The following is a 119,404-nucleotide window of genomic DNA, read 5'->3' as shown; positions in this document are numbered from 1 at the left end:
AATTTACACCATTGGAACCTCATTTGCCAGTAAAAAATATGAGACAGCATTTTAAAATTTTAAAATGCTGTTGATTCTCTCTTCAGCACACCGGTGGGCTAAAGAAGTCAATTTATTTGTCCTTTGAAAACGTGACACATTTTTTACTGTTTGGCCGTGTCGGGTGGTGGAGGGTTACGACACATTTATAAATAACGCGATCTGACCCAAAAACCTATATTATGAATAATATTGGTCGCGAAAGCCTACGTGTTAAACAGAACTCATTTATCAGCGGCTTTGTATTGGCTGGTGGTGATAAATGACAGCTGCATTGTGAACACCCTTCAATGACAAATGTCAAAACTTCGACGGAAAACTTTACGTTTGAATAAAAAAAATTCTCCTTAACCTGCGTATGCAAACGTTCATGAGACTGTTGGCATTCAAAGAGAGATATTCTTCTGACAGTTGACCATCGTGCGGCACGGCAGAACGCAGCCCCCCCCCCCACACAGCCCCCGGTGCTGTCCCGGCCCCGCGACTCGACCTGGGAAGCCCCTGGCCGAGAGCCACGCGGCGGAACTTCCGCCTCTGCTCCACCCCCACGCGTGGCGGTGTCAACACCTCGAGCTCGCTGCTCGAGTCAGAGCGCAGAGACTGCGGCAGGAGCGGCGGCGGCGGCGGCGGCACCACCGCGGAGCTGGGCTTGCAGCGAGCGGTACGTGGTGGTTGCTGTTGCTGTGCCGCATTCATAGCCGTGTCAAACCCACACGGTTTACCAAGTATTCTTGTACGGGGAAGTTGAGCTTTCAGGTCCATACGGCGTGAAGCCGTTTCAATACGGGGGAAAAACGTCTACAGTATTTGTTTTTCTTCCTTGTGATGTCACTTTGTAGGATGAACGTTAAGATGTATAAGGGCACGGGGTGACCATTAAGGTTTGCATTGATCTGTAATAATGTAGGCACTCATTTACACTATGAGATCTCTTTTACCAGTGGCAAAATATAATGGTAGGTTTTTACCCTTTTAACTGGTACAAAACTGACACCTTTATTCAAGGCATCATGTTTGCAATGACCACAACACAAGTAGTCAATAAAGCAAACAAAAAGAAGCAACTCTGATAAGGATAATAGGACAGTGCATATTATTATCCTTATCAGAGTTGCTTCTTTTTGTTTGCTTTATTGACTACTTGTGTTGTGGTCATTGCAAACATGATGCCTTGAATTAAAGGTGTCAGTTTTGTACCAGTTAAAAGGGTAAAAACCTACCATTAATGTAGGCACTGATAAGGGGTTGACAGGTATGGTGGTGGTGGTGGTGCATAGCTGTCAACCCACACGGTTTACCCCGTATTCTTGTACTGTACAGGGAATTTGAGCTTTCAGGTCCATGCGGTGTACAGCCGTTTCAATACGGGCACAGAAAACATGTTTGTGTGTCTTTGTGTTTCTCCCTTGTGAGGGGTCTTTGTCGGATGAACGTTGAAATTTTTAAGGGGCACGGGGTGACCAATAAGGTCTAAATTGGTCTGTGATAAGGTAGGGCGCTAACAAGGGGTTGGCAGGTAACGCAGTATTGTAGTTATTAGTCTCGCTGCTGATACGCGACTGGCGGGAGTGGCCCGCAACAGGTGGCAAGCAAAGAGCCGAAAGCCAGGCGGTGGGAAGCTTTAGGAGTGACACTGTTCACCTCTACATCTTCTCTGCCTCATATTTATTGCGCTCACGATTATTGTCGTCGGGATGACGATGGTCACCATCAGGGTGGTGATGCTGTATCTGCGACCGAGGCTCCCTGACGAGAATACAGCGTTGGAGCGGCGCCGCGGCAGTGATTAAGCGCAACAGCCATGCCAACTCGCGCCTGAGTTCTATTCCAGCCACTCCACACCAAGCCATCACCACACCAAGACAAATGCGTCTTGGTGTGGTGATGGCTACATCATCTCCCCTCGAACGCCGTTCATTAGTCTCGTCAAGGCTATACGATGAATCGTTGACTGCGTAGGCATGTTTATGTCACGTTTATCTGTAGTATTCGTGTTTATTGTAACTGGGTTTTCTGTCGCTGTTTGTTTCCGTGCACTGGCTGAGCACAGCCCCAAAAGGCTCAACGTTAAGCGGCCAGCAACACTTATCAACGTTGTAATGGACAAGATAATATACGTTTCTTGAATAGACGCTGTGGTGCAGATGCCTCCATGCCTCGGACACTGGCCATTGATCTGATGTACTCAACCACAGAGTACTGTGCCCCATTTTTTGGCAAAGAGTTACCATGTGTTTCTTGAATTGAGCAAGGATATAAGAACTAAAATATAATTGTAAACATCCCATCAGGTACACGACCTTCTGGGGGTGCTTCATTCAGAATAAATTGTACCATACAGTATCGGCAAACTCTGGACTGATCTCGACCAAGAACAGTGGTTCTTAACCTGGGGTGCACGATGCCTTTTCGGGGGGTGCGAGACGTGGCCAGATTGTTTTTTTAAAGTAAATCGTCGAAACACAAATTAAGCACGGGCACGTGAGTACAACTACATGTACTTCTCGATGTAAAGCTTTCGTGACTGCAGGGATTCATCTTCTTGGTTCTTTCGGTACGTGACTTTACCGAAAGAACCAAGAAGATACATGTACTTCGTTTCATCAAACCTATGTATTAACATTATACATTTTTTTTTTACGATTAAGAAGCAAAGGGGGGCAAGGCTGTAGTAAAGGTCAAGAACCACTGACCTAGAGATGTCTCATCAGCAGTCAGGCTTGTGTACAAAATACATTTTCCGTGGAGGGACAGATATATGAAGTTGTAGTCTACTTTTTGATATTTGTTATATTCTCCACAACAATGCTAATTATAATTTTGTAATATATAACATTTTTGCAAAAAAGTGATAATCATTCTGTATAATACCAGGTTCAAGCAAGCCTGACTGCAAATGAGACTGTCGAAACCACCAAACATGACAACAGCGTTACAACCAGGGCTGAATTTGTGTTTTACGTACTGTAGTAATATTTGGTTTAGCACGGAACAAAAACAAACGTATTCGATGCAGCAGCCAGATTCGTGATACAGCCGTTCCAGAACAGGTCAGATTAAATTTTTTCACCAAGCAGATGATTTTAATGTGGCTAAGAATAACAGTGTTAAATATAATGCGAGAAAATGTGGAATTGCCAGTGTTACGTGATTTTGTCATTGGGTTTTTTTTTATTTGAACGTGACCAGGTTTTTGTCATTGCATTGAGAATGTATTCAAGTCAGTGGTGATAGTTAAGTATCAGCCTGTTGGGTAGCTAAATGTATATTGTAATTTAAATTAGTGTGATGCGTAATGTGGACTGTCATTTGCAAGGGAATGGATCGTATGTTCAGTGTAAGATAAATAATTAATAAAGATAAAAAAATAATGTTGGAGACCAAGCAGAGCCTTGTGGAATGCCAGTTTTCTGTGAAGTTATAAGATTGACTACCATAAACCACCGCATGTTATTGATCAATTACAAAGCTTGAAATCCAAACTTTCAGACTTCAGTTGATGCCACAGAGTAGGATGTACATTCGTGCAGGATGCCAGCCAAAAATCATTTTAAAATGTCAGGGACTGATCATAGACCCTTATATTTTTCAACTCTTGAGCCCCAAACATGAGTTACATATGCTAATGGGTCATCTGCAAATTCATGCTTAATGGAACCTATACTGATGGTCAATGATAAATAATGACACCAAGTGATAGAGGAGATTTAACATCGTAATGGAGCGAAGGTGAGAGGACAATGTGCATACAAAATGAATGATCCAAATTGGGGATTGGCAGGAGCCGCTCAACTTGTCAAGTCGGTACAGTGTGGGCACTATTGAGTAGAGCTTGAAGAGCCTCTCACGAACTGGTGCAAGTTCTGGAGCACACATTGTTAAGCACAATGTCTGGTATACCACAATGGGACCACAAGTTTTGGTGGCAACCAGTCAAACCGGTTGGTTTTCTGGTATAGCTTGGGTGAACTGAAAACCGGTTTTACCAGTTATGAATTGTGTGATATCGCGTTGGCAGTAGTGCACAAGCACAACTCAACACATTCATCAATAACACTGCCTTAAATGGAAAACAAAATATTAAGCGGCGTTACTGACGAAGTGTTGCATTTTTTGTTATCAGTTATGATTCCATTGGTCTTGTCAGTTTTCTTTCTGGTTAAACATTTGCCAAAATGGTTCAAATTTGTATGTCACGCAATACAGTGTTAGAAAAACGTTGTCTGGCTGGTTGATCTGGGTGGATTCCTGTCCGGCTGGGTGTCGAGTTCCAAAGTGCACGTGCGTGGTGTGACGTCACCACGCATGATCGGCGAATGCTACATCATTATATTTGATAATTGGTTCTTTACCCTTCTATCTGGCAACAAAACTGACACCTTTTTACAAGGAGTCATGTTTGAATAGACCGCAATACCTGCAGTCATAATACAAACAAAAGAACATAACTCTGATAATGTGCACTGTCCTTGAAGTTGATTGGTCCACACCCGAGACAGCTTTCCTTAGAGCCTAGTCTCACATGGGTTGGACCAGATGACGCCAAAAGGCGCACAACTCAACGACAATGCACCATCAGAGTATGAGAGCTCGGGGCAAGCATCTACACTATGGGAACCTCATTTGCCAGTAAAAATATGATAATTGGTTCTTTACCCTTCTATCTGGCAACAAAACTGACACCTTTTTACAAGGAGTCATGTTTGAATAGACCGCAATACCTGCAGTCATAATACAAACAAAAGAACATAACTCTGATAATGTGCACTGTCCTTGAAGTTGATTGGTCCACACCCGAGACAGCTTTCCTTAGAGCCTAGTCTCACATGGGTTGGACCAGATGACGCCAAAAGGCGCACAACTCAACGACAATGCACCATCAGAGTATGAGAGCTCGGGGCAAGCATCTACACTATGGGAACCTCATTTGCCTTTTGCAGTCTATGTGTTTTGAAGTATCTCTTATGATTTTGCATATTCCTGTCCTTGTTTGGTCTTTTAATCGTATGATTGTTTTGTTCTTGTGATATATTTGTCAATTTGAATAATGGTTTCCTTAAAGGCATTCTCTGAATTGCTGAAGGCAGAATAGATTTTGTTCGATGACATATTGTACCTTATAATGCAATTGATTGACACCCTTGCAACCTTCCACGTGTTTTGTTCTGTTGCTCTTCATGATTATTTTGCTTTTATTCACCCAATGCATAGTGGTCTGAATTTATGTACTGTAGTGAGTTCTGGATCATCAATCAACATGACTGCTTTAAGTTTAATTTTAGCAAGTACAGTGAGGTTGAAAATGGGTGCTGAACCCCAGATATGACACCTGTATTCCAACTTTGGGCAAATTTGTGCATATGTTCGTTTGGAGTTAAAGACGGCTTTGGCACAGAAAATAAAACCAATATTCTCCTATGTCTCCTTAGCCAAATTAGCAACATAGCCATTGTATAGTTATGCATTATCATAAATTAGTTAAATGTTAGTATTAAGATATGCAAAATTAGAAACATATGAGCTAGATAGTGGCATTCATAATTCTGCAATTCACTCCAGTCACTTGCGTTTTGTTCCAACTACCTGGCTACAGGTCAAAACACTTCATTTTCTGCTCCTTCCCTCACTGCGTGACTTCAGAATGCATTTCCATACAGTATTCTCTTTCCCTAGATTATATCAGTGTGTTTGGTGTTTGGTATTCATACTAACTGTGTATTTCGTATCCATGACTAATTTTTGTTCATCTTGATTTAGGTTTTGATATATACCAATCGTTATATTACTTTTTTAGCCGTGGCAGTAGGGCCCATTAGGTAATTTCTCATTAATGCTAGAGTACCTTTATGCTTAGCACAGATCTTATCTGGATGCCATTCGAGTCGGTTTTATTACACAGGTCAACAAAAAAAAACATTTTTTTCTGGCCTGGACTTTTGCAGCTGTTTTAGACTAATTTCAGGGTGCTGATTCCAAATCTGATATCAGATTTGCTCTATCACATCTCATTTTTATGCTATCGGCATACCCCATTTCCCTTGATTTTACCCGAAATTAACTGTCACTTATGATTGCAAGTTGTTGCGAGTCAGTGGCTGCTTTAGTGTTAAAATATGGTGCTGTATTTTTAGGATAGTGTGTTTATAATATACTGTAATTTTATGTAGATATCCACATTTATTTAATATTTTTCTTCTGCAGTTTTTATTGAAAATGCAATATTTGATATCTCAAAAACCTGATGTGATAGACAAAAACTGATGCCAGATTTGGAATCAGCAACCCAAAATTACCTTAAAACCGTTGGAATACCTTATTCCAGAAAAAGTGTGTTGACCAGTGTTATCAATTATAATTGTCTTCATGTGCAGTAGTTTATGTTCATAATCCACTCGGTCACGATCATTTGTTACCTAGTTGCGAACCATTTATCAGCAGTTATCCCATAGTCTATTTGCCTTCTCTATTGCTTAGATCTAGGACAGCCCAGGTTTGGAATTTAAACTTTTTTAGTTTTCTAGCCAAATTTGCCTGAAAAGGGCTAAGCGAGCTCTGTCTACCCCGTTGTGAACTAAAAGTTCCTTCCCTTAGCGACCTTACAGGTTCAACCTAGATGTTCGAGCACCTAGTTCCTGTCAGTATTTTCTGTCGGCTGTTTACCAACAAGAGGGCTTGTTTACTCAACATCTTAACACCCACAGTATTGCCAGAAATGGTAAATCATATTTTTATTCCGACACCTTGATACCGGGAAAAAGAGTCCCTTAGATACTGAAATTCTGTTTTCATCTCACAGAGACTAGCTGACACATAGACCTGTGGAAATGTATATGCTCGACCAATTTAGCATTCAAAGTTGATGAAGGCTATAAAGTAAACATAACGTTGTCTGAAACCACAAAATACATTTTTAGAAAAGGGATAAATAAAAACACTTGACCCGTTTCAAATTACGGTATGTGATGAATGGTCAGTTTTGTTGGAATCAATCCTGGTTAACTTCTAGATGTTATAGATAAGGGTCTTAGCTCGAGGAAAATTTATATAATACCTACAACGTCTCCTTCATATAGCTCCACAATGAAAAACAAAAAGTGTGTTTTACAAAACCCATTGTCCTCCACCCAGTTCTTCTTGGGAGTGCACAATTCCAGCAGCTTTGATTATATCAATTCTGCTAGAATAATGCACTCACATCTTTTGTTTAATGGCATTTTATCGAAAATATCATCAATGCTGCTGGAAGTATGCACTCCCGGAATCGGGCCGATGGGTTGTGTAAAAATACTTATTTTTTTATGGGTAGGTTGTCATTGCCAAAAAAACATGTAAATTTCCTTGCAGTTTGCATGTCTCTTCGATATTTGGTAGCAGAAGTTTTACCTGAATAAGGAACCAGGGGATGGGTGTTGGTTTCAGTGCTTCAATTATGATAAGAGTGTATCTAGAAAAAATATGACCAATTGCTATTCCAGTGTAATTGCTTTTTCCCTCATTGTATCCACAAAACCTGTTATTTGCAAGGATTGGGGTTTCCAGGATTGTTTAATGTTATCTGATGATTCTTCAAGATTTGCCCGTAGATTAATGTGGTACCAAAGAAAGTAATTGTGAAGGAGATGTCACAGCCATGGAAAATTCTAACAGCTGTGCCATCTGTCTCATTCCTCAATCACAGCTCCCACAGCTGTTCCACCCTCCTGCCTCAACTGAGCTCCATCTGTGTTCCCACAGCTCTGCAAGGAGGGACCGGTTCCTTCATTGGCTGTGACTCCGCAAGCTGAGCACGCAGAGCCATGGGTAAAGGTTTGTGCACTATCAAGGACACGGGGTCAGATAAGCCCTGATAGCACCTTAACCAGCAGTCATGGGGTCACGGGCTCACGGGCTCAGGCTCTTCAACACACATACACTAGCATGTGAACCTACAGCCTGTGTGTTTGGTCCTATAAACAGATATGGTCTGAGTACTCAGCCCTGAGGTATTGCCTCTACACACTGACCCTTACCTTTATGATTGTTTTTACATCCCTATAAACAGTACTAAATAGGCCAAAGAAACGAGATGCACTGCTTGCAGAAGAACAAGGCTGTTTCTGGGTTGGATAGAGCACAACGGAAAATATTTGTAACCTCGTAGTACTAAGTTAAACATATGTTGAACACCACAAAAAACGGCCCCGCTAGAATTTAATGTGTCCATATGTTGCAGGTTTTCTGACATCCAGGACCTTTGTCAGTGTTAACATCATGCCTTTCTCACTGATGAGTTTTCACGAATTCTAGTAGCACATGAGATATTGGCACTTAGTGCTCCCTAGCCATTGACAATTATGACATGTCAGGACTTTGGGAAATGAGGCGTTAATTTACCATTATCTTGCATGCCATACTCACCCTACTTGGCCACCAGTTAGAAACTGTGGATGACATTAACCCTTGGCACCACCACTATCCTGCTGCTAACTGGTGGGAAATTAACCAGATATCCTGCCTCATTTAACTTAGTGGACAATGTGTGCGCTAGTATCGTTCAGTTACACAACACTACATTCTACAGATTTTGGAGAAAATGCCAAAATGGATGAATAAAAGTGAGTGCCCTGGTGAAGTTTAATAAAATTGAGCTGGGAGACAAAGATAATAGGAAGTAGTGTGTCAGTTTCAAGTTATTTTGTGAAAGAAACTGTTAAAGGTGGTTTTATTTTTTGCTCCCCAGCAGTATTTGTACTTGACTGAGTGTATGCACAGTATCACGGTATATTCAGAACAAAGCCTGTAAGAAACTGCAGTTACAAATGTAGCGGCATCGGTGTGCGCAGAGTGCGATTGCCACTACTTACAGCCCCGTTGGGCCAAGGTAACCCCCAGCGTAGCTTGGGATGGGAGGTGCAGACCCCAGACCCCCCCCCCAAAAGGGGGGCTGCGGGAAAATTTCACACTCCAGGCCCCTCTAGACGGTTCCAGAAGGGAGGAGTGGCTAGGGGCGGAGTGAGCCAGGAGCCAGTATAAAAGCCGGACCCCTGAACGGGACCGGCAGTTGTCCACCTGAAGATTTAAGAGACTGCCCTGAAGACAGCCCTGAAGACCTAGGAGCCAGAGCCGGACCCGAGGACCTTAGCTGGGTCAGGTCCGAGCAGCCTGGCTGATAGGACCCGAGGACCTTGGCTGGGTCGGGTCAGATAGCCTCCCTAGAACCCGATAGCGGAGGACCCTATAGACATTAGCTCCGCCAGTGAGGAGGATATACCTCCCTAGTGTAATGGGTGTGAAGTATTGGAAATGACGGCAGGAAACTCCTTTGACGGGAACACACTTCTTTTATTAAATCTTGACTTGAACGATACAACGCGTGGCCTCTCTTCTTCACAGTACGGTCACCATACAACGATACAACTCGTGACCTCTTCTCTCCGCTCCACACTTCTCTCGACTCCCGTAGATTCTGTGCTGCTGGCTCTCTGTGCCTCGTGTAGACTCCGCGCCTCGGCTACACTCTTCTCTCGTCTCGTGTAGACTCTGCGCCTCTGCTACACTCTTTACTCGTCTCGTGTAGACCTTACGCCTCCGCTACACTCTTCACTCGTCTCGTGTAGACTTTACACATCTGGCTACACACTCTTCAGTACCCGTCTCGTGTAGACCTTACAACTCCGGCTACACACTCTTCAGTACCTATCTCGTGTAGACCTTATACTCTCTCTGGCTACACAGTATGCATTACTCGGCTCGTGTAGACCTTACACTCTCTCTGGCTACACCGTATGCATTACTCGGCTCGTGTAGACCTTACACTCTCTCTGGCTACACCCTGTACATTACTCTCCATTACTCTACATTACTCTCCATTACTCTCCTCTCCGGGCTCTATCTCTGCACCTTCGTCTTCATTCCTAGATGGTTCCACTTCCTCCCTCTACTCCTCTGTGCATCACCTTATATACCCCTTCCTCCCGGGAGACGGAGCGGATGCGGACCTCAACGTCGGCACCGCTCCTCAGTTACCCAATCACCATGCGCTATCTCTACGATCCGTTTCCGCCCAGCGCGTGTTTCCACTCCTCGACCAATCACACCGCGCTGCCACCCGATCACTCCCTCTCAGCGCGTCACCGGCACACAGCCAATCAGCAGCACTACCCCCACCCGCGCTGACGCCTGCTCCTCCCCGTCAGCGCGCGTCACCACACACACACCCGTACATACGCGCTGGCACACGACGTATACCCCCAGCGCGTATCACCACTACATCACCCCCTCCCACATAGCTCGCAGCCGGCCCGGCTGCTAACAACAACCAACCGCAACGATAAAACGACAACCCAAACCAAAAAAAAAACCCCGTAACCCCCCAGTGTGCCCCGTAACATAACAAGAACAACAACAACAAGAACTATGTACAAATTGACAACGAACACAAGAAAAGTCAACAACAACACAATACACGCGAATTCCAGAAAACGAACGTGCCCAGCGTCCCTGCGACTACACGCAGTGACGAGGCGCTCCAACTGCCCCGACTCCTCACGAGGCGGGTCACGCAAAGTAGCGCGACCTGGCGCGAGTCCATCTGGCAGGTCCGTCGTATGGGGCGGGACACTGACGACCATCCGGCGGTTCCGGCAGCTCCAGACGGCGCGGAACGGGCCTGAAAGGGCCGGCCCCGCCGCGGAGATCCAGCCGCCGGTGGCCGGCAGCTGTCAGTTCCGAGACACCTGGGAGCAGATCAGGCGAAAATACGTGTGGATCAGGCAGAGACATTTCCCCCTCTGGGTCGCCAGTCACGTCACACGCTCGGCCCTCACGACACAAGGGGAGGCCATATGGAGGCGAGAACGGTTTCAGTCGGGAGGGGTGAACGTACCAACGGCGCTTTCCCCACTTTATCTGAACGCACTGGGGCCGTGCAACGCGCACGACCTCCACGGGTCCCCTCCACGGTCTCAACAATTTAGGCGACGTAGCCAAGGGTGCCTGAGGGCAATGCAGCCAAGCCCTGTCACCTGGTTTCCATTCGTGCATGGACACCTTCCGTGCCCGCAACCGTTCATTAGCAATTTGGCGAGCCCGCGAATTAAGCCGTGCGGCCTCCCTCGCCTCTGTCAGCTTGTGAATATTAAACTTAATATGTTCTGCCAATTTAGAATTATTTCGTGGAGCGGACAGGCCAAGTTGCGTTTCCATTGGCGGGTCAGCTTCCCGACCGTACATCAAGTGGAATGGGGAAAACCCCGTAGCTGCATGGGGGGCCATTCTATACGCGGCAAGGACCCCCGGGACCTGCAGGTCCCAATCAACATGTGCCTCACACACCTGCTGGCACAGCATGGAAGTTAAAGTTTTATGAAGTCTCTCCACCATCCCGTCTGTCTGCGGGTGGTACGGGGAGGTACGCACCTTCTTGGTACCCAACAGATCGCACACCTCTTGCAACAATTTACTCGAAAATTTTTTACCTTGGTCGGTGGCAGGCGTTCGGGAGCCCCCTTGTCCAGGACATAGCCCTGGACGAAGGCGTCCGTCACAGCCGCTGCCGACTGGTTAGCGAGAGGCCACGCCATAGGCCATCGGGTAAAGTATTCGACCCCCACTAACAAGTATTTATTCCTTCTCGGCGTGACTGGAAAGGGCCCCAAAATATCGAGTGCAACGAGCTCGTTAGTGCGCGAGACCTGAATAGATTGCAGCGGTGGATTAGCTGCCACGGGCGGTGGTTTACGTCTGGCGCACTCAACGCACCCCTTCAGAATATTTACCACATCACTTCCCATTCCCGGCCAGTAATAGTCACGCTGAAGCAGGGCAAGCGTCTTGTTAACTCCCAAATGCAAGAGGCGTTCGTGGGCCGCCAAGACAACCCTCCCCCTTACAGCGGAAGGCACCACGAGTGCGTTCCGCCGGGACAAACTGTCCCATCTTAATAACATGCCCTGCTTAAGTACATAGGAGCCGGTGCGCTCCTGGTCCCCCTCGGGACCCCCCACCTTGCGGCGCAATGCTAGCAGCGAGCTGTCCGCCATCTGAAAACGGCCCCATTCGCTGAGCGACAACGAGAGCAGCGAGTCCCGACCCTGAGAGGCAGTGGAATCATCCACGATCGGTGCGCCCGCTGTCGCAGCCAGTGCCCCCATCTCCCCCGCAAGCGTCGGTTTACAGCGTGCCGATCCCGACAAACACGCGCATTCATTACAAGGCAACAACCGCGACAGGCAATCGGCATTTGTGTGTCGCAACCCCTTACGGTACGTAGTCGTAAACTGATAGTCCTGGAGGACTTCCAACCACCGCGACAACTGGCCCGAGGGTTGGGCGACCCTCAATGAATACTGTAGCGCCGCGTGGTCCGTTCGGACCGTAAAGTGACGACCATAGAGATATGGTCTGAACTGTTGCACAAAAAAGACAATGGCAAGCAGCTCGCGACGGGTGACGCAGTAGCGCTGCTCCGCCGGAGACAACACCCTACTACCGTAGGCGACAACTCTTTCGACACCCCCGACGACTTGGGATAGCACCCCCCCAATGCCCGTGTTGCTAGCATCCGTGTCCAGCAAAAAGGGACTCGCAAAATCGGGATGACACAAGGGTGGGGCACCCACCAAGGCGTCCCGGAGGGAGCGAAACGCGGCTTCCTCCTCCGGCCCCATTTGAACTTCACTCCCTTCGCCGTTAGAGCGTGCAAGGGTTTTGCAATAGTGGCGAAGTGCTCAACGAACCGCCGGTAATAAGAAGCAAACCCGATGAAACTACGCACGTCGGAAACGGACGTAGGTGTCGGCCAAGAACCGACACAATCCGTCTTCGCGGGATCGGTGGAGATCCCCGAAGAATCGACAATGTGACCCAAGTATCTAACCGACTTACGAAGGAGGTGACATTTGGCCGGTTTAAATTTTAGTTTAGCCGATCGCATTCGCAAGAACACCCCTCTCAATCGCTGGAGGTGTTCCTCAAATGTTTTACTGAAAACAATGACATCGTCCATATAAATCAAGCATGTATCCCACTGCAAGCCCGACAAAACCAACTCCATAAGTCGCTGAAACGTCGCTGGAGAGGAGTGAAGTCCCATGGGTAACCGGTTAAACTGGAACAGCCCCCCTGGAGTCCGAAATGCTGTCTTAGGTTTCGACTCTTCGTCGAGTGGCAACTGCCAAAACCCCGATAACAAATCAAGAGTCGAAAAATATCGCGCACCAGACAATGCATCGAGGGACTCATCCATCCTGGGGAGCGGATACGCGTCAGCCACAGAGATCTTATTCAGGCGACGGAAATCAACGCAGAATCGCAGGGACCCGTCCTGCTTCTTAACCAGCACAATAGGCGCTCCCCACGGGCTGGAGGAGGGCGAAATAATATCGGCTTCTAACATTTCGTTAACAGCCGACTGAACATGTTCCTTCTCCGCAGGACTCAGTCGGAAGGGATTTAGCCTGACCGGCGCCGCATCGCCCGTTTCAATGTGGTGGTGCAACAAATCCGTGCACCCAATGTCATACCTATGTTTACTGAACACATCAGAAAATTCTATGAGCAACTCGCGCAGCGCACCCAACTGCACCGCCGACAAATCGTCCGAGGCGGCGCATAGCGAATGGACCCACTCAAGGTCCTCCCTTGTCTCAACGTTCTGCGCGGGGCTCGAGGCCACCTGCGCAACCAACCCATCATCCACAGGGACCCGCGCCGCGTGAGCCAGCACGGTGCCCTGTTGAATGACAGCTGGCCGCGACCCCGCGTTCAAAACCATTACAAACGGATCCCTGTCAGCCCGCACCAAAGTGTGAGCCACCGATAAATCAAGACCCCCGACAGCCTTGTTAGAAGGACCCAAATGCACACTTTGTTCCGAAGCCTCCCTCACCCATGGTTTCCGCAACCGGAGGGGAATTAACATCTGTGAACCCGGGGGCACATGCACGGTCTGTGTCGCCACCGCTTGTATCGTAGCGCACGCCGTCCGAATGTCAGTAGGGCTCGTCAAAAATGCAATCCGGCGACCCGATGGCAGTTCAATGCATCGTTGATCGATAAGAATTTTAATGGGCATTTTAGCCAAAAAATCAGTGCCCAAAAGACAAGGAACCGCCAAAGAAGACGAAACGAAAACGGGTCCCGACAATTTGATATCTCCAATGCAAATGGACGCCCTAACCTGACCGATAATGCCCAACGATCCCCCATTAGCGGCGTAAAATGGCACATCTACCGGGAGCAGCGGACGACATTGGACTGGAAGAATATTTTAAATGAGGTCCGATATAATAGTTGCCGACGCCCCCGTGTCCACTAACACCCTAATCTCGACCCCATCAATAGATCCCGTTACAACGGACGAACCCGCCGAAGCAGCCACAATTCTATCCCCCAATTCCGCCCATTCAATATCTCCCTGGTCCCGGCCGAACCCCTCTCGCCGAACCGAATCCCCGAACCTTAACCGGCCCTCCTCCGCCGCGACGCGGCGTCCCATGTGTGTCGAGTATACAGGCCGAGCGTGTGAGGTGCCGCGACTTGCCGGGGATTGTAGAGATGACTTGGGCTCTCGGTCGTCGTCCAGCCGAGCCCCCATGGCGCGCTGACGCGGAGCGCGGCACCCGGACGCCACGTGGCCCCGGAGGCCGCAGTTATAGCACGTGACGAGGGTCGGAGTTGATCTCGGTTGCTCCGACTTTCGGCCCGATCGCAGAGGCGACCGAGCCCCCGGCCTCCAGTCCCCTGGTCGTCCCGCGGCGAACGCCTCCTCTCGTGGGCTGACGACTTGGGGTTCGGTGACCACCGAACCCGGAGCTGCGACGACGGCAGCGTTGCAAACAACTCCTTGTTTCCGTTGTAGGGCCTCGTGCGCTTGAATACTCGTGGCGACTCTCAAAGAAGAAATATCAATCTCGTCAGCTGTGTTGATAGGGACCCCCAGGTCCTGCGCCAACTTAAGCAGCTGCTCCAAGACCATCGCGTCTTGGCCCTCCTCGTCCATCCGAGGGAACGCAGCATCGGCAAGAGCCAGCAACGCCGTGCGATAGGCCAGCGCGGTCTCCGTGTCCGCTTTCCGTCTTGCGTAGAAATGATGGCGGCACGCCGAGGGAGGTCCGTAGACCCTGGCCAACAGACCCAGCGCATCCTTCAGCGTGGAGCGGTCCGACTTCCGTGCGGACCTGAAGGCCGCGAGCGCGTCGTCGTCCAGCATGGCAGGCAACGCCCGCAGCGCCGTAGCATCGGACCACGCGGACATCTCTTGATGCGCCAAAAACCTTCGCTGAAATTGGCCCCAGTCTCCGCCTTCCGCCTTGAAGGCTGACAACGTGGGCAGACGCTGCTGAAAAATGAAGTCATCCGCCTCGTGGTTCCTCTCCGCCTCTCCGTCGGTGTGTAAGATGGCGGCTTCAGCGGTAGACGTAAAATGGCGGACCCCATCACGCGCCGATGACGTCGATGCGCGCGCTTGGGACCCCACCACCACGTGGCGCTCGCCGTTCCCGCCAAACGTAGGCCCAGGCGCAATGGCGGGAATCCCCCATTCGTTTTGGCGGGAATCCGCGGGGCGACCTTGTAAAATGTCCCCCACTTTCCCCGCTCCTCCCGACGAGCTGATCTCCGCCAAGATGGACGCGGCGGCGAGCAGCAGCTCCGCCAGTCGGGAGTGCGCCTCACGAAGCACGGCCTCGGTCCCCGGTCGCTCGCCCGGCGCCGTTGACGGATCCTGTAGCGTGGGCAAGTCGTCCTCCTCACCCCCCGCCACCAGCGGCCCCGAGTCGTCCAGGTTTTCCTCGCGGTCAATCCCGTGGGTCCTACGGGTCTTCCTTGTCTCCATACTTGGAAGCCCGTTTCACTTCTGACGCCAGATGAAGTATTGGAAATGACGGCAGGAAACTCCTTTGACGGGAACACACTTCTTTTATTAAATCTTGACTTGAACGATACAACGCGTGGCCTCTCTTCTTCACAGTACGGTCACCATACAACGATACAACTCGTGACCTCTTCTCTCCGCTCCACACTTCTCTCGACTCCCGTAGATTCTGTGCTGCTGGCTCTCTGTGCCTCGTGTAGACTCCGCGCCTCGGCTACACTCTTCTCTCGTCTCGTGTAGACTCTGCGCCTCTGCTACACTCTTTACTCGTCTCGTGTAGACCTTACGCCTCCGCTACACTCTTCACTCGTCTCGTGTAGACTTTACACATCTGGCTACACACTCTTCAGTACCCGTCTCGTGTAGACCTTACAACTCCGGCTACACACTCTTCAGTACCTATCTCGTGTAGACCTTATACTCTCTCTGGCTACACCGTATGCATTACTCGGCTCGTGTAGACCTTACACTCTCTCTGACTACACCGTATGCATTACTCGGCTCGTGTAGACCTTACACTCTCTCTGGCTACACCCTGTACATTACTCTCCATTACTCTACATTACTCTCCATTACTCTCCTCTCCGGGCTCTATCTCTGCACCTTCGTCTTCATTCCTAGATGGTTCCACTTCCTCCCTCTACTCCTCTGTGCATCACCTTATATACCCCTTCCTCCCGGGAGACGGAGCGGATGCGGACCTCAACGTCGGCACCGCTCCTCAGTTACCCAATCACCATGCGCTATCTTTACGATCCGTTTCCGCCCAGCGCGTGTTTCCACTCCTCGACCAATCACACCGCGCTGCCACCCGATCACTCCCTCTCAGCGCGTCACCGGCACACAGCCAATCAGCAGCACTACCCCCACCCGCGCTGACGCCTGCTCCTCCCCGTCAGCGCGCGTCACCACACACACACCCGTACATACGCGCTGGCACACGACGTATACCCCCAGCGCGTATCACCACTACAGGTGTAAGGGGCCGTAACCCTTCGTGTTCTGTATTGTTATTTGTAAAATAAACGTGTTACCTCCAAGAGAGAAGTCTCCACCTAGTTTGTACCCACTACACAAACATATGGGCACACTGCTAATTGTTCCTGTTGTGTATTTTATTTGATGACTACATTATAGAATGAATGAGCAATGTATTGAATAAAATCGAATCTATTTTATAAAGCGCATTTCATATTGAAGTACTTCAATGGATTGTCCGTAAAAATAAAAACTACACTCACAAGAATAGATAACATATAAGCGAAATGGAAAGTTGATAATAACAGTATCAATGACTACTCTAGAAATTCCAATAAAATGAAGAACTATGATAAAGCGAATGAAAATTATAATTATTACAGTCATCCAATCAGACAGCAACATTGTTTTTAAAATCTTAAGTTATGGGGAAAGTCTGTACAAATAGGTGATATTTAAAACGTAATTAAAAAAATGAAACTGACTCAGATTCGCTAATGGGCCGAGCAAGAGGATTCCATAATCGCAGATCCTGGCTGCAGAAGGTTCTATCTCCTATAGAACATAATCTTGTCTTTGGAATGATAAGTAGACCGCAATAATATGGTGAATTTTTTTTAGAAGCCATCCCACTAAAGGCCTTAAATATGAGAAGCAGAATCTTGAAGTCGATTCTGTACTATAAAGAGAGGCAGTGCAGGGACGAAATACGAGGAGTAATATGGTTATACGATTTAGATCTGGTTTAAATCCGGGCAGCTGAGTTTTTAATATATTGTAATCTATATTTAAAACATCTTCTTGGTTCTTTCGGTAAAGTCACGTAGAAGGGAAATAATAAAATAATAAAAATTAAACATAATAAAATAATTCTCACGACGTTTTGGCCACAACGCAAGCAGCCGTCCTCAGGTGAAGAACAGGTCTGTCGGAAAGACAGCGTCTGAATGAACACCACCAGGCTTGGCAGCGTATATTTAAGCTGGGTTGGAGGGGGAAGAGCGCCTTGACAAAGGAATTTGCATATCAAGAGGTTAGTGTAAATGCGATTTCGATTTAAAGCTTTCATGACTGCAGGGATTCATCTCGGCTTTCTGAAGAGATGCCGCGACTCCAAGGTAATACCAATCGCATTTACACTAACCTCTTGATATGCAAATTCCTGTCTTAGTCGAGCTATGTAACTTAAATGAAAACCGAGATTTTGGTAATATTACATATGTGGACTTTAAATGTCAAGCTGGGTCAAGGATAACACCCAAGTTTCTGACCTCAGAGAAAGACATAATTCTTCTTAGGTTTTTTCCGGTAAAGTCACGTAGGTAAAACATCAAAATTAATGAAAATAAAATAAAAACAAAAATCACGACGTTTCGGAGGCAACACAAGTCTCCGTCATCAGGTGGGACCGTCACAGCCAGATTAGCTGCATCAAGTGAGGCAATGATTCAAGATGTAATCCCTTAAAAGCGAGTTGAGGGGGGAGGAGAGGGAGGGGGGAGCTCATCAGAATATGGTAGCCAATGAATGGAACGTATCGGGAGGGAGGGGGGGGGCGGGGCCAAAAGGGTGGGCGACGGCGTGGAAGCGATTGTGCGCAAGCGACAACTACTGCACACGCCAACACAATGGACAAAGAGGGGGAGGGGAGGTCTGATACACATGATAGACAAAAGAACGAAAATGCCCATGTTTATACCAATGCTGGCTGAACAATGAATTCTCTCATCAAAACGCTATACCACAGAGCCCATGGCATTTCTGACAAACACCACCTGACCGGTGAATTAAGACATGTACATCGGGCCCTCAGGATGAACGGATACTCTGACCGTACTATCCGCCAAGCTGTCTCTCCCACCACACAGAAACAGCCACATGAAACTCTGACCAAAACCATCACGTTACCATACATAGCTGGCGTGACCAAAAAGATCTCCAAAATTCTAAACAAACATAAGATCCAAGTCCGATTCAGTACAGTGCGTAAAATCCGTGATCTGATTCCATCTGTGAAGGATGTCGTTCCTGACTTACAGTATCCTGGAGTCTACAAATTGAGTTGCATTTGTGGTGATTGCTACATTGGAGAAACGAAACGTCATGTTTCTGATCGTGTCCGCGAGCACAAGTCAGATCTGAAACACGGCAGAACTGATTCTTCTGCCGTTGCCGATCATTGCTACAACTCGGTGGGCTCTCATGAAATTGTCTTTTCCGAGACCAAGGTTCTCTGCAAACCTCCCGGCTACCATCAAAGGTTTGTACACGAAGCCATACAAATATACAAACACAGACATAATTTCAACCGTGATGATGGGTACAAACTTATTAATCATTGGAAAGATGTTATCAACCACGCAAAAAAGACTTAATTACAATTTTTTGGACCATCTTATCTGACAGGCACTAATTTACTTTACTTTACCGAGTGTTAACATCCCCAGTTAATTTTTTTTTTAACAGTACTCTCTTCATTGTTCAGCCAGCATTGGTATAAACATGGGCATTTTCGTTTTTTTGTCTATCATGTGTATCAGACCTCCCCTCCCCCTCTCTGCGCATTGTGTTGGCGTGTGCAGTAGTTGTCGCTTGCGCAAAATCGCTTCCATGCCGTCGCCCACTTTTTTGGCCCCGCCCCCCCCCCTCCCTCCCGATACGTTCCATTCATTGGCTACCATTATCTGATGAGCTCCCCCCTCCCTCTCCTCCCCCCTCAACTCGCTTTTAAGGGATTACATCTTGAATCATTGCCTCACTTGATGCAGCTAATCTGGCTGTGACGGTCCCACCGGATGACGGAGACTTGTGTTGCCTCCGAAACGTCGTGATTTTTGTTTTTATTTTATTTTCATTCATTTTGATGTTTTACCTACGTGACTTTACCGAAAAAACCTAAGAAGATGATTCCTTGCAGTCACGAAAGCTTCAAAGACATAATTACAGTCCCGTCTATCGCTATACTAAAACCATACAATTTACACACTTGATGTGGAGAACTCAATAACATAATCTATCTTATCACAATTTCATTTAAGAAAGTTTAGGTTCATCCATGGCTTTGACTTCAGCAAGACAGCGTGATCATACGGAAACAGCTACTTTTGTATTGGTCATAGTCTTAAGATAAATCTGTGAGTCATCAGCATAAAAGTGAACATTTAAGCCATGACGACGAAAAATTTGGCAAAGTGGTAATATATGTAGGCTGAATATCAGAGGCCAAAAAAGTCAGCACTGAGAGGAACCCCTGAGGACACGAAACCATGAACAGATGAGCAGTGTCCCATTGAGACAAACTGCTCTCTGTTGGACAAGTATGACATTAGTTAAGGGAGCAGTTCCTGAGATGCTTACAGAAGTCTCAAGACGTTTTAGCAAAATGAAATGATCAACAGTATCAAAAGCGGTACTAAGATCCAGAAGTACCAAGATGGCGAGTGCACCAGAATCGGCAATAATAAATAAATAATTTGCTACCTTAACAAGTGCTATTTCCATACGATGCATCGCTCTAAAGCCCGACTGAAATGGAAAATGAAATTCTGAAAGATTATATTTATCTGCTTTGCCACTACATTAGTGGTTCTTAGCCTGGGGTGCACGCACCTCCTGGGGGTGCGAGATGCCCTTTCTGTGGGTGCGAGACATGGCCAGATGTTTTTACGGTCAATCTTCGAAACACAAATTAGCCTGGGGACGTAAGTACAAATGATTTGTTTCATCAAACCTATGCATTAAAATGATATATTTTTTAAGATTGAGAAACACTTGGGTACAAGGCTGCAGTGAAGGTTAAGAACCACCGAACTCCATGCTCAAAAACTTTAGACAAAAAAGTTAAATTAGATATGGGTCTATAATTTGCTATACTTTCAGGGTTCAGATTTGTTTTCTTAATTAATGGAATAACAGTAGCCACCGGTGCTAAACGATTCACAAATTATAGACACAACCAGGGGACACATTACATTAAAAACTTAAACCACCAGATACCTTGGAATGGGATCTATGGAACAAGTTGTAGGTTTTACTTTGGAGGCAAGGTCAGAGAAGTGTGATGGGGGTGGCACGGTGAAATCAGTCAATTCAAAACCAGAAAAAATCGGGGGGTTGTTTACAAAAATCAAGAAACGTATTACATGTCACAATGGAACCAGATAAGAATGATTTACAATCTAATTTGAACATTTGATCAAATCTATATTTGAAGCTTTCGTGACTGCAGGAATCCATACTCTTTTTTCTTTTCTTTATTAATATTTTTACGATCAGAGGAAACAAGAAGATGCTCGGTGTAGTCGACACTTTGCTTCGTTTATCATGTCGTTTTTTTATGCTTTGCCTTATGTAACCCCCCCCCCCCCCCCCATTTTTAAATGAAAGATTTCACAAAAGATTTCACGCTCTGCTCTCCTCCTTAGCCATTCCCTCTCTCTACCCCGCTCTCTCTCTCTACCCCCTCTCTCCCTACTCCATGTCTATGTCCCCTCTATGTTTTCTATGTAATCCATACTCTTTGGTTCTATCGGTGAAGTCACGTAGGTATAAAATAAAATATATCACGACGTTTCGATTGCAACACAAGCAATGATCATCAGTTGGGAAAACCACGGCAAGATTTTTTTTGGTGAAGTGGGAGAGAGATGCAGTGGTAAGAGGTTGTATAGGTAAGAAAGGGGGGAAGGGCAAGGGGGGAGAGAGAGGGGGTAGGGGGAGGGGAGCGCTGCGTCGATGCTAGGAGAGGGGCGTGAAGCTGGACGGGGGGGAATTGGGCGGGGCTGGAAGTGGGAGGCGAAGTTAACTCGGAAAATATAGACAAGACCCGGCAGGTATGATAGACAACAACCGCAAAGGAGTTATGGTTTTACCTGGTTAATAACATCCTTCCAATGATTGTTCAATTTGTATCCATCTTCTCGGTTGAAGTTATGTCTATGTTTATATATCTGGATGGTTTCATGAACAAACCTTTGATAGTTGCCCGAAGGTTTTCAGAGTACCTTGGTCTCGGAAAACACTATCATGTGAGCCCACAGCGTTATAAAATGGTCAGCTATGGCAGAGGTATGGGTTCTGCCGTGTTTGAGATCTGCCTTGTGTTCGCGGACCCGATCCGAGACATGTCGTTTCTTTTCCCCAATATAACTACTGCCGCAGGTACAACTCAGTTGGTAAACTCCAGGATATTGCATGTCAGGAATGACATCTTTCACAGATGGGATAAGATCACGCATATTGTGTACTTTATTGAATCGGACCTGAATCTTGAGTTTGTTTAAGATTTTGGAATTATTTTTGGTAACACCTGCTATGTATGGTAACATTATGGTTTTGATTGGCTTTTCAGTCACACTTAAAATTAACAGATAAAATGTCCACTTCTGATTGGGATAATGTAGATAACATGACAGTCTTCTCTTCTAATTCAATGTCAACCAAATGTAAAGTTAACTTGATCGCTAAATTCAACCTCCTTGCAAAACAGAAGCCAGAGCCACACGTTAAAAAGTTTGATGTTAACAAGATTGTTATCAATCAGAGTAACATCCCAATTTCAGACAGCCTAAAATCGGTACTAGCTAAAGGGTTGAATTTCGCAGTCACCCCTAAATATATCCCAGTGGATAATATAATTGCCCAGGTCGACATAGCCCTCAAAGGCTTGGGACACATCGTGACAGATGTTGCTAGATCGGAAATTGCCACCATCCTTAAAAATGATAAGAAACCGATTAGTAACATCAGCAAAGATGACCGCTCTGAACTCGCAAAGTTGAAAAAGAGAGATGACATAGTCATCCTCTCGGCCGACAAGGGCAATGCTACTGTCATCATGGATAAAAAGACTTTCAACAAAATCCAGGACCTTCTTAATGATGGCAGTTACACCAAAATCAACAGAGATCCTACGAACTCCCTGGCTACAAAAAACAACAATATCATTACCAGTTCGACTTCTCTAATTAAACCATTCAAATGGCTCTCCCTATTACCTTCTGCTACTAGACCACCCAGATTCTATGGTCATCCCAAAATCCATAAAGAAGATACTCCACTTCGGCTCATCGTTTCAACTATCAACTCACTTACCTACCAACTGGCCCGTTTTCTGTCTTACACCTTGCTTCCATTCATGGGCAAGACTACCTCAGCAGTACGTAACTCACCTCACTTGATCTCTCTAATCAAGGGCATTTCACTGTCCCCAGATGATTTGCTCATCAGCTTTGTTGTAGTTTCTCTGTTCACCAAGATTCCTGTTTCTGACACCTTAGCAATAATTTAAGACTTAGTCCACATGGACTGAATACAGATGTACCTACTCTGGTGAGGCACTGCCTTACCAACACTTACTTCACCTGGAATGGTACTTTCTTCAATCAAAATGAAGATACCCCCATGGGTTCCCCCTTATCACCAGTGATTGCGAGTGTTTTCATGGATGATTTTGAAACAGATGCCATCCAGACATCCATCCTACGTCCTTCCTTGTGGAAGAGATATTCGATGACATTTTCGTCATTTGGCCACATGGCCTGCCAGCTTTGAACCAATTTCTCAACCACATCAATTCCATACACCTATCGATCAAATTCACCATGGAAGTGGAGAAGGATGGTAAGCTGCTTTTCCTGGATGTTTTGTTTGAGAAGAGACCTGACGGCTTGTTGGGACACTCTGTCTACAGGATATCCACCCACACAGATTCCTGTCTGAAACCTGATTCCCACCACCATCCAGCACAGAAGAATTATCTTATCAAAATACTACACCATAGGGCCCAATGCATTTCCGACCAACACCACCTAGCCAGTGAACTGGAACATGTACACCAGGCCCTCAAAATGAATGGGTACTTGGACCGCATTATTCGCAAAGCTTTTTCTCTAACTATGGAGAAACAACCCAATGAGAAGCCAATCAAAACAATCATGTTACCATACATAGCAGGTGTTACCAAAAAGATTTCCAAAATCTTAAACAAACACAAGATCCAGGTCCGATTCAATACAGTACATAAAATCTGTGATCTTATCCCATCTGTGAAGGATGTCATTCCTGAAATGCAATATCCTGGAGTTTATAAACTGAGTTGTACCTGTGGCAGCCGTTGCATCGGGGAAACGAAACGACTCGGATCGGGTCCGCAAACACAAGGCAGATCTGAAACACGGCAGAACCAATACTTCTGCCGTAGCTGACCATTGTTATATCGCTGTGGGCTCACGTGATATTGTGTTTTCCGAGACCAAGGTACTCTGCAAACCTTCGGGCTACTATCAAAGGTTTGTTCATGAAGCCATCCAGATATATAAACAAAGACATAACTTCAACCAAGAAGATGGATACAAATTGAGAAATAATTGGAAGGATGCTATTAACCAGGTAAAACCCTAACTCCTTTATGGTTGTTGTCTATGATACCTGCTGGGTACTGGTCTATTTTTTCCGAGTTTACTTCCCCCCCGCATCCCCAGCTCTCTTGGCCTCCCACTTCCAGCCCCACCCAATTCCCCCGTCCAGCTTGACGTCCCTCTCCTAGCATCCACGCAGCACTCCCCCCCCCCCTCTCTCCCCCCTTGCCCCTCCCCCTTTCTTACCTATATCACCTCTTACCACGGCATCTCTCTCCCACTTCAGTAACAAAACATATTTCTGTGGTTTTCCCACTTAATGATGATTGCTTGTGTTGCAATCGAAATGTCGTGATTTATTTTATTTTATACCTACGTGACTTTAACGAAAGAACCAAAGAGTATTTGATCAAATGTAGAAAAAAGTGTTCTTGGGTTTTTATCGCCATCCTTAATGAGCATAGGGAAGAATGCATTTCTTGCCGAATTTAATGTGTCTTTATATATATGGATGTTGCTTTCAGATTTTTGTCTACGCTCAGGCTTACTCCCAAATGTTTTTTAAGAAGTGCAGATTATCAGTTTACCACGGAGATCACTGATTGGTGGAGGCAAGATGTGATTTAAGTGCCACTAAAGAGTCAAGATTACTGGAAAGTGTTGGATTATAAAGAAGAACCTTGCTCTCCAAAGAAAGAAACTGAAAGTTTTATGATAAGGTTTTACGAGTTGACTCGGCAAACTTAATTGAAATATTTTAAATTCCTATCTTTCCTTCACAAAGGAATAGTTTGAAGAATCAACGTTAATATTAAATCACCTAATAGTAACATCCGATTGTAAGTGGGATATAAATATGACAGCAAATCAGAAAATTCTGCTACAAATATGGCATTAGATTTTGGTGGGCGATAAATGTAAACAATGATTAAAGGCACTGTGCACATTACCTTAAGCGCCAAGCACTCAAAGGAATTAGAAACCGGGGTATGTAATGGGGTGAAATAAAAATCAGGATGATGGATACTACACCAGGGCGGGGATTAACAAATTCCAGCGAGACCATACCGGCACAGCCAGAGCGGAATCTGGTGTCAGGGTTTGCTGTAAAAATTACTAATGGCATTGCGGTTGAGAGCGCAAGGTTTTCCAGTTTAGTGCTGGATACAGACGTCTAGGACCTGTTGTTGAAATCCAGGTGTAGGAGAACATGGCAGGTGTACAATTCGTGCTGGAAGGTGTTCCAAAGATGGTACAGTGACAGGGAGCTGAACTTGGTTACCTGCAAAAAGATACCAGGTGGATGTGTTTAAATCAGGCTTATCAGTGGGGCCCTAAAAGTGAAGGCCTCAGCCATTTTGGCGCTCCACAAAGAGGTAGGGAGGAGCCCCGGTAGGGTCAAACAAGCTAGTCTCTAGACTTCTGAGGGAAATGAAGCAGAAACGTTCCCATATGCATGCGGGCATTGTATTATGGGATCTACAGATGGCACCAAATGTACTGTGCCATCCACACTTTAAACCATTAACCATGTGCTAGAAGAGACTGCTGCCTTTTATAACAGTCCTGGTGGCAATCATCTGGACCAAAAAATAGAGCAAATGTCAGGCCCTAGTAGATAGTCATCTCTTCACGGTCATTTCAAAGGGAAGGACTGTGTTGAGAATGTAACCCTGTTTCGTGGCTAAGGTGCTCTCTGACTTTCAAGCCAACCTGGAGATTGTCCTTCCATCATTTTTTCTGCCCTTCCCACTCAGCGGCAGAAGCTAGGCTACATAGGTTGCATCCAGTAAGCACATGGGCGTTTTATTTGGAAAGATCCATAATTGCAGGAGGGTGGAGCAGATTTTTGTCTTGTGCGATCAGCAGAAGAGAGACTGCACCAAAGTAGAGAGTCACCTCCTCAGTGCCGGACTGAATCTGGGAATCCTATAACCAGAAGGGTCAGACGTTTGCAGGCAGGTGTAAACCTCATTCGACTAGAGCCATGGCAGTATATTGGGCCATTAGGGCAGAAGTCACTCTGAAGGCTATTTGTAACTCAGCAGTTTAGAGTTGCTAGCCACGACCATCTGGACACTTTGGTGTCCCAGGAAAACAGCTTTGGGAGAGCTGTCCTTTCAGCTCCGGTTACCTACTAATACTCAATAGGTTGTGGATGTGGAATTGTCATTTTTACCACCTCTGACTGGGCTCCAGTATGAGTTCTAATGTACATAGTTGTAGCGTGTTGGTGACCACTGTATGAATAAGCTAGATTTTATTAAGAGAATACGTTTTTCCCATTTTATCTGGCAAAAAACCTGAAACCTTTTAAGAAAGAATAATAATAATAGTAGTACAATTTGTAACGCGCACAAATTTGCAGACGTAGTGGCCGCAACTCAGAGGCGCGGAGCCAAGCTCAGAGTCGCTCAAAAGCATGATTGTAGAGGTGAGTTTTTAAGTGTCTCTTGAAGGAGGCGATTGAGGTGATGCTGCGAATGTGCAGAGGGATATCGTTCCAGACTGTTGGGGCTGCCACCGAGAAGCGGCGCGTAGACATGACCATCCTGGATCTTGGTATCGAGAGGAGGTCGTGAGTCGCGCTGCGCAGGCATCTGCCGTGTGCTGAGCTGCAAGTTGTCAATAATGAAGAAAGATACGGCGGGCAGGCGGATATGAAGGCATTGTGGCAGAGGCAGGCGGTCTTGTATGTGACCCTACTGGCAATGGGGAGCCAGTTGAGAGCGCGGAGACGAGCTAGTGAGTCAAGGCAGGGATGAGTGTGGGCAATGACGACACGTGCTAGGTTATTTTGTAGTCTTTGAAGCTTGTTTAGTTTGCCAGCGGAGGTCCGGACAAGGACGGAGTTACAATAGTCAAGGCGAGACCCAACTATGCAACATGCCAAAGTGTTGGCAATTTCAGTAGAGATGAGAGGACGTATGTGTCTAAGAGCCTTCAGGTGAAAGTTACATGAGCTGATGATATGGTTGGTTTGACGGTCGAAGGATAAAGTTGAATCTAGGATGACACCGAGGTAGCTGAAGTGGTCGGTGAACTTGATGCTGTGACCGAAGATGTGTATGTATGTGGGGAGTGCTGCTGAATTGAGACGTTGCTTGGTACCTAACATGATGGCCACTGACTTTTTCGGATTAAGGGCTAGGTTGTGGGCAGTGAACCATTGTTGCACGGCGGTGGTACATTCTGAGAGCCTCTCGAATCCAGATGCATTGCTAGAATCGATGGCGGTGAATAGAATCGTGTCATCCGCGTATGAGTGATGCTTAACACCGAAGCTTGCAATGAGTCGGCCGATCGGGGAAGTGTAGGCTGTGAAGAGCAGGGGACCTAGAACAGAGCCCTGGGGAACCCCGCATAATGCTGTTGTTTCAGGCGATGTGGACATGCCCACCGTGACTGAAAATTGCCGGTCAGAAAGGTACGAAGCTATCCACTTGAGTGCTGAGCCGCATATACCGAAGTCGGATTTCAGGAGGGAAGTAAGGAGCGAATGGTTGATGGTGTCGAAGGCTGACGAAATGTCCAGACTTACAAGTGCAACAGTTGAGCCGGAATCAACGATCGTTAAAATGTCATCGAGCACCCTAGTGAGTGCTGTTTCTGTGGAATAGTTTTGACGGTAAGCTGACTGGAAGTAGCAGTAGTTTGCGGAGGAGGTGACGTGTGGTTGTAGCTGGGCGAGGGCTAGTCGTTCAAGGAGTTTAGAGAGGTTTGAGAGGTTAGTGATGGGACGATAACTAGATGGGTCATCCGGATCTAGATTTGGTTTCTTTAACAAGGGAGAAACCAGGCCAGATTTGAGGTTGGACGGAAAACACCCCGAAGAGAAGGAGGCATTTGCGATGTTCCTGATCATGATGGCGAGTTCTGGAGCACATTGCTTGAACAAGGAACCTGGGAGCACGTCGAGTGGAGATGACTTCAAATGAAGTGATTCAATTAAAGCGAAAACGTCTTTTGTGGACACAGGCTTTAGCATAGTTAGAAGAGTGTCTGGGTTAGTGCTTACAATTTTAGGTACCATGAGCGGGGTACAATGGTGCAATGTGTCAGTAGACGTGCACGAGTTTGCGACGGCGATTAGCTTGTTGTTGAAGTAAGTATTAAAAGAGGTGGCAAGTTTCAGTGAGGCAAGGGGATCGCTAAGGTGAGGGACCATAGTGCTACCGGGATGGAGAAGATCTTTGAGGGTTTTCCATAGAATGCGCAGGTTTCCGGTTGCGTTTTGGATGCGTTCCTCAATGTGGGAGGAACGTGAGACAAGGATCAGTTTGTTAGTTTTCCTGCAGGCGACTCTGTAAGCAAGTCGATCAGCAGGTAGACCACTGCGGGATGCGATACGTTCAAGGCGCCTCCTGGTTCGCTTAGCAATGATGGCATCTCTTGAGAGCCAGTGAGTGTCGTGAGAAGACTGCCTAGCGGTTCGTGATTTTAATGGAGCTAGTTTGTCCAGCGCCGCCCTCATGTCAGCTTCTAGTTGGAGAGCGCAGACGGTTGGATCCGATGATGGGGATAGCATTGAAAGCGAGTTTGCAAGGAGGAGACGAAAAGCAGAAAATTCGATACCCTTAAAATTACGCAAGTTGAGGGTGAATTTAATGGTGATTGGCTTCGGAAATTGGAGGGAAGAAAGTATGAGGTGGTGGTCGGAGTAACCAGTTTGGAAAACTCCCAGTGCAGTGATGCGTCGGTGCTGGTTAGGTTCCAGAACCAGGTCGAGCATGCTCTCAACGTTTGTTGACGAAGCTCTGGTGGGGCCTGAGTTTGTGATGACCAGGTTATGGCAGGCCAAAGTTGACTCAAGGTGACTATCGATGGAGGCTGGGGTATTGCCGGGGCAATTGAAGTCACCTGTAAGCACGAGCCTGTGAGATGGGTTAGGAATCAGATATAGGAATTCCGAAAGCTCATTTACGAAGGTGTTGATGCTGCCGTCTGGAGGGCGATAGATGGAAATAATGGAAAAGCACTCGTTGTTAGTAGTAAGGGATACGGACTGGACCTCGAATGTGGCCTGAGCCATTGGTAGATGGAGCTCTTTAATTTTCAAGTGAGCATTGTAAACGACCGCTAAGCCACCACCCCGCTGGTTAGTTGCGCGAGGTTTATGTAGAACCTTGTATCCTGGGGGCGCAACTTCCAGAGAGATAGCTGGCGGGGAGTCTTGCCTGCACCAGGTCTCAGTGATGAGCAAAAGGTCGATGTGGTGGTCCGAGATGGTGTCGTGAATCAGGGCTGATTTATTGGTGATGGAGCGTGCGTTGAGCAGACCGAGGCGGATATGTGAAGGTAGATGTGAAGATCCGTGCAGGTGAGGCGTCGAGGGAACAGAGGAGTTGGCTGGTTCGAGGTCGACCTGTGAACGGCGGCCCCTACCACCTCTGCAACCATGGTGCCGATGCAGTCTCCGACGTTGGCCTCGGAGAAGCCCAAGGACAGAGAGCGTCCTCAGGAGTGCGGGTTGCAGGTGCAGATGATGAAGAGATGGTGCATGTCGTAGCCCTATTATATCAGCCCGTGCTGCAATGATGGTGCGGATGAAGGGGCCCGGATTCGGGTGGACTCCAATCAGCGGCTCAGCTGCCCTGAGCAGCAAGTCGAGGTGTCGTTGTCCAAGCTCCACGCTGTCAGCAAGCACTTCCCCCGTACATAGCGGATGCAAACACGCCCGTGTAAACACTCGTTGAGCGCGTACACGGGCGTACAGAACCACGCAGGCGGGGCGTACAATGGAGCAGCCAGAAGAACACCAAGTCCAGTGGAATAGCTGACCACGCTCTGTGCTCCAGCTCGCAGGTGGTGCAGCAGGATGGACGTACCTCGCAGAGCTCCCGTTCACTGGTGGTGCTGGGCAGCAGGCAAGCCAACTCTCTCGTGTTGAGGAGATGACAGTCTGCTTCACGTTCCCACTCGCTGATGGTGGTGAACGTTGGACGGAGCACGTAGATCTCCCACTTGCTGGCGATGCTGGGGCACGCCAAGCTCACAGTCGCTGATGGTACCGGAAGAGGTGCCTTGTGAGGACGTTGCTGGTAGAAACCGTGCCCGGGGCAGATGTTAAGCCGCGCCGCATGAACAATACAGCCAGCGTCCTCCAGCTTCGTGAATCGAAGCAACAGGCCTCGTTTACTCGCACTGCCCAACAGCTGTGCGATGCGGCAGTTAAGGCGAGTTGTGTGACACTGCAGTAAACGGCATTTGTCGGCTGTTGTAGCGCCGCGAGGCGTGTGCAGTGAACACGGAGGCGGGCGGGTTTGGGTGTAGGGATCGGCCGCCACCCAAAACTCGGGCGACGCCAAAGTAATAATGAAAATAATGAAACAAAAGAAATTATATGAAAAATGTAATGGAAGATGAAAGTAAGAAGAGTGGTGGTGAGTGAAGAAGGACGTGGGTAAGGTACGAGGTGTGGTTACGGTTGATAAACTGTGAGAGCGATCCGGGACTGCAGCCAGCTGCGGCGCTGTCGCCATCTTGGTCCAATGATGTTTGTGTAGTAGGTTCAAGGAGACTTGGACGACGTAGTCGGAGGCACACTTATTTATTAACCACAATTGTATATTACAGGCCGAGATATGCAACACTCGAAGGGGTATCGGCCCCTTCACCCGTCTTACAGGAAGATCCCTCAATCTCTACCCTGGCTAGCCTACTCCCAGGTCCTCCACTACAGGGCTAGGGGAGGCTAGCTGACCCAGCTCTGGTTAAGCTGGGATCACGGCACCCTGAGTCACCAGACCGGCTCTTAAAAGAACATCGGCTCTGGGCTCTCGGGGCCATGCCACTGGCTTGCCCTGGTCGGTCCTGAGAAGGACAGCGATCCAGGGGAATCCCAGGGCCTATCTAGCCGGTCTTCTTGCTTCACTGGTTTAAGCTGAACACTGAACCCCGAGCCCTCCGGCTCACCGCCTTATATAGCAACTCCCTCACTGAGGGGTGGGGCCGTGGGAGATCCCAGCGCCGTGTTAGCCCCCCAGGCTAAACGGTGCGGACGTGGATGTAAGCATCTCCTCGCGTACGGGCGTAACCACGCCCAGTGTGTTTGTTTGCCCTCCGTAACACCTCTACATTTGCATTAACCACAATACTTGTGGTGAGAATGCAAACAAAAAACACACAATGCATATATTATCAGAGTTTGTTTTTTGTTTGCCTTCTGACCACAAGTAATGTGATTAATGCAGACATGATTCCTTGTAAAAAGGTTTCAGTTTTGTTGCCAGAATAAAAGAGAAACAACGTATTCTTATATTTTGGTAGTGGAAAAGGAGGTCTCATGATGTAGATGCTTACCCCAAGCTCTAATTACTTTGATAGTGCATTGTCTTTGAGCTGTACGCCTTTTGGCGTCCTCTGGTCTACCATCGTTTGAGACGAAAGAAAGCTGTCTCTATCTAGATTTGAAGGTATAAAAATTAAATAATTTTAATCACGACGTTTTGGGCACAACACAAGCGTCTGTCATCAGGTGGGACAACCACAGCTCATGTCTACAGGAAAGCCACCCACACAGATTCCTATCTGAAACCTGATTCCCACCACCATCCGACACAGAATTCCCTCATCAAAACACTACACCATAGGGCCCACTGCATTTCTGACCAACACCATCTAACCAGTGAACTGGAACATGTACACCAGGCCCTCAAGATGAATGGCTACTCGGACTGTATCATTCGCAAAGCTGTGTCTCAAACCAGGGAGAAACAACCCCCAGAGACGCCGATCAAAACCTTCATGTTACCATACAAAGCAGGCGTTACCAAGAAGATTCCAAAATCTTAAACAAACACAAGATCCAGGTCCGTTTCAGTACAGTACACAAAATCCGTGATCTAATCCCATCTGTGAAGGATGTCATTCATGACATGCAATATCCTGGAGTCTACAAGCTAAGTTGCACATGTGGTGGGTGTTACATTGGGGAAAAGGAATGACATATCTCGGACCGTGTTCGCGAGCACAAGTCAGATCTGAAACACGGTAGAACTAATTCCTCCGCTGTGGCTGACCATTGCTATAACACTGAGGGCTCTCATGATATTGTTTTCTTCGAGGCCAAGGTACTCTGCAAACCATCAGGCTACTATCAACGGTTTGTTCATGAAGCCATCCAGATATATAAACATAGACATAACTTCAACTGGGAAGATGGATACAAATTGAGCAATCATTGGAAGGATGTTATTAACCATGTAAGACCTTAAATGCTATATAGTTTGCCTTCATATGCGCATTTCCAGTTTCTTCAGCCTCCAACTCCCAGCCTGCTCTTTTCCCCTCCCCACCCTGGCATTTTGCAGCTTCCCACTCCCAGCCCCGCTCACTTCCCTTCCCTACTTCGGTACTTTGCCGTTGTTTTGTGTTTTGTTTAGCCTCAGCACTCCACTCCCCCTACCCCACACCCCCATCCTCTCTATCTCTCTTCCCTGGCTCCTCCCCCCTCTCTTACCAATATAACCTCTTTTGCCCACTTCAGCAATTGTTTTCTTGCTGTGGTTGTCCCAGCTGATGACGGACGCTTGTGTTGCGCAAAAACGTCGTGATTAAAGCTGTCTCTGGTGTGGACCAATCAGTTTCAAGGACAATGCATATATTATCAGTGTGTTTATTGTTTGCATTCTGACCACACGTATTGCGGTTACTGCAGACATGATTCCTTGTAAAAAGTTTTTTTTGCCCGAAAAAAGTGGAAAAACTTATTCTCATTTTTTGGTACTGGCATGATGTAGATTGTATTACGTACATTAAATCCGGTTTTCATAAGTAGTCACTGGCACGCTCCGCGTCCTGCCTGCAATTCCCTCGAAAAATGATTTTCTCAAAAAGAGAGGGGGGGCATCATTTGCATACAAGTTGGTACGGGTGGGCCAGTTAGTTACGTGGCATTGGCCCATGTTGTATGTTCTTGAAAAAGAAATATCTAAAAAAGCTGGGTAATTTCAAAACCGCCTTTGTTACTTGCTGGTGTTAGTCTTTTTATTTGTGACCCCCCCCCTCCCCCCCTAAATACAATTCTGATTCTGATAGTCACTGAGGACATGACCTTGGTGGTCACATGGGTTGGGGGCTCGCTAAATGCAATGCATTCACTGAGTTTCCTAAGTACTGGGCACTGGAATGTTGTAATGTATATAATTGGAGCATCTTATCTTATTTCAAATTATTTAACACCTTAACCAAGGTGCTGAACAAGCAATTAACTAATTTACAGCAGAAGTATGATGATATGAGTTGAATTGATAAGAAGGATGGTCATACATGAGTATGATGATGCGATAATTTATTTATGGTGAAAGTGACATTGAGTGGTTAATGAAGGGTATGATGAAAGTTGGGAAAGGAGATGGTGAAGTTTTCGTGACTGCAAGGATCCATACTCTTTGGATCTTTCGGTAAAGTCACGTAGGTAATACCTACGTGACTTTACTGAAAGAACCGTAGGTAATTCCTACGTGACTTTACCGAAAGAACCAAAGAGTATTAAAGGAGATGGTGTTACTGATGGAGAAGGGAAGGGGAAGAGGAGTTTGGGTAAGCGAGGGAAATAATTTAGGTTTAAGGGAAGAATTGCAAATGAACAGTTAAGCTGATTGACATGTAGGGCAGTTCCAGTATACGGGGGCGAGAAGTGAAAAAGAATGCAATCGTGAGTGGGCACAAGGAGGAGGGGCAACAGATAGAGACAGCTGGGATTGCCAACGAAAATGGCAAGAAGGAGCATAGAAAGTAATGAGGGAAGCAAGGGCAGACTATGCAGAGATTCGTAAACTAAGGTGAGGAATTTGAAAAGGCAACGATAGTAGACGGGAAGCCAGTGTTGCTGGATGAAGAGAGGTGATGTGTGGGAGTGGTAAGGGAGCTTGAAGATGATCCAGGCAGTGGCATTTGGGAAATGTTGGAGTGGTTTTAATGCATAGGAGGGAAGACCGAGCATGAGGGACTTGCAATAATCGAGTCGAGTGAAGATGAGGGAGTGAATTAGAAGTTATGTGGTGTGGCCATATTTGATATGAGCGAGCGGACTTTGTGAATGTTGTAGATGTAAAAGTGGCAGGAACGGGTAGTGGCAGATATGTGGTCAGATAGAGAGGGAGATGAGTCAAAGATGATGCCAAGAATATGGGCAGATGATAAAGGGGTAAAATATTAATAGGGAAAGAGATTGTAGGGCAGGGAGAAGGGGAACAGGAAACAGGGAATAAAATAATTTGCGTTTTGGAAGGATTGATACAGACAAAGATGTCCAATATTGGATGGCAGTGAGGCAGCTAGAAATGTGAGCAGCAAGGTGAGGAGTGAAAGAGGGGATGGAGAGAAAAATGTCAGTGTTATCAGCAAAGAATTGATGGAGAATGTTGAATGATGAGAGGAGGGATTTGAGAGGAGATACGTAGAGAGAAGAAAGAAGGGGACCAAGGAAAGAACATTGGGAACACCGACAGTGACAGTGGATGGGGGAGAAGTGACGAGGTTCGATGAGACTGCTTAGGTACGTGAGGAGATACCAGAGATACCGAGAGGAAATAGTAGAATAGAGAGTAGGACGGTCAACTGTTTTAAAGGTTGCAGTAATGTCGAGTAGAATGAGAATATAAGAAAAAACCGGCATGAGCTGAGTTTGACAAATGGTTCTGAACTGCGAGTACCACCGTAACAATACAATGGATGGGATGGAACTCGGATTGGAGTTATGGGTATACAGAGTGAGAGGAATGAAGTGCATTGGAGAGAGTGGTGGATGCTGAGTCGGGAAAGACCCAATGATATAAGATATAACAATAAGGAGAGAAGCAATGCTAGAGTTTAAATAACTTGTTGAGAGGGAGCAGAGATACATCAGAGGGTTGGATGGGCAGGAGCAGGGATAGAGGATGAGGTGGGGGAGAGATATGGTGATGAAAAGGAGGCAGGGATTGGAGGGGGGGATGGGGTACTGTGCTTTATAGGGGATGCTTGACTACCGGTGGAGAAAATGAGATCAAGAATATTACCAATGGAATGAGTAGGGGAAGATAGATGAAGGTAGAGATTGAATGAATTGACCAGGGGAAGGAGGATAGAAGCAATAGAGGGAGTGCTGAGAATAAGATTAAATTCATTCAGAAGGGTGGGGATGGGGGGTCATTCAAGATAATAAAAGAAGGAAGAAGGTGGGCCAGGAGAACATTAGATAATGAGCAGAGATATGGAGTAGGGGGAAGTTAATGAAGATAATTGGGATTCGAAAGAGGGAGGTGAAAGGGAGAGGTTGAGGAGCCAAGAAGGTCGAGTGAGAAGACCAATACGCCCACCTTTTATAATTAGCCAAAGTGTGTGTGGACAAAGGTGGAGGGGGAGGTGGTCAGGGCGGCAGGAGTCACAGTGTTGAGTGGAGATATCCAGGTTTTGGTGAGAACAAGAGCATGTCAGTGACCACTTATGAAAATCATATTTAACGTAAGTACTAAAATCTAGTTTATTGTAAGTCAATGTGAATATCTAGTCATAAATTACAGATCAATTAATTTGTAAACAATTATCTTTACTTACAATGTTACGTTAATTGATGTGCATATATTTACTGTGACGTTTCAGACCATTCTCACTTCAATACATTAATCAGTGAAAAATGCAACAATTTATAAATAATTACTTCTGTACATTACAGTTAGTCTGAGTCTGAGGTCAATACAAATTACAGTTTTTTAGGAAGCATGTTACCATGTCTGCCATGGGAATATAAAATTTCCATTGCGAGCTCAGGGGATCAATTGAGGAGACCACTATCCCATGCTCCTGGAAGCATTCGTCACTAGACTTCAGTGAGATCCCTGTAATCCAGTTTCAGTCAATGGACTCGAGTGTGACCCCGGTAATCCGGCTTCATTCAATGGACTTGAGTGTTACTCCAGCAATCCGGTTTGAGTCAGTGACCTGGAGTGCAACCCCGGTAAGCCAGTTTGACTCAATGGACTCGAGTTGTGACTCCATAAATTCAGCTTCAGTTGACTCGAGTGCTTTGCGCTGCTGCTGCTGCTGCCCTGACAGATGAGAGATTCAAGAAGAAGACGGAGCAGGTGCGGATTCTACTGGACGACCTGAAGAAACTCCCTAGGTGAGAGGAACGTCTCTTCACCCGTAATGTGATTCCTGGCTGTTTTACATGGAAACAAAATCAAACAAACTGACTTCATGGTGAGGATAGTGCTATGAAGAGGACTGCAGTTTCCATTGAAACAACAAATTAGTTTACAAGCACAGATCGGCAATTTGGTGTGCTCTTAGTGATAACCAGAAGTTTCTGTGACCTGTAATAGCCTTCCAAAATGTAGTCGGAGGTAACAACTGCCCCTCCCCCTTGCCCCCAAATGGGTAGAGACAGAGACATGTTGGGAGATGCAGAGACACGGGCAGTGAAGGCGACTGTGAGGCTCGAATACCGAGTTAAGATGTGCTAGTATTAATTGTGTCATCTCTGAGAGGTTATATTTATCACTTATATACATAAAAAAAAATACAGATCATGTTACAAAATAAAATAGCAGTTTATTTTTTTATTTTTTTGTAAATCTCACCATAATGACTGCTAGAGCTATATTTTTTAATCAGCATGTTTAGAAAATGTTCCATTATTTATAGTAGATAGAAATATTGTATGTGTTTTAACAGAAAGTGCTCAATAAACAATTAAGCTCTATTTCAATGGCTCCCTGCAACAGTACAGATATTATATAGCACGGATCTTGGTTACTGTCAAATACGGGGGGAATGAAATTCACCGAGAATGTGTAGTGAGGCAGAGTAGCTAATTACATTGTACTGGTGTCCGATTGAACACCAAAGGAGATGACAGTTTTCAAACTTCACTGAACTCCAGTTTTTCTACGATTGACTATATACATATAATTAATCATATCTTATTATTTCGTATGGAGTGGATTCATAGTTGCAGATTAAAAATGTTATTCTATATTTGTTATCTGTTCAACTGTCTGTTCAGACGCAGATTGGATTTTGTCTGTTCCTCCTTTAAAGGATTGAAGGCAGCAGCTGTTTAAAATGTGGACGACCGTTTTGGATTGGTGGCCGAAACTTTGATGCGCCATTTGTGCATCGGTTGGCTGCATCGGTTATGCCTGGTACTGATTTGGTTGATGGTCGACCATTGGCGGCGCATGGAAGGTTGAAACCGGGAGGTTTGACGGTCGGGTGCTGTATAAGATATTTATTTTTGACGTCGGCCACAGTCCATCTCTCACCTTAATTTATATTTGTGGTGTGGAGTGAGGCTGCTGTGATCCAGAATGGGTGACGTGATTTCAGGCGAACAGGCAGCACTGGGTTTATGTCCTGATGTATCGCAAGGTGTGGGTTGACGAGAATTATTTGGTACTGCCTGACGGCCACTGTTTCACGACGGATATGCAGCGGAGCAATGTGTGTGAGCACTGGGAGCCACTGGGTCGACATCGACTTCAGCATACCTGAGATGGCACGTATTGCGATGTTCAGTTGTCTGTCGATAACTCGATTGTGAGCACTGTGTCCCCACACAGGTGAGCAATACTCTCCCGTCGAATACACGAGGGTGAGTGTGGCAGTCCGTAGTGTTTGCGCATCACAGCCCCAACTGGTTCCTGCCAGTTTATGGATAATGTTCATGTGGGTTTTCTTCTTGTTGCTCAATCACTCAATGTGTTGCTTGAGAGTGAGACTTTGATTGAGCACCACTCAAAGGTATTTCGGGAGTGGGCCATTGGTGACGTTTTACCACAAAACGCGATCTTCAGCGTACTTTTTGCCTCTGCGGTGTTGAGATGGAATGCTGAGGACGCTGTCTTAGTTGGGTGTGGCTTAAGTCGCCAGGAGTAGTAATAATCTTCCAATTTCTTTAGGTCGGTGTTCAAGATGTTTTGAGCTGCGCTGAGTGTCGTCGCTTGATTGGCCAGTGCTATATTGTCTGCCTAAATGAACTTGCGGCTTAATGTGGTTGCTGGTATAATGATTAAACAGGGCTGGTGCTAATACCGACCTCTGCGGTAGGCCATTTTGTAGAGTTCGTGGAAGGTTGATCAGGTTTACGAGATAGACACGAAATTTAAGTCACTGAGCATACTGGCAATGAGGCGAACGTGTTTTCGCACCGTGTCGTATGCAGAGGACAGGGCTATTAAAGCAGCTGCTGTTTTCTGTTTATGCTGACAGCCGGCTTCGATGTGTGATGTCAAGGCAAGGACCTGGTCATGACAGCTTTGTTGTAGATGAAAACCTGCCTGCTTAGGTGGTATGGTGGCTTCCAATAGAGGAGAGAGGAGAGCTATCAGTACTTACTCCAGTTGCTTGTAGGCTGTACGAAGACGAGAAATTGGCCTGTAGCTGTGCAGGTTATCAGCAGATTTTTTTCTGGCTTGAGGAGAGCAATGACTTTTGAAGAAAGTTTTGCCAGCCAGGTTCTTTTGCTGCTAAGGTGTTTTAGGAATTGCGGGTAAATTCCATCTATTCTTGCGGCTTTACCTGCCTTTGTTACCGTCAGTGCGACATATATTTCTTCCAGAAGTACAGCTGCAAACAGGATAGTTTTTGACACTGGTGGAAAGTGTATATTTTTGCGGATTGTTTTACTGTGCGTTCTTGTTTTTGACTTTCGATTATGTTTTCATTGTCAAGAAGCTGCACCGCTATTCCATTAGCAGTTGCCTTAGGAGTTTGATGTTCTCAGGGTGCTGCTCCACCGAACTTTCGCAGTAACCCCATACCCTGCGGCTGGAGTGCATGAAGTCAAAAGACTCCATCACTGCTGCCTACTTTGCTCGTCTGGCAGAATCTAGTAACTGCAGAAGGGCTGTGGCGATCTCTGGGTCGCCGGTGCTTTGTGGTTCTCGAAGTAGGTTTTCACTTTGCGCAGTCCAGCTAGGGGTATATGACTTTCGATAGCCCCGCGGGATCACATCCCTGGCAGCTTTCTTCATGAGCGCTATGAACTGCTCAAAGTTTTCAGGGTTCGTGGAGATGTGGTTGATGTTCTTTATCACCGCAGCCATAAAACCAGGCCAATTCGCCCGTCCAAAGTTCCAGTGGGGTCTTGGTGTGCTGGTGATTACTGGGATTTCGTGGCCAACATGGATGACCATAGGCTTGTGCTGGCTGTGTGGGAAGCAAGGCAGGACTTTGCACATGATGGGCAAAGGCTTGCCATTCTTATCTTTGGTTACAAAGCACAGGTCTGGGTTATATTCCTTATTCCACCGTGCAGAGTGGGATATGCCTTGTTGCTTGGCATCAAAAATAAGGAAGAGGTCTTGTGCAGATGCCCAATGCAGGATTGTTTGCCTGCCAAGTTGTTAACTGGGTAGCCCTACATAGTGTGATGGCTGTTGAAGTCGCCTATGTAGATCGTGGGATGTTGCATCACTTACAATGGTGGTAGGTGCCAGGTTTTTGTTGGCGGTTTACAGATATTGTATATGCCGAGACCGGCGATTATTGTCCCGATTTGTGAAGTCGTCTGTCTGAATAACTTCTGTTGCATCTTTTATGATAATAATATACGTATAAAACTTGATTTGAAGCTTTCGTGACTGCAGGAATTACTCTTTGGTCTTTCGGTAAAGTCACGTAGACAGAAAATAAATTAAATAATAGAATACGACGTTTCGATTGCAACACAAGCAACCGTCAACAGGTAGAACTAAATTTGAGAGAGAGACAGAACACAGACACATAGACCCACAGACAGACCCACAATCAGAGAGAGACAACACAGACACACAGGGAGAGACACACAACATAGACACACAGAGACCCAATGCCTCTGTGTCGAGGCCTTAAATAGAGAGAGAGGGGGGGAGGGGTTTGGCAGAGAGAGAGGTGGGTCTGCTGGGACAGCTGCTGGAGCAGAGAAATTAGCATGTCAATGAATCCTGCAGACACGAAAGCTTCAAATCAATCTTGATTTGAAGCTTTCGTAACTGCAGGAATCCATACTCTTTGGTTCTTTCGGTAAAGTCACGTAGGTATAAAATAAAATAAATCACGACGTTTCGGGCGTAACACAGGCATCCGTCATCAGGTAGGAAAGCATGGTCTGCTGCTGAGACAGACTGTTTTAAAAGAGAGGGGGGGGGGGCAGAGAGAAAGAGGTGGGTCTTCTGGGGCAGCTGCTGCTCTTTCTGTGTGTCTGTGTTGTCTCTCTCTGCTTGTATGTCTGTCTGTGTCTCTCTCAAATTTTGTTCTCCCTGATGGCGGTTGCAATCGAAACGTCGTACTCTATTATTTAATTTATTTTCTTTCTACGCGACTTTATTGAAAGAACCAAAGAGTAAATTTCGATTTAAAGCTTTCGTGACTGCAGGGATTCATCTTCTTGGTTTTTTCGGTAAAGTCACGTAGAATGGAAATAATAAAATAATAAAAATAAAACTAAATAAAATAATTCTCACGACGTTTCGGCCACAACGCAAGCAGCCGTCCTCAGGTGAAGAACAGGTCTGTCAGAAAGACAGCATCTGAATGAACACCACCAAGCTTGGCAGCGTATATTTAAGCTGAGTTGGTGGGGGAAGAGCGCCTTGACAAAGGAATTTGCATATCAAGAGGTATTTAGCATATTTATGGGAAATGCAGGTATGGGATTAGTACTACTTATGCCCGTGCATTATGCAGGATTAGCAGCATTAAAGGGAGGGGATATAGGGAATGCAGGTATGTGATTAGTACTACTGTAATGTGAGCGTAAACGGCCTCGCGGATATGACGTAACAGGGGGGAGGAGTTGGGTCACGTGGGGAGAAGGGAGAGCTCTTAAGGGCAGGAACCGGAAGAGCTGGGGAGGAGTGTGAGAATAAAGACAGGTGGAGGCCACGCAGGGCAGGAGGTGGAAAGTGGCGTGATCGCCACAGGTCGGGACTCGGCACCGTTGGCCAGCGGTGTCCGGGCACGGGGGAGACGGAGAGCAGCAGTGGGGCTGCAGAGAGAGCAGCCGTGGGGCTGCAGGTCGGGGGCGGAGAGGCTGAGTGGGAAGCCAGCAGCGGAGCTGCATCGGGAGCCAGCAGCAAGGCTGCGGGAGCGACGGCAGCAGAGGGGCTGCCGAGCGGGAGGTGGAGGAGACTCTGAGCGAGACGCCGTGCGGGCAAAGTTGTACGAACCACAATAAAGGACAACCGAGACAGACCCAGTGAAAGAGTCCTTTATTACACTACTTATGCCCGTGCATTATGCAGGTTTAGCAGCATCAAAGGGAGGGGATATGGGAAATGCAGGTATGTGATTAGTTCTGCTTATGCCCCTGCATTATGCAGGATTAGCAGCATCAAAGGGAGGGGATAGGGGTAGCATTAATAAAGGGAAGGAGTGTTAATAGAATGTAGCTGCAGTAACTAAAACCATCACGTAAACAACTAAAGTATAAACTACATAGTATCATCAGTATACTAAATATACTCTACAATAAGCTGAGTTACTAACAGTAAGTAATACATTACAATTCTACGTCGTAAAAAATATAATATGCTTCCATCTAAACTTTATTCTCTTACATCACAAGAGTCTACACCGTACTATATACTGCCATAGACAAACTCAACATTAAATTATATACTGTATTGCTATAAACCACCCTAAATCTTATACATTGTAATATTACACTATGCATTATTCTACCCACCCTAATGTATATCACACTGCTGTATATTCACTATACAATTACGATATTCTTAGGTTTTTTCGGTTAAGTCACGTAAGTAAAACATCAAAATAAAAATAAAATAAAATAAAAATAAAAAATCACGACGTTTCGGAGGCAACACAAGTCTCCGTCATCAGGTGGGACCGTCACAGCCGAATTAGCTGCATCAAGTGAAGCAATGATTCAAGATGTAATCCCTTATAAGCAAGTTGAAGGGAGGTGGAAATGCAGGTATGGGATTAGTACTTGTGTAGTAACGCTCACGACTCGTTCACACCGGAGTTGGAGGCACACTTGTTTATTTAACACCAACGTTGTGACATACACATTTGAGGGGGTATCGGCCCCCTCACCCGTCTATCTGAGGACACACCTCTCTAGCTAACCCTAGCCTGCCTCTGAGTCCTCCACTAATGGGCTAGGGGAGGCTATCTTGGCCCGACACTGGTCAGTCGGGCCCGGTACCCAGAGTCCAGACCAGCACTGGCTCTGGCTCTGGTACCACGCCACTGGCTCGAGCCTGCGCGGTCCTGATAAGGACGGCGTACCAGGGGGAGTCCAGGGCTCTATCTCAGACGTCTTCCGCCTCCTCTTCTTTAGCTAAACATCACTCCCGAGCCCTTCGATACAATCCCCTTTTATACCCAACCCCTCCCTGAGGGGTGGGGCCCCGGGGGATCATAACGACCGAATCGACCCCCCAGGGTGTCTGGCGCGGACGTCGCAGAGGGCACCTGCTTGTGCACACATGTAGCCCCGCCTACTGTGTTTGTTTACCATAGGCTGCCATGCATAACGGGCTCTCTCTCTAACACCCCTACATCACTCCCCCCCGCATAGCATGCAGCCGTCCCGGCTGCCAACATACAAAAATTTGACAATAAAGGTGCCTTCACCCCCTGACCGCGCGTGTGCCTCACTATTTTTTGAACAATAACAGGAACCAGAACAAGAACGCAACAACAAGATGAGAAACAACCCGACGCACCCCCCCGAATAAATACGAATTCCGTAAAAAAAACAGCTTATATACAACCAGCAGGGAACCCACCCCGCACACACAACAAACGGTGAACCCAGCATATGTACATCCGAGGAGCGGGAAACACACCATCCACACAACACCCAATAAACACAACAGCTATGTACACATTTTCCGGCCTCACAACAGTTTGCGCATTTTAGCGCGCGTCCTTGCAGCGGGCCCCTCACACGGGGTAACCCCGCGTGGCGGACAATCAGGTGGCGACTGTCCGTCTTGAGGTGAGCATTCCTCTGACTCCGCGTGACCCTCGGCATCCGCAGGAGGGGTGATCGGGCGTGAGCCCGTCACTCCTGATGCTCCTGAAGGTGGCACAGCCGGCAAGGCATTTGGTGAGAGCGACGGAGACGGACCCAGCAAGTCGGCCGACCCCCCACATGTTTGGCCACGCGCGTGTGAAGTGGGGTTGTGAACCGCAGCGAAGGGTTTTAATCTGGAGGGGTGCACGAACCATCGCCGCTTCCCCCACTTGATGCGCACGCACTGCGGACGTAACACCTCCACCACTTCCACAGGGCCCCGCCACGGCCGCACAAGTTTAGAGGAGGTTGCCAGTGGCACCTGGGGGCAGTGCAACCATGCCTTGTCCCCCGGCTTCCACTGCAGCATGTGCGCTCGACTCAATCTGAGGCGCTCATTTGCCTTCTGACGGAGGTCAGAGTTTTGCATTGCAGCATCCCGTGCCTCGGTCAATTTGTCCAGATTAAATTTAACGTGGTCAGCCAGATTAGTTTTTCCCTGCGGCACGGGGATCCGCAACTGGGCACGAACAGGCGGGTCTGGTTCTCGGCCGTACATAAGGTAAAAGGGAGAAAACCCCGTAGCCGCATGGGGTGCCATCCGGTACGCCGCCAAGACCCCCTGAATTTGTAGGTCCCAATCCGTTTGCGAGTCCGAAACTTGTTGTGATAACATGGACGAGATGGTGCGATGCAAACGTTCGACCATCCCGTCAGTTTGTGGGTGATATGGGGAGGTCCGAATTTTCTTTGTGCCCAGGAGATCGCAGACTTGTCTGAGTAGTTTACCGGAAAAATTTCTGCCCTGGTCGGTCAGCAGCCTCTCCGGAGCACCTTTGTCCAGGACATAACCCTGAACAAAGGCCTCCACGATGGCTGCTGCCGACTGGTTGGCCAAAGGCCAGGCCATAGGCCAACGTGTAAAATACTCGACACCCGTCAACAAATATCTATTCCCTCTGGGGGTGGCGGGGAATGGTCCCAAAATGTCCAGAGCGACCAGCTCGTTTATCCTGGACACTTTGATCGATTGCAAGGGCGGGTTAGACTCCCGTGCCGGCGGTTTGCGTTGTGCACATTGAGGGCACGATCCCAACAAATCCCCCACATCCCTCGTCATGCCAGGCCAGTAAAAATCAAGTTGCAGCAAGGCGAGAGTCTTTTGGGTCCCCAGGTGTAGGAGGCGCTCATGAGCGGCCCATACCACCCTACCCCGCAACCCAGTAGGGACAACCAGCCGATGTCGACGTGACTTCCCGTCCCAATGCATTAGCAGACCTTGGCACATTTCCCATGCGTCGGAACCACCACTTTTTCCCCCCGCCGCACCGCCAACGCGACGTCGCCACCCGAGGAGGGAGACATCCTCCATCTGGAGGCGCCCCCATTCAATGACGGGCAACCCCAACAGGGAATCTTTGCCCTGCTGTTCGATCGAATTAGGAACCATTGCATCGTCGTCGTTGGCGGCCGCCAAGACAGGTACCGATGTGTCCCCTGGAGGCCTGCAACGTCCAGACCCCAGGAGGCATGCACACTCGGAGGTGGTTGGCAAGCGTGACAGAGCGTCCGCGTTGGTGTGGCGAACGCCCTTACGGTATGTGGTTTGGAAATCGTAATCCTGGAGGACCTCCAACCATCGGGACAATTGTCCCGATGGCTGTTGAACCCTCAGGGCGTACTGCAGTGCCGCATGATCTGTGCGGACGGTGAAATGCCGACCGTACAGATATGGGCGATACTGTTGGACGAAGTGGACAATTGCCAACAGTTCCCTACGGGTGACACAATACCGTTGCTCCGCTGGAGACAACACCCGACTGCCGTACGCAACCACATGTTCCACGCCGTCAACCACCTGGGAGAGCACGCCCCCAATACCCGTGTTGCTCGCATCGGTGTCGAGCAAGAACGGTTTTGAAAAATCAGGGTAAATCAGGGGAGGAGCGTTTACCAAAGCATCCCGAAGGGAGCAAAAAGCAGCCTCCTCCTCCTGACCCCAGCAAAACCGAACCCCTTTAGATGTTAAAGCATGTAGGGGTTTGGCGATAGTCGCAAAATTAGCGACGAAGCGTCTATAATACGACGCAAACCCAATAAAACTCCTAACCTCTCCCACTGAGGTGGGAGTCGGCCAGGAGCTTACACACTGCGTTTTGGCGGGATCGGTAGAAATACCTGAGCGCCCCACGATGTGCCCCAAATAACGCACCGACTCGCGTAACAAATGGCATTTTTGGGGCTTAAATTTCAAATTAGCAGCCCGCATCTTTAGGAAAACCGCCCGCAACCTCTGGAGATGTTCCTCAAAAGTTTTGCCAAAGACAATGACGTCATCCAAATAAATCAGGCACGACTCCCATTGCAATCCAGCCAAAACCAATTCCATCAACCGCTGGAAAGTTGCCGGCGCTGAGTGTAAGCCCATCGGCAACCGGTTGAATTGAAACAGGCCGTGCGGAGTACGGAAAGCAGTTTTAGGCTTTGAATCATCGTCCAGAGGAAGCTGCCAGAATCCCGAAAGTAAGTCCAATGTGGAGAAGAATCGCGCTCCCGCCAAGGCGTCAAGCGATTCGTCCATCCGTGGGAGCGGGTATGCGTCGGCAACCGTAATTTTATTAAGGCGCCGAAAGTCAACGCAAAACCGCAACGAACCGTCCTGCTTCTTAACCAGGACGATCGGCGCTCCCCAAGGGCTGTTGGAGGGAGAAATTATGTCGGCGGCTAGCATGTCATCAACAGCCGATTTGACATGGTCCTTTTCGGCGGGACTCAACCGAAAAGGATTTTGGCGTATTGGCGCGCTGTCACCCGTATCAATATGGTGACGCAGCAGATGAGTGCAGCCCAAATCGTATTTATCCCGACTGAAAACGTCGGAAAATTCCCTCAGTAGTGTCTTAAGACGTTGGCGCTCTAAATTTGACAGGTCCGTCGATCCCGCGCAAAGCGCCTCGAGCCACCCTTCATCGCTGTCTGAATGTGGTCGCGGTGCAGGGGCAGCGCCGACATGACTCGCGACGGGTTCCTCACAGGGCACCGGCGTTGCGTGAGCAAGCACGGTCCCCTGTGGGACCACCACCGTCTGCGAGCCCACATTGAGGACCGCGATGAAGGGTTCTCCATCCCCTCTCACTATGGTCTGGGCCGGGAGTAAATTAGGTCCACTGACCCCGGCCCTAGACGGTCCCAGCAAAACCCCTTGAGCCCCAATGCCCTTAGCGAAGGGCCGCCGAAGTCTCAAAGGAATTAACATTTGCGCCCCCGGAGGAACGCGCACCGTTCTATCTACGAACGCCGGCACCGTCGCGAACGCCGTCCGGCTCGTAGCGGGGGATGGCAAAAACGCCATGCGTCGGCCCGATGGGAGCTCAATGCATCCCTGGTCGATTAATATCCTAATCGGCATTTTGGCCAGGAAATCCGTCCCCAGCAGGCACGGAACCGCCAGCGAGGAGGAAACAAAAATCGGCCCAGATAATTTAATATCCCCGACACAAATTTGGGCTCGAATTTGTCCGATGATGCCAAGTGAACCCCCGTTAGCAGCAAAGAATGGCACATTAACAGGCATCAAAGGACGGCTCTGGGCAGGGAGAATGTTATAAATCAACTCCGAAATAATGGTCGCCGATGCTCCTGTATCGACCAGGATGCGCACCTCGACCCCATCGATGTGACCCACAACGGCCGACGACCCCGATGACGCGGCTACAACCCGATGGGCCAACACGGACCACTGGCTGGGTTCAATGTGAGTACCCAGAGCGGTGCGTGTTGGTGCCATGGTACGCGATATTTGCCCCCCCTTCGCTGCGGTGTTCGAGTGTGTGACGGGCGTGTGCGTGGGCCAAACATGAGGGGTGCCGCGACTCGCCGGATTATGATGGTGGAGCTTGTGACGAGGGCCGGCGTCCCGTTGAGGTGTCGTTCCGCGCTGCCGAGGAGAGCGGCACCCCGAGGCGACGTGGCCCCGGATGCCGCAGTTATAACAGCGTGGAAGCGCTGGTGGCGACGATGGACGTTGTAGACGGCTTGAACCGGCCCGGTCCTCCCGCGCTCCCGCTCCGTGCTGCCGTTGATGGTTGATGGCGCAAACCTCTTCCGCCGGGAGGGTGGCCGCAGCGACGGCGCGCCCGCTCGCCGCCTTGCTGGCCTTCCGTCGTTGAGAGGACAGGTTTGCGTGGAGGAGACGGGCCGCTTGGAGGGAGCACATCTCTGCATCGTCCTGTGCGACAATGACGATGTCTAAGTCGTCCGCCAGCAAAAGTATCTTCTCTGTCACCATGGCGTCGACACCCTCGTCATCCATTCGTGGAAAGGCCTCCTTCGCCAGTGCCAGGAGGCTTGTGCGGTACGCCAGGGGCGACTCCTTCGTCCCCCGCTGGCGATCGTAAAAGAGTTGGCGACAGTCCGATGGTGGACCATATACCGCCGACAGCACCTGCATCGCCTTCCGCAGCGTGGAGCGCCTCTCCTTTGAAGCCGATGTTAGAGTGGCGAGGGCGTCGCTGTCGAGAAGTGCTGGCAGCGCGCGGAGAGCCTCGGCGTCTGTCCACTGTGCCATCTCCTGGTGAGCGAGGAAGCGCCGCTGGAAGCCGCCCCAGTCGCCATCCTCGCCCACAAATTCCTTGAGTGGAGGTAGCCGCTGATGTAAGGCAGCGGCTGCAGAGGAAGAACGCACTCCCTCGTCCGCCTCACTCAACTCAGCGTCGGCACGAACCAGCGATGGCATCGCCGGTCGCACCCGTGGTGACGCGGCAGGCACTGTACTCCCGCCGTTGGACGCGATGCTTAGAGCGGCCACGCCCTCAACAGCAGCTGCGGCGATGGCGGGAGTTTCAAAATGTTGCTCCGTTGAAATGGCGGGAAGGCGCTGTGGTCGTTGGCTGCTGTCGCCTCGTGGCGGTCCCGCAGCCCCCAGCCGCGTGATGTTGTCGAGCATGGCGGCTGCGGCGTACAGCAGCTCGGCCAGCTTCGCGTGCGCCTGCCTCAGCCCCTCCGTCGACGGCTCCCCTTCCTCCAGCTGCTGTGGCGTGGATGCACCCAGCCCCGGCTGCTCGATGGCATCTTCAGCCATCTCGGGCCCTCCGACTGCAGCGGTGTCCTCCGCCCCTGGTACTCCGACTCGAGTCGTCCGGCGTGTATCCATGTTCGTACTTTGTTTCACTTCTGACGCCAGATGTAGTAACGCTCACGACTCGTTCACACCGGAGTTGGAGGCACACTTGTTTATTTAACACCAACGTTGTGACATACACATTTGAGGGGGTATCGGCCCCCTCACCCGTCTATCTGAGGACACACCTCTCTAGCTAACCCTAGCCTGCCTCTGAGTCCTCCACTAATGGGCTAGGGGAGGCTATCTTGGCCCGACACTGGTCAGTCGGGCCCGGTACCCAGAGTCCAGACCAGCACTGGCTCTGGCTCTGGTACCACGCCACTGGCTCGAGCCTGCGCGGTCCTGATAAGGACGGCGTACCAGGGGGAGTCCAGGGCTCTATCTCAGACGTCTTCCGCCTCCTCTTCTTTAGCTAAACATCACTCCCGAGCCCTTCGATACAATCCCCTTTTATACCCAACCCCTCCCTGAGGGGTGGGGCCCCGGGGGATCATAACGACCGAATCGACCCCCCAGGGTGTCTGGCGCGGACGTCGCAGAGGGCACCTGCTTGTGCACACATGTAGCCCCGCCTACTGTGTTTGTTTACCATAGGCTGCCATGCATAACGGGCTCTCTCTCTAACACCCCTACACTTGCTTATAAGGGATTACATCTTGAATCATTGCTTCACTTGATGCAGCTAATTCGGCTGTGACGGTCCCACCTGATGACAGAGACGTGTTGCCTCCGAAACGTCGTGATTTTTTATTTTTATTTTATTTTTATGTTTTACTTACGTGACTTAACCGAAAAAACCTAAGAATATGAATCTTTGCAGTCACGAAAGCTTCAAATCTAGAAACAATTACGATACTATATATTACTTTGTACATTATATTAAGCATATAAATTTTATACTATTTGTTATTATACACTGTACCATTGACCGTCGTGTGAAAGATACTAAGAGGAAGCAACGGAATATGTCAATGGGAGAGTAGTGATAGGAAACTTGCAGCGGAGCAAAGAATCCATTCCCTGTGTAGGGGTGTTAGAGAGAGAGCCCGTTATGCATGGCAGCCTATGGTAAACAAACACAGTAGGCGGGGCTACATGTGTGCACGAGCAGGTGCCCTCTGCGACGTCCGCGCCAGACACCCTGGGGGGTCGATTCGGTCATTATGATCCCCCGGGGCCCCACCCCTCAGGGAGGGGTTGGGTATAAAAGGGGAATGTATCGAGGGGCTCGGGAGTGTTGTGTTAGCTAAGAAGAGGAGACGGAAGACGTCCTAGATAGAGCCCTGGTCTCCCCCTGGCACGCCGTCCTTATCAGGACCGCGCAGGCTCGAGCCAGTGGCGTGGTACCAGAGCCAGAGCCAGTGCTGGTCTGGACTCTGGGTACCGGGCCCGACTGACCAGTGTCGGGCCAAGATAGCCTCCCCTAGCCCATTAGAGGAGGACTCAGAGGCAGGCTAGGGTTAGCCTAGAGGTGTGTCCTCAGATAGACGGGTGAGGGGGCCGATACCCCCTCAGTGTGTATGTCACAACGTGTGGTGTTAAATAAACAAGTGTGCCTCCAACTCCGGTGTGAACGAGTCATAAGCGTTATTACATCTGGCGTCAGAAGTGAAACAAAGTACGAACATGGATACACGCCGGACGACTCGAGTCGGGGTACCAGAGGCAGAAGACACCACTGCAGTCGGAGGGCCCGAGACGGCTGAAGATGCCATCGACCAGCCGGGGCTGGGCGCATCCACGCCACAGCAGCTGGAGGAAGGGGAGCCGTCGATGGAGGGGCTGAGGGAGGCGCACGCGAAGCTGACCGAGCTGCTGTACGCCGCAGCCGCCATGCTCGACACCATCACGCAGCTGGGGGCTGCGGGACCGCCACGGGGCAACGGCAGCCGACGATCACAGCGCCTTCCCGCCATTTCCACGGAGCAACATTTTGAAACTCCCGCCATCGCCGCAGCTGCTGCTGAGGGCGTGGCCGCTCTAAGCATCGCGTCCAACGGCGGGAGTACAGTACCTGCCGCGTCACCACCAACGGGCGGAACGTCACCACGGGTGCGACCGGCGATGCCATCGCTGGTTCGTGCCGACGCTGACTTGAGTGAGGCGGACGAGGGAGTGCGTTCTTCCTCTGCAGCCGCTGCCTTACATCAGCGGCTACCTCCACTCAAGGAATTTGTGGGCGAGGATGGCGACTGGGGCGGCTTCCAGCGGCGCTTCCTCGCTCACCAGGAGATGGCACAGTGGACAGACGCCGAGGCTCTCCGCGCGCTGCCAGCACTTCTCGACAGCGACGCCCTCGCCACTCTAACATCGGCTTCGAAGGAGAGGCGCTCCACGCTGCGGAAGGCGATGCAGGTGCTGTCGGCGGTATATGGTCCACCATCGGACTGTCGCCAACTCTTTTACGATCGCCAGCGAGGGACGAAGGAGTCGCCCCTGGCGTACCGCACAAGCCTCCTGGCACTGGCGAAGGAGGCCTTTCCACGAATGGATGACGAGGGTGTCGACGCCATGGTGACAGAGAAGATACTTTTGCTGGCGGACGACTTAGACATCGTCATTGTCGCACAGGACGATGCAGAGATGTGCTCCCTCCAAGCGGCCCGTCTTCTCCACGCAAACCTGTCCTCTCAACGACGGAAGGCCAGCAAGGCGGCGAGCGGGCGTGCCGTCGCTGCAGCCACCCTCCCGGCGGAAGAGGTTTGCGCCATCGACCATCAACGGCAGCATGGAGCGGGAGTACGGGAGGACCGGGCCGGTTCAAGCCGTCTACAACATCCATCGTCGTCACCAGCGCTTCCACGCTGTTACAACTGCGGCATCCGGGGCCACGTCGCCTCGGGGTGCCGCTCTCCTGGGCAGCGCAGGACGACACCTCAACGGGACGCTGGCCCTCGTCACAAGCTCCACCATCATAATCCGGCGAGTCGCGGCACCCCTCATGCTTGGCCCACGCACACGCCCGTCACACACTCAAACACCGCAGCGAAGGGGGGGCCAATATCGCGTACCATGGCACCAACACGCACCGCTCTGGGTACTCAGATTGAACCCAGCCAGTGGTCCGTGTTGGCCCATCGGGTTGTAGCCGCGTCGTCAGGGTCGTCGGCCGTTGTGGGCCACATCGATGGGGTCGAGGTGCGCATTCTGGTCGATACAGGAGCATCGGCGACCATTATTTCGGAGTTGATTTATAACATTCTCCCTGCCCAAAGCCGTCCTTTGATGCCTGTTAACGTGCCATTCTTTGCTGCTAACGGGGGTTCACTTGGCATCATCGGACAAATTCGTGCCCAAATTTGTGTCGGGGATATTAAATTGTCTGGGCCGATTTTTGTTTCCTCCTCGCTGGCGGTTCCGTGCCTGCTGGGGACGGACTTCCTGGCCAAAATGCCGATTAGGATATTAATCGACCAGGGATGCATTGAGCTCCCATCGGGCCGACGCATGGCGTTTCTGCCATCCCCCGCTACGAGCCGGACGGCGTTCGCGACGGTGCCGGCGTTCGTAGATAGAACGGTGCGCGTTCCTCCGGGGGCGCAAATGTTGATTCCCTTGAAACTTCGGCGGCCCTTCGCTAAGGGCATTGGGGCTCAAGGGGTTCTGTTGGGACCGTCTAGGGCCGGGGTCAGTGGACCTGATTTACTCCCGGCCCAGACCATAGTGAGAGGGGAAGGAGAACCCTTCATCGCGGTCCTCAATGTGGGCTCGCAGACGGTGGTGGTCCCACAGGGGACCGTGCTTGCTCACGCAACGCCGGTGCCCTGTGAGGAACCCGTCGCGAGTCATGTCGGCGCTGTCCCTGCACCGCGACCACATTCGGACAGCGATGAAGGGTGGCTCGAGGCGCTTTGTGCGGGATCGACGGACCTGTCAAATTTAGAGCGTCAACGTCTTAAGACACTACTAAGGGAATTTTCCGACGTTTTCAGTCGGGATAAATACGATTTGGGCTGCACTAATCTGCTGCGTCACCATATTGATACGGGTGACAGCGCGCCAATACGCCAGAATCCTTTTCGGTTGAGTCCCGCCGAAAAGGACCATGTCAAATCGGCTGTTGATGACATGCTAGCCGCCGACATCATTTCTCCCTCCAACAGCCCTTGGGGAGCGCCGATCGTCCTGGTTAAGAAGCAGGACGGTTCGTTGCGGTTTTGCGTTGACTTTCGGCGCCTTAACAAAATTACGGTTGCCGACGCATACCCGCTCCCACGGATGGACGAATCGCTTGACGCCTTGGCGGGAGCGCGATTCTTCTCCACATTGGACTTACTTTCGGGATTCTGGCAGCTTCCTCTGGACGATGATTCAAAGCCTAAAACTGCTTTCCGTACTCCGCACGGCCTGTTTCAATTCAACCGGTTGCCGATGGGCTTACACTCAGCGCCGGCAACTTTCCAGCGGTTGATGGAATTGGTTTTGGCTGGATTGCAATGGGAGTCGTGCCTGATTTATTTGGATGACGTTATTGTCTTTGGCAAAACTTTTGATGAACATCTCCAGAGGTTGCGGGCGGTTTTCCTAAAGATGCGGGCTGCTAATTTGAAATTTAAGCCCCAAAAATGCCATTTGTTACGCGAGTCGGTGCGTTATTTGGGGCACATCGTGGGACGCTCAGGTATTTCTACCGATCCCGCCAAAACGCAGTGTGTAAGCTCCTGGCCGACTCCCACCTCAGTGGGAGAGGTTAGGAGTTTTATTGGGTTTGCGTCGTATTATAGACGCTTCGTCGCTAATTTTGCGACTATAGCAAAACCCCTACACGCTTTAACATCAAAAGGGGTTCGGTTCTGCTGGGGTCAGGAGGAGGAAGCTGCTTTTTGCTCCCTTCGGGACGCTTTGGTAAACGCTCCTCCCCTGATTTACCCTGATTTTTCAAAACCATTCTTGCTCGACACCGATGCGAGCAACACGGGTATTGGGGGCGTGCTCTCCCAGGTGGTTGACGGCGTGGAACGTGTGGTTGCGTACGGCAGTCGGGTGTTGTCTCCAGCGGAGCAACGATATTGTGTCACCCGTAGGGAACTGTTGGCAATTGTCCATTTCATCCAACAGTATCGCCCATATCTGTACGGTCGGCATTTCACCGTCCGCACAGATCATGCGGCACTGCAGTACGCCCTGAGGGTTCAACAGCCATCGGGACAATTGTCCCGATGGTTGGAGGTCCTCCAGGATTACGATTTCCAAACCACATACCGTAAGGGCGTTCGCCACACCAACGCGGACGCTCTGTCGCGCTTGCCAACCACCTCCGAGTGTGCATGCCTCCTGGGGTCTGGACGTTGCAGACCTCCAGGGGACACATCGGTTCCTGTCTTGGCGGCCGCCAACGACGACGATACAGTAGTTACTAATTCGATCGAACAACAGGGCAAAGATTCCCTGTTGGGGTTGCCCGTCATTGACTGGGGGCGCCTCCAGATGGAGGATGTGTCCCTCCTCGGGTGGCGACGTCGCGTTGGCGGTGCGGCGGGGGGAAAAAGAGGTGGTTCCGACGCATGGGAAATGTGCCAAGGCCTGCTGATGCATTGGGACGGGAAGTCGCGTCGACATCGGCTGGTGGTCCCTACTGGGTTGCGGGGCAGGGTGGTATGGGCCGCTCATGAGCGCCTCCTACACCTGGGGACCCAAAAGACTCTCGCCTTGCTGCAACTTGATTTTTATTGGCCTGGCATGACGAGGGATGTTGGGGATTTGTTGGGATCATGCCCTCGATGTGCACAACGCAAACCGCCGGCACGGGAGTCTAACCCGCCCTTGCAATCGATCAAAGTGTCCAGGATAAACGAGCTGGTCGCTCTGGACATTTTGGGACCATTCCCCGCCACCCCCAGGGGGAATAGATATTTGTTGACTGGTGTCGAGTATTTTACACGCTGGCCTATGGCCTGGCCTCTGGCCAACCAGTCGGCAGCAGCCATCGTGGAGGCCTTTGTTCAGGGTTATGTCCTGGACAAAGGTGCTCCGGAGAGGCTGCTGACCGACCAGGGCAGAAATTTTTCCGGTAAACTACTCAGACAAGTCTGTGATCTCCTGGGCACAAAGAAAATTCGGACCTCCCCATATCACCCACAAACTGACGGGATGGTCGAACGGTTGCATCGCACCATCACGTCCATGTTATCACAACAAGTTTCGGACTCGCAAACGGATTGGGACCTACAAATTCAGGGGGTCTTGGCGGCGTACCGGATGGCACCCCATGCAGCTACGGGGTTTTCTCCCTTTTACCTCATGTACGGCCGAGAACCAGACCCGCCTGTTCGTGCCCAGTTGCAGATCCCCGTGCCGCAGGGAAAAACTAATCTGGCTGACCACGTTAAATTTAATCTGGACAAATTGACCGAGGCACGGGATGCTGCAATGCTAAACTCTGACCTCCGTCAGAAGGCGAATGAGCGCCTCAGATTGAGTCGAGCGCACATGCTGCAGTGGAAGCCGGGGGACAAGGCATGGCTGCACTGCCCCCAGGTGCCACTGGCAACCTCCTCTAAACTGGTGCGGCCGTGGCGGGGCCCTGTGGAAGTGGTGGAGGTGTTACGACCGCAGTGCGTGCGCATCAAGTGGGGGAAGCGGCGATGGTTCGTGCACCCCTCTAGGTTAAAACCCTTCTCTGCGGTACACAATCACACTTCACACGCGCGTGGCCAAGCATGTGGGGGGTCGGCCGACTCGCTGGGTCCGTCTCCGTCGCTCTCACCTAATGCCTTGCCGGCTGTGCCACCTTCAGGTGCATCAGGAGTGACGGGCTCACGCCCAATCACCCCTCCTGCGGATACCGAGGGTCACGCGGAGTCGGATGAATGCTCACCCCAAGACGGACAATTGCCACCTGATGGTCCGCCACACGCGGTTACCCCGTGTGAGGGGCCCGCTGCAAGGACGCGCGCTAAAATGCGCAAACTGTTGTGAGGCCGGAAAATGTGTACATAGCTGTTGTGTTCATTGGATGTTGTGTGGGTGGTGTGTTCCCCACTCCTCGGATGTACATATGTTGGCTTCACCGTTTGTTGTGTGTGCGTGGTGGGTTCCCTGCTGATTGTATATAGGCTGTTTTTTTTACGGAATTCGTATTTATTCGGGGGGGGTGCGACGGGTTGTTTTCTCATCTTGCTGTTGCGTTCTTGTTCTGGTTCCTGTTATTGTTCAAAAATAGTGAGGCACACGCGCGGTCAGGGGGTGAAGGCACCTTTATTGTCAAATTTTTGTATGTTGGCAGCCGGGACGGCTGCATGCTATGCGGGGGGGAGTGATGTAGGGGTGTTAGAGAGAGAGCCCGTTATGCATGGCAGCCTATGGTAAACAAACACAGTAGGCGGGGCTACATGTGTGCACGAGCAGGTGCCCTCTGCGACGTCCGCGCCAGACACCCTGGGGGGTCGATTCGGTCATTATGATCCCCCGGGGCCCCACCCCTCAGGGAGGGGTTGGGTATAAAAGGGGAATGTATCGAGGGGCTCGGGAGTGTTGTGTTAGCTAAGAAGAGGAGACGGAAGACGTCCTAGATAGAGCCCTGGTCTCCCCCTGGCACGCCGTCCTTATCAGGACCGCGCAGGCTCGAGCCAGTGGCGTGGTACCAGAGCCAGAGCCAGTGCTGGTCTGGACTCTGGGTACCGGGCCCGACTGACCAGTGTCGGGCCAAGATAGCCTCCCCTAGCCCATTAGAGGAGGACTCAGAGGCAGGCTAGGGTTAGCCTAGAGGTGTGTCCTCAGATAGACGGGTGAGGGGGCCGATACCCCCTCAGTGTGTATGTCACAACGTGTGGTGTTAAATAAACAAGTGTGCCTCCAACTCCGGTGTGAACGAGTCATAAGCGTTATTACACCTGCAAAGAATACAATGCCAGTGAGTGGAACGCGGTCTGAAAGTCACCGTAAACGTGAACACAATCAGTTAAGATCTGAAATGGTTTATTACGTCCTTCCAATGATTGCTAAGCCAGAATCCATCTTCTCGGTTTAAATTGTCTCTGTGTTTGTATATGTGGATCACCGCATGAACGAATCTCTCATGGTAGCCAGATGGCTTGCAGAGAACCTCTGTCTTGGAGAAATCAATATCATGTGAGCCCACTGAATTGTAACAGTGATCTGCCACGGCTGAGGTGTTTGTCCTACCATGTTGCAAGTCTGCTTTATGTTCACGGATGCGGTCCGAGACATGTCGTTTGGTTTCTCCAATGTAACTGCTACCACAGAGGCAACTTAGTTTGTAGACCCTTTTTGGATGTCCTAATTAAAAGGAGACCTGATTGTTCTATGAGCCACTTTGTCTACAGGAAAGCCACCCATACGGATGCTTACCTAAAACCGGATTCCCACCACCATCCATCCCAGAAGAATTCCCTCATCAAGACTCTATACCATAGAGCCCAATGCATCTCCGATCAGGAACACATTGCCAGTGAACTCAAACACGTACGCCAAGCTCTTAAGGCTAATGCAAGCCATCTGGCTACCATGAGAGATTCGTTCATGAGGCGATCCACATATACAAACACAGAGACAATTTCAACCGAGAAGATGGATTCTAGCTTAGCAATCATTGGAAGGACGTAATACACCATTTCGGATCTTAACTGATTGTGTTCACGTTTACGGTGACTTTCAGACCACGTTCCACTCACTGGCATTGTATTCTTTGCAGGGAATGGATTCTTTGCTCCGCTGCAAGTTTCCTATCTATACTCTCCCATTGACATATTTCGTTGCTTCCTCTTAGAATGTTTCACACGACGGTCAATGGTACAGTGTATAATAACAAATAGTATAAATTTATATGCTTAATGCAATGTACAAAGTAATATTTAGTATCGTAATTGTATAGTGAATATACAGCAGTGTGATATACATTAGGGTGGGTAGAATAATGCATAGTGTAATATTACAATGTATAAGGTTTAGGGTGGTTTATATCAATACAGTATATAATTTAATGTTGGGTTTGTCTATGGCAGTATATAGTACGGTGTAGACTCGTGTGATGTAAGAGAATAAAGTTTAGATGGAAGCATATTATATTTTTTACGACGTAGAATTGTAATGTATTACTTACTGTTAGTAACTCAGCTTATTGTAGAGTATATTTAGTATACTGATGATACTATGTAGTTTATACTTTAGTTGTTTACGTGGTGGTTTTAGTTACTGCAGCTACATACTATTAACACTCTTTCCCTTTATTAATGCTACCCCTATCTCCTCCATTTGATGCTGCTAATCCTGCATAATGCACGGGCATAAGTAGTACTAATCACATACCTGCATTTCCCATATCCCCTCCCTTTGATGCTGCTAATCCTGCATAATGCACGGGCATAAGTAGTACTAATCACATACCTGAATTTCCCATAAATATGCTAAATTCTTCTTGATATGCAAATTCCTTTGTCAAGGTGCTCTTCCCCCTCCAACCCAGCTTAAATATACGCTGCCAAGCCTGGTGGTGTTCATTCAGACGCTGTCTTTCTGACAGACCTGTTCTTCACCTGAGGACGGCTGCTTGCGTTGTGGCCAAAACGTCGTGAGAATTATTTTATTATGTTTTATTTTTATTATTTTATTATTTCCATTCTACGTGACTTTACCGAAAGAACCAAGAAAACCAAAGAGTAATATACGTATCGTTTTTATAATTTTCTTTTTTACTTACAATCACCGCTACACTTAGTTTTTTAATCTGTCAGAAAACAGTCTATATAAAGTATTTGTCAATAAATCAAATCTCCAAAATGGATAATCCACTCTGAAATTACATAAAGTACCAAAATACATAAGTGGGCACAATCAAGACTATGGCTATTCACAGCAGCTTTGATGGACAGGCGCTGTATGGATTATTACATTGCAGAGTCATAACATGTGGTGTTAGATTGGGGAATCCTTCATCCAGTAGTAGATTGAACATGGCTGATGATGATGAATCGGTTTAGGGTGCTTAAATCTGGCTGGTCATGAAAACCATATCTAAACACACTTAAAAAAAATCATATGGTGTAGTAATGGAATTTACGTGATTTAATATGTTTGATAGCAGAGGGTTGTCTTCAAAAACTCTTATCCTCAATCATGTTTTATAGGTTTGACAATTCCACCATACCAACCCTGTTGAGGATGAGCAACATCCGTGATCCATACAACGTCGACGAGAGATCTGTCCTTGCAAAAACTTTCCACAAGGAAGGGGGGATAGGTGAGTGCTGCCCCTTACTACAAGCCACACATTCTGTCACAATAAGTATTTGTGTGAATTCTTATGTTTGTGTGTGCATCCTTGTATTCTTATGTGAACCCTTGTCTTTCTGTTTGAATCCTCGGCTGTGATTCATCAACATGGCAGCTTTAGTACAAATCTCAAATTTACACTGTGCACGCATTAATTTGGCATGATATTTCATGGTAATATACGTAAATAACTGGAAATGCAAATCTGTATGAGCCATGCCTCTTTTAGGTCATCTGTCAAATGTGCAGCTCCCTGATTGGTCACTTCTGTCTTTAAGCGCTTACACGCAGCCATGAGCACTTCTCTTCCTTTAAAGGGCAAAGTCTGTGAACTTCAGTTATGCTTCTTAAATTAGTAAACATACATCAAATTCTTGGATTTGCTAAAGCATGACTGCACGTGAATTAATGCATTAATTCATTAATATAAACGAAATGTTCCTGAGTGATTTTGTGGCACATTATACACATGCAAGGTTTTCAGGTACGTTATGTAAAGTGCATCAGTTTATAGGTTTTAAAAGAGCATATAAAGAACTCCTACATACATGAAAAGATTCCACTCAGTTAACATGCATTTTAACTTTTCTGCACTGGATCACCTCAGCTACAAAACCATAAATAAAATATCATACTATCAACAAATATAGTAGGTTCTCTAAATCCCTCCACCCATGACCGCAAACGCCAGAAAAAAACATCACATACAGCCCACTGCTAAAAATGTGGAATCTCCCCCTGCCGATATAAGCACAGGAGGAAGTTACACCTCGGTATTTTGTAGCCAGTACCATGGTCGTTTTTTTTTTATTAAACTACGAGGTAGGTTCATGCCATGCTTCTTGTAATTGTGGTTCAGGCTCAATGAAAAACATGTTGGCATAAACTACCACAAAGCCTCGGCTAAAAACAAATATGATCATAGCAGGAAGTTGCCCCTTCCCCCCACGATGTAAGTAATAAAACACAATAGCACGTGGTTTGGCACTAGATTTATTTGCTTGTAATGTGAGAATGTAAAATATAATGAATAAAAATAAATAAAAATTGCTAATGACTGCTAGTAAGTGCATGCAAATAAACACGCAAGTAATCAGGGACCTGCAGACTTGACAGATGGCCAATAGGAGGAATGGCTCTCACGAACATTGGCATTTCCCGCTATTGAAGCATACAATCATGAAATAACACTTTTTAGGACTAAGTCATTGTGTGTGCAGTACACATGTAGACTTTCTTAACCAAACTGACGTTATTGTCCTGGAATAGGGGGCAATACCTCGACATAGAAGCACGGAGCACAAGATTATTGAGGTTATGATGCACTCAGCAGATATGTTTCACCCATGCATGTATATGTTAGGGTTGCTGCAATCACTTATTTTATGATACAATATTGCATATAACGATATGATCATTACCGTGATATTTTTAAAATCTACTTTGTAATTCTATTTTACTTTTTCATCGTGTTCTTTATGCGCTACAACTACATGTCATTAAGTTTATTAAAAAGCAGTTCACTAACAGAAGCCAGCTAAAGGTCTTCTAATAATTGGCGCTTCTGAGTCATTCTCTAGAAATATGACAATATGAACAATCTGATTATTGTGCCGGTTCCATTTTACCTTTTCTCTAGTATCGTCATATTGCAGCAACCATACTGCATTTTAATTGTGTGCATGTAATTGTGCATACATGAAATTATATGCATGTGTAATAACGACTTGACACGCTTCTCTTGAGATGACACTTTATTGAAGACACGTTCACTTGACATCAGGCGGAGACCTCACTGCCACTCCTCCCTTCTCGTTCATTCTTGCTGACTCTGGATGCTCGTTCCACCGGCAGACTCTACCGACCTCTTCCGTCATCTGACCACGCTCCCTTCTCCATCATTCCCGTAGCCACCAGTCCCGTCGCACTCACAACTGATACACCTGTCATTACCTCCCATGGACACTGGTGCATTCACACTGTAGGCTGATTTCCCTGTCATTACCTCCCGTGGCTACTAGTGCATTTGCACTGTAGGCTGACTCCCCTGTCATTACCTCCCGGGGCCACTAGTCCACTCACAGCGCACATAAGCTCTATTGTCATTACATCACCCCCCCCCTCCCCTTCTTAAAAATATGGCCATCCCGGCTAATACCAAGACAAAAAAAAATTCAACAATTACAGCAGAATGAAAAACCACATCCGCATAGAAAGAACTCGTCGCTTCACCTTAGAAACCAACAACAATACAATATGACGAGTAAGTGGTGCAAGCCACCTCACGCGAACAACAACAACTGCAGTGGGATACGTACAAAAAATGTTTGGCCTTGGGAATCGAAAGTCCACTTTGTGGTTTGGAGAGATGCTGTCGCAGCCGTAAAATTCTCGACTGGGTTTTTGACGCCGGTCCACCACACGTGGTTGATTCTTGTGGGCCGCTGAGACTCAGAAGATCGCATTCTGTTGGCAGCACAATGCATTTCCCGGGTTGCACAATTACTTTGGACGACTGCCCTGGCACGTCTGACACACCAGACCACGGCCGCACAGGATATAGAGATGAGATGTCTGGGCGGGGATGGAAGTATGGTTTGAGGCGTGATGGGTGGACAAACCAATGACGATGCCCCGCCTGTACTCACACGCACTGTGGCTGATTGACTTCCACAATCTCAACTGGTCCCCATCACGAGTGGTGAAACTTAGGTGATGTCCGTAGCGGTACCTGAGGACAATGCAGCCGCGCTCTGTCACCGACATTCCAAGGAAGCACGTGCTCACGCCGCCCTGTGCTCTTCTCATTAGCGGCTTGTGCCCTGGCAGTATTTTTCCTCGCCACGGCATGTGCCTACGACACCCAGTCGAGCGTAACCTGCAGTAGCACGGATACGTCCCGTATTTATTTGGGACATGCAAGTCCTAGTCTGTTTGTACCTCATTCACTGCTTGACAGAGCATAGCTGTTATCATCCTATTCAAGTGTTCTACCATTCCATCCATTTGAGGATAGTATGGGGATATTCTAATTGTTTTAGTACCCAATGCATCGCACACAGCTTAGATGAAAATTTTGGACCCTGGTCAGGGAGAAGCTGCTCTGGGGAACCCTTGTCCAACACGTAGCCGTGTAGGAATGTGTCAGCAATGGATGCAGCTGTCTGGTCTGGTAATGGCCAAGCCATTGGCCACCTGGTAAAATATTCTACCCTTTTGTGAACAGGGACAGGGACCCAGGATATCTAGCATGACCAATACGTTGATACGGGACATCGTGATGGACTGCAAAGGGGGCTGAGATTTTTGCAATGGGGGCCTCTGGCGTGGACACTCCATGCAATCCATGACCAAATGAAGGATATCGTTCGACATTCTAGGCCAATAAAAATCTCACTGCAAGGTCAAACGTGTCTTACAGCGTCCAAGGTGCAGTAGCTTAATGTGATGCACTACACGCGTCAGCATACCCCGTCGGGAAGTGGAGACCACCAGGCACCGATGATGGGTGACCCCGTCCCACCGCATAAAAAGTCCATCGTGGATAACGAACCACGAGATTCCTGCCAAGGCAGGGGTATTCCGCTTTGTTTACGTGCAATACTGCAAAGCCAACAACGAACCATCCTCCATCTGCAGCTGTCCCCATTCTGCATGCATCAGCCCCAGTGTGCTGTCTCTATGCCCATGCACCGCGGTAGGCTCTGCTTCCCTCAGAGAACCCACGACTGCCGGTGACACAGATGCAGATGGTTTACAGCGTGCCCCGCCCGACGCACATGCCCACAGTTCCCCGCGAGGCAGCCGAGATAACACATCCTCGTTATTGTGTCTTGTAGTATTTCCAACTAGCGTGAGAGCTGACCGGCAGGTTGGTCTAGCCGCAGAGAGTACTGCAGGGCCACATGGTCAGTGCGGACCACGAAGTCCCTGCCATTGAGGAAGGGCCTGTATTGCTGTATAAAACAGAACATTGGCAGCAGCTCTCTCTGGGTAACACAATACTGCTGCTCAGCCAGTGACAGAACACGACTACCATAGGCGATTACCCTCTCGACTCCATTCTTTACTTGAGACAGGACAGCCCCTATACCCAGATCATTTACGTCCATGTCTAGGATGAAGGGCATTGAGAAATGGAGCGGCAGTCACGTGGTGTGACAAACATAACCTCTTCCTCTTCTCCCCATTTGAACTTCTGGTTTTTGGCAGTCAATACATTCAAAGACTTTGCAACGGTCGCGAGTCGTTGAACGAAGTGTCGATAATAGGACTCGATCCCGAGAAAACTGTACACCTCACCCACAGACTGTGGGGTCGGCCAATCCCGCACACACGCCATTTTGTCGGGGTCTGTCGCTATTCCAGACGCGCTCACAATGTGTCCCAAGTACCGTACAGAGGATTGCAATAAATTACATTTAGTGGGCTTCAATTTCAAATTAGCAGAGCGTACCCTCAATAACACCGTACGCGATCATTGCAAATGCTCCTCGAATGTGTGACCAAACAAGATCACACAATCCAAATAAATGAGGCACGATTTCCAATGCAGTCCTGCCAGAACCAACTCCATGAGCCTCTTGAACGTGGCAGGCACTGAATGCAACCGCATAGAGAAACAATTAAACTGATACAGTCTGAGGCATACGGAACTCAGTTTTTTGGTTTATATGACTCATCCAGGGGTAGTTGCCAAAACCCGGACAGCAAATCTAGCATAGAAAAAAAACTAGCACCGAACAATGCATCCAACGAATCGTCCATTCGCAGAAGCGGATATGCATCAGACACCGATACCTTGTTCAGAATACGGAAGTCAACACAGAACCTTAGACTACCGTCTGACTTTTTCACCAGCACCACGGGCACTCCAAGGACTGGTCGATGGCGAAACTATATCCGCTGACAAAATCTCGTCGGCGCCCTACAGGCACGGGACAGCCATATTTTTAAAATAAAAACGGGCCCTGACATCGCAATCCCTCCAATCCTTACACACTCTTCAACCTGGCCCACGATCCCCATGCTTACTCCATTAGCCACCATACATGTGCTCACAACCGATGTCACGCAGCGGTATTTTGATGGCAGCATGCCATATATCAATTCCGACATAATAGTGGGCGATGCGACAGTGTCAATTAAGACATGCACCTCTATCCCATCAATGGAGTCGGCCTCTGCCGATGTACCTGCGACAGCCACCTACCTCCATTGAATGCCCGACTTGGGCCATCCGCCTAGAGTCGAAACCCACCGTTCACCCACGACCGACGCAACCGACATGACTGATGTGACCGAAGTATGCAAGATGATAATGGAGCCCGGAGGACATGACTGCCTAGATGTGGAGTGGCCGTTGGCGAGAAGATAGATGCTGGCGACGTCATAGTCTGGGCGTCGCTCCGACATCCCTGCACGATGTGCCCCAGTTGACCGCACTTGCAGCAGGCAATGGCGGGCCCTCGTTGCAGAGCCGTCACCTCCCCCCTTGGTCACCATCCTTGAGGCCGTCACGAAGTCTCTCCCCGGCATTGGGTCACCCGTGTACCGCCGCCGTCACCTCCTCCCTCAGCTCTGGATCCTCAACCATTGACGTCGCTGCGCTTCCCGCTGACCGGGCTGTCGAGGCCCCACCCAACATCGGATCACCCGACCATGCCACCATACGAGGCCGCCGGTTCATCCCCTCATTGCCTGCAGGCATCGGGCCGCCCACAGGGAGGTCTGCACCTCCTCCACAATTGGCAACACGACCACCATCTATTGCACCAACACTAGCATTTTCTCCATCACCAGAGAATCCAGCGCCGTCTCGTTCAGCTGCGGGTACACTACCTGGCCCAGCACCATCAACGCACTGTGATAAGCGAGAGGCGTCTCAGCCTCCTCTCGCTTTCACTGCAGGAACTTCCTCCGCGTACTTGACGGGGGATCGAACACGGCCGCCATTTCACCATTCGCCTCTTGTAGCATAGCCCTTCGGTCCTCCGGCACAGCTCGGAACACCTCGAGGGCATCGTCGTCAAGGGTGGTAGGCAAAGGCTCTCAGCGCTTCCTCTTCTGACCATCCCATGGTTTGATACGCGCCCCAGTCGCCTCCTGCTGCTACGAATTATTTCCCGCGCCGTCGGAGCTGTAATTGCTTCAGCCGCCATTTAGTTATCTTGCGAAATGGCGGCCGTCGATTGAGCGGTTTCTACCACAGGAACTCCCACTATGCTCTCTGCTGCTCCTCCTCTCGCCACAGCTGCGGCAAGTTGCACAGTGAGCTGTAAGACCACTGCTAACAGCCTGTCCAGCCATCCCGTTACCTCTTCCCATTCTTTATTTATTTGTTGCTGTCGGGTGGCCTCCTCTCTCCTCGTTACCACTACTGCTCCCTCTTCGCTTGTGGAGCTGCTCACCTGGTCCCCGCCACCCCGGGCTGCTGCAGGGGGGTCTCTTCCCCATCTGAAGTCGTTGGTGAGTTATTCTTGCGGCCATGCCATGGCATGATAACACCCCACTTCTAACACCAGTTGTAATGATGACTTGACACGCTTCTTATGAGATGGCACTTTATTGAAGACATGTTCACTTGACATCATGCGGAGAGCCCACTGCAACAGCCCCGAGTCTCCCGCACATCTCCCTTATATACCAACCAAGGCCACTCCCCTCTTCTGGATAATTCTTGCTGACTCTGGATGCTCGCTCCGCCGGCAGACTCTACCGTCCTCTTCTGCCACCTGACCACACTCCCTTCTCGATCATTCCCGTAGCCACCGGTCCCTTTGCACTCACAACTGATACCCCTGTCATTACCTCCTGTGGCCACTAGTGCATTCGCACTGTAGACTGACTCCCCTGTCATTACCTCCTGTGACCACTAGTCCACTCAAAGTGCATGTAGGCTCTACTGTCATTACACATGTATTCTATGGGTGGGAGGAAATGTTGGAAATGTACATTAACTTATATGCATTTAAAAATATGCTACGTTGGTATTTGTATGTAGTGTGTATTAATTCATCATTAACATTCAACTGCTGAACCCATTGCTGAACTCAAAAATAGAATAGAATTCACCATTCATTTAACCATTAGTTATTTATTTAATACACACTAAATTTGTAATTGTTGGTTTAGTCATTCGTGCATTCAATAAATTACGAATTACAGCCCATAGCTTCATGTGTTAACCTTGTTTTTTCTGTGTAAACCCATGCGTTCTTGGTGGAACCCTTGTCTTTTTGACTTCTTTCCTTCATACATCCTTGTGAAACAGGCAGACAAGCGTTCACACAGGAAAACTCGTGTGGAATTTTATCTTCCTGGGTGGTCTCTTATTTCTGTGCGAATTACCATGTTCTTCTGTGAACCCTGTCTTCCTTTGTTAAAGCCTTGCCTTCTCATGCATCTTCTCAGATGCATTCCATTTCTTGGCTGCCAAACCATCAATATTCTTGACCAAGGGCCATCGTCCCTCAAACGACGATGTTCTTCCTAACCTGAATTTATTTTCTTAGCAATTTCCAGGATGTGAATCTTGACTTAAAGCTTTCGTGACTGCCGGAATTCATACTCTTTGAGTCTTTCGGTAAAGTCACGTAGATATTATTGTATCATTATTTTTCTATCTACGTGACTTTACCAAAAGACCCAAAGAGTATAACCTGTGAATTTTATTTGATTCATGTGTTCCTGTTTTGTTTTTTATCTCAATGCAATTATAATTATCAGTGTATATCTCTTGATGCTTCTTTGCACACTTTTACTATAAGGCAGGTTTATGCTGCTATTGCATCTGCTTATTTTCACAATCTAAAATGTCATAACAAACAGCTAAATAATAAAACGTTTAGTGATGTGGGGGCTTAAATTTTACATGACGGAATGTTTATAGACATCATATGTTAATCACAACAAAATATGCTATTGAAATAACAATATTTTACCATCTATGAAGGTTATTGTTTGATAAGTCGCATTGTCTCACAGAGCTGTTCATGAAGTTGCTGACGTCTGTCTCCCCGGATGCCTCCAACGTCCCGGATTCTCTATGGACACCCATGGAGTGGGGCACAAAAAACGTGCTGGCTTACATTAAAAGCTCAGATCCTGGTGAGTGCCTTCCTCTGAGTCACGTGCCTCTGCAGATCCAGCAGGTTCCTGTATCACCAATCTAATGCCTTGATTCAGTCCGTGAAAAATGTGTCCATGCTGAGAAATTTTCATTTGTACAAACTCACAGCGAGCAGACTCCGTGTGCTGTTGGGTATGGCATGGTTACTGATTACAGCTTATGAATGTAATGCACTTTAATAATTGTATGTACAATATATTTACAGTCGTGTGTGTGAGTAATGTCTATATCGGTGATGCTCACATAGTGAGCATGTGACTTGGTTATAGAGGAGAGGGTGAGATCGCTACCGGTGTGAGGGATTCACTTGACATGGCTTTGTACAGGTTAGGCTCACATAGTAAGCACGTAACTTTTTCATAGAGGAGAGGGTGAGACCGCTACCAGTGGGAGGGCTCCACACCTCGACAGAGCCACTCTAGAGCAGCTGATGCAGCAGAGTCCTGCAGTTCCTTGCATCACCTGGGTGAGACTCCTATATATTTCATGGGTTAATACAGTAACTAATACTTGGTGCAGACTTCTCAACAAACAAGGCTGCATAATCAGCGTAGTTGAGGTCAGGTAAGTGGTGCCGGCCAATTCTGAATCCAATATCATGGGTCTCGTTTTCAAAGATCCAGTCAACGCCCAACAAACGAGCACCGTTGTGAGGACACATCCTTGATGTATCCCAGATGTGGTCTCAAAATGTTAGCAAATGTCTGGACCCAACACGAACCCTTCCACTTTTGCCTACATCTAGATTTTCACAAGGTCCATCAGTATACTGGTGACCCCAATCCCTCATAAGGCAGACCAGAGCGTGAATAGATCCACAGAATCAAAAACTGCCTTCAAATCAATGTAAGCGACATGCAATGGGCGGTCAAACTCAGGGTGCAGTTATGTAAGTAGGTGGAGTACAGCATCCATCGTAGATCAACTGGCTGTGAATCCTGATTGCTATGGGTGATGGTGTTTTGTCAGGAGTGGTTGCAGCGTTTCTAGAATTACGTGTGCAAAAACCTTTCCCAGCACTGAAAGTAGTGATAGAGGTCTATAATTGCTGCATGCCGTACAGGATCCTTGTACGTAAAAACAATTATACTGTCTCTCTAATTAGCAGGTATCTTGCCAGACATCCAGATCTTGATGCAGAACCGATGCAGAGCACAATTCAACAGTCCTGGAGAAATACCATCTAGCCTGCTTTGCTATTTTTAAGCTTCATGATGGCTTGCTGAAAATTGTGCGACAATCAGGCGGTGTTCAGTGTTAGAAGGTGCCTCTGCTCTACGGAAAACCCAGTATGACTTAAAGATGGCTCTGTCCTTGTTCAGGGTATGGTCTATTTTATTAGTTGTGTGACTATCCTTTGAGATCCAAGTTTGTATATGGATGTTCAGTCGATGATACCATGAGTCGACAATAGTAAGGCTCTCAGATGAACAGACAGACAGAAGTCTAGCAGTGTTGTTATTCAGAATTCCGAGGCCGAAAGGCCGTTTGACATATTCAAAGCCGCTGTGGTTGATGCCCGTAATGATATTCAAATCCCCAAGGAGCATGATTGTATTATGCCTTACGATAGAAAGCAACGAGCCATCTAATTGATCATAGAAATTCTATACATAACCACTTCTGTACATAACTCCTGCCATTTAAACACAGTCACCCTCACACCCCACCATCTAGTACGGGCACAATAGAAGGCTCTTCGATACCTGGGTGAGGGAAGGGAATCTCTATTAGTCATCCATGTTATGTATGCTGATGATTTGGTAATTGCTGATCATTCTGAGAATGAGTTGGAGACTCTACAACTGAACGTGGAACATCCCACTAAGAAATGAGGCCTTACCATAAACTCCACAAAAACAAAGTACCTGCCTGGGTATATTATGTCATGTGGCATTAGCATGGTTGGCTACATACGGTGGGAAAGAAGTCCAACATACATACAGTTGTGGAGAGAGTAGAGAAGTTTCCATACCTGGGCAATGTACTTATGGCCAGCTCCAGTTTGAAAGAGGTCTCACTCCAGATCAATTAAGTGGCATTTTTTCATCAGTTGCATTATGCTGTTTAAAAGCAACCTTGCGTATCGCTCCATAAAAAGATCCAGGTCTTCGCCATAGTTATGCACTGCCTTCTCTCTGCTTGTGTGGTGACTAACTCGGAGACACTAAGAGTTGGAGGCACTTCTTTATTAACAAGCACCATCGGGGTTAACACTCCACAATAAGTCCGTCTTTGGTCGGCGACGTTACTCAGTCAGGACAGTTGGTAGGCTGCCTGACTGGTGATGCCCCAAGATGGGGTAGATGGAGACGACGACAAGAAGGATGGTGAAGACAACGAGAAGAATGGTGGAGAACGACGAGAAGAATTGTGAAGACTTCAGCAGCATGATGGGGATCCCACTCCATACGACAGCCACGAGGTCCCCTACAGGGGCCCTTTCCTATCAGCATAGCCTGGCTCCGCCCCCAGCCACGCCCCCTTTGTACAACCTACCAGCGGGTTCTTGATGCGCCCCTTCTGTGACTTTTCCCCTAGATCCCCCTCTGGTGTATAACCTGGCATGCTGACGTTAAGGCTGCCGAAGCTGGAGATACCCTTCCCTGCCAGCAGCCAGCGCGATGCTGCTACATGAATATTATTCTATGCCACTACACTTGGAAAACGTAGGCCCCTTTGAAGGAACATCTGCACTGGTTTTAAACATTCAGGCTGGCCTGCTTAGGGTCCATCCTGGGTTGAACCACACTGGATCTTGTGAGGAGCTCACATATGTTTGAAATATCTAGACATAATAAGTGAAATCCTCTGGCAGGTGAGGCTACATTGGCTGGGTCGTGTAACCTTCATGTGCAGCCAGTGCATGTGCAAGTAGTTTCTATTTGGCTGGATAGAGGGGACTAAATGAGCATGGCATGGGCTGCAGAGGAGTTGGGCTGATGAGATACAGAAGGATGTGGAGCTGATTGGACTTGCCGATGTCAAAGATAGGCATCTGTGGAGGAGGCTCATGAATGATGCTACTGCTCAGTTGGAGGAAGTCGACACTCACAACGAGCCACCTGGCACTCCACTAAAAACGCAGCCAGTAGGCACAGTGGGGAGCACAGATAGGGCATCTGTCGGTCATCTCGGTGAGTCAATCCATGATAATTTGGTCTGTCCCTTGACCTCTAGCCACTGAACCTTCCACACTCCATGTGGCCTCAAGGTGCACCTAGCCTGGCACAAGCGCTATGGTGTTGTCACCGCTGCTTCGTGGAAAATGCTGGTTGTTGTTTCTAGTATTGTGGTGTGTTTAGTGGTAGCGCTGCATGTGTGGGAGTATCGTGGTGTGTGTAGCGGTATCATGTATATGTTCGTGTATATAGGAGTATTTTATTTTGTATGGGTATCGTGGTGTGTGTCGGAATATCGTGGTGTATTTATGGATATTGTGTGTGTGTCTTAGTGTGTGTGATTGGCTGGCTGAATTGCCATCTCTTGAGGGAGTACGGACGTCAATCCAGAGTCTGAGACCAGGAAAAGCACCGGTCAAAGATGATCTCACAGACTGCCCTAAATGACATAACCACTGGATGGATTCCACATGATTGTAAGGATGCCCTAGTGGTCCCCCTTTTTTACGAAGGAAGACTGCACAGATTAACAACTACAGGGGCATCTCCATCCTCACATTGCCAGGAAAGGTCCTGGCCAGGATTATTCAGCATCACCTTGCCAGGCACGCTGATGAGAGGCTTGCAGTTGCCCCAATGTGGTTTCAGGCCAAGGCGGTCTTGCACAGATGCCATATTTTCTGTCCGCCTGCTACAGCAGAGGTGTAGGGAATTACAAAAGGACCTACATCTCTGCTTTTTTTTAGCTAGTCAAGGTTTATCATACCATCAAAAGACGCGGGCTCTGGTCCCTGACTCTCTGCTCATAATCATTAAGAGCCTTCATGATGGTGGGCAGGCCTAGGTAAAACTACGTGGTCCGGACTCAGAGCCATTCCCTGTTCACCTTGGGGTGTGACAGTGATGTCTTCTGGGTCCCACATTATTTAACATATTTTTCGACCACATAGTTCATGACGCCTTCTATGGCTGTACCGAAGGAATCTCCATCTGGTAGAGATACAATGGGAGACTGATGCATGCCTGGGTGTGGTCATTGGATGGCACCCTATTGGTCCGCCATGTTATGTATGCTGATGAGCTGGTGATTGGTGCTCATTCAGAGGAGGAGGTAGAGGTGCTGCTGCTGACCCTGGAATGTGCCACTAAGAGGTGGGGTATTACCATTAGCCTCACCAAAACCAAGTACCTGCCTGGGTAGTGTGTGCCATCAAACACTCTACCCCCTCAACTCCTCATTGGTGATGGAGCAGTTGTGGTGTAAGTGGAGAGTTTTCTATACATGGGCAGTGTGCTCATGACCAGCTCTGGTTCGACAGCAGTGGTATCACTCCAAATCAGTCCAGCGGCTTTATCTTTTAATCGGCTTTGTAACACTGTGTGGAAGCTACCTGGTCTGTGGCTCCACACAAAGATTGGGGTCTTCTCACCTATGGTCATGCCTTCCCTTATCTATACTTGCAAAACATGGACCCCCGTAATGGAACATCTTCGCCAGTTAGAAACATTTAGGCTGGCTAGCTTACGATCCATCCTGGGTTTAATCAGGCTGGATTGTGTGTGGAACTCACATATCCTTGAAAGATCTGGACAAAGTCCCATCGGTGGGCTCCTCCAGCAAGGCTGCATTGGCTGTTTCATGTAGACCACATGCCCAGCCACCGCATTCCTAAACAGCTTTTGATCAGCCGGATATAGGGGGCTAATTGGGCGTGGCACGGGCTAGAGAAGAGATGGAGTGATGTGGTACAAGAGGATGTGGAGCTGGGTGGGCTTAGCGATGACTGGTACCAGCAGTGTCAAAATCGGCCTCTGTGGAGGAGGCTCGTTAAGGATGCTACTGGGCAGTTGTTGTATATGTCGGGTTTATTATAAAAATTAATAAAAATAAAACAAATGAATTGAAGATTGAAAAAATGCGCAATTATCGGGAATCATGCCAAATTATAAAATTATGTGCATAAATTATGCTATATACGGAGATAATCGTATTAATTTATGCAAATTTATGTGATTATGCTTATGTAGGCAGTTATGATAATTAGGCTTCGCTTCGTTGTCTTGGGTCGTATTATCAATCGGGATAATGTAATTCTTCTTCTTGCTTCTTGCTTAAACATTTACTGATTATATCTTAGTGTGTTTATGCCAGGTCTCCAAATTCAAATCTCAACGCAGGATACAGTTCTTATGAATAAGATTGTTACGCATGAACTCAGGAAGGAAGCACTCAGACTCTTCTGTGTTAAACAATTTTAATTCTAAACAAAAACGTAACACTCTAATATGCGAACTCTCATGCTTGGAATTATCCACATTATCATCGGGGAAATTTCCCTCATTGAGCAGTACATTTAACCATCAATGATTGCGTTGTTTCACTGGGCAACCAAACAATTGATTAATTCCACCGAATACGCGAACATATACGGCGATAGGAAAAGTCCTTAAAACATGCATGCGACGATATTCATACGACAGGCAATAAAAAGCTAATTATTATATCCCGAAGGTAAAAGTACACGTCAATAGATTCATCGGCAAGATTATATAATTAACGAAATGTTTTGAGACAATGGTGTGCGGTGGTGGCTAAGCTTCAATTAATTTGTGGGCAAGATTTGGTGTTCAAAAGAAAGGTTTAACACAATATTCTCTTTGTGAGCGTGTAGATTCGTAACGAAGGTTTCAAAAGTTTAGTTTGCATCGATGCATCTATTGGTAATTATAGGAGATAAAACATTTTTTAACAAAAAAATAACGACTAATGTACTTATAAACGACCGTATTCTTATCACTCTATGAGCAGCGATGCCTTCACGACCAGTTAATGGTTCATGTATGGATGTGTGTGATTGTCCCCTTTGATACATTCTTTGTGTTAAGCAGAGGCCGGGAGCTGTGTCGTGAGCTTGTGAGGGTGGGAGAAGGGCATACAAACAGTGGCTTTTCTCCCTCGCGCGGGCGTGTCTGCAGTTAGCCGCCGGCTCTCTCTCCGCTGCTAGATGAGCTGCGTCGGCACGGTGCTCGCCATCGGCGGTGCGCGATGATTCAGTCGTCAGATCGTGCGCACAGCTCGTCCGCTGCTGGATGTCTTGGTTCCCAGCTGGTGCAGGTCGGTGTGTAGTCGAACACACGGTGCATTCGATGGCGCTCTCCTCTTCCTCACGGGCAGCCGGTCAGGCTCATTCCCCTGCTGGATGACGGGTCGACACGACGCTCGCCACTTGTCTGCTGGCAGCTGACACCCTTTGCTCGGTGGCGCTCGGTGGCGCTGCTCACTGCTCCGTTCTCTCTCTGGCGATGCTCGATGCTCTCGTTCGCTGGTGACCGGCACCAATGTCTGATGCTGCTGGTCCTGTGCCATGCTCGCTTGGTCGATGCTTGACGCTCTCCGCCCTTTCTCTCGGCTGATTGCTCGTCAGCGCAACTCTGTCGGCTCATGCCGCACCCAGCTCTTAACGACACCTCGTCCCTTCTCTCTGCGAGACACGACACCCATGGTTGATGTCGGTGCCTGCTGGCAAGCCTCTGCCCCAGCTCCCTCGCGATACTCCCTCGCGATACTCCCTCGCGATACTCCCTCGCGATACTCCCTCGCGATACTCCCTCGCGATACTCCCTCGCGATACTCCCTCGCGATACTCCCTCGCGATACTCCCTCGCGATACTCCCTCGCGATACTCCCTCGCGATACTCCCTCGCGATACTCCCTCGCGATACTCCCTCGCGATACTCCCTCGCGATACTCCCTCGCGATACTCCCTCGCGATACTCCCTCGCGATACTCCCTCGCGATACTCCCTCGCGATACTCCCTCGCAAGACTGACGATTTGTGAATCGTGTTCGTACTTAGAAATGTATAATCCCTCCCCTCTCTCTTTCCCTTCTCACAAAGGACCCGAATTTCCTTCGATGTCGCTTGCTGTGGGGAGGGGAAGTGGTATGTGTGTCCGTGTGTGTGTTGATTTTATTGAGGTAATATAAGTTCATCAATGTAAGCGGCTTTCCCAGATTGCCTCCATGTGTGTCCTTTCAGCCCCTGCAATAATTAACCTGGGGGGGGAGGGGGTTCCCTTTCTTCCCCGCTCCCCTCTTTCCGTCGCGGTGGGTGTGACCTTCTTTGCCTGTGTGTGCAAATCTTGCTATCACGTGCGGCGGGAAGACAAAGGCGGTTGGGAGGCTCTTTTCCTATAGAATACATTACATCTTGGTTAGGTATGATTGACTTATTTCGCCCTTATTCTTCTGGATGACCCTTGGATTAATACTTCATAATTAATATTTGGTTTGTGTTAATTCAAGATTTGTGATTTAGCATTGGTATTACCACGTATTTTCATAGGGTTTACTAACCTTCGTTCCACCGCCTGTATCCTGGGTTTGTGCTGTTTGTTCTCGAGTTATTATTATTATTTGATATCCCGAGGTTAGAGAATTCGTTTTGGCTTAAGAACATCCCTGACTGCCAGAACTCTTCTTTGACGTTTTGGTCAGGTCGCGTAGATAAAGATAAAAATAAATTACATTAGTATTAAAATAATGAATGAGAAATAATAATCCACTGATATAGATTGTAGCCTGGTTCTTAATTGGAGTGAGTGTGTGGGTTTATAATGTTCACTTAATCTTTGTCGCTAAGTTTGAACTTTTACCGTTGTTAGAAGAAACATGAGAAAAAGTTAACAAACGAAAAAAAAACGTCTGTTTCGTTATCCTTCGTCCGGCGGGGGGGGGGGATGTGTGTGGGTTGTTCTGATTTGATGACTGGCTCCTTCCTTGGCCCCGGGTTTATTATTAAATGGCATTTTACGACCTCCAGATGCTTGGTGCTTGTGTGTGTGCTGCGGTGTTAAATGTTTTGGTTTCATTATTTATTATTTAAAAAATATATATATATTGGCCGAATTATTATTAATATGACTTTTGGAAAAAGGCTCATATATACAACACACCCTTCAGCATCAACGGAGGGCAGATGAGCAACGCTCACAACAATGAGTGGATGTTCTCGCAGCTAAAACAAAACAAGTTGACACAGTAGCGGGCACAGGTGATCCATCGGCCAGTTATCTCAGTCAGTAAACCCATGGTATTTGGGACTGTCCCGTGACCTCCTGCCAGTGGGCATTCAATACTTCACATGGCCTTAACGAGCACATGGCCTTGTGCAGGTGACGTCATCGCCACTGAGTGGTGAATGACGATTGTTGTATATAGGAGTACAGACAGTCCCCAGGTTGCGGAAGATCAGACTTACGGAAATCTGACCTTATGGAAATGTTCCCATAAATAATGTAAAAAAAACATTTCAACTTGCGGAAATGTTTGCGTTAGTTACGTAAGCGCAAGTCGTCCAGTGCGGTGAGTCAGGGGATGAATACCGCAGAGTGACGCTAAAACGCAGGGCTGGCTGCAGCTCCTTCTACAGCCCTGCCTTTAGAACCTATGACTGCTAATGTTGACCCCGATGATCATGTAGTGACTGACTTGGAGACATACATTCTTGGAGGCAGTTATTTAATTAACACCTCAGACTTTATACAATACACACCCTATATGGTTACACACTCTGCTGCCACTCGCTTATACGCAACTCCACACTGGTTGCTATCCTACACACAACACTAGCCATCTGACTTGATGGTGCTATACTAAGACCGTCAACTATGACCTAGTAGCGTAATTTATCAAGTGAGGATGACAGCGACGAAGGCGGCGAGACGATAGCATTGATGGTGATGATCTTCAGCAGCAACGACAGGAATCCCACTCCAAACTACAGCCCCGAGGTCCCCTTTTGAGGCCCTTCTTATACTCTCAGCGTAGCCACGCTCCACCCCGGCCACACCCCCCTTCTAGAACCTACGAGCGAGCTCTCGACATGTCCCTTCCGTAACCTTTCCCCTAGATCCCTCTTGGGTCTATCACGTGGCCTGCTGTCAGTCAGGGCTACTACAATCTGCAGATCCCCTTACCTGCCAGCAGCCAGCGCTATGCTGCTTCGTGACCAATTCTTTGTCACTACAATTGTAATGCATGTCTCCTATCCTTCTTCCTCGTCTAGCAATACAATTATTCATAATTTACAACGATTTCCGGCTATGGGATTTTATCGTTCATTTTGGGGGGATATTTATCAGTTTCTGACATATGGATCGATCTCAGGAACCCAACCCTTCCGTAACCCAGGGACTGTCTATGTTGTAATGCGTGTAAGGGTATCATGGTCTGTGTAGGGGTATTGTGGTGCATTTAGGGGTATCGTGGTGTGTGTAGTGGTATCGTGGTGTGTGTAGTGGTATCGTGGTGCATGTGTAGTGAGTTCTGGAGACACTTGTAGAGGCGACCTTCGTATACAGACTAGAAACACAGCCTACGTCTAACGTGCCTGACACCGGCTATGCTCTCAGGTCCTCCGGCTATGAATTACCTAGGGGACCCGACCCAGCCAAGGTATGGGTCTCAACCACTGGCTTCCTCGGACCTGGCCCTTACAAGGACGTCAGACCAGGAGTCCTAGGGTCTTGCCATTGGCCCACACAGTGCCTCGGCCCTTACAAGGTCAGCGGGGCTAGGGGTCCCAGGGTCCTAGGCTGGCTGGTCTTTTGGCTTCTGTCTTGGACTGGCCCCGAACCTCTGGAGAGGTCCGCTTTTATACACCTTCCCCACGAAGGGGCGGGGTCCCGGGGGATCCTGGACCACCTCGCAGACCCCTCCCGTTGGGAGGGGGCAGTGGGGGATCCCAGAACACCCCACAGCCCCTCCTGCTTTTGGGTTGGGCAATGCAGCGACTCCCCTGCTGGTACGAGGTACCGCCGCCCTTGATGGGCCCTGTCCACTACTGCAGGTACGTGTGGCCCATCTACGGCGCTACACATGTATGAGTACCGTGGTGCGTGTATGGGTATTGTAGTTCATGTATTTAGTTGAGTGGAGGGATCTCTGAGTGATTATTTTCTCTCTCTCTGATTGCAGAGAAGACATTCGTGGACTGTGGAGGCCTCAAGTACCTGCTGAGCCTGCTCAAGCACCACGCCTGCCAGGGCCTCGTGCTGCGCTTTGTGAGTCACGCGGGGGGGGGGGGTGAACCTGAGTCTGTGAGTGAGAGAGTTCGAGTTTGAGAGAGTGTGGTAATGTTTGATTAAGTTGGTGTGAGAAGGTGTGCCGGTGAGAGTATGTGAGAGTGAGAGAATGAGTGTGTATGCGAGTGTATGTGGTACAATGGACCAACGTTTTCCTAGCGCTGTGCCTATGCCAAGTCTGTAAATAACATCACAGGCGTTCAATATGGAAAGTATAGTAACTCTAACAATATCCAATTGTAGTCAGGCTTGAATGCAATGTTTATTCATGTACAGGAAGGCAATTTTTTTCATTATTTTTTTCCAAACATGATCAACATGTACAGAGAAAAATAGCTTGTGAGTAAGAATGATACCTCGATATTTAAACTAATCCAATAAGTTCAATTTGTTGAGTCATACGCCATAAATGTGGTAGTGGGGAGGGGGTTCAATTCATTATTTTCAAGAGAGCACTCTAAGTTTTGTCTTGCTGTCATTCGGAAAAAAAGTTTTAGATCATTTAGTTGCATTTGGCGAAAGTCAAAGATTGTTACAGCTTAGTATACAGCAGTGTCATCAGAAAACAGATTTAGGTTGGAGTGGATCAGTGAGTCTCCTAAATTTTTTACATAAAGAGAGAAGAGGAGAGCACCGAGTATGGAGCCCTGAGGGACACCTTTGGTGATAGGGGTTTTGTTCGAGGAAAGGGTGTTTATTGAGATTACCCGTGTGGCCTGAGAGGTAGCTCTTGAACAAGTTTGCAATGTAATAATGTGTCACCTGTACCAAATGCTTTAGAAATGTCAAGAAATAGGATGACACAGAGGTGTTTATTATTATCCAGGCTGTTGAAGATAAGATCAAGAGTGTCTAGCACCACTGAGGTTGTGCTGACCTTTTCTCTATAGGCTGATTGCTTGGGGTAGATAAGTTATTATTTTGGATCAAATCAGTCATTTGTATTTTTAGTAGCTCTTCGAAGATTTGATCACGGGGGATAAGAACTGAATGGGTTGGTAGTTGTTTGGATCATCAGTGCTTTATGAAGCAGTTGGAGAGGTTAAAAATATGGAGATGAGTTCAGAAATGTGGTTTTCCACACATGCAGGGCAAAGACAGGAAGGTAATCAGCACCATCCAAGAATGAGGTTTTTAATGTAGTGCGCGTTTCAGTGATATCTAAGGCAGAGATTGGTTTTAAATCTAATTTTGGAGCATTCGTGGGGGACTTGGGGAGACTCATACGAAAGAGACGAAACCCAAAAACACAGAGTGAAACAGACATGGAGGGGTGTGGAGAGGGAGGCACAGAGAGACTCGGACAGAGAAAGAAACAGAGAAATTATGTATGATACAGAGATGCAGAGAGCATCGGATTGGCAGCAGCTCATGTGGCCAAGTATGTCCACTCCTGCTTGTGCACAATCCCCAGTGCTGGCCCACAACTATAACACAAACACAGCACAAAATGGATATTAGCTCCATTGGAGCCCAGTACAAACTTGGGTGCCAGCCATATACTAGCTGCATATTGTTCCAGGTACTAGCTTTAGTACTTCTGTAGTGGGTTCTAATCAGGCGCACACCAAGACTTGGAGGCAACACGTTTATTCACTAACACAACCAACACTGCTCAACGTTCCAAGGTTAACTATGTACATTTCAGGTAACTATGTACATTACGGGTTAACTACGTAAGGTGGTGGCCACCATTCCTAACCACCAAACCACTTGAACGATACCTCTATATGGTTGAACTAGAACAGCGGACACGCTGTCGGATCGTCGTGTGCAGAGACTGAAGAGCGAGGATCGAAGAAGGCGGCTTCATTCCCGGGTCGAACAGCCATACTCCCTCTTGGTGTTGTATGTGTCGGGTTATGAAATTTTGATGAAAATAATAAAAATTTATAATTTTCCGAAAAATGCGCAAATCGCATTCATTATGTTAATGTGTGGGTTAATATGCATAAATTATGATAATGTGAGTAATTGTATGCATACATTATGATAATCACGGAGATGATCGTAGTAATTTATGCGGATGCTTGCTATTATGTTAATGTGTGCAGTTATGATAATTAGGCTCAGCTTCGTTTATCCAGAGTTATCAATCAGGATAACACGATTATCATCGATTAAACGTTTACCGATTATCCTAGTGTGTGTTATGATATTTTAGGTCTCCATTTTCATATCTCATCACAGGATACAGTTATCAAGAATAAGATAGTTTTGCATGGACTTGGAAAGAAGCACTCGAACAGTTGGTGTTAAGCAATTTTAATTCTCAACAAACACATGACCCTCTCTTATCCGAAAGCAAGTATACGCTAATAAATTCATGGACAAGATTATGCAGTAACGAAAATGAATGACTAAAAATACTTCTTCATTGTCGTGATTATGCAGTTAACGAAAATGAATGACTAAAACATTTCTTATTCATGTTTTTCGACGGCAGCAACTGCTTTGCACGATCCGTTGATATTGAACGCACTACCTCGAAATGGCAACCCTTTTTGAAACGCAATGACAATTTTTTTTAAAGTCTTATTCGTGTGCGTGCTGTGTGTGCGTTGTCCCCTTGTATTATTAATTAATTCTTAGAGCCGGGAGTTGTCGTTAGCTTGTGTGGTGTGGGAGGATACGAACAGCGGCCAGAGGTTTTCTCTGGGTTGGGCGTGGCCGCCGCTCTGCTGCTCCCTCGCTCTCTCTCCACTGCTGGACGACGAGTTGGCACGATGCTGTCCTTGAAGATGCTCGGTCGCTCGTTGTCGCTCGGTGGCGCTCGGTGGCGCTCGGTGGCGCTCGGTGGCGCTCGGTGGCGCTCGGTGGCGCTCGGTGGCGCTCGGTGGCGCTCGGTGGCGCTCTCCGGCCTTTCCTGCGGGTTGTTCGCCGGTCGTCACTCTGACGAGGAGCGATGCTTCGTTCGTGGCAGGGTGGACGTTGGCGTCTTTGTTGGCTTCACTCGCAGCTCGGCGACTCAGGGTAGCGATTCTTCTCAGGTGGTGCAGACCTCGGCTTGTAGCGGCACGTCGCTACCCCGCGAACCTCGTCATTCTGGATGACGAAAACTTCTTGACGATCTCTGGTGGGGCCCGTGGCCCGGACGATCTCTGGCCCGGACGATCTCTGGTGGGGCCCGTGGCCCGGACGATCTCTTTGGTGGGGCCCGTGGCCCGGACGATGTGGGGCTCAGAGCCCCTGGCGATCTGTTTTGGATGGATTTTCCTTCGGTTTATATCTGGAAATTCCACTCAGTTTCCCGAGTTGTTCAAAGTCTGTCATAAAACATTCCTGTGGGTGTGAACCATCTGCGTCCGTGTGTGTGTCGTGTGCGTGTCCGTCCGTGTGTTTCGCGTGCGTGTTTGTCCGTGTGTTCATTAGCTTTGAAGACACAGCTGTGTGTCGTTCTGAAAGGGTGGGGGCCTCGCGACGGCGTCACCTCATTATCCATTAACCCGACCGATGATTCGCGTTCGCATTGAGTTATATATATATAAAAAGAAATATTCGAATCCATGTTTTTGTTTCTGAATAATATTTGTCGCGAAAGCCTACGCGTTAAGCGAGCTTAATTATTCCCTCCCTTGCTCGGGGATCATATCTTTTGTCTCACACAGCTTAAGTTGTTTTGGTTTGGAAGTTGAAATGCGACTTATTTCCATTATGCCCAAGTTATGCCGAAACCGTGTTCACGATGTCTCATCATGACCCGATCTCTCATGGAAATGTTATTTCCTCGCGTGTGCAATTTTTACTGTCCGTGTTGTGGGGAGACAAAGACGGTTGTTTCCACGGTGGAAGCACCCGGCGCATGCGCTTATTTATTTATTTCCGAAGACGTGTTAATTTCCTTTGAGCCCTTGCCCGGGAGTTTTATTGGTGTCATTTCCTAGCTTTTGGCGTGTTCGTGTGGAGATCCTCTCGGGAAGACAAAGATGGCCGTGAGTTGCTCGCTTCTCATGGGGCGTTGCGTTTGGTTGATTATGGGAGGCTTCCCCGCCCTTCATTCTCCGAGGGAATCCACTTTAATTCCGTACTTATTATTTGACTTCGTGATTATTTAATTTGGTATCCCGGCTAGGAATTTTGTTTTGGAGCGACTCAAGCCATAATTATTCTTTGGTGCTTCGGCCCGGCCGCGTAGAAATTATTTAAGGTAAATAATGTCCGTATTTAATTAACAATTGATGAATCGCGACTCTGGTGTAGACTGTAGTCTGGTTTCCAATTGGAGTAAGGATAGATACTGTTTGCTTACTTTTCATGGCTAAGTTGGTAATTGTTTATCTAACATGGTTCAAAACCCGTCTGTTTTTTATCGTCAATGTTGTTTCCTTTGTTAAGAATATAATTATATCTTCCTCCGTGGTGCCTGGTTTTGTAAGGCTTTTTAACGAAAGGGTGTCATTCTAACCCCCCCCCCCCCCCCCCCCCGCCTGCAATTCTCCCTTCTCTTGTTCCTCTTGTGTGAAATTCGGGGAGTTTTTATGACCTTGATTGCCCTCTTTCATGCCCTCTTTCGTTTGAAATGAGGTATGCGCGCATCTGTGGAAGTGTGGGGGCGTGTTCGTTCCACGTTGCCCCGTGTCTATTAAAAAAACGATATTATATATGTTGGCAGAATAATTCTTAAAAAAAAGAATATTAAAAAAATTTAAAAGGGGGCATATACACAACATTGGGACTCAGCTTATATCTCCTGTGGCATGACCGGGCTCCGCCCCTGGTCACACCCCCCTTCTCAATCCTTCGTGGAGGTTCTGGGTCTACATCACGTGGCCCGCTCACCCCATTCTGGGGGCCCCCATGCCCCCTCGTCCAGTCACGTGTTCTCGCGAGTTCACTCAGACTGTCATGACCTGACCCAACCTCCGTGACATCCGGAATCTGCTCTCTAGTGAGCCCCTATGTATAGTACACCCACTGTCGCCATATCTCGTTACATCACCCCCCCCCCCCCGCCGCTTCGTAAAATACAGCTATCCTGGCTGTTAACCACAACTTAACAAGAGTTTGCCTCCCATAAACATAACGACAATAAATAACCATTGAACGAGAATAAATACAATATATACAATGCGCAGGGGAGAGAGGAGAAGGGAGCGAACAACAACAAAACGGTGCAGAGAGCAAAAAAAACGGCAATGTACACATACCCAGGTACCCTTCCTAATAAAAAAACACGTCCCTACGCGTGTGTGTGTGTCTGCACCACTAAATATAAGAAGGGCCAGGTTCATCCAATGACCCAATTGACCCTGGAGTGCAACAAGCAGCAAAGCGACGCAGGAACATGTATGGTAGAAGGGGATCACTTGAACCGGGCAGTTTTTGAATGCGTCCTTGTGGCCATTCCCCCAGGCGAGGTGGGCGTTAGCTTCCTTGGGGTCCCGGAGGGATCCTGAAAATGGCCTGAATGGCGCAGCCCCTCCCGGGGGTTTACAATGCCAAGCAAAGGATGGGAGGCAGACCGTTGCTCCATACTCCGCGGTCCATCCGGTGTCGGCGAAATTGGCGGCACCAGGGGCGATACGTGCTTGGAGTCTGTAGACGGAATAACATTACTCCCCTGAGGAACGGGCCCAATGGACACGCGCCCCAGCTCGTTGGACTCACCAGACACCTGGCCCTTGGTCAGTGGAGATGAGGGAACATCGCGCATCGGCACAAACGGCTTTAACCGAGCCAGATAGACAAACCATTGTCTGCGACCAAACTGGACACGAACACATTGAGGGCTCAGAACTTCCACGATCTCCACCGGCCGTGTCAAGGTTTGTGTAATTTGGGTGACGTACCCACTGGCACCTGAGGGCAGTGGAGCCAGGCTCTGTCACCCAGCATCCACTTAGTAACGAATTTGTGGAGGCCAACAAGCTGCTCGTTATCTGCCTGCCGCAACGCCGAATTTCCCCGGGACGCTTCCCGTGCCTCAGATAGCCATTTGAAAGTGAGGCACATTTGGTCAGTAATATTTTTAAAACGCAGTTCTGAGTCCAATTGAACGTGTATAGGGGGGTCTTATTCCCTGCCGTACATAAGGAAAAATGGGGAGAACCCGGTGGAAGTGTGGGGAGACAATCTGTAAGCAGCAAGAACATCTGGCATGTGTAAGTCCCAGTCGGACTGGTCATCGTTAACTTGTTGGCACAACATGGAAGTCAGGGTTCTGTGTAGCCTTTCGACCATCCCATCCGTTTTGGGATGATAAGGCGAGGTGAAAACGTTTTTCGTGTCCAACAGATCGCATACTCCTTGCAATAGCTTAGAAGTAAATGTTTTGCCCTGGTCGGTCAGGAGGCATTCAGGGGCCCCCTTGTCCAAATATACCCATGTAAGAAAGCATCTGTGATCGTCATGGCCGCCTGGTCTGGCAGGGGCCAAGCCATCGGCCAATGCATGAGGTATTCCTCTCCGACCAACAAGTAACGGTTACCCCGAGGGGTCTTGGGAAACGGCCCAAGCACATCGAGCGCAACTTACACACGAGACACACAGATGGACTTCAACGGAGGGTGGTCCACTTTCTCTGGGGGTTTATGGCGAGCACACTCGGTACGCCCTTTCTAAATGTTATAAACATCGTTTGCCATTTCAGACCAGACAAAATCAGTTTGGATGGCTAATAGCGTTTTCTGGACGCATCAAACGGGTATGCACGGCCCATACAATTCTACCACGTAAACCAGTCAGCACAATGATGTTATAACGGTGCGACTCCCCATCCTACCGCATGAGCAGGCCCCCCTTAATAACCATCGGGGACTCCCATCCATCGCCGACTCTCCCTGCTTTCCCATTGCCCCACGCGGCACCTCAATTTGAGCAGGGAGGGGTCTTCCATTTGGAATCGACCCCACTCCGCGTGGGTGAGGCCGATAGTTTTATTGCATCCTTCCATTGTGGTAGGAAGGGAAACGTCCACTGACGCCACAACAGTGGGGGTCGATCCCCCATCAGGGGGCTTACACCGGCCAGATCCCGTAAGGCATGCACAGTGCTCGCTCGATGGCAGTCGTGACAAAGCGTTGGCGTTAACGTGGCGATTTCCCTTTCTGTACACAACACTAAAGGAGTAGTCCCTCCAACCACCTGGAGAGCTGGCCTTATGGCTGCTCAACCCGCAACGCATACTGCAGAGCAGCATGGTCCGAGCGCACCTTAAACCGCCGACCGTACAGGTACGGACGGTACTGCTGGATGAAATGGACCATGGCCAGGAGTTCTTGGCATGTTACACAGTAGTATTGCTCGGTTGGAGACAGTACCCGACTCCCGTAGGCAATCACACACTCCAGGTCATTTACCACTTGAGACAACACAGCACCAATCTAAGTGTTGTTCGCATCCGTGTCTTGGATGAAGGGTAGAGAAAAATCGGGGTAGTTGAGGGGAGGGGCGTTCAACAGGCCGTCACGCAATGTGACGAACACGGCCTCCTGCTCCTTCCCCCATCGACATTTTTGACCTTTGAAGGTAAGAGCATGGAGTGCCTTTGCAACGGTGCCGACACTTGGCACAAAGTGACGATAATAGGAAGCGAACCCAATGAAACTTCGCACGTCGTCCACCGACTTAGGCGTCGGCCAGGTGCGAACGCAAGCAGTCTTTTCTGGGTTCGTTGCTATCCCTGACTCACTGACAATGTGGCCGAGGTATCGCACTGATCATTGCAAGAAATTAAATGTTTGTGGCTTGAATCTGAGGTTTACCGCCCGCATTTTCAGGAAAACGACACGCAATCTGTCTTAAGTGTTCATCAAAAGTATGCCCGAGGACAATGACGTCATCAAGGTATATTAGGCAAGCGTCCCATTGGAGTCCAGCCAACACCAGTTCCATAAGACGTTGCAATGTAGCTGGGGCTGAGTGGAGTCCCATTGGAAGCCGATCAAATTCAAACAAGCCTTGTGGCGTACAGACTGCCATCTTAGGCCTAGAATCGTCATCCAAAGGTAGCTGCCACAATCCGGACATAATATCGAGTGGAAAAAAAGCGCCCCAGATAGAGCATCCAAAGAACCATCCATTCTTGGGAGTGGGTACGCATCGGCAACTGACACTTAGTTAAGCTTGCGAAAATCAACACAAAACCGTAGACTTCTGTCCTGTTTTTTCACAAGTACAATGGGGGCCCTCCACGGGCTATAGAGTTTTTGACGAATGGGGCAGCACTCCCCGTATCAATATCATGCTGCAACAAGGATGTGCGACCGATGTCATACTTCCCCTTGCTAAAAACGTCAGAAAATTCAATGAGAAGTGCGCGCAGCCTGCCACGTTGGGCATCCGATAACTCAGGGCTCTTGGAACAAAGCGCATCCACCCAGGAGTCATCGCGCCCCCTTCTCTGTTCTATGGTTGCCGCCACTTAACCTGTATCCACATCCCCACCCTCGCAATCCCACGGGTGATGCATTTGCAAGAACCGTGCCCGCCTAGATAACGGAAGTTTCTATACCTGCATGTAGAACCTGAATTAAGGGTTTTTGGTCCCTCGCGACCAAAGTCTGTGCTCCCACCAAACCCACGGTATGCCCTGTTGGAGGGGACTAATAATATTCTATCAGCAGTTGCCTCATGCTCCAGCTGCTTACGCAGTCACAGGGAAACTAACATTTGGGCACCAGGGGGAATTTTAACAGTTCTCGTCGCTAGGGCTTGGACGGTGGCGTAACCGGTGAAAAAACGAGTAGGGGAGGACAGGAACACCATCCGCCAGCCTGATGGTAATTGAATACAGCGCTGATCAATGTGTATTTTCAAGGGCATCTTACCCAAAAAACCAGCGCCCAATAGGCAGGGTACAGCAAGAGATCTAGAGACGACAACAGGCCCTGTCATGCGGATGCCACCCAGAGACCCCTGCCGCAAAACACGAAACCGCAACAGGACGCAGCGAACACGAAGAGGGTGGAAGGATGTTAAAAATAATTTCTGAAATAATGGTTGCGGACGCACCAGTGTCTATCAATATCTGCACCTCCACCCCTTGAACTGTGCCAATGACAGCCGATGAAGCTTCTGCTTGCGGCGATCATGCGGTGACCGAGTGCTGACCACTGGTTATTCCTGTGGCCACCCCTCGTTCGACACAACATGTTTACACAATCCACTACCCTACCCTACTGTTGGACCCATGAAATGGACGCGGATTTCAAATGAGATGGGTGAAGTGGATGCAAGGACCGGGTGTGTGGTGCGTTCCGACTCGACTGTGGGCCTGACAGAGTAAGGAGCGACCCGGAAGAGGATGATGATGCCTTGCATGGTCCTTCCCATTCGGCACAGCAGCTGCTGGAGATGTGGCCCGGTAGGCTGCATCTTTAGCAGAAGGTGGGCCCACTCGAAGGCCGGGAGAAGGTCCCCCTCCGCGGGTCCTGCAGCCGTCTCAGACCGTCGTCGCTTGTGCGCCACTTGTCGCCGTTGAGCGATGCGCAGATCTGTGATGGCTGAATGTCTTCGGGTGCCTCCGTCATTGCGAGTGAACTGGCGTATACCACCACCTCCACCCGCCGTTGCATGTTAAGGTGAGTTTGTAGGCACCGCGTGATTTGTAGTGAAGACAGTCCGTCATCCTCTGTGGCAGGAAGAGTGACCTAGAGGTCCCGCGCCAAGCCCAACAACCACTCGAAGATCAAGGAATCCTGGCCGTCCGCATCCATCCTCGGGTAGGCAGCCTGTGCCAGGGCCATAAGCGCGCTGCAGAAGGCGAGGGGTGTCTCGGCCTCCCCCCGCCGTCGCGCGGCAAAATTATGCCACACGTTAGATGGCGGGTCGAAAATACCCGCCATCGGCACAAGTGCCTGTTGGAGGGTCTCACGATCTTTCGGCGGGATGGCGTAGAAAGCACCCAAAGCGTCGTCGTTGAGGGTAGTCGGCAACGCTCGTAGCGCCTCGGCATCTGTCCACCCTTCTAAATCGCAGGTAGCTGTGAACCGGCGGCAGAATACCCCTGCAGCGGCGAACTCTTTGATGCAGGGAAGGGTCTTTTTCAAAACTGGCACCTGCGCATGTTGTTTTGGCAAGAGATTCTTGGGACAAACCACGGCATCTCGCGTGGTCGTCGCTGTGGCATCCACGCGCGCTGGCTACGGACTTCTCCCGCACGTCCGCTGAAATGGCGGCCGCGCGCCTGGGCTGCGACCCCGCCGTTTTCCCCGTGTCTCCCAAAATGGCGGCTACAAGCGTGGGCTGCGCGATCGTTGATTCGCGATCGTAGATTCCCGCTCGCGGGAAATGGCGGCTTCTTGGTCATCTCCCCGCAGCATCGGCCCACCGCTCCTCTCGTCAATAAGTCAGCGAGGCGGGCGCCCCGTGATTGGCGCATGTTTCGGGTGACGGCAGTGTGGCGAGGTCGGACTCCTCACGTTGTTCCACCAACTGGGCTCCCGTGAACATCATCTCCGGGACTGCAACACCCGGGGTTATTTGGGGAATCAACCCCTCGTCTTTCTAACACCAGATATCGTGGGTTCTAATAGGCGCACACCAAGACTTGGAGGCAACACATTTATTCACAAGCACAACCAACACTGCTCAACGTTCCAAGGTTAACTATGTACATTTCGGGTAACTATGTACATTATGGGATAACTACGTAAGGTGGTGGCCACTATTTCTAACCACCTAACCACTTGAACGGCATCTCTATATGGTTGAACCAGAACAGCCGACACACGGTCGGATCGTCGTGTACGGAGACTGAAGAGCGAGGATCGAAGAAGGCAGCTTCATTCCAGGATCGAACAGCCCCGCTCCCTCTCGGGACTTGGCTTATATCTCCTGTGGTGTGACCGGGCTCCGCCCCTAGACATGCCCTCCTTCTCGATCCTTCGTGGAGGCTTTGGGTCCACATCACGTGGACCGCTCACCCCTTTCTGGGGCCCCCATGCCCCCTCGTCCGGTCACGTGCTCTCACGGGTTCACTCAGACTGTCATGTCCTGACCCGACCTCTGTGACATCCGGAATCTGCCTTATAGTGAGCCCCTATATATAGTACACCCACTGTCGCCAAAGATCGGCTCATTTATGTCGTTAGACTTCTTCTATCTGATGCATTGACTCAATAGCAGCTCGATAGCAGCATGGGCAGAAGCTGAATTCTGCTTCTGAATAGAGTACTGGACAAGTTTAGTCAGGTGCTGATCTGGGTAGGAGCCTATAATTATATTCTCCTACTTTCCCCGTGGCAGCATGGGGCGCCATTCTATAGGCGGCCAAGACACCAGGTATGTGGAGATCCCAATCAGTCTGTGACTCAGAGATTTGGTGGCTTAGCATGGAGGTAAGTGTCCTATGTAATCGCTCGACCATACCGTCAGTCTGGGGGTGATATGGCGAGGTGCAAATTTTGTGTGTGCCTAGCAGGTTGCACACATCCCGCAACAGGGTGGATTTTTCCCTTGGTCGGTCAGCAGGCGTTCGGGAGCACCCTTATCCAGGACATAGCCCTGGAAAAAACAACCGTAATACTTATTACCCCGAGGAGTAGCGGTAAACGGACCCAAAATATCCAATGCGACGATCTCATTGACCCGGGAAACCTTAATGGATTGGAGCGGCGGGTAGGACGGCCTAGCAGGTGGTTTCCGCCGTGCACATTCTGTGCAACCTTGCACAAGGTCAGCCACATAGTTTGCCATGCCATAAAAATTCCAATTGGATTTTAGTTAGTGTTTTCTGAACGCCCAAGTGCAAGAGGCGACTGTGGGTTTCCCACACAAGCCGCCCCGCAGGGAGGTGGGCACCACCAACGTGTGGGATTGGGACCCCCCCATCCCAATGCATCAGGACGCCTTCCCGGATGACAAATGATATGGGGCCCCCCTGTCCCCTGTGATCCTCGGCATCCCTAGCGTGGCATCTCAATTTGAGGAGGGAGACGTCTTCTATCTGAAGACGTCCCCAGTCATCCAACCCGAGGCCCAGCAATGCGTCCTTCGGAACTTGCATGGAGGGAGCCCCGTGGTCCCCGACCCCATCCCCAGCCGCGACCGCAAGGGATGGGGGCGGTACCCCGTCAGGCTGCCTACAACGCCCCGCACCCAAAAAACAACCACACCGCCCATCGGTCGGCAGTCGCTACAACCCGTCAGTGTTCCCGTGTTGAATCCCCTTGCGGTAAATGACAGTGAACGCAAAGTCCTGGAGGATCTCGAGCGAATGCGAGAGCTGTCCAGATGGTTGGTCCACTCGCAAGGCATATTGTAGTGCCGCGTGGTCGGAGCGTACTGTGAAATGCCTGCCATACAGGTAGGGTCTGTACTGCTTTATGAAAAAACGATAACCAAGCAATTCACGGCGCGTCACGCAGTAACGTTGCTCCGCGGGCGACAGCACCCTGCTGCCATAGGCAACGATGCGCTCCACTCAATTGACATTTTGCAACAACACCCCTCCAATTCCGGTGTTGCTGGCGTCTGTATCCAAAATTAACGGAGTGGTAAAATCTGGATAAGACAGGGTAGGAGCATTGACCAGTGCTTTTCGGATGGCATTGAACGAGGCCTGTTCTAACTCTCCCCAATGGAATTTTACCCCTTTGGTCGTTAATGCGTGAAAGGGCTTCGCGATGGATGCGAATCCCGCAACAAATCGGCGATAATATGAGACGAAGCGGATAAAACTCCGCACCTCACCAACAGAGGTAGGAGTTGGCCATGAGCTTACTCAATTTTTCTTTTTGGGGTCCGTGGCAATGCCCGAGCGGCTGACAATATGGCCCAAGTAACGAACCGAATCCCTCATGAGGTGGCACTTTTGAATTTGAGGTTAGCCGCCCGCATTTTAAGGAAAACTGCCTTCAATCGCGTGAGGTGTTCATCAAAAGTTTTGCTGAACATGATGACATCGTCGAGGTAGATTAGGCAAGAATCCCACTGGAGCCCAGCGAGGATCAGCTCCATCAGGCGCTGGAACGTCACCGGGGCCGAGTGAAGACCCATGGGACGTCTGTTGAATTGGAACAGTCCCTGCGGCGTGCGAAAGGCCGTCTTTGGTTTGGATGCGTCATCAAGGGGTAGCTGCCAAAACCCCGAGAGGAGATCCAAGGTGGAGAAGTAGTTGCGCACCTGCTAAGGCATTGAGCGGCTCGTCCATCCTGGGAAGCGGGTAGGCGTCGGCCACAGAAATCTTGTTAAGTTTCCTGAAGTCAACCAAAAAGTGGAGGCTCCCATCATGCTTCTTAACAAGAATGATTGGCGCCCCCCATGGGCTATTTGATGGCGCAATGACATTGGCCGCCAACATATGGTTGACGGCCACCCGTACATGTTCCTTCTCGGCCGGGCTCAACCGGAATGGGTTTTGACGAATTGGAGCGGCATCACCCGTGTCAATGTGGTGGCTTGGCAAATTAGTGCAGCCAATGTCGAATTTGCCTTGACTGAAAATGTCGGCGAAATTGCTCAGCAGCGTGCGTAATTTAGCATGCTGTAATGGTGACAAATCGGCAGAAGTGGAGCAAAGCGCGTCGAGCCATCCTGTGTCAGGACCTGGCTTGGCAACGGAAGAGGACTCTTCCCCTACGTGACCCATGATCACATCTTCTGACGGGGCTGGCGTCGCGTGAGCAAGCACCATACCCTTATGACGGCCATTTCCAATCCCGCGTTAAGGACCTGGATAAAGGGGTCCTGGTCGCTTCGCACGAGCGTTTGTGCACACACGAGGTCCAACACCCGCTCAGCTGAACGCGACGGCCCGATCACCGCACCCCCCATGAACGCGTCGTAGTCAAGGGGATTACGAAACCGGAGGGGAACCAACATCTGAGAGCCGGGAGGAATGTGAATTGTACAGGCCGCCAACGCCTGCACCGTCGTAGATGCAGAGTGCAACCGAGTGGGTGTGGGCAGGAAGGCCATGCGTCGGCCGGAGACGAGCTCAATACACCCCTTGTTAATGAAAATTTTAATGGGCATCTTCCCCAAGAAATCTGTTCCGAGGAGGCATGGAACAGCGAGGGTTGATGAGACCAAAATGGGCCCAACTAATTGGATGTCAGCAATGCAGATCTGAGCATTGATCCGTCCGGTGATGCCCAACGAACCCCCATTTGCGGCATAGCATGGCACATCAACTGGCTGCAAGGGACGGCATGTATCGGGCAGAATGTTAAAAATTATGTCTGAAAATGATGGTCGCTGACGCACCCGTGTCGATCAACATACGAACATCAACCCCCTCGATGGAACCCACTACGGCGGAGGACCCTGCCGCCGCGGCAATGACCTTATGGGCCAACTCGGACCATTGACCTGGTCCGAGCGCCCGGTTGCTCAATGATGGGCCCGAATCCCCCTCCTCTGAAGCATGACCCTCCTGTGTGGTGTGAGGGTGCATGCTTGGTGTAAGTGGGGGCCGAGAGTGTGAGGTGTCGCGACTCGCCTGGGTATGCCGAGGATAAGGTGGTGAGCGAGGCGCCGGGGTCGGAGGCCTTGAAGTCCGGCGTCGGGGGACCCGGCAGCCGGATGCCACATGGCCCCGAAGGCCACAGTTGTGGCAGATGATGGACGCCCCGTCCTGGTGCGAGGTTGGCCAGTCCCGCTGGTTGTGATCCCACTGGGATCGCCAGTTGGACGATCCGCGACTTCCTGTTGCCGCGAAGGCCTGATGAGGCCCCGAATGCACGTCATAGGCTTTTGCATCAGGTGGGCCTGCGCAGGCGGCGATGGTCATGTCATCATCGCAATGGAGGTGTGCTTGGATGCACCTGGCAGCACGTAGCGACGTGAAGTCGTCGTCGTTGGCTGCCGGCATGGCAACTCGAAGCTGCCGGGCCAAGCTCATGAGCTTCTGCAGCACGAGTGACTCCACAGCGTCTTCATTCATGCGAGGGTGGGCAACCCCCGCCATGGCCAGCAGTGCGCTGCGGTACCCTTTCGCCGACTCGGAGGCCTTCTTCCTCCTCGCATCGAAGCGGTGACGTGCTTCAGACGGGGGTCCATAAATCAGCCGCATCTGATGAAGGGCGTCCGTGAGCGTGGCTCGTTTCGCCCGTGGCACCCCAAGGAGTGTGGCGAGGGCATCGTCGTCGAGCATGGCCGGGAGGCCGTAGAGCGCTTCATCCTCCGACCAGCCAGACGTCTCTATATGAGAGACGAACCAGCGTTCGAACGCTGCCCACTCACCCCCCTCTGAAGAATATGCCTTGAGTTCCGGCAGGCGTTGCTGGACGTGAGCCCCGCGTTCGTTGCCTGGCGACCCGGCTGAAACTGGCCCTGCGTTCCAAGCGCTGTCACCCAGTGGTGAGGGACGCGGCGCTGATGACGCGGCGTTGTTTGTTTGGACCGCGCCTGGCCCGGAAGTGACGTTGCTCCCAGCGGTCATTGCTCCCCCGGCGGAAGTGACATCACACCCGGAAGTATCCCCCACATTTGTGGCAGGAACGGCCGCCATCTTTGTGGTGGAGCCGGCGGGCTGGGGCGGCCGCTGCGCCGTCTCTCTCCCTCCTGTCTCCTTCTGTGAGTGACGCATGTCATCCAGGATGGAGACGGTGGGGTGGAGCAGCTCGGTGAGGCGAAGTAGCATTTCCTCCATTGCTGCTCCCGACGCTGAAGGAGGGATGGCCGGTGTGGTGGACGGCTGCTCAGCCGGCGGTGCGGCGTCGTTGTCGGCCCGAGTTGGCTGCCCCGTCGCCGCTTGTTCCTCGACATCGCCGTCAGGCTTACTTATTGTCTCCATGGCCACTCCTGACTCCAAATGTAGAGGTAACTTCTTTATTACAATACAACACTCCAACAGTCCTGATACTCTGTTACAGCCTAGGTACACAGCCTAGGTACACAGCCTAGATACACTACTCTGGCTACGCTCTGGGGTCCTCCGGCTACAATTACCCTAGGGGAGGCTACCTGACCCGACCCAGCCAAGGTGCGGGTCTGGACTCTGGCTCCCTCGGAACTCGCCCTTACAAGGACGTAGAGCCGGGAGTCCCAGAGTCCCACCACTGGCCCTCACAGTGTCCCGGCCCTTACAAGGACAAGCGGGATGAGGGGGTCCAGGGTCCTAAGCTGGCTGGCTGGCGGGTCTTGGGTCTTGAGCTGCGACTGGCCCCGATCGGCCAGGGAGCTGCCCTTTTATGCCTCGTCCCCAACGAGGGGTGGGGTTGTGTGCGCTCCCAGATATCTCATAGAGCACACACAGCCCCCCCGTTGGTGGCACCTAGGGGCTTAACTGTCTGGGGTGCCTGGGATCCCAGCGCCTGGCGCCGAGGGCTTATCTGTCTCGGGTCCCAGAGCCCCCAGCAGCCCCTCCCCTCTTATGGCACTACACATATGTTGAGTAGCTACTCGCACAACATTGCGGTGCTAGTGCGTGTCTTAGCCCAGTGATACACCAGGGATTGTTTTTGTCATGTCCACACAGCAGCCTGTATACTCGCCCAGTGATAACCCAGGGATTTTCTAAGGCATGTCCATACAGCCGCCTGGTGGTAGTGTGTGAACTAGCCCAGTAATAACCCAGGCATTGTATTGTGTTTTTACTAGCCCTGTGATAACCCAGTTATTGCCTCAGACATATCTACACAACACCGAGTATCATCTTTGTTTTATTACATTACAAAGAAGGGCACAACAAGAGAGATGAACACGGGAGAGAGCAGAGCAGTACAAGCAGCAGTACAGACATGAAGGGATAGCATAGATGAAAAGTAGAACACATATCAAGCAGCAGTGCAGACATAAAGGGCAGTATAGACATAAAATAGCTGAACCTGGAGCATGCCACTAAGAGATGATGCCTTAACATCAGTTTCACAAAAACATAATACCTGCCTGGGTATTCTGTATCATCAAATACTCCACCCGGTCAATTACCCATGAGTGATAGCGAAATTGTGGAGATAGTGTAGAAGTTTCCATACCTGGGTAGTGTGCTTATGGCTAACTCCAGTTTAGTAGCGAAGGTCTGACTGAATAAAAGTAGCAGAATTATCTATTCATTAGCTACAAAACGCTGTGACAACTACCTTGCATATAGTGCCATACAAAGCTCCAGGTGTTCTTGGCCTCAGTTATACACTCTCTTCTTTATTCTGCGCTGGTTGGAAACATTCAGGCTGGCCTGCTTACGATCGATCCTGGGGTTAACCAACCTAGACTTTATGAACTCACAGATGTTTGAAATATTTGGAAACAGTCCCATGAGCGAGATCCTCTGGCAGGCAATGCTGCATTGGGTCGGTCGTGTAGCCATGTACACAACAACAACCGCCATTCGCCACTAAGTGGCGGTGACGTCACCACGAAGCTTGTGCCAGGCTATGTGCACCTTGAGGCCATGTACACAGCCACTTAATGCACAATCACTTTCTGTTTGGCCAGATAGAGGGGGCTAAGCAGCCAAGACACGGGCAAGCAGCAGAACGGGTATGAAGCAGCAGAACATACTTGAAGGGGCAGTATAGACATGAAGTAGCAGTAGAGACGTGAAGGAGCTGTATTTACATGAAGAAGTAGCACAGGCACAAAGGAACAACAGAGACATGAAGTCGCCATATTTACATGAAAAATCACTACAGACATGAAGCAACAGTGCAGACATGAAGCAACAGTACAGACAGTGTATTGAAAATTACAAATATCATTAGAATGTGTTGTTATTTTACTGACATGTTTAATGTCAGGCTCATGTTACACTGTGCAGTATTTTTTGTGAAACCCATTTGTTTTGCTGACATCTTCTCAAGGAATCCCGCAACACGCTGAGGTTTGCTGTTACAACTCTGGCAAACCTGAGCGAGGAGGTGGAGCTGAAGTCGTGCTTCCATCAAGAGCTGGCGGCGGACGTGCTGGCCTGCTACCTGGACGTGCCCGACGCACCCTGCAAGCTCTCCGCTCTGTTTGCCCTGGCCAGGATCACCACTGAGCAGGACCTGGACATCATCTGTAATGCAAAGGGTGAGCGGATGAGCGTTAGACTGGAGAGCTGTGATTAGGCCATGTTTGGAGGAGATCATGTTTAAAGCAGTGCAAGATTAGCGTGTCATTAGCATGAAATGACAAGTTAGAGTAGATGTGTCAGGACACATTCGGTAAGATGTGTGTAAATATGTAGAGTGCAAATGTAGAAAGATTGTCTTAAGTTAAAACTAAGGACAATGTTGCGTTCCTTTTCACTACAAGGCTAAACAATGACTTTTATGCAATCATTTTACACATCAAGGATTGGCGGTAGGGTGACACAGTCATAACACTTGTGTCTCACAGCAAGTAGAGCCTGGGTTCGATTCACGACTCAGGTGCCTTGCTGATCTCTCCTGTTCTGCATTGGTATCCTGCAGGTTCTCCTCCTATAAAGAAAAAAAAACATGCAGTGTGACTGGTATAGGGCATATATCCCATTGCTGAATTTTTTCCTGAAAATTGACATTACACTTCACACCATCTACCCCTTTTGCAAAAACTTGGCAGAACCCTCCTGGAAAAAACGTTTAAATGTATTAAATATTAGATAAATGTGAATGAGTGGTGTTAAATGTTTGGTCTACATCAGAACACCAGAAAGGGTATTAACGAGAGGGTGCCATTAGGTTCACTTTGCTCAGTCGATCAGGAAACCACAGTCGAGTTGCTGTGTATGATCCAAATAATCAAAGTTGAGTATTTGGTGGGTAGGTTTTCAAATCTGAACCATGATGGCGGCACACAATGACCTATCTTGCGGCACACAAAGACTTGTCTTGCAAAAGGCATCACATGATCTTTAGCATCACATGATCTTTAGTGTCTACTGTGCAGCAGACAACAAATTGTAGTATGGTTAATACACTCATCACCATTTTATGTTGGTCAAACAAAGTGTGGAACATGAAAAGTGGGAAAATGAAAACAGAGAAAGGTGGGGATCACTGCTCAGCTGATGTACAGAATCAGCCACCATCTGTGCCTGCTGCTGCTCTAATGTAGTAAGTAACACTGTAACTAAGCCAGTGTTGGGTTAATAACAGAGATGATTAAGCATGGTGAACTGAAGGACATGCATGTGTTTGCATTGCAAAGTTCTGCATGCTGAAGCATGATGATTCTTGCTGGGCTTTATTTTCCTTGTGATTCCCAATACTGTCAACACACTCGCAAAGCACCAATGTGCACACAAATGAAAATGTTGTGCATCTCTTATTTAGCAATCAGTGGCCCAATAGCTGTACAGAACATCTCACGTTGCCTTCTACATCTCAGCTAATTTAACTTTTTTCTGATTGGTTGTATTTGCTCATTTTCACATGTAAAATATGGCACATTTTGCCTAAACACTACAATTATAATTGTGCTGTACTATTAGAGTAATTGAGTAATGTATGCTCATGTTGTGCAGGAGCCATCTCCCTGCTGACAGACATGGTGAACCGGACCTCATACAAGGACTTCATATTGCTGGAGAACATCTTGTACTCATCCAAGAAGCTGGTGGAGACTCTCACCATGATCTCCATCACAGCCGGCATCCGCAGGAAGGTGAGGCCTGGTGTGCGATGGCGCCGACTGCATGGTAATGCTCTATGGGTCCAACGTTGGGCTTAGCCAGGGGAGAGCCCTGAGAAACGTGGAGTCTCTTCCACAATAGAGCCCTGGGGAAGTATAAATGACTCGGTGACAACAAGGCAAGACTTGGTGTCATGCAGGGTGGCAAAACACTGGTGTGAACATTATAATATAATAGACACTGATGAAGAATGACTTTAGATATAATGTTAAAGGAAATGTCTAAATCAATATGAATTTTCTTTTTATCACGAATCCAACCGTATAGTCCTCCGAGAGGTATACATGGTGAACAATCGCACAGTGGTCCAGGGGAGCACGTGAGGACTCGGAATGAGGAGGGATATATAAGGGGAGTGTGCGTGAGTTGCCCGGGAACCAAGAGTGAAGACATCTCGCTGCTGCCACTCAAGCCGTCAACGAGACTTCAACCCTCACACCATCGCCGGGTGGGTGTTAGCTGAACCCCCCGCCCGGGACAGACGGGTGAGCAGGTATGAGGCAACGTAGGTGAGGGCAGCGGTGGAGATGCAGAGTTCAAATAGTCGCTGAGTGCGGAGCTGTTGTGTGCAGAGTCGCTGAGTGCGGAGCTGCTGTGTGCAGAGCTGCTGAGTGCAGAGTTGCTTAGTGCAGGATAGGTGTTGTGCCTCACGGCAGGTGTGAGTACACAGGAATTTCCTGTTTTGAGGATGCATTTGGTTACGTGAACAGGAAGTTACGATTTGACAACCTTTCAACCATGAGGCTGGGGGTCAGCCATTACACAGAGTGCTGAATGGAGGCACAAATAACGTCTCGTTGACCACAGGTGCATTTGTTCATTGTGGGACTTTAAGAAGCATTGTCTTTTTACCTCGTTTAATTCAATAAATGACGTTTGGAGTCGGATGTTCACCATTGTTCTGAGGGTTTATTGGATGCGAGGTTAACTACTTAGCTAGCGGTGCCACGCAGCGCACAGCGAGGCCGAGACAGTAAAAAGACAGTCTTCTTGAAGCTCCCAACCAGCTCTGTAGCCAGCTCTGCAGCAAGTAAAAAGACACTCTTCTTGAAGCTGCCAACCAGCTCTGCAGCCAGCTCTGCAGCAAGTAAAAAGACATTCTTCTTGGAGCTCCCAACCAACTCTGCAGCCAGCTCTGCAGCAAGTAAAAAGACACTCTTCTTGAAGCTGCCAACCAGCTCTGCAGCCAGCTTTGCAGCAAGTAAAAAGACATTCTTCTTGGAGCTCCCAACCAGCTCCTCAAGCAAGGAGCTCTCAAGCAGTCAGCCTGCAGCAAGCAAAAGAGCTCTCAAGCAGTCAGCCTGCAGCAAGCAACCAGCTCTGCAACGAGTCTGCATAAAATTGTGTTGCAAGCATCGCAGCATGGAAAGCCACAGTTCAGCAGGGAGAGATGCTGATGAAAGTGATTTAAGCAATCTAGGACCTCCCATCCTGCCTCAAGAGGACCAAGGGAGTTCAAGGCACCAAAGAGAGGTCAGGTTGACACAACGGGCCTTGGAAAGCTATGATGCTGAGAAGCAAGACCTTGATGCCAGGATACAAAGGGCATGGGACCGGGTTGAAGCAGATATATCTGAAGCTCTAAACGCCCCAGACACAGTGGCCTCAATTCAGCGGGCCATACAGCGAGTGAAGGTGAGCAGTTCAAGCTACAAGCTGCTGGCAAATAAATACATTTCCCTCCTGATGAAGGTGAAAACAGACGAGGGCATCGAGAGAGTGTGCACGCAAGATCACTTCCTTCTCCTGCTCGATGATAATGTGCAGGCAGTGATTCAAGACGCAATGGACCGGCTGGAGGGCTAAACAGACACGATTGCAGCACTCTGTCTCATCCAAGTCCACCACAAGATCTAAAGGCTCAGCACACTCACAGATATCATCTACTAGTATGGCAGCAGCTCAGGCATGTGCAGCAGCAGAAGCAGAAAACGCCTGTATTGCCTACATGGCTGAAGAGGAAGCCATGCTAATTGAAAAGGCCCACATACAGGAAGAAGCAAGCATAGCAACTGTTGCTACACGGAAGAAAGCAGAGCAAGAAAAAGCAAAGCTTGAAGAGCAAGAGAGTACATTAGTGGCTACCGCCACACGGAAGAAAATTGAGCTGGATGCTAAGCTAAGCTCCCTACGACTCAAGAAGGAAGCAGCTGCTGCAAAGGCCCAGGCAGAGGTGCTCGAAGCAGCAGCCAATCTGGATAGGGAAGATAATTGGAGTGAGTTCGACACTCAGATACCTGTCAAGGATCATGATAAACTCACCAGAAAAAATATTTTGGACTGGTCTGAACAATGCACTAATGCTCCTCCACCAAACGATACTGAACAAAAGGTGGACGTTCAGGCATCGCCATCTCCACACCGAGTCAACACGAATGCTGTCTATTGGGAATGATGGAAATGCATATCCTGCCCTGGCAGTTAGTCGCCGACTCAGCGTCGCACACGTGGGGTCACACGTGGATGCACCAAGTCAGACCCACATTCCAGACAGTCACATAAAGGTATCAAACCAACGTGATCAAAACCCTTTGGGCCCACAATCCAATGCCATCACGAATGACGGCATGCAAGGCAATGCAGCCAATAATGGCACCTCACAAGCGCCAGTATGGACACACCCTGGATCAGCAGGCTTAGGGGACTTTGCTAGGTACCTGGCTCATCACGAACTAATCAACACAAAACTTGTTAAGTTTGATGACCACTCTGAGAACTATCGAGCCTGGAGATATACTTTCAGGAATGAAATCATAAATGCAGACATCTCTGCAAGTGAAGAACTGGACCGGCTGGTGAAATGGTTAGGAAACGAATCTGCAGAGTACGCAAAGAGGATCCGGTCGGCAAACATAGACGACCCCGCCTCAAGCCTGCATGCGGTGTGGGAGAGGCTCGAGGAGTGCTATGGTAGCCCAGAAACCATTGAGAAGGCTCTCTTCAAGAAGTTGCAGAACTTTCCAAAAATCTCTGATAAGGACAATAAAAGGTTACGAGAGCTTGGAGATCTTTTGATGGAGCTTGAATCAGCCCAGGCTGACCCCTACTTACCAGGTCTCATTTTCTTGAATACCTACCATGGCGTGAACCTCATTGTATAGAAATTGCCATTTGACGTGGTGCAGGAAAAATGGATAACAGCGGGTTCAAGATACAAGTCAGAGCATCAGGTTGCATTCCTCCCATTCTCTTTTTTCTAAAAGTTTATCCGCAACCTGGCTAAGACCAGAAATGACCCGAGTTTTATGTTTGGCACCACGGGGATTTCCAGTCCAGATCTCCCAAAAATGGAAAGGACAACAGCGAAACGAGGAACAGCGAGAGTGCCAATTTCTGTACACAAGACTGATGTCTCTCCTACGACATTCGCAAACTCCGTCCAGGCAACCACCACAAAGAAGAAGATAGAGGATCCAGAAAAGCAATGCCCATTGCTTGATAAACCTCACTCACTCCAGAAATGCAGTGAGTTCAGGAGGAAGCCATTGGAAGAGCGGAAGAACATGCTGAAATAATTTGGAGTGTGCTTCAAATGCTGTGCTTCTACAAACCACCTTGCAAGGAATTGCAAGGCAGATATCAAGTACGAGGAATGTGGCAGCGACAAACACGTAACTGTTCTGCACACATTTTATTCCAAACCTGGTGGCACTAAGGCTTCCGATCCCGAAGCAGAGCACCGCGGGGAGCAAAGCGAGACCACCGCACTCACTTCGTCAATCACAACCAAATGCACAGAAGTCTGTGGAGAAGGCTTCAAAGGAAGATCTTGCTCAAAGATATGCCTCATCCGAGTGTATCCTAAAGGACATCCTGAAAGGGCAGTAAGGATGTACGACATAATGGATGACCAGAGCAACAAGTCTTTGGCAAGGTCAGAGTTCTTTGATCAGCTAAGCGTATGCGGGAATTCCTTTCCTTACACACTCAGAACATGCTCAGGACTGATGGAGACATCGGGAAGAAGAGTTAGCAGCCTCATGGTGGATACCATGGATAGCACCATGAAGCTAGCCTTTCCTACGGTGACAAAGTGCAATGAGATACCAGACGACAGGAGTGAGATTCCCACGCCCGAAGTCGCACGTCACCACCCACACCTGAAACCCATAGCAGATTTCGATTTAAAGCTTTCGTGACTGCAGGAATTCATCTTCTTGGTTCTTTCAGTAAAGTCACGTAGAAGGAAAATAATAAAATAATAAAAATAAAAATAAAAAAATAATTATCACGACGTTTCGGCTACAACGCAAGCAGCCATCCTCAGGTGGAGAACAGGTCTGTCAAGTAGACAGAGTCTGAATGGCACGCCGCAGGCTTGGAGTGACTATTTATTCTGGGATGGAGGGGCGAAGAGCGTCTTGACAAAATAATTTGCATATCAAGAGGAATTTAGCATATTTATGGGAAATGCAGATATGCGATTAGTACTACTTGTGAAATGCGTAGGAGGTTTACCTTATACATTGTATTAAACATTACACTTTAATACTATTTATTATTATACAATATGCTATACGCTATACTATTGACCGTCGCGTGAAAGGTACTAAGAGGAAGCAACGAAATATGTCAATGGGAGAGTGGTGATAGGAAGCTTGCAGCGGAGCAGAGAATCCATTCCCTGCGGAGAATACAAGATATATAGTCAATGTCAGTGAGTGGACTGCGGTCTGAAAGTCACCGTAAACGGGAACACAATCAGTTAAGATCCTAAATGGTTTATTATGTCCTTCCCATGATTGCTGAGCCAGAATCCATCCCCTAGGATTAAATTGTCTCTGTGCTTGTATATGTGGATCGCCTCATGGACGAATCTCTCATGGTAGCCGGATGGCTTGCAGAGAACCTCTGTCTTGGAGAAGTCAATATCATGTGAGCCCACTGAATTGTAACAGTGATCTGCTACGGCCGAGGTGTTTGTCCTGTCGTGTTTCAAGTCTGCTCTATGTTCACGGATGCGGTCCGAGACATGTCGTTTGGTTTCTCCAATGTAACTGCTACCAGAGAGGCAACTTAGTTTGTAAACGCCAGGGTACTGTATGTCTGGAACCACGTCTTTTACAGATGGGACCAGATCACGGCTTTTATGTACTGTGTTGAATCAGACCTGGATCTTGTGTTTTACCAGGATTTTGGAGATTTTTTTTGTGACCCCAGCAATGTAGGGTAAGGTGATGGTTTTGAAAGGCTCTTCAACAGGATCCTTCTTGATGGTTGGAGTGATGGCTTTGCGGATTGTGTAGTCGGAGTAACCATTAGCCTTAAGAGCTTGGCGTACGTGTTTGAGTTCACTGGCAATGTGTTCCTGGTCGGAGATGCATTGGGCTCTATGGTATAGAGTCTTGATGAGGGAATTATTCTGGGATGGATGGTGGTGGGAATCCGGTTTTAGGTTAGCATCCATATGGGTGGCTTTCCTGTAGACAGAGTGGCTCATTGAACCATCAGGTCTCCTTTTAATTAGGACATCCAAAAAGGGTAGCTTGCCATCTTTTTCGACTTCCATGGTGAATCTGATGGCTGGGTGTATGGAATTGATGTGGTCGAGGAATTGGTCTCGAGCAGGCCGGTCGTGTGGCCAGATGACAAAGTGTCATCTTCGTACCTCTTCCATAAGGTCGGGCGTAAAGTGGCAGTCTGGATGGCGTCAGTCTCAAATTTCTCCATGAAAACGTTGGCTACAACCAGAGATAGGGGGGAGCCCATTGGGGTGCCCTCAGTTTGTTTGTAGAAAGTTCCATTCCAGGTGAAGTATGTGTTGGTTAAGCAGTGTCTCACCAGGGGGGGTACCCCAGTAGCCAGTCCTTGATGAACCAAGTCTTCAATGATTGCGATGGTGTTAGGTACAGGAACTTTGGTGAATAAGGAAACCACATCAAAACTGACAAGCAGGTCGTCTGGGGACAGGGAAATTCCCTTGATTGTCGATACCAGATCAGTAGAGTTTAGTACCGCAGAGGTGGTTTTTCCAGTGAGAGTCCGCAGGATTTCAGACAAAAAACGAGCCAGTTTGTAAGTGGGGGAGTTGATGGTAGAGACAATGGGACGAAGAGGTGTATCTTCCTTATGTATCTTTGGCAAGCCATATAATCTTGGTGGCCTGGCTGTAGAAGATTTCAATGAGAACTGTTTGGTTTGATCAAATAATGCGGTTGAATCAGAAATGATTTTGTTGGTTTTAATGACGAGGCTGTTGCATCTCCGACCAGGAACACATTGCCAGTGAACTCAAACACGTACACCAAGCTCTTAAGGCTAATGGTTACTCCGACTACACAATCCGCAAGGCCATTACTCCAACCGTCAAGAAGGATCCTGCTGAGGAGCCTTTCAAAACCATCACCTTACCCTACATTGCTGGGGTCACAAAAAAGATCTCCAAAATCCTGGTAAAACATAAGATCCAGGTCCGATTCAACACGGTACATAAAATCCGTGATCTGGTCCCGTCTGTAAAAGACGTGGTTCCAGACATACAGTACCCTGGCGTTTACAAACTAAGTTGCCTCTGTGGTAGCAGTTACATTGGAGAAACAAAACGACATGTCTCGGACCGCATCCGTGAATATAGAGCAGACTTGAAACACAGTGGGACAAACACCTCGGCCGTTGCAGATCACTGTTAAATTCAGTGGGCTCACATGATATTGACTTCTCCAAGACAGAGGTTCTCTGCAAGCCATCCGGCTACCATGAGAGATTCGTCCATGAGGCGATGCACATGAGGTGATGCACAGAGACAATTTCAACCGAGAGGATGGATTCTGGCTCAGCAATCATTGGAAGGACGTAATAAACCATTTCGGATCTTAACTGATTGTGTTCACGTTTACGGTGACTTTCAGACCGCAGTCCACTCACTGACATTGACTATATATCTTGTTTTCTCCGCAGGGAATGGATTCTTTGCTCCGCTGCAAGCTTCCTACCACCACTCTCCCATTGACATGTTTCGTTGCTTCCTCTTAGTACCTTTCACGCGACGGTCAATGGTATAGTGTATAGCATATTGTATAATATTAAATAGTATTAAAGTGTAATGTTTAATAAAATGTATAAGGTAATATTTCGTATCGTAATTGTATAGTGAATATACAGCAGTGTGGTATACAGTTTGGTGGGTAGAATAATACATAGTGTAATATTACAATGTATAGTCTAAAAGCATATTAGTTGCTGCGGCGCCATATTATTACAATTCCTTCCTTTTGTTAATTCTAACCTTACTCCCTCCCTTTGATACTGCTAATCCTGTATAATGCATGGGCATAATGACTTTAAACCCCTCGCCAAACCTTCTACGCATTTCACAGGTATTACTAATCGCATATCTGCATTTCCCATAAATATGCTAAATTCATCTTGATATGCAAATTATTTTGTCAAGACGCTCTTCGCCCCTCCATCCCAGCATAAATAGTCGCTCCAAGCCTGGGGCGTGCCATTCAGACTCTGTCTACTTGACAGACCTGTTCTCCACCTGTGGATGGCTGCTTGCGTTGTGGCCGAAACGTCGTGAGAATTATTTTATTATGTTTTATTTTTATTATTTTATTATTTTCCTTCTACGTAACTTTACCAAAAGAACCAAGAAGATGAACCCATAGCATAGTTCATCCCGCCATTGGATCACGCGGCACAGATTTTACTTCTACTTGGCAGGGACATGCTGAGAGTCCACAAGGTTCGTGATCAAGGCAACGGACCTCACGACGCTCCCTGCGCCCAGAGACACGACCTTAGGATGGGTCATCGTAGGTGATGTTTGTCTCGATAGGACACACAAACCAGACCACATTAGCACATTCAGAACAAGTATGCTCACGAATGGATGCATGTCGCTCTTCAAACCATGCCCCAACCAATTCATGCTGAAAGAGAAATTCGACGAGAGAAGTCAAGGATGTAACATGCAGACTTACAAAGAACCACCACGCTCACCACAACTTCGCTTGTAAATCCATCGTCTTCGCTGGATTTTGTTCCTCCACGTTTCTCCAAGCCAGTCATGACTGACAGGAAGAAGACTAAGATGAAGCCGCTGCTTGTCGCTCTGCTGGTGGTCTTGGCGGTGGTTTCTGCGGCCGTGGACTCTCCATTCCTCGACCCGAAGTTGTCGTCTGAGTGGGAATCCTGGAAGGAGTTTGACGGCAAGGCCCCACAACTAGAACATATCATCCCAAGGCTCAAGCTGTGCGGAGCCGTTCTAGCTACAAAAGTGGCGGAACTGATCTTAGACGAGTTGGACGTCAAACTGGACGCGGTCAAGTTCTATACGGACAGTAAGGTCGTCCTAGGCTACATAAGCAACCAAACCAGGAGGTTCTATACCTACATCAGCAATAGGGTGGAACGCATCAGGAGATCGACGCAGCCAGAGCAATGGAATTACGTTCCAACTGACCAGAATCCAGCAGATCTCGCATCTCTGCTGAAGCAAACCATCTGGCTGACGGGTCCAGCGTTCCTCTTATGACGTGACGGTGGCCCATGTGTAGGGGTTATTACGGGAGAAACGGCGGACGACAAACACAGGGGTGTCTGCACTCACACACATGGGTGGTCACACCGACGTCCGCATCCGTTATCCCCCACGCCCCCGGCCCTCTGAGGGGATCCCTATAAAAGGCGGGGAGCCAGAGAGCTCGGGGCAGTTCGACACGAAGCTGACCAGTGAAGACCGAAGACTCGGAGATTAGGCCCTGGGACTCCCCTGTCTCGTTGCCCTTGTCAGGGCCGAGCTGGGTAAGCCAGCGGCGCGGCCCAAGAGCTCCCGGACCTCTGCCCTTGTCAGGGCAAGGCCGGCTTAGCTGGTGCCGAGATCTTTGCTTGCCAGGGCCAGATCAGTCAGCCTCCCGTAGCCCATTAGAGGAGGACTGGGGAACAGGACAGAGGGCTTAGTACTAGGGTGGGTTTCCCATAGTACAGGTGAAGGGGCCGTTACCCCTTCAACTATTGTGCCTGTCACTGAGTTAACTCCGACCTCGTCTCCTCGAACTTACTACATCTGGCGTCAGAAGTGGTCCAAGCATGGATACGAGACGGACGACTCGTGCCCAAGACCCAGGAGAGGATGACGACGAGGGAGAGGCGGTGCAAGACGTTGCCGCCGACGTACCTGCACAACCGCTGCCGGCTCCAACACCTGCGGGGTCGTCGGAGAGGCTCGGGACGTCGGCTGACGAGTTGGCGTTGGCCCACTCGTGACTGGCGGAGCTCCTGTATGCAGCGGCCGCCATGCTGGAGCAGATAACTCGCCTGGAGCCGGGAGGAGCGACGCGGCGGGTAGATGGACAACGCCCGCCAGAAACTCCCGCCTTTGCGATGGACAGGAGCTTTGAAAATCCCGCCACGGGGACAGTAGGGGCCGAGGGAGGGGCCCCAGCTCGTCACGCGGGTGACAGGGCCCAACCAGCGAGCGCCACGTCATCGGCGGGGGTGGGTCGCAGTGGCTGCCTATCAGGGGTTGCCACGTCACCACCAGCGGACGCCAGCACCGACCAAGCTCGAACCAGCGCGTCACTGACGGCGCGACCTCCATTAGAGTCCGCCATTGCTCATACTGTCCATGGACACGGTACGAGTGCTGCGAGAGGATCGGGGACGGAGCCGACATTTCAACAACGCCTGCCGGCCCTGCAGGTATTCGTAGCAAGCGGCGGCGATTGGGGTGGGTTCCAGCGCCGGTTCCTCGCCCACCAAGAAATGGCTGGGTGGACGGACAACGAGGCGCTGTGTGCTCTCCCGGCGATGCTGGATGGCGACGCCCTGGGCACCCTCACCGCTGCACCCAAGTTGGCACGCTCCACGCTTCAGTCGGCGCTGCAGCTGCTGGCCACGGTTTATGGGCCGCCTTCCGATTGTCGCCAGCTCTTCTATGAACGACAGAAGGGCGACAAGGAGTCACCACTTGCGTATCGCACGGCCCTGCTGTCATTGGCGAAGGAGGCCTTCCCGCGTATGGACGAAGAGGGGATCGATGCGATGGTGGCCGAGAAAATTTTGCTGCTGGCCGACGACTTGGACTTCGTCATCCTAGCACAAGATGATGCGGACATGTCGTCATTGCGGGCTGCAAGGCACATTCATGCCAATCTCATTTCCCAGTGGAGGAAGGCTAACAAGGCAGCTGCGAGACACACCGTGGCGGCGACCACTTCCGAATCTGAGGGGTCCTTCGCTGCGGACAGTTCTGCGGGATGGCGATCTGCCGAGCGACCGGCTCGGGACGTACCGAGCCACCGAGAGCAGCCCAAGTCTTCTGGAGCGCTCGTCGTGTGCTACAATTGTGGCCTCCGGGGCCACGTGGCGTCGGGATGCCGGGCTCCTTGACAGCGCGGAGCGAGACCTGGGGCTGCGGACGGCCCTCTTCACAAGCCTTCGCAACATCCTCGGGCAAGTCGTGGCACCCCACATGTTCGGCCTGCACGCACACCCACTTTCCTCTCACATGGTCCGACACACGATCCTCGGGATTTGGGTGCTGGTGCGTCGGGTCGCGGCTTGTCGGGGAGGGCGCTCCAACCGGGCCAATGGTCCGAGTTGGCTCACCGGGTTGTAGCTGCATCGGCGGGGTCGTCCGTTGTCACGGGGCATATTGACGGGGTGGAGGTACGGGTACTGGTCGATACGGGAGCTTCGGCGACTATCATTTCGGATTTGATTTATAATATCCTGCCCGTTCAGAGTCGCCCGTTGCTCCCTGTCGACATACCGTTTTACGCTGCGAACGGGGGCTCGTTAGGTATTATCGGCCAAATTCGAGCGCAAATTTCTATTGGGGACATTAAACTATCTGGCCCGGTGTTCGTCTCCTCCTCGCTGGCTATTCCGTGCCGGTTGGGGACAGACTTTTTGGCCAAATTGCCCATCAAAATTTTGATTGACCAGCGATGCATCGAGCTTCCATCGGGCCGACGTATAACATTCCTGCCTTCCACCCCTGACTTGCATACTGCCTGTGCTACGGTAGAGGCGCTCGTTGCTCGAACGGTGCGCGTACCCCCGGGGGCACAGATGCTAGTGCCCCTGCGGTTGCGTCGACCGTTCGCTAAAGGGGTCTCTGACCGGGGCATTATGCTGGGACCGTCTAGGGCCGGGGTGAATGGGCCAGATCTGGTGACGGCCCAGACTATTGTTAAAGGGGATGAGGACCCATTTATCGCGGTCCTCAATGTCGGGACACGGACGGCGGTGGTTTCGCAGGGTACCGTGTCCGCACATGCGGTTCCGGTACCTGCGGAAACACCGATCATTGGCCAGGTGGCCACCGATTCTCAAATGCGACTGGCCTCAGACATTGAGGAGGGTTGGCTGGAGGCGCTGTGTGCTGAGTCACCTGACCTGTCCGACGCACAATGTGCTAAATTGCGCACCCTATTGCGAGAATTTTCCGACGTCTTCAGTAAACATAAATACGATATCGGATGTACCAATTTGCTGCGCCACCATATTGACACCGGTGACAACGCTCCTATCCGCCAAAATCCTTTTCGGTTAAGTCCCGCCGAAAAGGATCATGTCAAATCGGCTGTAGATGACATGTTGACTTCTGACATCATTTCTCCCTCGACCAGCCCTTGGGGTGCACCCATAGTGTTGGTTAAAAAGCACGACGGGTCCCTAAGGTTCTGCGTTGATTTCCGGAAGTTAAATAAGATCTCGGTGGCCGATGCTTACCTGCTTCCTCGAATGGACGAATTGCTGGATGCCCTCGCGGGATCGCGATTCTTCTCCACTTTGGATTTGCTCTCAGGATTTTGGCAACTTCCCTTGGACGACGAATCTAAGCCCAAAACAGCTTTCAGAACGCCGCACGGCCTCTTCCAATTCAATCGGTTACCCATGGGGCTCCACTCCGCTCCCGCGACGTTCCAGCGCCTGATGGAATTGGTTCTCGCTGGCTTGCAATGGGAGGTGTGTTTGATTTACCTAGACGACATTATCGTATTCAGTAAGACGTTCGAGGAACATCTTGATAGGCTTCGGGCCGTCTTTCTCAAAATGCGCGCAGCTAATTTGAAATTCAAGCCACAAAAGTGCCATTTGCTGCGCGAATCTGTAAAATATTTGGGTCACATCGTCGGCCGGTCAGGCATCTCAACCGATCCCGCCAAAACGCGTTGTGTCAGCTCCTGGCCAACTCCCACCTCGGTGGGGGAGGTTAGAAGCTTCATCGGATTTGCTTCATATTACCGCCGGTTTGTCGCGGAGTTCGCTTCCATCGCTAAGCCATTACATGCCTTAACGTCCAAAGGGGTCAAATTTCATTGGGGGCCGGAGGAGGAGGCCGCTTTTAACTCTCTTCGGGACGCCCTGGTGGGGGCCCCACCGTTAAGCTACCCCGATTTTTCTATGCCCTTCATGCTCGACACGGACGCGAGCAATACCGGGATTGGAGGCGTGCTGTCACAAATTGTGGGTGGCGTGGAGCGCGTTGTGGCTTATGGTAGTAGAGTATTGTCTCCGGCCGAGCAGTGATATTGCGTCACCCGCCGCGAACTGTTGGCTATTGTTTTCTTTATCCAACAGTACCGGCCATATCTGTACGGCCGGCATTTCACCGTCCGTACAGATCATGCGGCGTTGCAGTATGCCCTGCATATTCACCAGCCATCGGGGCAGTTGTCCCGATGGCTGGAGATCATTCAGGATTTCGATTTCGAAACAACTTACCGCAAGGGGATTCGCCACACCAATGCCGATGCCCTGTCACGCCTGCCGATCGCTCCTGATTGTACTTGTTTCTTGGGCTCGGGGCGTTGCAAATCGGCGAGCGATGGCCAGGATCGGGTTCTTGCGGCCGCAGTTGAGACCCCTTCGGACGCTGACCCTATTGCGGTGGGAGGGAAAGATTTCCTACTAGGCTTGTCAAGTGTGGAGTGGGGCCGCCTCCAAATGGAGGATACGGCCCTCCTGGCGCTACGGCGTCGCGCGGAAGGATCGGGTCAGGGGAAGTCGGGCGTTGACTCATGGGGGTTGTGCCAGGGCCTCCTCATGCTTTGGGATGGAACGATCCGCCGTCACAGGCTGGTGGTGCCTTCCACGTTGAGGGGTAGGGCTGTATGGGCTGCTCATGAGCGGCTCCTGCACCTGGGTACCCTCAAAACACTTGCCATGCTCCAGCTTAATTACTTTTGGCCGGGCATGGCAAGGGACGTGGACGATCTGCTGCAGTCCTGTACCCAGTGTGCACAACGGAAGCCGCCAGCGAAGGGAGCCAGTCCACCGCTCCAGTCTCTTTCGGTCACCCGGGTTAATGAGCTTGTCGCCCTTGATATTTTGGGACCGTTTCCTTCCACGCCGAGGGGTAATAAGTACCTGCTGGTTGGCGTGGAATATTTCACGCGATGGCCTATGGCTTGGCCCCTCGCCAACCAGTCCGCAGCAGCCGTTGCGGAGGCTTTTGTTCAGGGCTATGTCCTCGACAAGGGCGCTCCGGAACGGTTGTTGACCGATCAGGGAAAGAATTTCACTAGTGCCCTTTTACACGAGGTGTGTGGCCTTCTGGGTACAAAGAAAATTCGTACCTCGCCTTACCATCCACAAACAGATGGGATGGTAGAACGCCTGCATAGGACTCTTACGTCCATGCTATCCCACCAGGTATCTGAGTCCCAAACCGATTGGGATCTACGGATCCCGGGAGTCCTGGCAGCATACAGGATGGCTCCTCACGCGGCGACCGGATTCTCGCCATTTTTTTTAATGTATGGCCGCGAGGTTGACCTGCCTGTCGCGACTCAGCTGACGATTACCGCGCCTCACGCTAAATCCAAACTGGCGGACCATGTTAAATTTAACATCCTTCGGTTGGCTGAGGCACGGCAGGCGGCCATGCAAAACTCTGACTCTCGCCCGAAACAGAACGAAAGATTGCGATCGCGCCGGTCACACACGCACGGATGGCACCCGGGCGACAGAGCGTGGCTGCACTGCCCCCAGGTGCCATTGGCCACCTCGGCTAAGTTGTTGCGACCATGGAGGGGCCCCGTGGAAATTGTGCAAGTTATGCGGCCTCAATGTGTGCGCATTAAATGGGGGAAGCGTCGGTGGTTTGTGCACCCTTCACGGTTAAATCCGTTCTTTGCTCCGCACGCTTCCTCTCATAACAATGGCCGAACATGTGGGGGGTCCACTGACTCCTGGAGGGCGGGGTCGCCGTCAGCCTCTGATCCGCTACTAACTGTCCCGTCTTCAGGAGCCCAGGGACTGAAGCCCTCTCGGCTGCCAGCCTCCCCCAAGGGGGTCGGCGCTGGCCCGTCTGGGAAGCTGGACGACCAGGCACCTGCAGATGCGATGCCTGCCGCCGATTCTACCGAGCCGGCCCTTTGTGACGGGCCCGCTGCACGGACACGCGCCAAGACGCGCCGGGTGTTGTGAGTGGCTTTCTGCGCGTGTTCCGTTGCTGCAGAACTCGCTCATTTTTTTTTTTGGGTGTGTGTATGCATGCTTCTTTGTGCGTGGGGATGGTGAACCACGTTCTGTATATATGTTGCATTTTGGGGAGGTGGGTATTTATAGGGGGACCGTCGGTTGTTGTTACACTTGTTCTTGTTATTGTTACTGTTACGAGGCACACACGTGTTGACTGTGTTTAATCTTTATTCTTGGGGGTTGAGGGATTGTTGCAGCCGGGACGGCTGCGAGCTGTACAGGGGGGGGTGATGTAGGGGTTATTACGGGAGAAACGGCGGACGACAAACACAGGGGTGTCTGCACTCACACACACGGGTGGTCACACCGACGTCCGCATCCGTTATCCCCCACGCCCCCGGCCCTCTGAGGGGATCCCTATAAAAGGCGGGGAGCCAGAGAGCTTGGGGCAGTTCGACATGAAGCTGACCAGTGAAGATCGAAGACTCGGAGATTAGGCCCTGGGACTCCTCTGTCTCGCTGCCCTTGTCAGGGCCGAGCTGGGTAAGCCAGCGGCGCGGCCCGAGAGCTCCCGGACCTCTGCCCTTGTCAGGGCAAGGCCGGCTTAGCTGGTGCCGAGATCTGTGCTTGCCAGGGCCAGATCAGTCAGCCTCCCGTAGCCCATTAGAGGAGGACTGGGGAACAGGACAGAGGGCTTAGTACTAGGGTGGGTTTCCCATAGTACGGGTGAAGGGGCCGTTACCCCTTCAACTATTGTGCCTGTCACTGAGTTAATAAACAGAGTGTGCCTCAACTCCGACCTCGTCTCCTCGAACTTACTACACATGTACTACTATAGAGACCTTTGGACTCGTAGAGCCCGAGTCAGACAAAGAGATTCGTCCTCAAGTGACAACTTTAGTAACAAATGTGCGACCAAGAAGTCCACTGAGTCCACACCATTTTGAACATTTCTCGAAATGGACGACGCTCGTGCGAGCGATAGCACATCTAACGCATATTGCAGACTGCTTCCATCGCCCGATGAGAGGCACTACTGGTAGCTGCAATGGGTGGCATCACTGCACAGTGCCACGCACTGAAGATGAGCTTTCCAGAGCAAAGAAATCCATCTTCCGCTGCGTGCAACAGACAGCTTATGCAAGTGAGATAAAATCCATCAACATGAAAGAAGACCTTCCTAGGGCCAGCACCCTCAGGAAGTTAAACCCCAGGATGGACAAAGATGGCTTGCTCAGGATCGGTGGTCGGCTAGAAAATGCAAAATTAGATGAGAATGAACGAAACCCCCTCAATCCCAAGCCAGAGCCACATCACAATTGTACTTGTGCGCTACTACCACGAGAAGGTCAAGCACCTGGGTCAGCACTTCACAGAAGGAGCAATCCGATCTGCAGGGTTGTGGATCGTTGGAGCAAAGAGGTGAATCACCAGCACAATCCACAAGTGTATCAGGTGTCGCAAACTACGTCGAAAACAGGAAGAACAGAAAATGGCAGACCTCCCAGCCGATCGACTCAGTGTGGAACTTCGCTTCACCTCTGTAGGGATCGACGTGCTCGGACCATGGACAGTCATCTCCCGCCGCACCAGAGGAGGGCTCGCGAACAGCAAACGTTGGGCAGTGCTGTTCACCTGTATGAGTACACGAGCAGTTCACATCGAAGTCATCGAGTCCATGGACTCTTCGAGCTTTATAAATGCACTCCGGAGATTCTTTGCCATCAGAGGGCCAGCCAAGCAACTTTGTTCTGATTGTGGAACCAATTTCACTGGAGCATGTAAAGAGCTTAAGATCAATACGGAGAATTTCGAAGATGATTTTGTCAGGAAATACCTTAGTGACCAAGGCTGCACATGGATCTTCAATCCTCCTCACTCTTCGCATATGGGTGGAGCCTGGGAACGCATGATCGGGATTGCTCGACGCATTCTCGACTCCATGCTGTGTGATGTCGGGTTCACACGGCTCTCACACGAGGTCTTGACCACTCCCATGGCCGAGGTCTCAACCATAATTAATTCAAGACCCCTGATTCCCATCTCAACCGACCCGGAGTCACCATTTATCTTGACTCCTGCTACGCTTCTTACCCAGAAGACAGACGTGCTAACAGCACCCACCGAGGAGGTCAGCACTGCATATCTCTACAGACATCAATGGAGACAAGTGCAGAGCTTCGTCAATGCGTTCTGGCGTCGCTGGAAAAACGGGTACCTTACGACACTTCAAGTGCGCAGCAAGTGGCAGTCTAACAGACCAGACATCCAAGAAGATGATCTCATCCTACTGAAGGACAACCAAGCCAAACGGAATGAGTGGCCAATGGGCCGCATCTTCAAGTCGATTCCCAGTGCCGATGGAAAAGTTCGAAAGGTCGAGGTTATGATTGCGAACCAAGGTGTCGTAAGAACTTTCGTCAGGCCCATAGTCGAGACAGTACTACTTCTCTCTCGCAAAGATATGGACAAATAAGTTGACCCGTTGTTACACATTTGTTTACAAGATAGAAAATAAATGGTGGTATCTCCTAGATACCAGACGGGGAGTGTTCTGCTTCACGGCAGGTGTTTTGCTCCATGCAGGAGTGGGGGTGTGAGTACACAGGAATTTCCTGTTTTGAGGGTGCGTTTGGTAACATGAACAGGAAGTTACGATTTGACAGCCTTTCAACCACGAGGTTGGGGGTAAGCCATTACACAGAGTGCTGAATGGAGGCGCAAATATCGTCTCAGTGACCACAGGTGCATCTGTTCATTGTGGGACTTTAAGAAACATTGTCTTTTTACCTCGTTCAATTCAATAAATGGCGTTTCGAGTCGGATGTTCACCCTGGCTTTGAGGGTTTATTGGATGCGAGGTTAACTACTCAGCGAGCGGTGCAACGCAGCGCACAGCGAGGCTGAGACAATAGGCGAGGTGCAGAATAGATGAGAGCGACGAGCTCAGCCTCCCCTCTGATTGAGCACCCCCTCATTAACTGGATGGAGTGCGGGCAATAAGCGCGTGCCTGTTACTATCTCAGTATGTCACCAATGTAATGTTTGTAGACCCCTTCATTTCATGTCCTCGCCTTCCATACTCCAGGTAACTTATTTCATGTATGTGTATAAAGATATTTAGGCTCGCTGGTCTCGTCATGAAACTGCAATGAAAAAGCACATGTCTAACACGCCGCCCTCCATGAGGCCACGCCCCCCTCAGTGTGTGACTGGCCCTGACGCTAGCCAGTGCCTCCCCAGCCATTGACCGCACCGCACGTCACTGCTGTGCTGTATATATTGTGTCATGAAAAATATTCTAAATAAAAAATATATGCAAATTATGCAATTTGGGAAAGTAAGTAATGTAAATGTATGTTAATTGAGTGTAAGGGTAATGCTCATCAATCGTATGTGATTAAATGTGAGAATGTATCTATATGTGTATCCTCCAGGTGTGTGTTTGTATATACAGTGAGGGAAAAAAGTATTTGATCCCCTGCTGGTTTTGTACGTTTGCCCACTGACTAAGAAATGATCAGTCTATAATTTTAATGGTAGGTTTATTTGAACAGTGAGAGACAGAATAACAACTTATCCAGAAAAATGCATGTCAAAAATGTTATAAATTGACTTGCATTTTAATGAGGGAAATAAGCATTTGACCCCTCTGCAAAACATGACTTAGTACTTGGTGGCAAAACCCTTGTTGGCAATCACAGAGGTCAGACGTTTCTTGTAGTTGGCCACCAGGTTTGCACACATCTCAGGTGGGATTTTGTCCCACTCCTCTTTGCAGATCTTCTCCAAGTCATTAACGTTTCGAGGCTGACGTTTGGCAACTCGAACCTTCAGCTCCCTCCTCCACAGATTTCTATGGGATTAAGGTCTGGAGACTGCCTCGGCCACTCCAGGACCTTAATATGCTTCTTCTTGAGCCAATCCTTTGTTGCCTTGGCCGTGTATTTTGGGTCATTGTCATGCTGGAATACCCATCCACGACCCATTGCAATGCCCTGGTTGAGGGAAGGAGGTTCTCACCCAAGATTTGACGGTACATGGCCCCGTCCATCGTCCCTTTGATGTGGTTAAGTTGTCCTGTCCCCTTAGCAGAAAAACACCCCCAAAGCGTAATGTTTCCACCTCCATGTTTGATGGTGGGGATGGTGTTCTTGGGGTCATAGGCAGCATTCCTCCTCCTCCAAATACGGCGAGTTGAGTTGATGCCAAGAGCTCCATTTTCGTCTCATCTGATCACAACACATTCACCCAGTTGTCCTCTGAATCATTCAGATGTTCATTGGCAAACTTCAGACGGGCATGTATATGTGCTTTCTTGAGCAGGGGGACTTTGCGGGCGCTGCAGGATTTCAGTCCTTCACGGCGTAGTGTGTTACCAACTGGTTTCTTGGTGACTATGGTCCCAGCTGCTTTGAGATCATTGACAAGATCCCCCCGTGTAGTTCTGGGCTGATTCTTCACCGTTCTCATGATCATTGCAACTCCACGAGGTGAGATCTTGCATGGAGCTCCAGGCCGAGGGAGATTGACAGTTCTTTAGTGTTTCTTCCATTTACGAATAATCACACCAACTGTTGTCACCTTCTCACCAGGCTGCTTGGCGATGGTCTTGTAGCCCATTCCAGCCTTGTGTAGGTCTACAATCTTGTCCCTGACATCCTTGGAGAGCTCTTTGGTCTTGGCCATGGTGGAGAGTTTGGAATCTGATTGATTGATTGCTTCTGTGAACAGGTGTCTTTTATACAGGTAACAAGCTGAGATTCGGAGCACTCCCTTTAAGAGTGTGCTCCTAATCTCAGCTTGTTACCTGTATAAAAGACACATGGGAGCCAAAAATCCTTCTGATTGAGAGGGGGTCAAATACTTATTTCCCTCATTAAAATACAAATCAATTTCTAACATTTTTGACATGTTTTTTTCTGGATTTTGTTGTTATTCTGTCTCTCACTATTCAAATAAACCTACCATTAAAATTATAGACTGATAATTTCTTTATCAGTGGGCAAACGTACAAATGTATGTGTTCGTGTGATGCTCGGCTTCATTGTCCACAGGTGTATTACCAATCGTGATAATACAATGATTCTCGCTTTAACTCTTACTGATTATAATCTCGCTTAATTATGTCTGGTCTCAGGATTCAGATCTCGCCGCATGATACAGTTCATATATTAAAGATAATTATGCATTAACTTTGGAAGGAACCACTCAGAATATTCTGTGTTAGGAAACTTTCATATCTAAAAATACTCTAATATGCGAATACACTTGTGATTGGAATTTCCACAATAGTACTCATGCAAAAATCATACTCATCGATCCGTACAATAAAAATATCAATGGTCAAGTATTATGGTTACGTTGTTAAACAGAGCAATAGAACAATAGGCTTACTCAAAATTAAGGCGACAATAAATGACGATTGGAAAGTCCTAAAAATTACAATATTCACACGGAAACGTGCTAAAGAAACATATGCCCATTGTCAAAAAGGGCATCAATGAATTAATTGGTAAGATTATGTGATTAAAATCAATATCTCAAAACAATAGTATTCATGCGAGTGTGCAGATTTGTAACGCAGATGCTAATCAATTGGCTAGTTGGCATCCATTCTACATTTGAAGTTTTCGTGGCTGCAAGGATCCATACTCTTTGGTTCTTTTGGTAAAGTCACGAAGGTGAAAAAATAAAAAATAAGAATAAAAAAACATAGATAAATAATCAAATTAAATCACGACGTTTCGGAAGCAACACAAGCTTTCGTCATCAGGTAGGACAACCACAGCAATAAACAAAAAATTACTGTAGTGGGCAAAGAGAGCTGTTTGTGACAAGCGATTATATAAGGTAAGAGGGGGGGAGGAGCCAGGGAGGAGCGATGCAGGGGGGGAGTGACATCCTTTACAAGTGAAGGATGTCATTAATGGTAGCTACTTCAAAATCAATGAAGACATTACTAACAGCCTAACTACAAAAACCAACAATATCATTACCAGTTCGACTTCTCTAATCGAACCAGTCAAACGACTCTCCCTAAAACCTTCGGCTGCTAGACCACCCAGAATCTATGGTCCTCCCAAGATCCGTAAAGAGGCACCCCACTGCAGCCCATCGTGTCCACGATCAACTCACATACCTACAAACTAGCCCGTTTTCTGTCTGATACCTTGCTTCCTTTCACTGGCAAGACCACTTCAGCAGTACTTAATTCAGCTCACTTGGTCTCTCTAATCAAGGACATTTCACTGTCCCCTGATGATGTCCTCGTCAGCTGTGATGTGGTTTCTCTATTCACCAAGGTTCCAGTGCCTTACACCATAGCAATAATTGAAGCCTTAATCCAACATGGATTGAACCCTGATGGCCCTGCGCTGGTTAGGCACTGCCTTACCAACACGTACTTCACCTGGAATGGTACTTTCTATAAACAAAATGAGGGTACCCCCATGGGTTTTCCCTTGTCACCAGTGATAACCAATGTTTTCATGGAGAAATTTGGAACAGACGCCATCCAGATATCCACCGAAGGATCCCTTTGGAAGAGATGTGGATGACACTTTCATCATTTGGCCACATGGCCTGCCAGCATTGAACCAATTTCTCGACCACATTAACTCCATATACCCATCCATCAAACTCAACATGGAAGTGGAGAAGCGTGGTAAGCTACCATTCCTGGATGTTTTGTTTGAGAAAAAACCTGATGGCTCTTTGGGACACCGTCTACAGGAAAGCCACCCACACAGATTCCTATCTGAAACATGACTCCCACCACCATCCGGCACAAAAGAATTCCCTCATCAAAACATTACACCATAGGGCCCACTGCATATCTGACCAACACCACCTAGCCAGTGAATTGGAACACATACGCCAGGCCCTAAAGATGAATGGATATTCGGACCATATTATCCGCAAAGCTGTTTCTCCAACCATAGAGAAACAACCCCTTGAGACTCCGATCAAAACCATCACGTTACCATACATAGCAGGTGTTACCAAAAATATTTTCAAAATCTTAAACAAACACAATATCCAGGTCCGATTCAGTACAGTACACAAGATCCGTGATCTAATCCCATCCATGAAGGATGTCATTCCTGACATGCAATACCCTGGAGTCTATAAACTCAGTTGCATTTGTGGTGATTGTTACATTTGGGAAACAAAACGACATGTATTGGACCGCATTCGCGAGCACAAGGCGGATTTGAAACATGGCAGAACTGGCTTTTCCGCAATTGCTGATCACTGCTAAAACGCTGTGGGCTCTCATGATATTGATTTTCCGAGACCAAGGTACTCTGCAAACCATCAGGCTACGATAAAAGGTTTGTTCATGAAGCCATCCAGATATACAAACACAGACATAACTTCAACCGAGAGGATGGATTCAAATTGAGCAATCATTGGAAGGATGTTATTAACCAGGTAAAATCTTAATTGCTTTTTATAGCTTGCTTCCATACCCGTATTCTTAGTATCTGCAGCACGCTACCCCCCCCGCCCCCAGGCCCGCTCATTGCCCAGCTCGGGCATTGTGTCTCACCAGCCGTGTCTCAACAGGACCTTCCCCCCGCCTACTCCACACCCCCCGCCCCCTGCATCTCTCCTCCCTGGCTCCTCCCCCCCCTCTTTACCTTATATAATCGCTTGTCACAAACAGCTCTCTTTGCCCACTACAGTAATGTTTTGTTTATTGCTGTGGTTGCCCCACCTGATGACGGAAGCTTGTGTTGCTTCCGAAACGTCATGAGTTAATTTGATTATTTCTACTTTTCTATTTTTATTCTCACTTTTTTACTTTTTTCACCTACGTGACTTTCCCGAAAGAACCAAAGAGTAGTGGGCATCCATTAATTAATGGACAAGATTATGCAATTAAAATAAATAACCCAAAACAATAGTGTTTATCCGAGTGTATAGATTGGAAATATAGATGCTTATCAATTGGCTAGTAGCACATCAATGAATTCATTGCTACGATTATGCAATTTATGGAATATCCTCTCACAAAGTGTACATGCGAGTCTGTAGATTCGAAAAATGGACACTTATTAAATGGCTAGTGGCACATCAATGAATTCGCGGGCAAGATTACGTGATGAAAAGAAAACAAATGACTAAGATACTTCTGAACGACCGTATTCATGCAACATAAGGGACAGAACAATGCTTCTCTACGACCAGTTAATAATTAACACACCACCTTGGAATGGCAACCCTTTCCAAATCAAAACCCCGCGGAACAATGTTATTTGTACAAATATGCGCATTGTGTGTGTGTTGGAGGGCAGTCACCACGAGGTCCAATAATTATAGCGGGTAGTATGGTTTGGAGTTTGTCCATGCACGATCTTGGCTAACTGTGGTCTGTTTCGGAGACGGGGCAGGCTTTATTACAGCAAGTTTCCCTGTACCAAAAATACTTCAGGTCCCCAGCAGGGGGCGTTGGGTCCCCGGGTGTGTGTGTCGAAAAAACGGCGTTTTGTTCTCGGCTGCACCGTCAGGCTCCGTCCACAGTGGAGTGGTTGTCGATTCGGCACGCTACTCAGCTGGCTGCAATGCCCGTGCTGGCAGGGATCGATGGGTCCGGCTCCGTCTGCGGTGGTGTGTGCGATGTTCACGTCGCCACATAGCGCTCGCAGCTCATCCGCTGGGC

General features: G+C 49.0%; 1 protein-coding gene and 1 long non-coding RNA gene across 2 annotated transcripts; one reads left to right on the top strand and one right to left on the bottom strand.

The window, feature by feature from the left end:
- The first annotated feature begins 653 nt into the window (after window positions 1-653).
- LOC144951890 (uncharacterized) lies at window positions 654-58,429 on the top strand. Its single transcript, XR_013640544.1, has 4 exons — window positions 654-700; window positions 7,774-7,839; window positions 36,268-36,334; window positions 58,391-58,429. It is a non-coding gene; the product is annotated as an uncharacterized LOC144951890 (long non-coding RNA).
- Window positions 42,353-48,429, bottom strand: LOC144951779 (uncharacterized). Its single transcript, XM_078882155.1, has 2 exons — window positions 47,061-48,429; window positions 42,353-43,246 (listed from the first exon to the last, which is right to left on the bottom strand). Exons 1-2 carry the CDS (start codon window positions 48,333-48,335, stop codon window positions 43,232-43,234), a joined length of 1,290 nt encoding a protein of 429 aa, XP_078738281.1. The 5' UTR covers window positions 48,336-48,429; the 3' UTR covers window positions 42,353-43,231.
- Window positions 58,430-119,404: the final 60,975 nt, after the last annotated feature.

Source organism: Lampetra fluviatilis, chromosome 3 (assembly GCF_964198595.1).
Source record: "Lampetra fluviatilis chromosome 3, kcLamFluv1.1, whole genome shotgun sequence".
Lineage (NCBI taxonomy): Eukaryota > Metazoa > Chordata > Hyperoartia > Petromyzontiformes > Petromyzontidae > Lampetra > Lampetra fluviatilis.
This window is presented reverse-complemented; position numbering and strand designations above follow the sequence as displayed.

Bases quoted from the DNA above. Each gene is read 5' to 3' on its own strand.
- LOC144951779 (XM_078882155.1), bottom strand. From the start codon at position 48,335: ATGGATACACGCCGGACGACTCGAGTCGGAGTACCAGGGGCGGAGGAC.